We start from the raw sequence: 144,179 nt of genomic DNA, 5'->3' as shown, positions 1-144,179 counted from the left end.
AAAATTTACAGATGACACCAATGGGAGGTGTTTGGAAGACAAAAATAGAATTCAAAATGACCTTGACAAATAGGAGAACTGATCTGAATTCAACAAGATGAAATTCAGTAGAGTCAAGTGCAAAGTACTAGACATAGGAAGCCAAAAAATCAATGCACAAACTACAAAATAGGGAATAAATGGCTAAGTGGTAGGAGTGCTGAAAAGGATCTGGGTAGTATAATGGATCAGAAATTGAATGAGTCAACAATGTCATGCTGCTATGAAAAAGACTAATATCATTCTTGTGTGTATTAAGAGGAGTGTCGTACGTAAGACACAGGAGGTAACTGTCCTGCTCTATTCAGCACTGGTGAGGCTTCAGCATTTCCGGGTGCCACACTTTAGGAAAGATGTGGACAAACTGGAGAGAATGCAGAGGAGAGCAACAAAAATGATTAGAGGTTTAGAAAACCTGATCTATGAGGAAAAGTTAAAAATCTGGGCATGTTTAGTCTTGAGAAAAGAAGACTGAGGGGGGACCTGCTAGCCTTCAAATATGGTAAGGGATGTTAATAAAGAGGATGGTGATCAATTGTTCTCAATGTCCACTGATGTTAGGCTAGGAATCAGTGGGCTTAATCTGAAGCAGGGGAGATTTAGATTCGATGATAAGAAAAACTTTCTAAGTATAAGGGTAGTTAAACTCTGGAATAGGCTTCCAAAGAAGGATGTGTAATCCCTATCACTGGAAGTTTTGAAAAACAGGTTGGACAAAAACCTGTCAGAGATGGTGTATGCTTACTTGGTCCTGCCACAGCGCATGGGGCTGGACTTGATGACTTCTCCAGGTGCTTCCAGCCCTACATTTCTGTGGTTCTATACACATTATATTGTACATCCAAGAAAGCTTTGTCCATCTATTATAATGATGCATGAGCATATGTGAACGTAAGTGTAACAGTCATCAGAAATCCACAGACTATAAATCGAGCTGATTCTGGAATAGAGTAAATGGCTCTAAACTAAATCTCTGACCACTTAGCAAGTGGAGGAAAACTTAAATGTCTAAAATGTGTACAATATACCTTCATGCTAACAGAGAGCAGAGTATAAAAACTAACTCATCATTATACAGCTGAGTGAATTATTAATAAATACGTTTGATAAATTTATTCTCTTTTTCTCCTTAAGAGTTACATGAGCAGACTGATATCCTCAGATTTATCCAGTTTTTGAATTTATTCAAAAATCTCTTTTCAGATTTGTAATTCAGTGGATTGATAGCTAGTACTGATAAAACAAGCTGAGTTGCTTACTTGTGATTAGTCAGATAAGTCATATGGTATTGCTGGAATTCACTAACAGGATGAGCACGCAAGCATTTCTAGCGCAAGTGATTGTGTGTGAAAACGAACATTTGGTTTCTGCAATTACTCCTGCATGCAAGTTTGAAGTGTTCTTTCCATAAACCTTTGTATCAGTAAAACATGATCATTCAAGTGTTCATGAAAAGTAAACACGGAGGGAGGGACGGGGACGGAACGGAGGCATGGCCAAAGCAAGTTCATTTAGAACTTAACATGAATATTTTCAGAAAAGGAGTAGCCCGAGTCTCCCAGCTCTGATCATTAGAATAACCCTCGTGCTCAAATAGATATTGCTGCATGGTTCATGAATGTACTTTATACACCTCTCACAAGTATTAATGTACTTTGTATCAAAAGGAACCCAGCTGGGTTAGCTTTAAAAATTTTTTTTAAAAGGCAGGTGCTTCAGTGAAACCAGGGAAAATGTATTTATTTGTCCTCCTCACCCTGGGGAAAACAACCTAAATAAACAAAATACACATCCAAGTTATTAGCAGTGCCATCTTAGACAGAATAAAGACCTGGGGGCACTCACCAATGTTAGTTAAAGAGGTAGGCAAATACCAGCTGCCTTTCAACTCAGATTTCTGTACTTTTTTAAATACAGTTTACTGTGCCTTGAGATTTCTAATTCCTAACCTATTGCACTTCACTCCCAGTTGCTAGCAAGCATTAACAGCAACTTGTCCATGGGTATTTGCATATTTGTCCTTTACGGGTTTTCTAGTAAAAAAAAAAATGCTGCCATAATTAACATAAAGGAGAAAACATAAAACTGTTCTACCTTTCACACATCCTTTAAATCTGATGCCCCACACAGTAATTTGACCTGAATCTTTAAGGGAAAAAAACAAAACAAAACAAATCCAAACAGCCTTTTAAGGAAACAGACCGCCTTGTCAACACTTGGAAAGCAAGTTACTTTATCTGATATAAAGTAAAATGGTGTAAAGTGACCCTCTACAAGCAGTATATATAGGCAGAAATAAGTACATCTAAAATTTTGACAGAACTAGTTTTCTCAACTAAAAGTGTGTGTACTGAATAACATGCCCTAACATGAGTCCCCTGATATGAGAGAAAGTACTGTGTTTACAAACTGAAAAATGACTATTTAAGGCTGTACCACTTTTACCACATCAGCAACTGGTATCATGGCCATATCATAACAGGCAAAAGAGAGAAAGCTGGGAGAGAGGTGTAATAAAACAAGGACACCTAAAAAAAAAGGCATGGGGAGGGAGAGGCCAGATTCTGAGCTGATATAAATCAGCTGTAGTAAGTCAATGAAATGCTGGCAATTTATATTTGGCCTTGACTTTTTTTAATTGTTGTGGTGATAATGCGGTCAATAGTATGATCTACTGCTCATAGTTTACAACAAAATCCTGTCCAACTGGATTAAGGTAAGGAAATGCCTCTAACCATAATCTGGTCATCATGCCAGAAAACAGTGATGAGCTGTTTTAAGCAGTGTGTTTGAGGGGAGGGAGAGGTTGCTGTATATAATGCTTATAGCTAGTGCCACTGTCCTTCACTGCATGCATTAGGGAGACAGCATCTGTAATGTAATGATGTAATGATAAACCACAAACCATTTAAAACAGACAAGTTGGTGTCTCTTGAGCAGATTTCCATTATATGCAGAGTTCATTATAGATCAGATTTTGGCTGGTCTGTGCAATGAGGGAAGGCATAAGATGCTTTCCCCATCCACTTCACACTCAGCAAAGAGCCAGTTACGGTGCAGTAAAAAGGACTGCTTGCCCTGGTGACATCAGGCCAGAGAGCGCTGCATGTACCACCCTTGCCCATAAGGTCTGCCCAAGATACAATCCTGCTATGAGCTCCCCGAGTGGTTCAGTTCTGCAAGGGGCCAGTGCCATAAGGGAGGGCATAATTTGGCCCTACATAGCACAACATGGATGTGTGTGTGTTTCTGGGGAGAATATATTCAGGGAAATGAACTGATAGGCAATTGCTGTTTGTCAATTAGAAATAAGCCTAATTATTCTGTGTATTCCAACATATAAATTACAACATTTATGAAAGTGCTGTACATTTCAGATTTGTGAATGTCCTCATTCTAGAAGTAATCAGTTATATGGAGCTGATCAGGTAGAAAAACTGTTGATAATCAGTATCTGACAAATCTGCATTTAATTCCTGCCCCCCCCATGAGTTCTCATGTATCAAATGTAATTCCATGATTTCCACCTCTACAGCTAGCCATCTGCAGATTTAAAATCCTTGTCCCTCATAGCTGAGGTGAGCTGCTGTGATTTTGCATTAGCAGGGGACTAGTAATCAGTGTTTCTCAGTTCCTGGCATTTGAAAACCAGCATAACTGAGTTTACGCCAGTCCTTTGTTATTTATTTATTTAGGCCAGGGTTCTGATTCCTGTTCCATTCTGAAGGAGCTGTTCTACTTTTTGCTTTAATTAGGTCATTGGAGGTCAATTTGGATAGAACAAAGGGAGCTACCATGTCTATCAGGCTCATTTTTGGCAGACACACGGCAGGCATGATTATCACAATCTCTCAGCAAAGAGATAGAATGACTGATTTTCCTGGAAGCCATCATGAGCAGAGATTAGCATACAAAACTGAGGGCTATTTACACCTGACTGAAATAATAAGTTTTTAACTGGTTAGTGCGAAACCATGCTGACACCAATGATCACTAAAACAGCGTTCATGCAAAATTATTTCAGTGCCAGTATTAAGTGGAAACAAGTGCTATCATGGCATGTATTCATTTGATCTGGGAAATTATTGCAAGTTTTTTATTTCAGTGGTGCCATCTCAAGGGAAGTGTGCTGTACATGGCTCTCTGAAGGACTCCTCTTGACAGCCCGCTCATAGTAATTCAGAAATCTAGTTATGGCACATGACACAGATAGATCGGCTAGAGCAGATTTAACTGATTAGCCAAGCACTCCATCTGGTAGGAGGGCTTCTTGTGCATACATCCTTTGTATGACTGTATCTGAACCCTGAACAGGGAACCAAAAGGAGCAACTCTACTGGCTGGTTCGATAGGGATTTTCATCTTGACCAGTTGTAGGAGTTTTGCTAAATTTGTCTCAACTGGAAGTTTTTGGTTCTTGCATTAACCAAGAATAAGTAGTTTGGGCAAAGGTGTGAGAGGATGTTTCATACTTTTGAAACGAACACAAACTACTTCAGCAATAAGATACCAGACTAGATGGACCTTTGGTCTGTTACAATATGTCTAATTCCACTAATATTAATAATCCCCTTTAATAGGCTCATGGCTTGAGCTAGAGCCCTTAATCTTGCTCTCCTCACTCCACCCTAATTCTGACTAACAATCAAGGAATCTCCATCCTTCCCTGTTACTAAGCTGCAGATTGTGTCAGTAGGAATTAGGCAGGCACCTGTGATACTACCTGCTGGAATCTCTAATTCTTTTAGTCACTTAACCATTCTTGGTCTTTTTATAGTTCATTCAGTGCAAGAGAAGGAGGAGAAAAGAGAGCATGCCATTAATGCCAAAGTTACACTACTCACAGTTAGGAAGTTATCCTTATCACATGAAATTAATCTGGTCTAGTACCCAGGAATTCCATTGTTTGTATTCAATCCGACTACAGTCACTAGAAAATTTCTCAAAAAGAAAAGGAGGATTTGTGGCACCTTAGAGACTAACCAATTTATTTGAGCAGGTTTCAGAGTAACAGCCGTGTTAGTCTGTATTCGCAAAAAGAAAAGGAGTACTTGTGGCACCTTAGAGACTAACCAATTTATTTGAGCATGAGCTTTCGTGAGCTACAGCTCACTTCATCGGAATTTCTGAACAATTTCAACCACAGCAATTTTTCTCTTTTTTTACTTTTTGTGTTAACTTAATAAGGGTCTATAACTGTTGTACCCTTGTTTCAGCTCCTGGTATGGTGGTGAACTAAAAAATTCTGCCTTGACATATTTCAGAACTTTCAGAAAGAAAATAGACACACTGATTTTATTTACTGATTTTTAAACATTGCAACAAGTCAGCAAATTGGGAACGATGTCTGGAAATGAAAACTCCTTGTCCAGTGTACAGAATGCAGAAGGAGTTAGATCCTACCTGCAATAGATGGATATACAATGTTCAGCTCCATCAGAAATGTGACTTGCTAATCCCAGGGACCATCACCCCCCAACCTGTTTTTGATATGTTTTTATCCTTCCTCTCATACTAGGCCCTGATAGAACTTTAGTAAGTGAAAGAGTCATTCTCTCCCTACAGCACTTTCCCCCTACTACACCAAGGTAACAAAAATCTATAGGTCATTTTGAAGAGCAGCACTGAAATTCTACAACAAGCATCATTCATAGGTTAGGAGGTAATGCTGAGCGTCCTGGACCTCCGCAAAATCAGCTTGGAAGTTATAAAAGCCAAACTACATGAGCTAGTTTATCAACAGCTTGTGACTTGTTAGCCCAGTGAAGAACATTGTAAGCGTATGTGAATGATAGAAAATGACATAACACTCCTATAGCCTTCATAAAAGTGTAATTTGTTTTAACACAGTTTTAAAGACTTCTACCCAATCCTGATACAAGCTGTGGCAGCACATATTGAGACATGATAGGGGGCGCTACAGAAAAAAATGATACTGCATTGTGGTATTTAACTTAGACAAAATATTGTTATTATTCTTTCTACCTACAATGGGAAATACCTCATATCCCATAGTCAACTTACCTACTGCGGGTGATAAATGTCCAGTTTTTAATGGCACACCCTAGGGGTATGGAATCAGAGCAAAGGCCTAGAAAAACATTGACTGTGGATCAGGAAAACAGAGCCAAGCTTACTTCATTGTGGATCAGGGAACCACATCCAAGTGAAAGGAACCAAATGCTGAAGAGAATTATTTTGGCGGTTTGGACCAACTGTGAACAGATGGAATATAGACAGTGATGAATTGGAACAAGAGGAGCAGTGGAATGTGTGGGCCAATAGGTGACCAAAGCTGTTCAATCTCATATTCTCATGTGAAACAATGTCTCTCACCACTGCTTGAAGTCGTTTAAGCCCTTTTGGACCCATGCATTTAATGTTCAGCAATGCATCTTCAACCCTGATGAAGCTTGTAAAGCCAAATGGAGTTCACACGAAGTCACAAATAAACACCTCATGAAAGACCCAGTGCAGAAAATCCCTGGCTTCGATCTCCCACAAAGATCATGGCCAACCCTAAACTGTATCTGCACAAACCATGGCAGATGCAGATTCTTGCTGCACAAATGGAAAATGTAAGACTCTCCAGTGTGCGACTGTGGTTGTCCAGAACAGACCATGGAACATATAACTGCTCAATGCGTGATTCACAAATATGAAGGAGGCATCGCAGCAATATGCTCTGCTACACCAGATGCAATTATCTGACTTAACCCTCTAAATGTAAAATTATAGTTGTTGCTCTACATTTACATCAACCAATATGAAGAAGAAGAAGATGTGAATCATCACATGCTTAGAACCAAGAACGACACTGTAAAACAACGAATAAGGATGAAAAGGAAGGCACTCTCCCCTCGGCCTGCATCTGAGAAAGAAGAATAGTATGATAAGTGCTTCAGACTGGTAGCCCAATGCCAAGTCTTCAGGGAGATTTGGAATTACCAAGCAAACAAAAGAGGAAGAGAAAACACTGATCATGGTATGTCTGTGGCACAGGAGTGTGTTTGTGTGCATTTTTTTCAAATTTAGTAACACTTTCTGAGGACATTAAAGTGTGTAGGTGGGGTGTGTATCAACCTGTTAATCGCACTAATAAGTTAGTGGTTTATAGTAATGCTATTAAAGAATGTGTCTCCTGCAGCTGTAAAAGTGCCAAAATTTATGAGATGGGTATAAATTCCTGTGCATCCTGTTACAAAGGTAACATTTTTGGTCTGCGATTGTAACACACATGTGTAAAGTTTGTGTGATTGGGTACAAGTAAAAGCTGTCAGCAGACAAAAGTGCAGTATTTGCCAATAATAGGTATGATTTTTGCATAGAATAGTTACATATATATTCCTGCATGGTGTGTAATCCCATCCAAAGGGCATTGCTTGCAGCAATTGTAGTATCTGATCCTGCAAACATTTTATCTGTCGTAAGTAGCTCCACTGTTATACAATCAGTAAAGTTAAGCATCTGAGTAAAAATCATCTTTTGTTCTGCTAATATATTCTAACTCTGATTTCAATTAGCCTGTAAAGAATATTAATCTATGTGATACAGTAATTTTGCAACACAAAATTAAGGGATTAACATCTAGGGATATGATGTATTGTAATGTCTGGGGATATGTTGTTAAATTGTTTTAGCATCAATAAAGATCAGAACATCATATGTAGGGGTGTCAGAAAGGTGTAAGGCTCTCCTTGTTCTTGTCTTCAAAGTCCTTCATTCCTCAGCCCCACCCTGTATCTCTGATCTTGTTTCCTATCGTGTTCCCGATTCCCCTCTCTTTTGCCAGTAATGCCGGTCTAGACTCACCCACCTTTATTCCCTTCTTTCACTTCATTTTTTTTCATGCTGCCCCCTCTACATGGAATTTCCACCAAGCCACCCTGCTCTCTTTATTCAGATCCCTCCTAAGAACTCACTTCTGGCATGTTGCCTATGAGAAGGGAGGATTAAAAAAACCCACAAACCCTCATGTGATGGTACTGCCAAGGTCTGCACACAACACTTTCAAATGAAACTTATTGTCCTGCCTCTCACTTTCCCCACCTTTTGTTTGCTTATCATCCTCACATTTTTGATAGGCCATGATTGAGGAGCACATGCTTAAGTTCATCCTGATTTCAGAATAGCATTGAAGAACATGCTTAACATCAAGCATCTGCTTAAGTTCCATTGACTAAAGTTAAGCACAGGCTCTAGTGCTGTACAGGTGAGGGATGCTTTTCTAAAGAGCTGCCTTAAATGGTAAGCAGTGTTGGTATGGACCATGTCTTTACTTATTTCCGTGATGCTACTAGAAAACTCTTGGGCACTTGAAAAATAATTAATAGTGCAGAAGATGGATGTCAATGAAGCTATGACAATTTATAGCAGCTGAAGATCTGCCCCTAAACCTTTACCTCAAGCCTTCTTCTAGGGAAGCAACCTTATGAATTGATGAAAGAAAGTGTCAGTGGTGAACTTGCGTTTTCTGCACATAACTGAGGTATTTAAACTGAATCCATGAAATTGTTACTATCCAACTAACTAGCAACATCTAGCTCAGTGGAAATGACCTGATATAAAGTGAAGTAAGCCAGGTAAGAGAGACAGACAAAATACTAACTACAACAATACTTTCCAAATAAATATTTGGGACACACTACAAAAAGTAAGAGCTGTGTACAGTGTTACCTGTCTCAAAGTCACTGGACCTGTTTGCATTGCTTTTCTGCAATAAACAGTTCTATATTCCTAATAAAATATCTATTTTACTCTTGAGTAGCTGGGCATCTCAATGTTTGGAGATAGGTAAGCTTCAGAGGTAATTAAACAAATTGCTTTGTCCCACCTCTGTTTTCAACAAATTCTGTTCCTCAAGAAAAACACAGGGAGGCAGTGAAATATCACTTTTGCTGTATACAGTGTGTTTTTTTCATGGTTTTATTTCATTTTGCTTATCAAACTCAGGAGCCAACTATCAATTCTACTGAGGCCTTGTAAGTGAAGATTAAAGCATTCTAACACGCTTGTCTACAGGTGTGCCATGGTGAATTATGATCCTCGCATAATTCATAGAATGAAAAAGCTACACCCAGAAACCAACTGTTAATCAGTGCATTGGCACAGAAGATCAATCTTTGATTCGTATATTCACAAATCCTGTTTATTTGGCCACATTAGAGAACAGTCGGGTGAGCTGGAATGGATTCTGAGAAATGATGGATGTAATTGTCAAAACTGCCAAGGTCAATGTATAATGTTCAAAAAAGAACTAACTCATTTCAAGCACCTTCCATTTATCATTCATGCAATTTGACCCCCAGTTCTCTTTGTAATAACATACTATGAAGGAACAACTGCTGTGTTCATTCCTATATACTCCTGTGGACTTTTAAATACCATTCAGGTCACAGCCTTTCCAAAAGACTGAGGCCATTTGTATATACCTTTTTTTTTCGAAGTATTTAGAAACTATTAGATGAAGCCTCGATTTAATAAAGAATAAGTTGACTTCATATGTAGTTGTTGTTGTGTTGCCATACAGTGTACATTTAAAAAGGACCCCATTAACTTATTTTTCACAATGTTCCACAATTAAAAAAAAAAGGGGGACACTGGTTTACAACAACCTCTTGGAACCCTGAAAAAGAATTCTGTTTCTGTATAAAGATGTTCCACCATTGCTTGATGCATTCTACTTGCTGACCCTCATGCTGCAGAGCATAAGCCAGCCTCTCAGTAATGAGGATTAGAAAGAAACTGTCCCCAGGGACAAGTTTATTCTATAACTGCTTTTTACAGGCTTTCTTGCACATTCCTTTGAATACCTGCCACTGTCAGAGACAGGATACTGGACCAGATGGATCTTGGGTCTGATCCAGTTTGGCAAGTCCTATGTCACTCTGTTTGATTCTTTGAGTACTGGGCTTCTGGCCACAGCTGGTTGAAAAATGTGTTTTATTTTCTACACACACACACACACAAAATTGACAAAAAAGAACATTTGGGGTTTTCACAAATTAAAAAAAAATGCAGATTTTTTCCAGTTTCAACCAAATTAAAAAAGAATTGTTTTGATTTTCAGCAACGACAAAATTGGGTTTGTGACAAAAACCTGTAACATTTTTGACCAACTCTACTTCTGATACCTTTCATATGGGACTCTGTTTTTCCCATTGTTTCCTCTTACATGGGCACATACAGCTTATGATTCCTTTTGTCATGGAATAAAAAGCCTAGAATCATTAAATAAATAATAAAATATACTGGATATTTTCTGTGAGGACAGGGTAGTGACTGGACCTTAGGCTTCATGGGATTTTCAACTATTTCTTTCACATTTTCTGCGGAGCAACTTAACGTTATTAGGTCAGATCCTCAGCTTCTGTAAACTGGCCTACCTCTAGCTGAGAATATGGCCTGAGTAATCTGAATAATTTGGAATCAAGTTCAGATGAGCTCCCCAAAGTCAATGGGAGCTGTTTGGTGAGCATCCGATGGACACAATTTGGCCCTATTTTGGCCTCAGTTCAGGAAAGTATTTAAGCTTATGCTTAACTTTAAACATATGCTTAACTCTCATTTACTTCAATGAGACTTAAACACACAGTTAACGTTAAGCACATGCTTAAACACCATTCCTGATTAGGGATGCTTTCCTAAAAATTAGGGCCTTTGAACTCTGAAATTAAGGTGCCACGTAATAAATAATTTCTGGTCATTTTTAAAGTAGCATGCTCCTAAAGTATCACATGTTTAAGAAAACATTTCAAAGTGCGTGGCAAATGAAATGTCATTTCCCTCCTAAATGATAAATGATTTCTCCTACTCAAGCTGATGACATTGTACAGCATTGTACAGCATATAGCCAGTTCACATAAGTGCTTCCCTTCATATTTAAAATGGAAGAAGGCACAATATGGCAAAATTTGTAGGTGGGAAACTGTGACATCAGAATGAGTGGCAGCAAAAGGTGTAAAGGGAAGCAATCATGTCTGAAATGGCACAAGATGGTTTTAAAATGTCTTTTGTTAACTTTTACACCTTAGAGTTGAGCTGTAATCTTGGTAATAGAGCTTTTTCCATTTGTGAAGAAGCACTTTGTTCAAAAAATATCCTTTAAAAATAAAAAATATAAGAAAAAGTATCTTCAGGGGATCTAGAATAGAGAAAATACAGAGACAAATTATTTAAGTGATAACTTCAGCATACATGAGTACACAGGTATGAAAAAAATGGATTAAAGCCTTCAGTTTACTAGAAGGGTCAGAAATGCATTGCTGGATGAAATTTATGAAGTGTTACACTTTTATTCACAAAACTCTTACTGCTCTTATTTACTTGCTAAAGGGAAATAAATCCATAGGCTTAATTTAAAAGACATTGGCTGCCATTTGATGTTAAACTGGTCTCCCTGACACACACTCCAGATTTAAATAAATGAATTATCTCCAGCAGAAGCCACATCAGAATTGTGTGTCATATTGTGACATTCCATTCTCCTGCCTTCTCTCTTGTCCCATGACTCTTGAAGCCTTAGAATGATACGCCCATGGAGGAAGCTATTTCATTAAGGTTGGTCATATTTCAACCTATGGTATGAGGACAGTAACTATATTGCTGTGGTCATTACTGCCCTGTGCACACTGGCAGTGGTGTTATATATATTTATAAATTTGTAAGTCTCTAAGGTGCCACAAGTACTCCTCGTTCTTTTAACAACTATCATGTGAGAACTGTGAACAGTGTGAAAACTAGTGTCAGGTGCTCACCCTTTTCTCTGGCACAGTACTTATTCACTGAATGCTGGCTGCATACACTGAGTTTTTGAGGTAAGGCAATAAAAGTGAATGGAAATGAGGCTGCTTTGTGCATCCCTTCTCTCTTGGGTCCATGGAACTTTCCACTGCTGCTGTCCAAACCTGTTAGAATACCTGTCAGAATACCTGTGGCCTTCTCAGCCAATGAGCACTCTAGTTTGAAGGTGGGAAAGGGTGGCACAGTGGTTAGGGACACTAGCCTGGGATTAAATTCTTTGCTTCTTTGTATGTGACATTGGGCAAGTCTGTGTTCCTCAGTATTCCATTTGTAAAATGGGGATAATAGAACTTCCCTACCTCACTGGGGTATCACGAGGACAAATGCATTAAAGATGGTGAGGTTCGAATACTACTGTGATGGAGGGGTCATGAAGGTACCTAAGAAAGACAGGTACAGTTGGAGCCCAGTGGCTACCCAGCTTTCCTGTTAAACCCCATACATTCAGACAACATAGATGATGCACAGTTGATGCATGAACTGATTTACAACCCTGTAGTGAAGGTGGAAATTAATTATTCTATTAGTTGCTACAAAATGTATTGAGAATAGTAACCATGTGGGATAGTCATGCCCCTTTTCTATGTAACTCACTACTAAACTGAACCCTTCTTTGCACCCTTATAGGTAATATCCATACCATTGTCACCATACACCATACCAAACGAGTGGTATAACTATTTTAAATATTCTTAATATATATAAGAAATGGCATGAAATAGAAGAGGCAAGATTATCTCATTGTAGGTGAGATAATAATTATTATTTTATATTATATTATTATGTAATATATTATATTATTAATTAATAATTAATTAATCTCTGTTTTCCAATTTTGAAATTGTCTAATTCTATTTTAAAAAATAATTCCACAGAAAACTGGGAAAACTGTGCCATTCAAGTATATAATGGGACAGAAAATTATTTTGAGTTTGCTGAATATTCTGTGGAATGTTTACTCTCCCCCCACCCCAAAAGAATATAGCTTGTACATTTCAATACTTTTTATTTATTTCATTACAGGTCTGGTCAACTCATGTTAGTGTGTGTTTTTCTTATATTTTTTCAAGAGGATTTTCTGATATTAATGATTGCTAGCTGATTAACTCCACCCCATGTAGACACAGGAAGTTTGATTAAGTTTGATTTCATTTTTCATTTTTTGTGAACCAAGATAAGAAAAAAGTAGGGATTAATTATATTTCTGCTTACATCTCTCTCCAGCACAGTGTCAGATAATGCTGTATGTATTACTGTAGGTTTCAGCAAAACAGACCAAAAGGACGACGAGTGTCAGAATAGAAAATGGAAGAATAAAGTCAGCTTTGAAGTCTACCTGTACATCTGCAGTGCATTGTCAACTCTGAGCTTATTTTGAAATCAAAGAATGATCACACAAAATTCCAAGCAATCAGACACAGATTGCTACATAGAGACTTCACATCAAGTTCTTTCTTTGTAGCAAGGCAAAGTAAAAACCCTGATGTTTTGAGATGAACAGTACAAGCAAATTAGTCACATCTAGCATACAATTAATGTTACCAGCAACACAGTGAAAAACAGCAGTTTGAAAACGTATAAATATGTGGAGTTATTTTCTTGGACATATAGTATAAAAAACCTGTCATTTTTATGAGACAATGATTACCAATTTGAAATCTTCACAGATGTGCTATTAAAGTTATTAATTTCACCAGGATTATCAATAATACTTTATTCAGTTGTTCTCCAAGCCTTAGAATAATAATGAATCCACTCACATTCTAAATTATAACACCTCTTGTCCTTATGTTCAAGATTTTTGTTTTGCCTTATATGTTTTCAGTCTCCTGGGTTTAAATTAGTAAAACTGTTTTAAAGAGTTGAAAGCTTTAATACATAATTGCATACAGTACAAAATGATTATGGAGACTTCAGTCAAATATATTAAGCTGTGTCAATTAATGAAAAAAAGAGAACTCTAGCTACTTTTAACCTATTTGTGAAAATGTCTGGGACAGTAGACTTCAAAGAGAAGGAAAATGACTTAAATAGGTTGCATATGACAACACGTATGAAAAGAAACAGTGAAATAGAAGTCAGACATGTTTGATTCAATATTAGTTTATTTTCACACTGGCCATAGTAGATATGAAAATTTGGCAATCTGCTATTTAAGACAAAATTCACTATTGTTATGTAACCCTATAAAATACTTCATTAACAGCATCCCACTCAATGAAAGACAAACAAAGCTACTGCCAATATTCATTTTAATTAACCCAATAGTATTAGCTGCTTACGACTTCACTCTCTTCAGTCCCAGTGGGCAACCTGAAAGGCAATTCTCACTATTACTTAGCTCCTGTGGTGTAATCCACAAGAGGCTGTCAGCTTGCCATGGTTTGTGACCTCTGACCCAATCACTTTCTTCCTTTTAACATTACTACTTTTGCACATTTAATGAACTTTGTACATGGTTAAAAAAGATGTCAGCACAGAGAAATGATAGGCCCTGCTGTGAAAGGCTCCATTGTTTCTATAAGTCTAATTGACCTTTCACATCACAGAAAATGAGAAAAAAATCAATATGGTTACTAAGTCACCAATCCAATGCTATCTTTTATTAATATGCTAAACACATTGCTTTCAGAGCATTGACACCCAAACACCCTTACACGTACAAAAATGACTTCTCATTAATAACCATTATATTAATCACTGTTGCCCAGAACTGGATTCTCACTGTGAAATCCCCTGGTGGAAATTGCTATAACCGTTCAAACTACAGGAATGAATATTTTTTCAGCATAATTACTGCTGTCTTCTTATTGAAAAATATTCCATTAGATGGCAGCTTTTAGTTACGTAAATCGAGTTGATTAATTTTTAATTTCGAGCATTTATATGACATTGCACAAGTAAAGATCTTTGATAATTTAAATGGTGAGCTGAGCAATTATTAAAATAATGTACAGCAATTCAAATATTCATTTACTTACTAGCATTGCCATACATCATTAACGCCTGGTTAAAATAAAATTTGGGAAATTGTAAATGGTGATGTGATCACAATGATATTTTTGTTCTTGTCACTAAAGAAATGTGCTAGTGTAAAAATACGTCTACTAAAAATAGGTTAAAAGGAGATTGTCTTACCTAGTAATTCCTTACTGTGACTCTGTTCCACCACTGAGGAGGGAGGAGGAAGTCAGTTCTCCAGTGATTGTCAATCAAGCAAGAGGCGACAAATAGGAACATAGCATTTTGGTGCTGTTCAGAGTCAACTCCCCCTCTAGGAGTCAGAAAGTGTCTGACTGTAGAATATACACAAGCTGTCTGTGAGAATAGAAAAGCCCCCTACCTCTAGGCAAAGTCCTTTAGGGACATGGAACTTTGACTCTGATCTCACTGGCACTGATGTGAATCAGGAGCAACTCTACTGAAATCAATGGAATTATTTTAGTGTAAAAGCAGTGTACGTGCAAGAATTGGGCTGCTCATGGTATCTGGGTCTCTGCTTAGTCACCAATTTCAAGTATTGCTCTGAACTATGCATTCTTATCCTCAAATATATCAGCCTTGAACATCTTAGTTAATCACCCCGACAGATCCTCTTTCACCTCGGTGTTCACAAACTTTAAAAAATTGTACACTATTATCATGTCACCACAGAAATTGCATCCATAATGTTGCACATGAAAAATTTAGGATTTGCCTGAATTAATCATATTTAAAATAATAAAGTAAAAAATCTCATGCAATCCCCATTTCTTCACACATTTAAAATTTAGATTTGATAATTGCTAATAACTGTACTGCAGGGAACCATTTCTTCACTGGGCATGGATTAGATGAATTAGTAGGTCTTTCCCATCTCTAATATCTATGATTCTAACTGTGTGAGGGAATGTTCAGGAAATTCTTGCATCATTCTTATGCAATTTCCCTTAAGGAAAAGGGTTTGAGTTAAATTATAATATAATGGTTTAATAATTATCCTCAACAAGAAATACCCCAGGCTCACAAACAGTTTCAACAAACCTTTCTGTTTTTCTCCTACTGCCAAGGACAATAGTTTCCCTGGCTGCTGCTGTTGTTTTGTATTTTGGTTTTGTTTTTTGTTCTATTCCTGTTTTTATGCAATGTTTCAAAAGGTGCTAAACTAGTTTCACACCTTTCAGCAATAAGAAATGTATATTTAGTATGGGAATAATAAGGAAAAAATTGAGTTTTGCCCTTGGGGAACCTCAAAGATGAGAGAGAATACCTACATCAAGGAAATGACTGTGCTGTAAAAGGGTAGTTCTAAAATAAGAGAGTTCCATTTTACAAAATGGACCTGCTCCTTTGTCTGTATTTAGGGCCATACCTGCTTACCTTTCTGACCAAAATCAGTTTACAAGATTTTACTCCTGTTAGCCATAGTTATAGAATTCTAGAAAAGTGAGCAAGATTCTATTCTGACTGTGTATCATCAACAACATTGTTTGTTATTATTATTTATTGTTTAGAGTAGCTAAAGATCCCAGTCCAGATGAAGGCCCCATTGTGACTGGCAAGGTAAAAAAAACATATAATAAGACATGGTCTTGTTCTGACTCCAGGATCTTATAACTGATGATACATCAGTCAGAAAGAGCCCAATTTGATTGTTTACAGGACTGTCAGTAAAACAAAAATAAAAACAACTGCTTACCCACAGACTGAGCAGATTTTATCTAGAAGCTACTGAGAAAGCAAAGTTTAGGACTACACAATCCCATTTTTACAAAGTCATTTTTCAGACTATAACCACACTAAACACACTGTAACATATATGGACTTCCTTGTAAACACTATGTTTCACACCTGGGCCACTCAAAACTTCACCACAAAAGCAGTGAGAGAGCCCAGGTTTCCTACTCCAAAAGAACAACCCCCTACCATTTAATCTAAAAGAGAGTCTCACGATTATCACTGCAGTGCCTGTGACACGGCTGATCAGTTTTGATTCCTTCCTACAGAACACAGGTTCCTGAATTCTTGTTTTTTTGCTGCGTCCTCCCTTCTCCATGGGAATTACTTGACTGCTCCCTCTCCCCCTGCTACTCCTGCCTGTACATGACACAAAGTGACTGACTGAGGGGAGTGAGTGTCTCACACCTGGGGCAGTGGCAGGCCCCTGCTGGCTCTAACCCCAGAGGAGCCCATGGCAGTCCAGCACGAAGCGGCCTGGGGTTCTTTGCCCTCCCTTCCCCATGCCTAGATCCTCTAGCTCCTGCAGGCTCTGGAGTGTTTAAAACATGAGGGGCTTTGGCTGGCGGGGCATCCCGGCCGGGGCAGGACGGCAATAGGGAGAGCACACAGTGTGTCCCAGTGGTCAGGAAGGGGAGAGCAGCAAGCCACTCCTGCAGTGGGACAGGGCTTGTCAGGGCAGGGTGGGACTGCATTACCCCCTCACTCTGAGTGCTGGAGTCTCCCTGCATGCTCTCCCCACTGCTGCCCTGCCCTGAACCAGACATCTCGCTGGCCTCTGCCCCGTGCCCCACCTCACACTTCCACGATAACCTTGTCATTCCACCCAAGGGGAGTGTGCCCCACAGTTTCAAAACCAGTGCTACAGCAGTACATATACACTAACCAGTTTATTACAATATGTTCTGTAGCAAAAGGGAGGCTTTTAGCTTGAACATACTTCTCCTGAGGAAAGACAAAACGAGAATAAACTGGGTGTAATTAGCTTTGGTTTAGAAGGTTAAGGACCATTCCTGATTAGAGATGGGTGAAATATTTCATCTGAAACTTTTTTTTTTTTTTGGTTTAAAATGTAGATTCAACACCACAAAAATGTTGTGAGTTTGTGCCAATTTTGCCAAATTGGTCATTAGGGGGACCTTTGGGAGAGGGCACAAAGTTTTGTTTCAACATTTTCAGAATGAATTTTTTGTTTGTTTTAAAATTACTCTTTTTTTACAATTTCCTTTAATTTAATTTTTTTAATGTATAAATTTAAAAATGGTCAGTGATTTTATGGAAACAATTTTTTGGTTGACCCAAAATGATTTTGGGGGGACTTTTTTGAAATTGCCAACAAATTAAATGAGCCTAACTCAATTTGTGACTACCAGCTTAAATAACTATTTGCAAGGAAGCGTCATTTTAAGATTTCCTCCCCAACCATAATTCTGTATTTATAAGTATTATCGACTTTAGATTTATTTCAAGTCTGTATGGTTGGTAGCTATTACTATCCCATTAGAGAGAAGGGTGTGGGGACAAAATCTAAGATTCAGAGAGATTTAAATCCAGATTTTCAGTTTTGCCTTATCTTGTCTCTTCTTCTACATACACACATGAGGCTGCACCTTGCAGATGCAGGCAAGTGTTAAAATTTGCACTCACAAAACCCATTTGGACAAATACATCTGCAGTGAAAACTGTAATACCTGCATATGTTAAAATTATTCAAGTGTCACACCAAGAACATTGTGCACAGAGAAGTGAAGGTAGGGTCTCGAATCAGGCAATAGTTGACTTGACCAAAGTCACACAGAAGGTCTAGGAAACAGTTGAAAATAGAATCTAGACCAAGCCTTGAGTACTCCCTATTCCCTGTTTTGAACATAAAATCATCCTTCTTTTGATTTTAATGTACAAAGTGTTGTACATTGCCATATTTGTTTATGGCACTGTCAGCTAACACTATTAGCTGCCTTTCACTGAAATCAAACTTTGTTATAAACACCCTTCTTACCTGTTCTAACACTTAAAATATTTTGCTCTTGGGAACAACATAATACAAAAAATAAAAGAAACTTTATTTTTGGAATGTTGGTTGTTTTTTATGAGCCAGTTCAATATGGTTCCTTAGAAGATTAGCATTATTAGTATGCAAAGGATAACATCCCCAAAAAAGAACAGATAGTATGAACAGCTACCGTGTCAATTAAATCTTTGCATTTATTATTCCTGTGTCCTCTTTCTGCCCCTTTCTTCCTTGGTGGTCTTCTGGTATTTTCCTTAAATAATACCAGCAGCAGTGTAGAAAAAAAATAGATACTACAGGCAATATCTTAGTACAGTTACAGAGAGAGACTTTTTTGTAGTATAATATTTGAAACTGCAGGCCTTGGAACTTTGAGTTCTACTATTTACACAGATGTTAGAGAAGGCAGCTTGTAACCATCTACCTCTGCCCTTGTGGTCACCTTTGCCTCTGAGCAGTCTTTGGGAGGTACATTAATAACATTTGTATTAGATACCCATTTCTAAGGTACAATATTTTTATTTCACATTGTCTGTGTGGAATGTAACTTAATATATACTCTTGATGCAAAGAGATGTTTACTTAGTATTTTATGATTAGTTCAATTGTAGAGCAGGGGTTTTCACAGGCTAATATCAATAGCCCGTACAGTAAGAAACGAGGCAAAATACAATTATTATGCTGTTTTAAAGAGTGGCACACACAAAAAAGTTAGAAACTAATCTTAAAGTCATAATATAAACATTCTGCTACAAAAAGGAAATAAAAGAGACCCAATCTTTAAATCTTGTTCTTTGAAATTGAAGGAAAATATTTTCAGGAGAGAAAGATTGAATAAAAAAAGGACTGAACCATATTGTGTATAAATTATATCAAAATGTATCATAATCACTTGATAATGTGATTAAACTGAAAGGCCTTTTTGTTGTCTCTCTCCTGGATATCTTACTTTAGTCATTCTTTAGAACATTCCAGAGAAAGAATAATAATGTTGATACAGAGTATTAGAGGGCGTTATACAACATTTCCTTTGATTTTTGCCTTTTAATTCCATTCTCTTATTTTATGGGATACAGAATAAAATTGGAAGAGGGCTTATTCCATAGGCCCTTCCTACCTCTTTAATCTTTAGTCTTGTTCTTTCAGATGCTGCAGGTGCCCATATCCTGCTGGTAGGCCGAGTGCTAGCCTCCCACTGGGATTTTTACTCAGCCAGGTGTCATGGCTGCCATGCTGAGTGATAAACACTAAGTAGAACCTGTCAGAGGAATATTTGCATTGTGGCTTTTCCTTTAGAATCAAAAGGTGTTACAAAATGTCATTGAAGAGCTTATAATAGTGACTAAGCATTTTCTATACTTTAGCATCTCTTGGCCTAACTTAGTCATAGGGGCCTCCTGCAGGTATGCCTAATAACTCCAGCTCTAGTGCCTATATCTTTTCACACCTTTTTACCATGAAGGAAGCATTGTCTTTGATTGTCCATCAGCCATAATCCTTTCTCAGCATGACACTTGTTAGCATAATTACAGAGGAGAAACCAAAAGGTACATTGTGTGTGTTTCTTTTTTAATGATGTGGGCTATTTGGATGAAAGGACCACTGTATTTATTGCACTAATCCAGCATTTTACATGTTTTTTTTTTCTATGGGGGAAAAATACCCAACAACTTCCACCTTTTAGTTTTCCTCTCTTATATTAAATCAAAAATCTCAACCACAACTCAAAGAACCCTTCACAATAGTCACAACATTAACAGAGTTAAAAGAGATGCCTCGCTAGCATTAAAATTAGAGTTTCTATTGAATAAAATTATGAATTATGATCAGCACTCGCACCTCCAAACTCACTCTCATCTTCCTGGTTGGCTAGTAGAAACTGTGGCACTGATTATGAAGAAGAAAGTTATGGAGATTGTAGTTTGAGCCCCTTCTGTCAAAAGAAAGGAAAACTTTTAAATGATCTCTCCTTGAGAACTGGAGGCTAAAAGGGTAAAGAGGAGCTAATGAGCCCTAAAACAACCCTTTCAAATTATTTTTTTTCCTTGACCACCTCAGGAGCCTGTAGTCCTTATAGTCATGCGATTGCTATTTCTGAAGCAGAAAAGAGACTAGAACATGTTTAACTCTAGAAAACTCCCCTCACTTTATAGCAAGATTTGCATCATTTCCTATCTCGCTCTCTCAGGAAGAATGGAGGATGCTGAGATGCTAAAACTAAAACAAAAACAAAAAACATCCTACAGATGGATAGTGGCTTGGTCTGTGTGTCCAGGCAAGGGAGTATGGGGCTGACCCATAAGTTATGTAACACATTTTGATGATTTTCAAGGACCCCCCCCCCACACACACACCTTGTAACATTGAAACACACAAGCAAAATTAAGGATTCACTCACCCCCTAATCTGTTACCTAATTTATGAACAGCCCTTAAAAGAACCTCCCCTGCACTTCTACGTGGGCTTGTGCACTGTGGATCCTGGGAGTAGGTGGGTGAGGAAGAGCGGGGATGGATAGATACTTGGCTTCACCCTTCAATACACTAAGAATCTTAGCTGAGCCAGTGTGAATGTTGTAATTTGATGCTGGCGTAGGCCACTCAATGCTACATTAAGACAGGGCTGACAAGAGCGGAGGAAGCAAGGGCAATTGTACTGGGGCCTCAAGCCTCAGAAGCCCCCAAAACATCTGTAACTGGGATGAAATGGGAAGCAGAGAGTCCTTGGCAACCATGATGTAGTGGGGCCCCAAAACTCTCTTGCCAGGCCTGGATTAGGACCAGGATTTTTTTAAATTTACAAGGCATATTGAGAGCCTGTGGGGTTCATGGACCATCAGTGATATGCTCACAAGAGGCTGGTTTCTGTGAGCTACACATGTTGTTGCTTCTGTATTGCACACACGTTGACCCTGAGCTAACGTGTGTTGTAGTAGCCTAACCTGGAAGTGATGAAGACAATAAAATAAGGGGCAGGGGGAGGGAGCCCAAAACAAAAAGGTAAGCATAACATGATGCCATGTTCATCTTGTCACAGAATAATCTTTTACTTTTTTTACTGCTTTATGTTGCAAGAAAACTCAGAAAAAAAGCCCAAAGCAAGGAAGAGAAACAAGGCATAAGCCACACAGAACATAGCCAGCCCCTGAGACAGAACAACTATCATGCACAGTCACCAGGAAATTGCCATCAAATAGAAGTGACTCCAGTCAAGAACTATCTTTTCTTCAGTATTTTTTCCAACAGGTCCATCAACAAAATTCCCCTACACATCACTATTCAATAGTTATATCAACCAAACAAGTCTAAAAGTAAAGACCTAGTGTCATCAAGTTTGTGGCAAGAAATGTCATGTCATTTAATTCACTGTGCTAGCTTTCTATAATGGGAGGCAGAGGTGATATCCATAAATTTGTAGCTCACATTTCTTTGCCAATGAAATTAATCAGAACAGGCATTCTTGTAAATCTGTAAGTGTGAGCTTCAGGTTGCATGAGCCCGACAACAAAGAGAAGAAGTCTTCAATATTGACTTTAGTCTTAAGTTTACTACTTCCCAAACATGTCTACATTTTGGACTGCCCCTGGTATATGTGAGGGAGAACCGTGGAATTCTTCACATCTCCATGAGTTGCCAGTATCTTTAATACTTTGGACATATGAGCTGGTGGAACTGTAAAGAAACATTTTTCTGATGACTTAGATGAAGGCAGAGATCTGCTAGGGCTTTATTATTATGCACAATTTTGTTCCACTATTGTGTTCCTGACCCAGTTCACACTGAAATGCTTCCATGCTTTTTTTCCCCATGGACTTTGTTAAACAAGCCAGTAGAGTTGCAGGTGCTTAGCACTTCTTAGAAATCTGCAACAAAATATCTCAAATTGAAAGCACAAAAATTAAAACATTGAAGATCGGTGGGCACTTATGAAAATTTTCGCTCTGAACCACAATCCTGGATTCCTTATGACTCTAAAACTTCCATGGTAACTTTGGTTTTGAGTTTTGAGCCTAGCTTTCTCATTAACTTTATTCGGAATTTGGGGTGCATCAGTAACAGAGCAGCTGAGAATAAAGTTAGTGAAATCAAGATTTCAGGTGGCTAAAGATGAAACTGAGGCATACTGGAATTTTTCCCTTGAAGCACAAGCATATAGTTGGGGTGTGTAATATTCACAGCATTTGCATAAGTACAAATGGCATTTTTATCTAAATACATATAATTTTAGTCTATAAAAAATCCTAGATATAATTACTTCCAGAGATTTCTTGTGAAGAAGAACAGGAAATTAACTGTGTAAAATGTGAAATCTGTATTACTTACTAGTCATTTTATATGGCCTAAAACGATATACATTTAGATAAAAGTATCATTTGTAGATATGGAAATAATGATTCTTACATTTTGCATAAGTACCCCAACCATACACCAGTGCCCCAAATAAAATAGGTTGTTTCATGAAGGATAACCTAGGACCTTCATAAACAGTACACTAGAGAATTTTGGAATACCAAAGACTATACATTCCCGTAATGTTTTTCCAGAGCGCTATATATCACAGTGTTAAGTGTCTATCAGTCATTACATTTAAGTACACATAACAATTTTAACACAATTTTTTTTACCACCTTGGAAACAAAAGGAAAATCCATCTTCAGTCAAAGAATGGTGTACAGGGAAATCAGATATCAAATGCTTCCTGTTTCTGAGAAAAGATGTAATACTCTGTGAATGACTGACCCAACTCTGACCTTGATCATGGGAAGAGATTTGTTTTGGTAGTCTGTTGTAGCCAGCTACCTGAAGAGAGGTTTGGGAATCTTACCAGAGGGAGTTCTCAACCCTGCACATTTGTTTGGGTGGAGATACTATTGCAGATAGGATATTACCATGTATTTAGATTGCTTGACTGATTGTTTATTCTGCTTTAATGTATTTTATACATAAGTATTTATGTTTCTTGAACATAAGGTGAAATCCTACACATAGCACCTTCACTGATGGGATTTCTATAATAAACACAAAACCTGCATTTGAACAACAGTAAGGATTTTATTTCTACACAACCCAAGAAATTAAAATTTAAGATTTCTCACTCCATATATACATATATGCTGTTGACCCTAGGTAATGCAGAGGTCTGAGAAAAATGTACCATGTGTACTGTATTGTTTGGTATAGAGGCATGAGTAAAGCACAATGAGAAATGTTAGTTGGATTTCCAGGCATTTAACATATTTATGCAAAACATTTACATTATTTCATTAGTTCTTTGTGTGCAACTTCCTGTTTTTGATTTTGTTTTAAAATCAGGAGTGTAATAAAAGAAAGGAGGAAGATGGATGAAATAGAATTTAGCACAGAAATGGAATGGAAGTTATGGAACCAGGTATTTTGGTTTATTTTTCACTTGAAACATCTACTGTATACTAATGGTACTAATTGTCAAACTGCCAGTGTTCCAAACCACTGTGACAGTGATTAATTTGTGTTTGAAATTTTCAATCAAACTCTTCTTCAGATCTGCAGTTGTTTGTTGCTAGGAGGTCTGACAATAAAGTATACATTTAAAATCTGGAACAAGCACATGATCCTGCATCCATTTTGCATCAAAACCTACCGCTGTCTTCAAAGAGAGTTATATAGGTGTACAAAGAGATCAGAACCAGACCCCAAGAGAGAAAGCAGAATATTGGACAGTATATTAACAACATTCTGCACCATAAATGGGTACCAAATATAATCTTCACTCCCTTCATTAAGTAATAGTAGATAATGGGGCTTAGTCAAAGTTCATACATTCTTCTTCCCTATATATTTCTGTGTGTATATGTGATGTATATCTGTACAATTCACACTATATCAGATGGTAATCTCATTGACACATACTTGAGTGTGTGCAGTTGGTCACCTTCTTTGCACACTCTCTACTTTATGTACATGCACAAATCCCAGATTTGCACATGCAATGGTTTATATAGGTATCTCTTGGAAAGCTGTGTACACATGTAAATAGGGTGTGCAAACACTAGGCCTGCAATTGAACATGCACAGATGAGAATGTGACTGATTCTTGAAGAGCAGGCCTTAAAAGCTATTTCTAGGGGGGAAACTGTAGTTAAGGTTGCAAAGTGGTTTCTAATAGAATCCCCTGTTTAACACATTAGAATCTGTATGTGTCTCTCTCTCCAGCATTTGTGAATGATTTTCCTCATTGCACGAAGTGTAAATTTTGTAACTGATTCAACAAATGAAATTAATTTCACAACTCTGACTGTTGCTAGCCAGCTAATGAAAACAAATATAAACTCAAATTTGCCTTTGAAATGAAGTGTTCTTGTTTTGCCACTGCTGTACCATCAACAATCATATAAGCAAATAAATGATCAGTTTTGAGTAATTTTGTCAGACATGCATTTAAGGAAGTACACAGCATAATTAAACACAACATGATTTCCCCAATATCCATTTCTTTCCTTCTTCATATAGCTATGTGATGGCATATACAAAGCCCATGCTGGAGAACAAGGGGTTAAGGAGCTGCTCTGGGCTCAGCCAGCCCTACCCTGCTACACCTGCAAGAGATGCACAGGCTGGAGGAGAAGTTAAAAGGGAGCAGAACAGCTCACTTGTGGCCAGGCTCATGGATCAAGGCACTAACTTTACACCTCGGCTGCTGAAACAGGTATGTGATCTTCTGAAAATAAAGATCTCACACACATTGGTCTATCGCTCACAGACAAATGGTCTAGTTGATTGATTCAAGCAGACCCCGAAGAGGATGTTAAAAAAGTTTATGCCTGAAGACTTCTGTCATTGGGATCAGCTGATACTTCCACCCTCATCATTTGCTATTCAAGAAGTCCCCCAATCATCTACTGGGTTCTCCCCATTTGAACTCTCGTATGGGAAATGGCTCTGGAAATTCTTGACTTGGTCCGAGAGACGTGGAAAGGGCAGGTTCCTAGAACAGAGAATGTCCTATCATACATGCTGAAGCTCCAGGAGAGGCTCAAGAACCTAGTAGCCTTTGCCAAATAAAACCTCCTTAATGCTCAACGGACCCAGGAGCGAGCCTACAAGAAAGGGATGCATATGCATGCACTGAAGCCAGGTGAATCAAGTACTCCTTCTGCTCCCAAGTACAGAGTCCAAGTTACTTGCCAAATGGCAGGCACCCTACTACTAAGCAGTACTAAAAGTCAGGCCAGTTAACAATGAAATTAGGTAGGCTGACAAGAGGAAAGCCACACAGATCTATCATGTTAGCCTTGTAAAGTCATGGAAGGAGTGAGAAGGCATATTTATTGCCCTTGCCCCCAAGCCAAAATTGGAGCCCCATGTGTCCAGCACACTGGCCCCTGACTCTATAACTATGGGGGAACACCTCTGCCTAGAACAGAGGGCCCAGGTGAGAAACCTCCTAAAAGCGTTCTTGATGGTGTTCTCTTCCTGGCTGGGGCAGACCCACATGCATCACCACATCCAATTGGAATCTGGGCAACTTGTTCAGGAGAACCCTTCAAAAACGCAAGAGAATGTGAAGCTAGAAGTCCAGGTGATGTTGGAGCTGAGGGTCATTGAAGAATCTCACGTGACGAAGCCTGGTCGTGATCTCCAGATTTGATGCCTACTCCTTGTCCCAAGTAGATGAGCTATTAGACAGGCTGGGTGAGGCCTGGTATATCACTACATCAGACCTAATGAAGGGGTATTTGCAGATCCTACTCGCACCAGAGAACTGCCTTTTCCACACCCATTAGACCTCTACAGTGTCCTGGCAGCATTTCAATGGTTCGTGGATTGAGTTCTGCAACCACATGGCTTATGCACCTTATGAACCTCTAGCACACATTACTGCTGTCCTTTGGTCCCTACTGCAGGCTGTGCTAATGGCAAACCACACAAAGTGCAAGATGGGGAAGGAAGAAACCAACTATCTGGGATATACTTAAGGGAAGGGCCAAGTCTGGCCCCTTGTGAGTAAAGTCCAGGCCCTCAAAGCATGTCCACGTCACATCATGAAGTCAGAAAGTATTTGGGGCTTGCAGGTTACTACTGCCAATCTGTGCCAGGGTTTTCGATGACCACAGTACCTTTCACTGACCTAGTTAAGGACAGTAGCCCCAAGAAGGTACACTGGTCCAAAGCCTGCAAAAAGGCCTTTCAGAAAGGAAAAGAACTCCTGTGTAAAGAGCCTGTCCTGTTCAGTCCTGATTCTCAAAAGAATTAATTTTACAGACCAATGCTTCAGAAATGGGACTGGGTACTCTCTTGCAGCAGAATACCCATTACTGTACTTGAGCCATAAGCTGTTCCCACGGGAACAGGCATATTCTGTAACAGAAAAGGGAAGTCTTGCTGCGAAATGGACTGTGGACTCTATGATATTACCTCCTGGGAAATTCATTCAAGCTTGTCATCAACCATGACCCCTGGAGGTAGTTAAATGCCATTAAGAACACAACCCCCCAGCTTATGTGCTGGTACCTGTCTCATCTGTCACCCTACGCCTTTCAAATTCAGCATAGAGCCAGAAAAGATCACCAAAATGCTGACTTTTTCTCCAGGCCCTGCTCTGGAGCAAGGTGGAGTGGGAGGGCCCACTCTCCCCTACCAAAATCACTCTCTCCATGTGGAAGGACCTAAGCCCTGACCACTAGGCAATGCTCCCCACAAACAAAGACCATCACAATCTATATATTGCCTGTCCTAATTGTCCCCATTTTTATTTTGTGTATTGACCAACATAGGAATCATTGCATAGTTTATTGCTCATTTTAAAGACCCAGAAATTTAATTTACAAATGCTAATTACCAAAGAGAGCAGTCGAGCTTTGGTAGCTTTCTATTGCTCCTGCTCATGCGCCACATTCCAGGCTGCAAAACTAACTTCATTAAGATGGCATCTTCCTTAGCAGGTGTTTTTGGAATTCCAGCATAATTCTTTTGTCATGCAAATACAAGTATGCCTGCCAGCCCATCAAATTATGCTCTCCTGCTGCACACGAATCTATTGTAGCCAACAGCCTAACAATAAAAAATGTTTTGCTATGGTGTTTCTTTTTTTTCAGTATAGGATCCCAAAATTGTCTGGGGAACAAGTGTGGTGTCTGAAAACAAGGACTTTCAGGTGAGATAAGGTGAGCATTGATCCTACTGGCTCAGCCAAAATAGGATACTACTTTGGCTCGGTTTGTAGAGGTGTTCCCTGTGCTAAAAAAAGGATCTCCAACTGAGCCTCGGTTGTAGGAACATAAAGGACACACCCAGAGTGAGTTTAACTAGCAAACAAGAGACTTCCCTAACTGGCTCACACCACTTTAGCATGTGACAGACACAACAGCTAAACGATAGGAAAGGTGAGATTGAAATGTAAGAAACTAATGTTCAGAGGAAAAGACACAACAGAGGAAGAATTTTAAAAGGCTGGATTTGTTATACAGGTAAGAAAAAGCGCTATGTGAACATGTAGGAAGAAAAAAGTTATATACAGAAAAACCTTTGTGGCTTAACAGAAAAAAGGTGGCAACCTTACCTCAGCATGATAATCATTATGTAGAGGGTATAATGTGTTCTCACCTACAGTGTGATCGTGTTTATATTTGAGGAGTAGTGTGATTTTAACTTTAGTGGGTTAGTAATTAAATTTAAGGTATATATGAATAATACATGAGGAATGAGAAGGGGCATTTTTATAGACCAAAGAAGTGAAATAACCAGTTGGAGACGTTGTTACAGAATTCTGAATGTGCAAGCTTCCAGATGTTTGTGTTACCCAGCTTAAAATATTCATGAGAGCACTAAAGATTTATACCCAACCCCTAAAGCAGCATATGAGTGGGTCTTTTAAGGGTATGTCTACACTGCTCTTAAACACCCGTGGCTGGCTCATGACAGCTGACTTGGGCTCATGGGGCTCAATCTGCAGGGCTGTAAAATTTCAATGTAGATGTTAAGTCTCAGGCTGGAGCCAGCCATGGGTGTTTAATAGCAATGTAGATACACCCTTAGACATAAACATGACCACTTCCTGAAAAGCACTATTTTTAAGATTCTCCATGATTGAAATGAATAGACCTACAACTGAATTAACTGGATGCAAAGTCATTTAAAGTTAGTCCTGTCTGAACTTCATGGGAAAAGCATTGCTCCACCACAGAAGAAACCTGTAATGTAAAAAAGTGTAACATGATCTAGTGGCTGGAAGTTGAATCTAGACAAATTCAGACTGGAAATAAGGCATAAATTTTAATCAGTGAGAGTAATTAACCATTGGAACAATTTTCCAAGGGTCATGGTGGATTCTCCATCACTGGCAATTTTCAAATCAAAATTGGATATTTTTTTAAAAGATCTGCTCTATGAATCTAATTCTAAGGCCTGTGTTATACAGAATGTCAGTCTAGATGATCACAGTGGTCCCTTCTGGGCCTGGGATCTATGAACCCTTTGCAGTAGTTTCAGTGTAAACCATATATTTCTCTATATATGATGACGCTGGAGACAGCACTTACTTTGTAGGCCCTTAAGGTTCTCCCTCCAGATCAGAGAGAAAAATCACATTATCGGGACCAAATCTGAATGCTTGTGCTGCCAATACCTGTGCCACACCTATTCTGTGAATAACCAGAAGACTTGTTCTAGTGCAGTCAATCTAGCACTCCCACGAGAAAAAACATTGTATTAATATATGTTTTTAAAAGCCGCTAGTCCCTAACAAACAAAAAAACACCCCCAACTGTCTAGATAGTTTGAAACAACTTGCAATGCTTATCCAAAGATTGGTCATGAATTGAGATCAAAGTGGAATTCTGGGAACTAAGAATGCCACATTTTTCTGTTTCTAGACCCAGCCACCATGGACTCCATTTGACAAAATTAAACCTATGTCGTCCTACTTATGACTAACTTTATAATATCCAAATAGTGTATTACAAAGCAGCTAATTTTACTCTGCACACAGCAAGTCCTTCATCTAATACAAAGAATATTTTTGCTTCCAAAAGCTTAATTGCATTTCATACTTGCATGGCATCAGAGAGTAATTTACAAGTGTTTTAAAAATATAGACATGACACAAAAATATTACAGTCATCTTCTCTTCCTGTGATCTAAATCCAGGCACCTTTGACTCTCTCTCTCTCTCTCATTGAATCACTCTAAGCAAATTACTCTCTCTCTTTTTCTGGGCAGGCGGCGGGGGGAGGGGGGCATACTTCAATACCCTCACACATGCTCAGTGATACCTTTGATTATGAACCACTTAATCACATTAGTGAGTGGTCACTCAAGTGGCCAGTCCCATTGAATTCATTGGAACCACTTGCATGAATAACTCCTCATCAGTATGTGTAAGGGAAGAGGTAGGTGTGTGTGTCACAATCTGGCCCATTGGGACTACTTGAGAAGTAAGGATGAGGCATGGTAAATGTATCTGGTCCCTAATATCTACACTATTCATATTTCACATTTCAAGGTTGAAATTGGCTTTGGGGTACCTCAGAATTTTTTTAGGTTGTTTTTGCGGCCAAAAAACCACTTTTCCTCAGGTGGGGTGGGGAATGGCAGAGCATTTTGGGATCTGACATTTTCCAGGCTACAACTTTAAGTTATTCCTATTAACACTAACCACCCGAGTACAGAACCATTTTAAATAGCTGGACTCTCTGCATTTCCTTTTGTCATTGTGAGACTTAATTAATTGATAATAAAGTTAGGTGTTATACTAACAAATACTCCTGACCCTCCATATTCTTATGGCTTGTTACCATGAACTAGGAGCAGTGATAGAAGTATGGTATGGATGTTTGTTTATATATGGCCTGTTTTACAGAGGTGTTGAGCAACAGTGGGAGCTGTGGGTGCTCTTACAGTATTGCCAAAAATTTCAAAACCTAGCCATTTCAGTGCCCATTTATGTATGCTTCTTGCAGTTGGGCATATATGTTATTTTTAAAGACTGGTTTTGGTCACAGCCAAGAGTGCAAAGCACTCTGGCTTTCCTGTGTTCCGAGAGGCAAGGCCTGAGATGTAGTTTTGGGAAGTAGCACTGCATCCGTATTTTCAAGAAAAATCTGGTGCTCTCAAGGGCTGCTCCAGCTGCTCCAAACTTACTCAGCTCAGAGGCATAACTGACTCAGGAGGCATAGTGTGAAATACTCTACTAGCAGTTCCTCACTGGCTGCTGACAGTGTCTGCACTTGCCACCATGCTCCACACAGAATATAAGTCCCCAAATGCTCCTAGAATGGAGTACTGTATTTTGAAAAGCCGTGATTCAACAAACGGTTTTGTGGTTCATGATGGATAACAAACTGAACATGAATGAGCTCCTAGCGTAATACAGTGGCTGAGAGAGCAAATGCAGTCCTTGGACCTATAACAGAGGAAAACTGAGTAGCAGTCAGGAGGCATTATTACCACTATATAACGCATTAGTGAGACTGTTACTGGAATACCGTGTCCAGCACTGGTGTGCACACTTTAAAAAGGATGCTGAATTAGAAAGGGTTCAGGAAAGAGATACAAGAATCATTTGAGGTCTGGAACACCAGTTTTACAGTGTGAGATTCAAAAGTACCTTCTCTTGGATAAACTAATAGATTGTAAAAGATTATGTAATCACATTCTAAAAGTACTTATGTGAGAAGGCAGTTTCTGACAATAGAGAGCTCTTTAATCTAGCAGACAAAGGCATAACAATCTCCAATAGCTAGAAGCTGAAGCTAGACAAACATATACCAAAAATAAGGTGAAAATTTTTAACACTGAGGATAATTAACTTTTGGAATAACATACCTAGGGATGCGATAGATTCTGTCACTTGAAATGTTTGAATTGACGTCAGATGTCTTTCCAAAAGATACACTGTAGCTCAAGCAGAAGTTATGGGCTTGATGCAAGAATTACTTGGTGAAGTTCTATGGCCCATGTTATTCAGGAAGTCAGACTAGATGATCATAATGGTTCCTTCTAGCCTTAAAGTGTATGAAAGCAAATCCATTAAACCATCCTCCCTCATTTCTCTCTTCCTACCAAGTAAGACCATCATATTCCTGCACTGACACTGTCCTATGAAAGAATGTCATTACCTACACCTTAGGTGCTTTCTCTACAGCCCCTTTGCAATGAAAAAACAACTCAGAGTGAAGTCTTGGCCCCACTGAAGTCAATGGGAGTTTTATCATTGACTTCCATGGGGCCAGTATTTTGCCCTCAATCTTTTGCTCATTCCAAATCCAACAGATTTAGAGAAAATAATCTCTCCACCTTTAGTTTGATAAAGCTTCTGACCCCATATATGTTTAGTCTGTCTGGTTCAAGAGAAGGTACAGCAGTTTTATGAACTACACAATCACTCAACTCAGACTGAGTTTGCTCAGGGTTCTGAAGATTTCTAGTTCCTAATGGGCATGTTCAAACACTTAACACATTATTAACATAATCACTCCCATACCAACTTTAAGCCATCTATTTTCATGGTCACTTCTATACTAGAAACCTGATACCTATATTTACGTATACTATGAATAAATCCTCACTTACGCTGTGAATTGTGCCTTGTAGTCTGGATTAGATTGGAAAAAATCATACTAAAGATTCAGTAGCACCTACCCAAGGGTCTAAAGTCAAGAGATGCACCTGATTAGAGTGCCAATGATTTTTTTTGTGCTTTGTTTCTTTTAGGCTGATAGGATGGCAATGACTATCACTAAACCCAATGATTTATATATATTTCTTGTAGACAAAAATATTCAGATATTACATGTCTGTGTGTGTGTGTGTGTAAATTGACTTCCATCTATGCCTATCTATACTGGGCAGGGGTTAATTATACACACACACTTAATATCTGAATATACTTGTCTTCAAAAAAGAAGATAAAAAGGCTTGTATATACAGTATTTTATGTGCTGATATTAAGATTATATTTGCAGTGATGTTTGTGGTTAGATTTTTCAGACATGCACATTTATCTATCTAGCAAAAAAAGATATTTCAGTATCTAGCAAAGTATATTTGACAGATTATTATGGACCTTTTACATTATAAACATCCACTAGATATCCACAATAGATATCCCCTATTAAAATATACCGTTTTTAAAGTTTTTCTCTTAGTTACCTTCTGCTTTTTATCTGGTGCAGAATAAAATATTAAAAAAAAACTTTTGTTGTTTACTGTGCATCTGGAGTATAAAAAAAGCACAGTATGAGAAAAGGATACTCCATGAAACACTGTGTCAGAAACTTTCACAGTCAGAATTCCAGAAATAGCAAGATGTTAAATAGATAATTAAAATGTCTTCCAGGTCTAAACCATAGGGAGGTAGAGTTTTAATCATGCAGAGTATATTCATGAGAAGTTTCCTCTTTTATCTAGATGCTCAGATTCTGATGCTCTGTTCTAAGAAGAACATAAGATCCTGGTCTGGAGCACTGAAATTGTTAAGCCTGGCTGGCATTGGTAATATTTGCAGAACGGAGACTCTGCATAGACATCATTTTTTTAATGGGGTCTGCAGAAAAGTTCTGCGATCTTGCCTTACAGAGTGCGATGATGCTTCCAGTTTCATTGAAATGGGAAGTTACTGGATCTTAACTCTGCACAGTACAGATGGCACAGTGCCTCCAGACAGTATCATCATAAGAGAAAGGGAAGCAGAGATCAGAGCCTTGTTTTACTATTAACTAAAGATCCAGTCTTAAAAGGATTCATAAAATGTCTGCTATAATTACAAGATAAACATAAAGGTGGCATTTCTGCTGTGAGGCCTTCATTGGACTGTGGAAAAGCTGGAACAAGCTTAATGGGGGAAAAATAAGATTAGCTATTTTTCATAGCTAGAAGAAGGCTTCATGGTTAAAGCAATTCAGTAATCTTATTTTCTAATTCCACCATGTTTTTATTAACTTATTTTTCATCTTGTAGCCCACACACAACCATAACACTTATTTAGGTGTTACATTTATATCTATATCTGTCTGTATCTAGCTAGATCCAGTTATTGTGCAGTATGTTAAAAGATACTGTAATTTTAAGGGGCAATTTAGATCTTAGGCATGGTAAGAGAAAGGAAAACACATCAGTGCTAAATTAGGTACTGATTAGGCTCTTGATCACTTTCTCTTCTCCTGACAAAAACAGAAGGTGTTAGTAAATGCTTAGAAGGACTGTGCCCCTGACGAACAGATGTTAATAACAAAGAGCATCTTCCTCATGTTAAATTGCCAAAAAGAAGAGACCTGATATTGCAGCTATTGATAATGATACCCATATATCATGCATTCTAAGTCATGACTAAATAATTAAAGTAATTGCATGATACTTTGTTTCAGGCAAGTAAAACGGATCACGGTGTTAGTGGGCGGGAAAATAAAATGCAGTTCACATAACTGATTGTCATTGGATGTATGGAACTTGATAATAAACATGAAAATTGCATCAGGGAAAAAATCACTCTATTATTCGTAGTTTATTCATAAATTAAGGCTGGAAATTCTGCTGGTTGTTTGATACTCCGGGTAGTTAGATACTTTTAAGTGACTGGTTGTTTGGACATTCATTAACATGCTAGGAGAGGAGAGACAGGACTCTTGTAATGAATGGAAAGGGGATCCTTTATTAAGGCTACTGGACACAGACTCTGTATTTCTTCCTGGCTTTTTAGTTTCCAGATTAACTAACACCATCTGTGTTACCTATTATCACCACAAAGGGTCTCCCTATGTCTTGGCCAAAAATAGTCACAGATGGAAGTGCTGACTACACTATAAGGGGATACAGTCAGCACAGAGAATTGTTACCCCTTTAAAAACAGTATATCTATAGTCACCTAATTCTGGCCTACCAGCACTTGCCAGTACACAGGAGATGAGGGAGGGGGTATGATATTGCCCAAACTCCACTCCACCCAAACATGTCTTACTGGGTCGGTAATACTGCACACAATTCTTGTTACCATGCTTGTGCCCTCCATGCCTCCCAGCAAATTATAGCTGCCTCCCACATGAGTTGCCTGGAGAAGTGGTGGAGAAGGAGAACTCCATTTCTCAAACCCTCTCCAGCTACCCCATGGTCTGTGAAGAGGCATATATAGACTGGACATCTGAATTCTTGTGATATTGTTCCAAAAGCATGTTATTTCACAAAATGGAGACTGCAAAGACAGGGCAGTTTTATTAACAGCGATGCAGAACTTCCCCACAAATCAGAGAGTTATCCAACATGTGAGCTGACAATTGGCTGAAATTAAAATGTTCTCTGATCTATTTATATATCCTGATGGGCTGAATTTTGAGGCATGCAAATAATGTTCATCCTGTGAAATGTATATTAACTTGGTCTACTGAAACTACAGTTACAGCTGAACCTCTTTGCCCAAAATTATTTTAAAGCTGATTTCACTAAATACATTTACACAAGCATATACTAAAATGACACTGGGATCTATTGTGATGAGAAGCTTTTAGAAAATGAATTAGCAACTTAGGTATTAACTGTTGAATATTCCGTAGCAAAAAAACCCCACATCTTGAAGTCCTTACTCAGAGAAAACTCACTTTTAAATTAATGAGAATAGAGCTGATTGTAAATCTAAAATTTTAAAATGAAAACAAAACCAAAAAAACAGTAAACATGATTTTCTGTGGCAACCCTCCCCATCATTTTCCAACCCACTATAGTCAAAAGATTTTGAATTTTGAAATTTTAAAATTTAAAGTGGGGAGGTCCCGTCCCTTTTTTTCCCTCTTCCAAACAATTCTCATTGAGATTTATGCTGAGTGAAGAATGAATGACAACTGAGCTCTGGATTTTCAGGCATCATCATGATGATGTTGAGTAAAATACAATAATTAATAATGTAAATACTGTGATCTTTAGTCTTTATCCCTTTTTATGTTTTTCTAACATAACTGTAGCACTAAATTTGTCAATAAGAGTGCACGCCAATGTCCATAGTGGATTTTATTCTAAGGATTACAAAGGTTCTATTCTTTCCTCTCCCAAGTTTGTTATGCTATCCTCATTACATTTCAGTTATGTTGGGAAAGCTTTGGCCTGGTGGCTGTTTCAGCATGCACAAAAATTTGTGATACTTTAGCTCTTTCTAATCTCTTTGGGATCTTATTTCACGGTCAATCCCCCAAATTCATCTTCATTTCAAAAATGCTACATTTTTTAGAGTGCTGTGTAGGCTTATGGCACTATGTTAACAATGCTAATTAAGTGTAAATAATATTTCCTGTTTTACCAAGGTAATAGTCAAAGATTGTGAGCAGAGACCCAGAGAGTGTTAATAAAAAAATTTGGTTGACCAAAAGGCTGAAGGAACATCTGAGAAGTCAGAGATTAGGGATACTCCTAGGTTTTGTGGGGCCTAATGTGAAGTTCGATACGGGTCCCAGTCAGACTTCCATAAGCAGCACTTCTGGGAGAAATGGCAAAGGCTTTTGCATCTAGCTGAATTGGGGCTCAGGCAGCCATTACTGCAAGGAGAATTCCTGAACAAGAGGTTGTTATTATTTAATTGGAGCACAACCCAATGGGAATCCTTCCATGGACTTTAGCGGGCATTGGATCACACCTCTAATATATACAGAATATCATAACACAGGTCTTCACGCTTGAACAAATAAAAATAACCCAATACATTTATTTTTTCACTTTCTGCTATTGACTGGGGGAGGGGAATCATTTACAACAACCAAGTTTCCCCTCACACTGATTTTTCATGTCACTTTTTTTTCAAATGCTCAGTTTACTTCCTGCCCCCTCTGAAAATGACCTCTTGCTTCATGACTTGGAATGGGCTGTTTTTCTGTTTTCTTTCTACCAATTCTAAGCCCAAAGGCACTAACGCACAGGGAAGCAAGAAATGAGGAGCCAGGGCATGGGCCAGAGTCATTCTATGCATCCTCAGGCATAAAATTTGCCATAAAGAACATGAAAAGGGGCAAAGAGAAGTGCCCCAGTAATGACCTGCACACATCAAACTATCTTTGTGCACACATACAACAGGAAGCTAGTTGGCCCCAATGACATCAACTGCACCTGTAATTATTTGCACCTACAAACTAGAGATACAGAGTTTTAATAATCTGGCCCATAATCTTGAACATTATTTAGTTTAAGGTTAGCCATTCTGATCACCATTTCCTATGATAGAGGGATACTTATGAAAAATATGAACTGCATTAATCCTCCATTATTTTTTAAAGCCTAAATAACATTTTTACAAGACAGGGTACCCTTTAAAATGTCACTGAGTCAGCAAAATGACAGAAAATATAACTGTCAAAATGTAAAGATTCAGGTATTTCAGATCACAGAAATCAGTTACTTGCTTTCTTTCTGCCTTTGCTATTACCAGCCTGAAGTGCTTTCTTAAAAGGAAAAAATTGTAAGGAAACTAGCATGCATTGAGTGTTAATCAGTAATCCTTTGGTGTACAGTAACAACTAAGAAGTCTCTGGTGGCTGCCACATGCTAGATACAACAGATAAAAATGGAGAACAATCTTAAAGGGATAGTCTACTAGGAAAACAGTGTTAATTGTAAAGAAAGAAACCTTTTAAACTAATATGACAAGGTACATGAACAAATTAATATTATGCTCTAATGTTCTTTTTAGTGAGTAGCCTAGGTTGATTTATTCATTTAGGTAATTATGTACAGCAATATTAGTAATTCACAGTTAAATTGAATTAGGAAAACACAATAAATTGAAACTGTATTCATATTTCTTTCTCACTGTGTAACGAACAGAGATGTATTGATGTAAATTCTAAGTGTACTACATAAGTTAAATTCCCTAGACTGCAATTTGATCAAAAAGCATTAGACATTTACTTAGGCTATAATAGGTGCTTGCCATTGGATGGCAGTAAAATTCTACATCAATCACTTCAAGCAAAGTGAAGCTAGGAAAATAATGGGACTTTTATTATTTAACAGTAGAAAGCTTAGGCCTTTGAGTGTATTACAATCAGAGATAAACACTAATTTTAAAAATGTTTTATTTTCCATATTAAAGAGATACAGACATTTTATGAATAGTAAAATGCATTCACCCTTCCTTGGAAAATTATAATTTTTAATGGAAAGACAATACAAGTTTGATCCAAAGCTTTTACAGCAGCATGCAATGCAAGTATATTCTCATTATTGCTACTTAACTGTTTTTCTTCAAGTATTTTTTAATTCTGACTGGTTATATTTTACACAGTAAGTAAAATCCTTCTCTATTATCTCAGTTACTCATGTTACTCATCCTTTCATGGCTGAATTTTAGAAAGCGTCTCCTCTGGAATAGTTTATATTAAAAAAAATACTAACACTGAGTTTTCAATAGACAACCCAATTTTTTGATAAAATGTTAAAAAAATTTCCTTTGGTGCCGTACACATGAATATGATGAAGTCCTTTACGCAGGAAGATTCTGATATTTTATGTGGTAAAATCATTGTATGCACCAAATTCTTCCATCTTTACTCAAATCTTTGCCCAGGACAAACTCCCATTCAAGGCTTTGGAAGTTTTGCTTCAATAGAGGTCCAGGGCCCCACTCTGTGAGGTAGCCAGAGCCCTTGAGTCTCATTGTATTTAATGAGAATTGAGGATGTTCACACTTCAAGTGATTTGGTCCTGAGTAACAATAACAGAATATAGCCCTATATTAGAATTAACATTAATTCTTACTCTCAATTTGTACTGCAACTAAAGGTGAATGTCCATCCCCAAGTTCCACACGCCCTTTATACGCTCTGTACATACAATACACAGAAACAGATGATAATTTAGCAAATTATCTTGAAAACATTTTTTTAGACATTTATCATCTGCCAAGAATGTCTTCTAAAATAAAAAAAAAATAGTTTCACTTTTAAATACATAGGGCCTGATCCAAAGCCTGTTGAAGTCAATGGAATTATTTCCAGTGGAAGTATTTTTGTTGACTACAATGAGCTTTGGGATCAGGCTCTATTTGCATTAAAAGTATCATATAAATTTAGTAATCAAACAGAATTATGAATATATAGAGTGAAATAAATAGACCAAGAAATAGGTTTTCAGCATATGGGCTTATATGAAGAACTATAAATTCTTGTGCCTTCATTTAGTGGTTTTTTTAATTTGTTATAAATTTAGTAAGTTGAATTACAATCTAAATGGCCATAAAATTAGTCAATTGTTTTCCAAAATGCATTCAGGGTGGTCTGACAAAAGCTGAAAGCTATTAATCAGGATTTCCTGGGATCAAACGACAGACTCCCTGGCAATTTATGCTCTCACTTTATGTTTAAAGTCTTTTAAAAGTTTATAGCTTTTCAAGGATCATATTAGGCATTAAAATTCAGAAGTCAAATTCTTGTAACAAAGACCGTTATAAAAGAAGGAGAGCAAATGTTTTTTTCATGTACCTATTTGTATGAAAAAGAGGTATAAAACACATACACAGTGGAACAATATTAATTTATTTTTATGACAATCATTGTAAAGCAAAAACAAAGTGGCATAAACCTAGAGAGAGAGTCTTATTTCAATTTACAGGGACTTTTGAGGGCAATACTGCAGCACTGAAATGAGGGCAATACTCCAGCACGGAAATGGGAATACACTACTGGAACTTTTCCTGTTTTTGGTTTTAAGACCTGCTCCTGCAAAAGCTTACACGTGTTTATCTTTAAGCATGTGGCTAGTCCTATATAAATCAGTGGAACTACTCATGCTCCGAAAGTCAAGCAAGCGTATTAATATTTAAAGAATCGGAACCTAGGACTATGGTTTTGAAATCCCCCACGGTTTTGTACCTAGGGCTCAACTCTGAGCATCCTGCATTCCAATTAGATTTAGTGAAACCAGACAGACAGCATTCAACCTAAGCTAAACCCGTAAAAGGATTTATTTCTGGTGACAGAAATGCTATTAAGAACCATGGGCTCAATTTTATGAAGCACTCAGCATCCTTAACTCAATGGGAGTTGAGATTTCTCAGTACCGCTTAAGGAGAGGTTCAGCACAGCACCACACCAGAGCAGGCCGCAACTGCAATAAAAATTGCAATGCACTGGTATATAAAACTAATTGGTGAAAAGATGCTGTATATTACTTAATTCATGTTTAAAGTTTGTATCTTTTCATTAGCAAGAAAACAAACATGCTGTTATTCTGTAGCTAAACATCCTGATTGGTAGAAACAAATTATGTTACATCTAGTAACCTCTTTATTACTTTTGAGATGCATAAGGCCTGATTGTGATCTCACTTAAACAGATTATATACCAGTCTAGTTCTATTGGAGTTACTCCTAATTTGCATTCATGTAAGTGAGTTGAGAATCAAGCCTATAGTGTTAAATGTTCATCGGGCCTTAAGCAAGCTTCTGAAAGTATGTTTACAAGATTTGCTCATGGAAAACCCTGGATATAGGTGGATACATACATACAGGTGGACATCTGTACCTGCAATCAAATCATTAGAGTCTTCATTAGCAGCCCTATTTGCATGCAGATATGTCATTTGCACATGCATTACATATTTTTGGAAATTTGATATGGGCTATTTTGGGCAAAAGTAGAAGGAACAATTTCCAAAGTCAGGGAAATATTTCAGTTAGAAGTGAAATTGGTCTCTTACACTCTCTTTATTTTTTTAAACACACTGCATATGCAGTTACAGTAGTTGAGCATGTAAATTAGCCATACAATTGCCCATATATTTATCTGAAAATTTAAGGCAGGGTTATGCAGAATTGAAATGAAAACGTGTATATGTTCAATAAAGTAAGGACAATTCAGGACACCTTTCATATGGAGGTCACTGCTTTGAATTTGATACTTGTAGGTGGTGACCAAGAGTTGTTACCAACTGATGGCTGTTTGATATGCTGTATGAAAAGAGTTGGTGTTCTCAGTCCAGTTCTTTATGGAGAAGGTCTGGATATCTTATTTATGCTCTACAGGCTTTGTGGAGAGAAGAAGGGAAGGAAGAAGAGAGAGGAAATAATAGGTCCAAGAAAAATCATGATAAGCAAGGTGGAAAAGTAATGGTAGAATATTGTTACTGAGTAGATGGAAGTTTTGGAGCCAGGTGAGTTGTGGTGGTTTGGATGTTAACTGAGCAAATAGCAAAATAAGGCAGTGAAAAGGTGTGTAAATATTCAAGCAATAGAGTAATAAAGCAGCAAGTTAGTGAGTCAAAAGGTGGACAAAGCAGAGTATTGAAACCCCAGTAACTCCGAGCAGCAGGGGAGCAGCTGGGCTGCAGGTGCTGAACTGTGGGAGCTCTGGCAACACTAACAGAGAAGTTTAGTGTCAGAGTGTAATGCCATCATCAGAAGGCAGACTGGAGCGATGCAGTTGCCAAGTGCCGCCCTCAGCACTCTATCCCATCTCCAATGCTAGGAGTGCTGCCTTTGTAGAAAATTGCATGTTTTTGGCTTTCCCCTTTGTGAGAAACTAGAATTGACAATGGACTTTTTTTTTTGTGATTCCTCAAAGAAGTTGGTTATTTTCTCAGTTTCTCCAGCAGTAGCATTTATATATTACTTCTATTTAACTTCTCCTATTATGCGGTGCTGTAGTGAAGTTGTAAGTGTCCCTGTTTCGTCTGCCAGCAAGATTTGCATTGGTTACTGCGTCATAATATTGAATGTGTGACCTAGCAGGGGAATGAACTCTGATGTCAGAAACCCAGTCTTATGACATCATTTAAGGATCAATCAGAAGGGAAAGCTTTTATACACCACAAGCAGTTGGAATATATAAAATGGTGACTGTCAAGTAAACTATTGAAAAACTGTTCTCCTGGGAAGTTTTTTCTTACAGGAAAGTCTCCCATTAAAACAATTTCCAAACCCCTGAATCAGTGTTACTTTTAGGCATTCGTTGCCAGTGTAAAATCCAAAATAGCAACGTGAAGCCGGAAAAAAAAGCTTTTATATCACCCCACTTTATAATATTACAATAGCGTAATAGTAAGGCCTGAGTCATATGGCTTTGAAAAGTTTTCAAGTGTCCAAAAATTCCCTAAATTCTGCTGTCTTACCATTTAATTCCACAAATTGCTTCAACCCACTCCATAAGAGAATCAAAAAGCAAGCACGATGTTTTCTAAAGTTAATCACTTAAATCCATGTTAAGACACTTACCTAAAAAGAGATCTGATTTTCAGAAGTGCTGAGTACTTGTAACTCCTATTGGATGAATGGGACATGTGAGTGTTAATTACCTCTGAAAATCAAGCCATTTTTATTTACATGTCTAAATATGGATTTAAGAGCAGAATTTTTAAAAGATTTTGGCTCCATTAAGTTGATCAGATCTTCCTCCACTTTATTGCATTTATTCTCAGCCAGCCAGATATATAATAATGTGAATAAGTCATTTTAGTAATGAAATATTAGTTCATTTTATTTTGTTTATTTCATTTTAGTAATGAAATAAAATAAGTAACAGGACCAAGTACATATACTCAGGGTGAATAGTTTGTGAGCAGTCTATGCATTGAGATTTCTTTCCATGAAATATTTGAAGAATTACAAATAGAAAAACAATTTGTAAAAAAGTGACAAATCTAGACACGAACAATTCATGAATAGTCTAAGAAGTAAAATCCATCAAATAAAATGTTCGCTATGAATGGTTGGCTCAGCTCTACCATTAGCTACGTTTGTTTAAAGCCATTAGTTTTCTACAACTATTAAGATATCTGAATGGGTATTTATTTTGAGGCTCTTGATATGCAAATCAGTTATGCTAAATTCTGTAGCTTTGATTCAGTTTGGATTATCAGAATTTACCTGCAAATATTTGAACAAACCCAAGTGAGACCATCCTTTTACAACCCCTTTAAGATCAAAGAGACAGTATTCTGCCTTTGAGACTTGTCAGTTTAAAATCTGCACTAATAACTAAAGGATGTTTTTCCTCCAAACATCTAACAATAAAAGGATTTGGTTTCCAAAATGTTCAGCTTTATATAGGCTCTTCCCAATAATAAATAGCTGTGTATTGGGAAATCTAATTGTGCAAGTATTATCATTTTATCATTCCTGTGTTACAGGGGGTGCCACACAGCATGGTCTAAAAACGCATACTGAAAACAGCCATGTAAAGATCTAAACTATTGTTTAAAAGGTTATTTGTTTGGTGACACTGTAATATGACTACCTAAGGAATTAAACCATTTATCCAGGGCAGTTAATGTGTCAGAATGACAAGGGGAAGCACTGCATATTGTGAGTGAGTTTAGCATGCTTGGCAATAATATTCCTGATTCAACGAGATTATGAATAACACTCTCCTTGGATAGGAAGAATAGGACATCTCATTCTGCACAGCCTTGCAAAATATATGCAAATATACAGTGTGCATATCCCATACAATAATGTCTGCTATACATGGAAACTATTTTTACTCCCCTGAGCTAATTGGTGTGGGGCAAGTCTATCCTCTCAACTGTAGTGCAGAAGTCCCACAAAGAGCAACAGCATTCTAGTTCTGCTGTTAAAGGGGTGGGAGAGCTGGATACGGAAGCTGGGGAGGGGCAGACCCTCTGTGAAGTGCAAAGCCCTGTTTCTAAAGATCACCCAGCAAAGCAGTGTGCGAAGACATGGGAGAGGGCTGGGCATGGGTGGATTGAAGGAAGCTGTGCCCCGGCACTGCACAGGTCTCTCTGTCTTCTCCCCCTTTGCCTCCGGGTGAGGGACACAATGTTTCACAGAGCCATTAGGTAAGCTCTGCAGAGGTAAACCACAACCTGAGGAAAGTGGGGAAGATCTGTCCTCCTCCCTCTCTGTGTTTCTTGACTTGTGCCTAGCTCCATACGCAACTCCATATACTGCAAGGATTTGGGGAAAGAATGGGGAAGCATGTCTAACCTACATGAACTGTATATTCTTTTTAAGATATCATAGGTCAGTGACATGCTGCTTCTCTTGATATGCAGAAAACAAGAGCACAGGGTGCATCCACTCATAATACATAATTGCCCAATTCAAAGACCAAATACTATTTACTAGCTCTTACAAATATTTTTGTTATATATTATTTTTCTATTTAAAATTAGCCAGCCACACTTATTCTGAGGCAGCCAGAGCTATAAATCTCATGGTGCTGCTATTGACCTTAAGTACTAGTCAATGACCACCCGCACCGCCCACACTCCTCAGACACTCAACCTCTTCTCATCCTGAAATGGCAGGTAGCGAGATTCATACATCAGTAATTTGCACAACAACCACATAGGCAGAAAACAGAAATGGCATGGAAAATGCTATGACTTCAGCTAGGAGGGAAATAGCACAAAAACATGCTCTCTTGTCCCATTTCCTATCTGGTCTAAAGCTGAAAATTCAGATTTGACGGCAGACAAGCATATCAGAAGAATGAAATGATAAATAAAAAAGGTGTTAAATCAAACTGATCTGAACCTCTGAAAAAAGGTTTTGGTTTATATCTAAGTCTGGGGTAAGGTTTAAGCCAGTTCTTCTTTTAGCCAGGGCTGTTAACGGCAAAGGCTTGCACACAGGACTGTTTTATCAAAACATTTGCAAACAATTTTTTCTAGTGCAGTGAGAAAATCCAACCCCACAAATTACATATGGAAAGTCAACACACACACTATGGTAGTATACCCATGCTTACTAGTACTTCTGACTGAGAATGTAATTTTAATCTCTCATTCTAATTTTCTGATTATGTTGATACAAAGGTATTCCATTTTAAAAAAAATTCTACCAAATAGGAAAAATACTACAGAATATTGGTAAATTCTAAGGGCTACGTCCACAGAGTTGTCAATGTGAGCTGTATCACTAGTGGAACAGGACTGTAAGGTTGGCATAGCTGGCCTTGGGAGGATCACCTCAGTATGGTGGTATAGTGCCAGGCTCCTATGCTATCCTTCACCCTGCTAACAGTGTAGGTGGTGTGGCTAGAGGAAAAAAGGTATGTGAACCACATGCCTTAAATCTGTGCCAATCCCAGGCTGGTACTTCAGCCCGTTAGGGCCATAAACAGCTAATGTTAAATTAGAGAAGCTGGAAGGCTGCTCTAACTTTTGTCTGGAGAGCAAACAAGTATATGGTCAACCAACAGTAGGGGGCAATATCATCTATGTGATCCCCTATTGCCTCCATGACTTGTGCTATTAGTGCCTCACCTACAACTGAGGCTCTGGTCCACTATTTCTACTAACTCCATATATATTAGGCTATTTGACTGCTGTAAAAAACACTTACATTTTCACCACTCACAGATTCTCCCATGACACAAAGAATCAGTCAGTACTTAAGGGCTAAGCTGATGGCAGTTGGGTTAGGCATCTGCTGGCAACTGGAAAAAGACAATATTTAATTACAAAATTAAAATAAAAAATAGTAGAATGTGCCTTAATAGAATGAGCTCATAGAATGTAATTTACATGTATAATTCATTGTCTCCTCCTCCACCACCCTTTGCACTGAGGTCATCTTAGATGATAAGATCTTCAGCTCAGTGGCTGCATCTACATCTGCGTTTGTACAGCACCTCTGTACTATGCTGTGTGTGCTCAGGTGTTGACTTCACAGCAGTGAATGATGTACCATAAAATAAAATGCAGTACATCTTTAATGGTATATTGGTCTGACTGCCAAAAGTCAGTAGAAGTTTTTGGTCATCCTGGGCATAGCAAATCAAAATAATTTTGGCTTGGGTTGCATTTGAATGTTAAGTTGCAAAGTCTTGTTTCATCATTGAATATTAGAAGACCTAAACCCTTTAACTGAAGCCAAGTTTCCTTCTACAAGGTAAGTGTTTTATTCATGTCAGTGGAAGACTTGGAATTGCATGGTGAATCAATGTAATGTTATCAGAATATCATAAAAATCTCCGGAATAAAAAGGTACTGGGTATTATCACAAAACTCCACAAATTTCAGCCACTGATGTCGTCTGTGGAACAGCCTCAAAAGACAACTATATTCATTGTAGGTGGTAATTGTTAGACTGAAAGGATGTCTAAGGTAGCAATAGGACTGTATAACATCCATGTAATGGATCAGCACACTTACTAAAGAAAAAAATAGATGGCCAGACAGGAATAAAACAAAAAAATCTAATGCATTAACTTCTGCCCCCTACTAAGGCGTAACATGTGTTTTGCTCTACATCAGCTAGCTCAGCTATGCCTCTTAGCTCACACATCCTTGTCTTTTGGGTTGGCTGGAAACCAACAGCAACTTAGGTGTGCACACACACAGACTGCAGTTGTGTCTGGTCCTTTTATTGTTATTCATTATTTTTTATGAGAACCCAAAATACGGTAGGTGCGTCATGAGCAAATAAGAAAGACACATTACCTGTCATAAAAAGCTTACAATTTAACTAGAAGACAAGATGTAAACAAGTGAGAGCAACAAAAAGTGGGGCGTGATAGGGGAAAGGGAGTGCAAGAGATCATGTGACCACTCTAGCTCATGTGCATGTCTTGAAATTGTTATGATACCTATTAATACTTACACACATTTGGGGGAGGAAGTTTAATAAGAGGGGCTGAATGGATGTAACAAGAAGGAGGAGAGAAAATATGTAAAGTTAGGAGTGTATGGGAGGATGAAGAGCCCAGGAGATGGGGAGGAGGGGTGTGAACATAGGGAAGAGGATGGACAGGGTGGAAGGTGAAATTAAGGACCAAGGAAATGAAGATAGAAGGCCTGGTGAGATAGTGGAGACCAGTGGAATCATGGTCACTGGTTGTTTGCTGTTGCTGTGAGAGTCAGAGTGTCTGGCAGAGTTCTGTTGACTAGATAGAACATAGGCTCTGTTGTCCAAAGTACAGGACACGCAAAGCCTCCAAAGTTGTGATGAGACACTAGGAGTTGTGGAGGCCTCCAAGGGAACTCAGGACTGTGCAGCTCCACCACCCACTAGTTGGGCTTGGGGAGGCAGCTAGTAGGGGAGGCTGAATGGGCAGGCAAGATACATTCGGAGGACAGCATTCCAGAGCCCTGCTGGGACACAGTGGCCCCAGGCTCAGTGCCCTGTAGCATGTGAAAGGAAGGAATTGAAGGGGGACCATGCCGTAAATCATTCCTTCTGCTGCGTCCCCTCTGCCACTTCTAGTGCATTGCTGGCTGGTGGCCATGGAGGCCTCTACTGCATCTGGGGCCTTTGGACCTCTGCCCTCATTTGGCCTACTGGAGAGTCACTTATTCATGGGGGATGGCACTGGAGTTAATGTCCTTGGGGTCACTTTCTTTGTGCTGCAGAGGAAAGTAAATCACCCTTTCCTCTCTGCACCTAGCTGTCACAGTCTTTGAGTACTCTCTCAGAGGCCAGCTTTCAGAGTAACAGCCGTGTTAGTCTGTATTCGCAAAAAGAAAAGGAGTACTTGTGGCACCTTAGAGACTAACCAATTTATTTGAGCATAAGCTTTCGTGAGCTACAGCTCACTTCATCGGATGCATACTGTGGAAACTGCAGAAGACATTATATACACAGAGACCATGAAACAATACCTTCTCCCACCCCACTCTCCTGCTTGTAATAGCTTATCTAAAGTGATCACTCTCCTTACAATGTGTATGATAATCAAGTTGGGCCATTTCCAGCACAAATCCAGGTTTTCTCACCCTCCGCCCCCCCCCCCCACCACACAAACTCACTCTCCTGCTGGTAATAGCCCATCCAAAGTGACCACTCTCTTTACAATGTGTATGATAATCAAGGTGGGCCATTTCCAGCACAAATCCAGGTTTTCTCACCCCCCCCTTTTTTTCCAAAAACCACACACACAAACTCACAAACCCAGCCACAACCCAGTCTTTGGTTAAGGTGGTGGTGGTGGTGGTGGGGGAGGGAGGGGGATCAATGAGCATCTGAATGAGTGTCTATCAAAATATTGTAGGACACTGTATTAATCTCTAGGAAGACATCCTTGTTCATCCATCCAGATAAAAGGGAACAGTGAGACCATCAATGTCTTATAAGCCACGTGCTTAAAATTAACGGTCATCCAAAGACACAACATTGTCCTGGATAGCTAAATAGCTGGGGAACTGAGGGAATCGAACAAATTGCTTATAGTTTTTGCTGTTTCTGGTGTTTTCACTCTAAGTAGGCTATGATGAAAATACAATTCACAAAATAATCTCCAGTGTTCTAACATATTACCAAATTGCACTGAAAATGAGCAAAGTTCAGCATACCAACATTAGTTGTGGAACTGCCATTTGAGAACATTCACTTTCACAGCAAACTTTTTATGAAACAAACCCCAAGAAAGTCCCTCCTTGGCTATAATTCATATCTTAATTCAAAAAATGCATTTCATGTTCAGCCTTTTTGGATACTTAGAGCCCAATCAGTGACAGAAGTGGGTGCACAAGGAACACAGTAGTTGGACAATAAAGACTTAGGAGCCTCTAACTCATCTAAGCATGTCTGATGAATAGAGGAGTCTTTACTTCTTCTGGGCTAGCTACACTGACTTCCAGTAAAATCTTCACAACATTGTCATATATGCAGGCTGACTGCCCTCTTCACCCCCACGCAGAGCCTCTCTGATTTCAGTGGGTCTCCATGTATGCGAAGCAGCCTGCTCCTAGATCACATTGCTACATCAGGACCACAGTTTGCAGGCAATTAGTATTAAGCCAAAAAAGACAAATTCTAATGGGCCAGGTTCTCCAATCCACTAAGTTAACTGTTGAGATTCTCCCTAGAGAATTTCCCTTGCATAGTTGCACCTTGAACTTGTGGTAAAGATGGGGGAGGGGGCTCTGTGACCCATTGCCACCATCTTCTAGGCTGGAGCAGTGCCACCCTGCATAAGTGGGAGGGAAAAGGCACAGCAGGAGAGGGACCAAGCCTGGGAAGGAGAGGCATAAGGGCATGGCAGAGCAAGGCTCCACTTTACCCAATTCCCTACTGGTGGAAGTTCTTCTGCCAGTAGAACAAGATACATTTTCCTTCTGCAATTTTTAAGTTACTCTGGGACCAAGCAGAGAAAAACGAGAGACACATGATCAGCTCTGTCAGCCTCCCCTCTCCATGCTTTTCTGGAGCACAGTGGAGATCTGAGCCCTAAGAATGTTTATGATGAACAACTAATTGAATTTCTTTATTTATTCTAGCAGTTGTCACTAGTTCTACTGCAAAATGTATACAGGATAAACAAACTAGTGGTGATCACAGTTGTTTCAAGGGACATATCTGAATTTTTGTTTGAACATAAATTAATCAATAATATAATACATTAATCATTAATAATCTATATTAAGAAGATTGTGACATCACCCAAAGCATACTAGCACTTTCCAAACACAGAAGGAAACATTCACTGCTTTGAAGAGCATACAATTAAAAATAAACAAGGTGAGTTTAGTTTGGAGTTTCTGAGTTACATTTTTGTTTAAACATAAAAGATCTAAATAATGAGGCTTTAATATAGAACAATATAATTTGGGATATTTGCCATAATTTTCCATTCCTAACAAGAAAGCTGTCGTAAGAGCCCAGCTATTAACCTAAGAAAAAACAAATGTTTCTGTATTATTGTACAAGACCATGTTTCTTTTATGAAACCAGACTGAGTGCCAAACAGAAAAGATGCACTTCTGCTGGGGACTGAAATTAAAAACATGAATAGAAGTAATTTCCTGTAGCTTGGCAGGAATATGTGCATGGCTGATGAACAACTGTTTTAGCAAATGTTCAATAGAAGAATCCAGAATCCATAGAGGAAATAGCAAAACTACTGATGTCTGATTCCATTAAGATCAGTATCGCTGCACTGCTAAATTATTGCAGTATATTTTAGGAACTGATACTAATGATTTGGTGACAGGTTAAGATATATAGCTTACAAGCAGCCACCATTAAGGTAAGGCCAAAAGTGAGCCCAAGGATGTATTCCAGGGAAAATACATCAACTATTATAGCATGCGTGTCAGCAAAAGTTCTCCCATAAATGATATATTTTGATTTAGGAACGTTTAAACATTTAATTTAGATCAAAAATGTCCATTCCTGAATCAAAAGTTTTCAAAACTTTCTGTTCTATGAAAACGTTTGATATTTCAATTATTCATTGCAATTCAGAATGAAAACAAATTTCACTGTCCTTCTGGCAACAGAAAAGCTGTCAGTGGGCACCCTTGGGTATGGTTCAGCTATAAAGAATCTTCTCTTAAACATTCACCTATAGCTTGGGATCCAGAGGTTGCTTGTCTGATTTAAATGGAAGAGTGGTCATTTAAATATCTTCCTTTACAAATACACTACTGTCAATTGACTTTGGTTCAGAGGTCTCCAAATTAAAGTAACATGAGTTTGCTACTGAAGCAATCTGTTAATAATCCTGCATAAAATGCTTTCTTTGACCAGGTCAGCTGCTTGGTGCACTTGTGATGTATTAGAAGATAAATATTTAAACTGATTTGACAAGCAATGGGTTTAATCAATCACATGTCAGATCAGTTAAGGCCCTTAAGTGAGCCTCCTGATTTTAAATAGAATGATTAAGAGTCGCAAGAGACAGTTCCCAGTGTACCGTATTGTGCCTCTACAGTTCATAGACTTTCAGCTGTGTAGGATATACCCGTGATATGATATGGCATAAAAGAGGGTTGTGGGCGCCACTCTATTTCAGTGTTAAGTAAATGAAAATGTTAGGACTATAATTATAAAGAAGAGTGTCAACCTAAATATGCAAGACAGGGCAAAAATGAATCTGTGGCATATTTTCCTTCAAACTTTGCCACAGGGTGATTTGCTGAACTCACAGCACAGATGTTTTAAATACGATACACCTTATCTGCCAGAATGTTTGATGTTAATTCCTTCAAAAATGTGTACTAATTTAAGGAAGGTTATGTTTTCTTTTGATGAAGTAGCTCAGCTCTCACCAGTGCTTCAAGGGACTGGTCCTGATTTTCTTTGTTAAATGGGTAATATCTGAGTGAAGTGGCCTGGTCTTCCATGGAAAGGCTATCTTACTGTAATTTCAGTATTAGCTCTACAGATGTAGGTGTTCCCCAGATGTGAATAGACTAGAAACTTAGTTTTGTCTCCGGGTATTCATTTGCCATATAAATCTACTAACACATTCTTATCTGTTATGTAAATAAGATGTGGAATTCCAATAGTGTATCAGTGTTCTACAGCAGATGGTATAGTGAGATTTACCACACCATTACATTTAATGGGTTTGAATTCATTTGGATTTCTTGATGTTCACTCTGTCCTCCTCTTAGCAGCAAGTGTTGCCAATGTTCCTGATTATATATGATTTGAGAGAATGCTTAAAGAAGAAAAAACCTTTATCTTAGAAATATGAGTATTTTCTGTCAAATTTTAAAGTGTATATGCATTGCATTTCACATGATTTATATGCCCTATGAGGAAAGGATATTTAATGAATATTCAACAAAAAACTTGAAGCCATTACATTTTATGATATTTTGTAAATATCAAACCTTCAGTTAACTGTTTTTGTACTAGAAACATTATCTATTCATTTGGAAAAAATGTGTTTTCCTCTCATTATATCAGTATGGACAGAGAAAACACATTGTACTTCCCTTGTAATAGAATTAAAAAATAAATTGACTTAGGAAAAGGTCTTTGGAATATTTAGAGTCACAATTTTCAAAATCAGAAAAACAGTAAAATAGCTTTCTTTACTGTTCCGCATATACTAATTAGTTTCAAGTTAACAAATAATATTTCAAACACTTTTGGAAGAATTAAGTGACAGAGTACAATGCTGTCTTCTTCTGGTGAATGGGCATTTCAAAAGATATCTCTAGGAATGCCCTGAGCTACTTGTTCCACAAATTACTGTGTGCCCCCAAAATACCACCAAAAACATACACAGCTATTGAATGTCGTCATACAGTCACTGGAGTTTCTAAATTCTCCAGTGTCTCTTCTGGCAGCCTGGCACTTGTACAATACCATGTAGTGCCTAAAGATTTAGACAAAGAATTGTTATAAATGTTGTCACACTGCTGTTACCACTCTTTGATATTACAGACCATAGCAATTTCATTTATAAGACACTTGAGACAAAAATATGATTAAGGTTAAATTGGGTTATTCAGCATTTCCCCCTAAAGTGCATGATTTTTGCAATTAAACAAACATTATTTCTAAAATCAGTCCTCAGAAATACAATTTATAAAACATGTAAGTCAGGCAGCTGTTTGACAGTAATGCCTTCTTTACCACAATGACAAGCAATGATAGCAATAACGTGGAATTTATCATGCATGAATGAAAAAGCTTTAATTAGCACAAAATACAGCAAAAGTTGCAGTTTTCTCCATAATGTGACTATGCAATAACATCACCTCTACTGCAGAGCTGGTTGAAAACTGGAATTTCCATCGTGTGGAAAATTCCAATATTTTGACATTTGTTTTCATTCTGAATTGCAATGAATAATTGAATTATCAAACTTTTACATAGAACAGAAAGTTTTGAAAACTTTTGATTCAGGAATGGACATTTTTGATCTAAATGAAATGTTTCAACATTCCTAAATCAAAATATATCGTTTTATGGGAGATATAGTCCAGTCAGGAGCCCAGCCCTTGTAAGAAAATGGGGACATGGAAAATGGGCTCAAACGACAATTTCCACAAGGCACTGTGGACGCTCAGAGATTAAGGTCAGCCTGATTTGAACCAAAATATTTCGTTTCCATTTTCCCCAACACAAAGGGAAAAACAAGGCGAAAGTTAAATTTGCCCATGTAAAAAAATTGATTTCACAGAACCTGCATTTTCTGTCCAAAACAAAAAAAGACATTTTGAAGAATTCCTGATCAGCTATACTGTACAGCAATATACACTACTTTGATGTCACAGCACAACACACTCACCATACACTGTCTCTGCAAACACACAGTCCGGACACTTTGCTTTCACTTTGGATACACAAATTTGAAACTGACTTGGCTGCAATGGTGAAGACGCAAAAGTGCACAACAACTAGATGCCATGTCATGTGCTTATTGATTCTCATTGTTAAGAAGTTTTTGTTGATCATCAGATTTCTTTGATTTATGCAGAGTGAACTATCACTATTCAGTTTAAGAATAAGAGGATGCTAAAGAGGGACATGGAGGGAATAGCATTACTTTACCTGTCTGGTAAGTAATGTGGCTATTGCAGTTTCTAATTCAGCTAGATGTTATTATAGCGCAAAATCTGGCTTTGAGTTATCTCTGACAAATCATTTCATTTTTGTAAAAAAAATATCTATCTTCAGAAATGGGATGCCCACTTAGCCACATGGCTAATAGCCTGATCCAACTCCCTTTGACTTCAATGGAGGTTAAATCAGGCCCTTGGTATTTTACATTCTTATTACCTGCCTGCTACAGACCTACTGACACAGAAGGAATTTATCCTGTATAGCTTTCTGTTGGCTCAGAAGTCACTTCTTGCATCGTAAGAGCTATTCATGGCTGCCAAGAGCATTGGGAAGTCATTTCATATTGTTTCCAATTGTGAGAGGCACAAGATTATGTCTGTGTTTCCAAGGTGAAATTATACCATAAAAAAAACTTTAGGACTCTACAGTAGTTAACCTTCTCCCAATAAGAACTAAGCACCACATACACACACAACTAATTCTGAAACTGGCATGTACATTGGTGACAATGGCTTTACCAAACCCAAGTTCCTGAACTTTCTGACCTTTACCAGATTATGGACAAAAGAACCCCATGGTGAAAAAATTAGATTTAATTATTACCAATTTCAAATAGATTCAAAGTTACATTACAGATTAATTTATAATTATTTTAACTCATTTAAATATACAAGTGACTTCAAATGTGACAGATTATATGAACAAGAGGAATCACTAGATGAACTTCAAAAAGTGCAGAGCTTCAGTTCAGCCTGAGTAAATACTCAGATTTTGGATGCCTATTTGAACTATCCACACTGAAAATTTGGCTTGAAATCTCATGAGAACAGGCTTCCTCAGGAGATTTTTGGCACTTGTTTCTGATTGAGTTCTGGAATGCATCAGGATTCTAGCATTCAGCACTTTTCTTTCAGTCCCTACAACAACACAGATGTGTGTTATAAATGCAAACAAAAAAAAGTACCCCATTGTCAGACCTCAAAGTCTATTGGAGCCCATTCTTTCCAAGTTTTGCTCAGGGGTACATTTGCTCAGAGCCACATTTGCCCAAATAAGACTTAGTTTGTTCTTCTCTATGTGGCAGTCTGGCTTACAATATTTGAAATCTCCCAGGTGAGAGAGGATTGAGATATTTCATGAGCAGGTGGGTGGCTTATACTCACTGAAAAGTATTGACAAGAAGTTTCAAGACAGTCAAAGGGCTAGATATTAATTTAATGGGTTGGGAAGATGTCCTATGAAGTATGTAGAATTTGCTGGAATGAACAAAATAAATGAAATTAAGGAATTAGAGAATAAAATAAAGTCCAAAAGTCAGAGTCCCAGATGTGGAGTAGCCACTTTGTTTTGTGCTTCCAGTGGTGTCTGGCTGTAGGGACAGCAAAACCAGGCCTGACAGGATCACTGTAGGGTAAGGGGATGCTCCCGTGATGTGGATCTGCTATAACTATAACTATGCTTCTTCTCTCTCTGTTGCTGCCCCAGAACAAGACAGGCATGTCCAAGGCTGCCGTATGTTCAACATCTTCAGCTCCATTTTGGCCCTTTGAGGCTATTGGGAACCAAAAGTAATTTACAGCAGCCTTTAAGCTCCTCTGATTGGTACCTAGGTACTGGCCTTCAGGTCTTGGATTAAGCTGGTACATGCCAGCATGGCATGTCAGCACCTCTCATGATCTCTAGAATCTGTTATCGTTAGTAGCTTTGAAAATGTGAAGTATAACCTATGCAGTGACACCACCTGCATTTACAGAATCTGCAACAACTTTGTGAGGTGTGAACTGACTTATTAATGAATGCTAACTCAGAGGGCCAATGATAATACCTTAGATATCACTGTTATTTTCACTGCTCAAAGCATGAAAGAAAGGAAAGGGAGGATCATATTATAAAGAACTGCACCACCAACTGTGAATGACAGCTCATTTTGGCCTCCTAGTGAGTGGGCTTGAGGAGGAGCCAAGTCCAAGGAGCATAGCAGAGCACAGTGGGCATCTGAGCCCTACAAGGAGGAACAAATACCAAGAAGCTTAGTGGGTCATACTTGCCTCACGAGGAGAAACCAAATATGAAGAACCCAATAGAATCCACTGATGTATTGGAACCCACTGATGGGATACTGATCCTAGCCTAAGTAGTCCAGAGACTATACAATCTACTGTAAGAGAGGTCTCATGTGGGTGTAGGTTATTTTGTTGGGTGGGCTTAAATGAGTATGATTATTTTTTCCCTTATCTGACCTCTGCTGGCCTTGTACACGATCAGTGTAGGATCGGGGAGTGTAAAGGAGAGCTTTATGACATCTTTGCACCTTCCTCCTACCCCGATCTGCCATGTGTGCTCCTTGATTATTGCTGAAGATCTATTATAAGAAATAGATAGCTGGCAAAAATAGAGAATATTGAGATGGAAGAGGAGTCACTGTAAATTTTGAATTGGGTCTGTGACCTTTTAGATCCCTCCATTTCTCCAGATTAAGTTTCACTAAAAGATTTCCTATTCAGAAAGCTTCTTCATGGCTTTATTTCCATGTCCACTTATATATTGACAAATTATTATAGCATTCATCACAGTAATACCTGAGTTTCTAAAATTCTGTGGGTTATTTTCTGACCCTAAGAGAACCTCTGGACCTTTTCATGTTTGCCGATTTCTAATTTCTAGTGGCATATGATGACAAATATTCTTCAGAGATCCTGAGCACTCTCAATTCCCATTAAGATCAACAGAAGTGGCTCATGTTCTAGCCTTTCAAGATTGGGCCCTTGCTTGAATAAGAACTTTTTCATTGTAAAAAGTTATTAGCCCAAATCTTAAGCTACATTTGTTCTCTATTTAATTTTCATAATAAATAAGATCAATAAGCATTTCTATTATAATTATTTTGAGAAATAAAAGCATCAGAACATAGTAACTTATTTTGAAAGGGTCATAAAAAAAAAGTGTGCTCGTGTAACTGTTAATGAGCTCAGTGGAAGGCAGTAGGATTTCACAACTGGGACATATTAATTATAACACAAGGGTTTTAGGACCCCGCAAGGCAATTAAGAATCAAAAGAGTAGACTTTCATCATGGAAGCCATGACAATAAAAGTCTTCATGGGAAAACATTTCAAGTCACAGAGGGCCAGATTCTACAATCTTTTCTCAAATGGAGAAGTATCTTACTCCATGAGTAATCCCATTTACTTCAAAAGAACTCACTGTGCAGTAAGGAGCTATTCAGTGTTAAAAAAGGTATCAAAATCTGGCCATGAGGTAATTTCTTGCACTTCCGAGGGACTTTTACTTTGCAATACAATAGGAAACTATCACTCATCCTCCTAGCAAATTTTAAAATAATTTCTTTGTTTTTTGGTGCTCACCGTTTTGGTATTTATGTTTTCAATTCTACTGCTAAAGTAAAAATTTCAGCTATTAGATCTGTTACTCTTTTGTGACAGCTAGGCTAACTTCCCCCATAGATTTTCCAGTTTTATTACATTTCTCATGTAGTTATGAAGAAGGTAAATTTAAGTCTTGGACTGACCCTAGAAGCTTGTAAATCAGAAGGCACCATAGGTACTGTGTGTTCTTGTTAGTTGGTCCCTGGGATTTAGATAGGAAAAAAACCTTTAAAACAGGAAAATAATATACTGTTATTGTTGATTAGTTGACTGTAGTCTCCTAGATACAGGAGATTTCCTCCTTTTGCACAGCAGGCATGTGCATGACTTATTCAGACAAAGCCCAATTTTGCAAAGGTTAAATTTGATCAAACTGATTAAATAAAGATTTTTTCTCCATTCTATCAAGACCAGTTTTATGTTTACTGGTTATCAATCTGTTTCCCAAAAGGCACAGTCATTTTCTTTCTTTATGCAGCCTGGATGTGAAGGACCTGTAGTTTCAAATTGGGAAATAATCCTTTCACCTACAAATCTAAAATATATTAAGTGCACCCCTCAAAAACCATTCTCCTTTTACCAGCAACAAAGGAAATAAGTATAAATTAATCTCTGCAAGCCCACTGCGCTTTGCACCTCAATGCACAGCACAACTCAAACATTTAGTTTAAGAAACAGTATAACCACTTTAAGTAAGTAAAAGAACGAAAGGTTCTTAAAAAAATAAGTCACACAGAGAAATAATTACTTTTCTCACATAGTCAAAACCTAAAATCATAGGTTTTGATCCTGAAAATATTTACAACCATGCTTAACTTTGGACTTCAATGAGACTGCTAACATATATAAAATTAAATACATGCATAAGATGTGCATAGCAATAGGGCCATATCAAGGTCCATTTCTGGGAGTTTAAGTGCATTAAACTTCCATTGAAGTAAATGATAGTGAAGAGTGCTCAGCACCTTACAGAAGTCACTGAGCAGTTCACAAGATCAGACATTTAGTTTTCACTTGGGCTGATGCTAGTTATGGGCAGGGTTTTGGCTCAATACCATAAAAAAGTCAATATGATTTTATGATATCTGAGGATATATTAACTAACAAACCTTTTACACCATAGGTTCAGATTTATATTCAAGATCCATAAAAATCAGTTCTAAATGTTTGCATTAATGATCTGTATGAAATAGAATACAATAAAAGCTAATTAATGATCTGTATGAAATAGAATACAATAAAAGAAATAGAATACAAACAAAGCTAATATTGTTACCTTTGTATTACACCTTTCAATTACTATTAGTTCAGCCCAAATAACAAATCATTGCAGCTTTCCTGGCATCTACCACACTGCTCCGCTGTCCCTAGACACTCAGAGTCAAATATGCTTACTAGAGCAATTAACTATTGACCCCACTCATCTATGGTCACAGACACATTTGAACATCCCTTTAAAGGTGTCTTAGACCTTATATTTACTGTTCTGAATAAACATTAGTCTCATGAACAGTGAAGCACTGAAGGCTGAATACTGGTAATTACCCACAATATAGGTGCACTGCCATTAGCCACAATGAAAGCTTCTCTAAATTTCCACGTCAATGAACTTTACAACTATGAGATGGCTTCAGACGGAAGAATTCAGCCTCCATGCTACTTTAATCCCAAATGCTTAGTCAACAAGGATTGTGTGTATGCTACATGCTTTTTGGGTTTTGACTCATGCATTATTAGACACTGCACTTGAATACTTAGAAATACAATTTTGGTGCGAGTTTAATAAGGATTCAGTTCTCCCAAACTGTGAAAGACCTGTGTGTTAGCCTATGCCTTCAACACTTGAAAGGTGAAAAAATTAGCCCAAAGATGGACTGTTCACCTTAACTCTGAATTGTTTCATGAAATATGCATACTATGTATCTATGGTACTTATACTGCATACATGTTAATGGCTGTGCATGGAGAATTCAAAGCTGTCTCTTTTCTATCAGTAACACAAACACAGTCATGATAACTTTTTAGCCCATGCCAGCTGGTACTTTACCTGAAATGTGTGGCTCAGGCTTTGACAGGAAGTGTGTCCTAACTAAAAGTAGCTGACAGTGTTGGACCAACTATTATTTCTCATAGGCATTCACCAGTATACCCAAAACACTAAAAAATATGAGTAGGAGAGAAGAAAAAGAAGAAAGGATGCCAGATCTTTGGCTGGTGTGAATTAGAATAGCTATATTTCAGCCCCAACTTCAATGGAGCTTTGCTAATTTACAGCAGCTGAGGATCTGATATAATGGCTTTATGGACAGCCTCCCCATCACAGAAGAGTATTTTTGCAGGGGATGCTGTCTATAAGGCTACAATGTACCATCAACATGGAAATCATGGATGGTCGGTATGCCAAGTAGAACTGGGGAAATGCAACATAAGGTTGTTTATAAATTGGATTTGAGCCTAACAGAACACAATAGACAACTTTTTTCCTTCAGTGCAAAATTGTATTTCTTACATTGCTCATTTTCAGCTGCAATGCAGATCCCAGTCTCAGACATCAATAGGGTCCAACGTTTGTTTACCAGGATTTCAGGGAAGCCTTCAGGTGCAGAACTATTTGTATTTCGAATTGAATATGTTTTATACAATCGTAATGGCTTCTGCTTTGTTTCACTGGGTATCTTTTAGATTGGTTCAAATGCTAATACATGCTTATCCTGTAATCGTACAGGGCAAAATAATAGCCTTTTCTTTCCTCGTCCTCCAAAATATCACTGAATGTGGACATGACTAGGAAAGGGGTTTTGGAAGTTATGCAAGTCTGCTGCAAGAGATTATCCATCATATACTCCTGATTAGCCTTTTGTTTACCTTTTTTCTTTTAAGTTTTATGCATGATTATCTAGGATTTACCAATTCCTTTAAATGGCAGCATTAAGGACATAGGTGTTATTTTAATACTTCTAGAAGGTGTTTTCACAGTTATCCTCTTTCTGATCTTCCAATCCGTGTCTTTACTCCCCAATCTCCATTCACTGTCGTGGCTGATTCTTCCCTTTCTTCCTAAAGTCCACAGACAAATAGCTCTGTAAAAGATCTATCACTGATATATCATTCTGGGAACACTTCCTCTGCCCTGCCCTGTCTCCTCAACAAGCCTTTCACATCCAGCTGCCAGTATTTTCCATCCATACCGTGTTAATTGTAAAGCAGCTGGACTCTCTCTCTTTTCCTTCCAACCTTCCACTCTAGCTCAGCCTTTATACCACAAGCTTGGCAGAAAGATCATGGTGAGGGCAACAGACGGGATCATGTTAAAAATATAGAAGCAGCATGTGGCAGCTGTGGTCTTTGAGCCACAAAAGCTTCAGGAAAACACCCTCCTATTTTTTATTTAATAAAAAGCCTAATACTGGTATGGGACTGACTCTAGCCAGGCCAATTTGGTACATGGATGGGTAATGACACAGAAATTCTCAGGAGTTTCAGCTTTACAATACGGACAGGCTGATTCTCCAGTTTGCTTTAGAATATTTGGAAAGCACTGACAAGTGTTTTAAATCAAAGCACATCTCACATATTAATGCTATTTCAAATGTGTCTCCTATTTTAACTTAAACCTGTACTTAGTGCTTTTCCACTGAATTGAAAAACAAGCCAAACAAGACTTTCCACTGCAAGGCACCTCTGACTGGCATTAACATATTAACGGTGCTTAGTTCCTTGCCAGCCTTTATCCCAGCCATCCAATGAGGAATAGTGGTGGTATTTCTAAAATACTACCTTCCAGAAACATTTCCAAATGCAAATGCCTTTTATGCCCGTTGGTTTAGTGTATCTTTTTATTTTATATTTTTTATAGGAATTGGCTGTCAGGAGAGACATATCGCATAGCATTGTTTATATAGAACATCATTATGAAGACTGAATGTTTAGCTGCAGCTCACAAAGACTGTTTTCCTTTTGGGGGGTAGTTTGTGCCAAAATGAGAGGAAACAGCATTTCCTCTGAGAGTAATGAGCAGCTGGTGCTATTGCCCTGGTGTTTATGGGATGTAATAGGCACAGTGGCACATTTGGAACTGGTTGGGGAAAAAATAAATGCTGCTTTCTTTTATCTTTATCACCCCTTTCCCATGCAGGGTTTTGCAGTTTCTGTGGTTTATACTAATTTTAGAAAATACAATAAAAATAAAACCACATCACTTTACCACTAGGTACTATGCTATTGCAATGTATGCTTGGTATAGATGGACTGTTTTTATCAACTGAAACAATAAAAGCTAAGACAATTAAAAAACAACAACCACTTCTCCAAATAGTTCTTGGAAAAATTAAAACAGAGGGTGTGAGCATACATCTGGAAATCATACTTGTGGAAGAACTAGTAGAATTGCCAAAAATTGAACATCTGCTCTTTGTCTTAACATCTGACCTCTGATGAACATATATGGCTGCCATTGCCTTAGTCCAGTGAATGGACTTGATTAGGAGGGAGGAGCTCCTAAAAGTAATTATTCCTCCTAAAAGATACAGGTTAGATCCTCAGCTGGTGTAAATTTGTGTAGCTCCATTGAAATCAATGGAGCTATGGTGACTTACACCATATGAAGATCTAGCTCATTAAAATAGGGCCAGATTCTGCCTCCTTTACTCATGCCTAGCAGCATTTTACTCCTCAAACTTGTACAGTAAGATATTACTCACTGTGAGTAAGGGTGGCAGAAGACTTCCTATAGATTTATTTTATTTTATCCTCCACAACAGAATTGCCGTCATCAGTCGTGCTCATCGATTTTTGCATTCTGGAAGAGACTTTCTGCCTCTGAGTACAATAGTAATACCCATTGGGCTAAATAATGTGTGTGGCTGTACAGTGTAGTGAAACATTAAAACTGCATTCAGTCCCCCGCACCCTGCATGATGTTATGTATGTAGATCACCACTACTGTATAAGGCTGCGTTATGCTTCAGCCATCAATTTCATACTAGTATTGGTACAGAGATCATTGTTAGTTAAAAATTCAGACCTGGTACACTGAAATAGCTACAAACCTTTTGAATCATCATAGGTAGAGTTATGGTTTTAACCTGGCTTCCATTTATCATGTGGTTTTGAAATGAAACAAGGTGAAACTTGGCGATTTTAGCTGTTTCACTTTGAGTTTTTCAGGTTGGATGGGCTAGTGAGTCCAAAGATTCATGGTTGGCTTTTCTCATCCAGGCAACACCCTTTCTTAGCATCACAATTGCCACTCAGTTACTGGTCCATTCAGCTCAATTTGAGCACTCTCCCCTGTCTTGGCATTTGACACGATCTCCCACAGTATTCTTGTCAGCAAGTTAAGGAAGTATGGGCTGGATGAATGCACTACAAGGTGGGTAGAAAGCTGGCTAGATTGTCGGGCTCAACGGGTAGTGATCAATGGCTCCATATCTAGTTGGCAGCCGGTATCAAGTGGAGTACCCCAAGGGTCGGTCCTGGGGCCGGTTTTGTTCAATATCTTCATAAATGATCTGGAGGATGGTGTGGATTGCACTCTCAGCAAATTTGCGGATGATACTAAACTGGGAGGAGTGGTAGATACGCTGGAGGGGAGGGATAGGATACAGAAAGACCTAGACAAATTGGAGGATTGGGCCAAAAGGAATCTGATGAGGTTCAATAAGGATAAGTGCAGGGTCCTGCACTTAGGACAGAAGAACCCAATGCACAGCTACAGACTAGGGACCGAATGGCTAGGCAGCAGTTCTGCGGAAAAGGACCTAGGGGTGACAGTGGACGAGAAGCTGGATATGAGTCAGCAGTGTGCCCTTGTTGCCAAGAAGGCCAATGGCATTTTGGGATGTATAAGTAGGGGCATAGCGAGCAGATCGAGGGATGTGATCATTCCCCTCTATTCGACATTGGTGAGGCCTCATCTGGAGTACTGTGTCCAGTTTTGGGCCCCACACTTCAAGAAGGATGTGGATAAGTTGGAGAGAGTCCAGCGAAGGGCAACAAAAATGATTAGGGGACTGGAACACATGAGTTATGAGGAGAGGCTGAGGGAGCTGGGATTGTTTAGCCTGCAGAAGAGAAGAATGAGGGGGGATCTGATAGCTGCTTTCAACTACCTGAAAGGGGGTTCCAAAGAGGATGGCTCTAGACTGTTCTCAATGGTAGCAGATGACAGAACGAGGAGTAATGGTCTCAAGTTGCAGTGGGGGAGGTTTAGGTTGGATATTAGGAAAAACTTTTTCACTAAGAGGGTGGTGAAACACTGGAATGCGTTACCTAGGGAGGTGGTAGAATCTCCTTCCTTAGAGGTTTTTAAGGTCAGGCTTGACAAAGCCCTGGCTGGGATGATTTAACTGGGAATTGGTCCTGCTCTGAGCAGGGGGTTGGACTAGATGACCTTCTGGGGTGCATTCCAACCCTGATATTCTATGATTCTATGATTCTATGATTCCTCCTGGAAAAGGTGAAGAGAACTGATATACCTGCAGTGTGCCCTGAAGGCCAAGAGATCCTTCCAAAACAATTAGGGGAAGTTAATTCGAACCCACTCATCTGTGTAGGCTGTCAGTTCAAGAACGTCATCTGCCTTGGTATCACTTGATGAGAGGCAATCCCTCAGATTGCAACTTCCCCACTTGTCCTCTGCCACAGTATACCAGCGTCCTATGGAGCTGTGGAACTGGACACTTGTGGCTCGCGCCACTGCGCTTCCGAGATTGTCACATTTAGCATTACCCATTATGTTAACTGATTTGTCAGTATGTTTTCCCTCCCTCTGCCACCCTGCTCGGACACACCTGCAGACACATTTCTTGTGGCAGTCAGTGGGCTTCTCTGTGTTGTGCTGTAACTGTCCTGTTGTGAACACCTTCTAGAAGAGACATTTGTTCAAGTATGGTTCTTTACTGCAACACCTGACAATTCACCTTCATTGTGTCTCCAGGCCGTTCTGTGCCTTGTGGTTATGAGTGGAAAGCACAGTAGTTTGCTGAGATAAATGGTGTATTTGGGGTTGTATGACCCAACTTTTGATTGGGTGGCAACTTTGGGGCCTTAAAAAGATGGGCCTTAGCAAGACCGTGGCCTGTTTCAACTCTTTCAGCTCTTTCTTCTGTTGGCCTGTTTTCTCTGAACTGTCCCATGAAGTTGGACTTTACTTGTTTACAGCACTGTTTTTGATTAATTACATTTTAAAACTTAGTTCCTGATTCATACAAGTTTAAACTGGGAATCTCTCTTTCAAGTGCTGTAAGACATGCAAGGTGAAATCCTGGCTTAGCTGAAGTCAATAAAAGTTTTCCCACTGACTTCAGTGCACTCAGGATTTAACCCATCTTTCTTACTGATAAATCTGTTTCCTAGCAAGCCGGGTGAATACTTTGGTTGGGAACAAGAGAGAGCGCATCACAATTAAAACTCAATATAACTGACGTTTTATTAACTGGATAATGATCACTAGTATTAATTTCTAAATAAGACCTCAAGGCCCAAATCCTGGCGTGTTCTTCATCCACTTTGCACTGCTCCACCAATGCAAAATCCAGCTAAATTCCAAAGTCCTTCCCACAAACAAAACAGGAAACTATTTTTTCAGAGAAAACCCTATGAAAGCACCGTAGGACAGAGTCCAAAAGTAAATTCCCTTCATACAGCATTGCCATTCTTCAGACTGCTTTTTCAAATAAATTTCATCAATCAAATTAAGCAAGCAAGAGTACATACTTTTGTAGCAATCCCTAGAGTGGAAAAAAGTTTTCTCGTACCAGCAGCAGCTTCTTTAGGAAACTGTCCCCTTCCTAACTGTTTTTGAAAATTAGATGCATCTGTCCTGCCTCCTTCACTTGAGCTCCTAATAGAACTCTTCTGGGTCCAAACCACATCCTTAAAAGTGGATGTTGTTTCTCTTCTTTAGGGAAGTTAGCATGGAGGGGTTACCTTGATCACAAGGATCCCTAAGGGTATATATTGCCTGACACAGAGACTGAGAGACGCCTAGGACTGCAGTGTTATCAATAGGCTAATATTACTTAGCACTATACTGTCATCAAAACCATATTCCACCATACCCTTAGACTCTTCCATTGCTTGGTTGATAAAACAAAGCTTGCTGAGGCTCAGCCCAGGAAAGATGGAAGTGGTGCTTGTTAGCAAGGAGAGGTAACTGAAGCTTTTGCTATCAGTTCCTAGGATAAAACTCTCCTTAGTAAGTGGTGAGGCTTTATCATTTTAGAGTCCTGATTGAGGTCCTTTGCCCAAGACAGAGTCTAGAAGTCTTCAGGGCATGCTGAAAGACACATTTATTTGGTTTAGCTCAGATTGATCTGTTTTTTAAATTAAATTTTTATCTGTTAGAGCATTTTTTCATAGACTCATAGATTTTAAGGCCAGAAGGGACCATCGTGATCATCTAGTCTGACCTCTTGCACATTGCAGGATGCAGAACCTCACCCACCCACTCCTGTAATAGACCCATATCCTCTGGCTGAGTTACTGAAGTTGTCAAATCATGATTTAAAGACTTCAAGTTACAGGAAATCCACCATTTAGATTACTTTAAACCTGCAAGTGACCTGTGCCCTATGCTGCAGAGAAAGGCAACAAAACCCTGAGGCTCTCTGCCAATGTGATCCAGGGAAAATTCCTTCCTGACCCCAAATATGGTGATCAGTTAGACCCTGAGCATGTGGGCAAGACCCCCTCCAGCCAGACACTTGGGAAAGAATTCCTGTAACAACAACTCAGAGATCTCCCCATCTACTGTCCCATGAAGAGGCCTTGGAGATATTTGCTGTTAGCAATCACAGATCATTTATATGCCATTGTAGGCAGTTTCATCATACCATCCCCTCCATAAATTTATCAAGTTCAGTCTTGAAACCAGGGACGTTTTTGTTCATTTCATAGTTGTATTGAACGTATTGTGTTTCCTTAGCTGTGCAATAAATCACATTGTATTGGTGCTGCAGCAACTGGCGATTGTAAAAGGTGCCATGCATTTGTTTCTTGATTAAAATTGTTCACCAAATCCTCAGCTCCAGCTGCGCAATGCTCATCATCACTGCTTTCCAGCTTAAAGCCACCTCTGCACTCCTCACTCCTGTGGATTTTCTGTGCTGGCCCTTGCCCCAAGCCCAAGGGCAAGCAGAGTGAAATCTGCTCTAAACTCTGCAAGAGCTGCTCATGCTCCCAAAAAGCCATTATAGCAGCTTGGGTAGATTGCAAAAGAAACCTCAGTTTTCTGGCTCCCTGCCCCCCAATCCAATGGCAGGGGAAGGTGTGATAGGACCTATAGCATCCAAGGTACTCTGTGTTGGAGCGAGAGGATCGTCCTGTGGATGGGTTAGCCAGTTTTAGGGCATCATTTTGGTGATAGAGTAGTGTAAAGTTGACCTGACTTAGTGAAGGATCTGTCCCATAATGGATAAATCAATTTAAGTGGTTTGTTGTATAAAATAGCTGACAGTGCATTATAGTATGCGAATAACAAGCCAATAGAGGGTGCAACACAGACACTGATATCAATAAAATTCAGGGATAATGGTGCACACAGTATGTGTGAGCTCACATGGACCAACTTATGCAGCAAAGGCACACGGTCCTGGGAAATGCAAGATATCAAGCTTATGATGTATGCATATTGGTATAGCTGTATTAGGCCTAAGATATGAGACAGCCAGGGTGGGTGAGGTAATATCTTTTATTGGACCAACTTCTGGTGGTGGAAAGGACAAGCTTTTGAGCTTCACGGAGCTCTTCTTCAGGTGTGGGGAAGGTAATCACTGTATCCACCTTCCCCAGACCTGAAGAAGAGCTCTGTGAAGCTCAAAAGCTTGTCCCTTATTATGGTAGTTCACAAAAATTCCCCATGCTTAAAGCTCATTCTTGTTTCATTTCATCTTTCTGTTAGCCAAACACAAGTGTCATTTTCGTGGCACGGTTCACCAGTTGTACACCCACTGCTATTTTTTATAATGAGCAGTCCTTAGATTTGTTATGCCACGGCTGCACAGATTCAGTAAGAGTACCACAGATATACTATAACTGCACATAAAAAGGACTGGAACCATCATTTGTTCCTTTATTTACTTCTATTAGAACATGTCTTGGCAGACTTACCCATTAACATTTTCTGCTTTCTCAAGGAAAAGATAATTTACCCTCTTAAAGATATTAGGCTCCTGTGTATTGTTTTTCCCCATTTAGTATCCTTGATTCCCCCTTCTAAACACTTGAGTGCTTGCAATCAGTACACAATGACACTTACTAATAACAACTGAACTACAGCACCCTACCATAATGTTGTGCTAATACCACATATCACACCATATAACACCAGCTATGTGGAACAGTTTCACTGTTCAGAGAGTTGACTCTCTCCATATCTACATCTGTTTTTCTTTTCCCTCTGGTACATCTGCTGTGGAGCGTAACCCTTGCTGAGCACAATGAGACCCAAACTTTGGTCTTTTGCTGCTATTTTGAGCCCCAATTCAAATCCTGGTGCTTGGCTTCAGATTCTCAGAAACTGACAGATGTTGGATCAACAACAGCATGCAGAAAAGCTTAACAAAGACAGTGGAACACAACACGCTTATGATCTCCTCTTGTTGAGATGGTCGCGATTAGATTATGCAGCACACCTTCTTTATTACAGTTTATGCCACATTACCAGCAAAGAGAAATAGCTTTCTGTTTCAGAAAAAAAGTGCAGAGGGAGGGGAGATTAGATACCTAAACTTTATTACAGATATTGGCTGACTTCACTGCCCCTTTAATTGCTCCATGTAGCAAAAGATAGTTGAGAACTAGCTAATAAAAATCACCAGAGTGACAATTTCTGCTGAATTCTTTCATGATTTGTAACAGACACACAGGGAGAGACATTTTGCTCAGATGCTCCATGGATGTTAATGGGTGTGGGAGGCTTCAGAAACGGGACACATTTTGAGTCCTTGACCTCTTTGGAATTCCAGGATTAGTCCTTCTCTATGCATCCCCTGGGTTGCAAAACACCTGGGCAGAATGAGGGAGTGGTGCATTGTTTAGTCATATTTCTCTCATGTCATTCATTTGGTAGGAACCTGTCTGACTGTCAGAGGTAAATCAAAGGAGGATGTTAAGGGGGAAAAAACAACAAGAAAGGGAACAGTGACACAGGTGAGAATCCTGAAGGAAATAATAGAAAAGCTGTTTATTGAGGAATACTCCTTATCTGGCTCCATCCAGGCTAGAATGGTTTAGTCTTCCCAAGACTGAAGCCTGAGCTCAAAGACCCCTGAAAAGGGAAGGGAGCTGGGTGAGCCAGGAGGACAGGGACAGGCTGTCAAACACAGAGGAAGAGAGGTAGAAACTGCAATGGGGCAGTCTGTTTCTCTCTGCCGAAGATGGAATTAGCGGAGGTGAATGGGACTTCAAAAGGTGTAAGTAACAGCCATGCATTCAGGCCTTTTGTTTTTATCCTTTGCTTTACATGGTGGGCAACTTAGGGGAATGAAGAAATAATGCTATATGCTGAAGACACTGTTTCTGTGTCACCACAAACTTACGTTCTCATGGGCTTCTGAAGGGAAAACTCTTACATGTGCCAAAACCGAGTTGGACTTGTGTTGTTAACAGGGTTGCGAACCTGGTGCATCCCAGATGCTAAGCGCATACTAGGGGCAACTAGCCTCTCCCACTACCTACACTAGCTCAAGCAGAGCTCGTGTGGGTATGGGTCCTGTCTTGGAGCTGGGAATTACACCACCAGCAAAAAGTGCAGGCATACCCTACAACTTGTTGGACTGTGTGGTTCCACGCAGAGTTGAGGTGCAGGAAATCAGGCCTGTCACCTAAAGTGTGCAATCAAGGGAGACTAAAAGGAATCTAAGGCATAGTTCACCTAATAACCATGATCGCACCCCAAAAAGCACTCTATAGCCCTCCCCTTATGCCGGGGGCTGTTTGCTGCATCCCCTAGGAGGCTAGTGTGGCATACGTGGTCCCCCAACAAGCAGGGGGGTAAGCCAGTCTCTGGAAGGGATTTGGATCTCTACTCCAGTGTATAGGTCTTTTGGATAATTTCTAGATCACCTTGTGGGTTTCTTCCCTATTCAATCCGATAGGTGCTTTTTCCCTGGAGAAACCACTGAAACATATGGGCTTGCATTTAAATTGCATGCAACAACTATCATATTGCTCATTCAGTTCAGGAAGCTTTGGGCACCATTACCTGTCTCCTCATGCCATAATCACGCAATAAGAGCAATCTCTCTTTTACTAAGTGCTAAATAGGGAGTGTGATTCTGGCAGACCAGGTGCCAGCTCATCCCAAGGCCTCACTGAACACTGACAAATATATAGCTGGAAACCAGTCTGGCTCACCTGTGTGTTTAAAATAAATTCCAAGTTTATAAAAATGTGTTTGGACTTTATGAAATGCTTGTAGGATGCTTCAGGTATTAATCTTACTTGTAAACATCTGTACTCCATGTCATAAGGTTATATTAAGTATTTGCATTGTAATCCTCTAACTCAGACAAGAAAGAGGCATTAACTGATGTAAGATGCTGGCTTCCTACAGAAGGGTTAGGCCCTGCCCACCAAGATGACCCACTGAAACCAAATGAGCCATTGTGAAACAAAGAACAAAGACTTTGTTGAGTGCCCCCCATGAAAAGGAGAGGTGCAGATGGACTTGTCTCATCATCTTGAGCTCTGGGGGAAGGGAATAAAAATCCCTGACTAGAAGAAACTCAATCTCTTTATGCTGCTTAAACTCTGAGGGGGTGAAGATTTCTAAGCATAAGCAAAGGATCCTCAGCTATTTGGCCTGGGTTAGCCCTAGAGGATTTACAGAACTTGCATATTACAGCAGCTTCTAGTACTGTATGTGTGTATGTGTGTGTTTACCTGCTTTAACCTTATAAAAACTCATTTTCTCCGTTAAAAAATCTTTAGTTAGTTTACTATAGGATTGGCTACAAGCATGGTCTTTGGTGTGAGATCTGAGGTAAGTGACTGTACCTTTGGGATTGAGAGTAACCTGAAGATTGTTATGTTTTTCGGTGTAAGGGACCATCTATCACAAAGGCATGCTTGCCCGGGTGGCAAGATAACCAGTCCCCTTGGGTACTAGGGCAGCAATTACATGTTAAGGCTGTTATAGTGTTAGAGGAGTTCACACCTGACACTTGGTTGGTGAAATTGAAGTATAGAACTCACATCCATGGCACACCCACACCTTGAATACCATGTGTAGTTCTGGTTGTCCCATCTCAAAAGAGACATGAGAATTGGAAAAGGTACAGAGAAGGGCAACAAAAGTGATTAAAAAAAGAAAAGGAGTACTTGTGGCACCTTAGAGACTAACCAATTTATTTGAGCATAAGCTTTCGTGAGCTACAGCTCACTTCATCGGATGCATACTGTGGAAAGTGTAGAAAATCTTTTATACACACAAAGCATGAAAAAATACCTCCCCCCACCCCACTCTCCTGCTGGCAATAGCTTATCTAAAGTGATCACTCTCCTTACAATGTGTATGATAATCAAGTTGGGCCATTTCCAGCACAAATCCAGGTTTTCTCAACACCCCCCCCCACACACACACACACACAAACCCACTCTCCTGCTGGTAATAGCTTATCTAAAGTGACCACTCTCCTTACAATGTGTATGATAATCAAGGTGGGCCATTTCCAGCACAAATCCAGGGTTTAACAAGAATGTCTGAGGGGGTGGGGGGGTTAGGAAAAACAAGGAGAAATAGGTTACCTTGCATAATGACTTAGCCACTCCCAGTCTCTATTCAAGCCTAAGTTAATTGTATCCAATTTGCAAATGAATTCCAATTCAACAGTTTCTCGCTGGAGTCTGGATTTGAAGTTTTTTTGTTGAAGAATTGCAACTTTCATGTCTTTCATGAGCGGTTGAAGTGTTCTCCTACCGGTTTTTGAATGTTATGATTCCTGATGTCAGATTTGTGTCCATTTATTCTTTTGCGTAGAGACTGTCTGGTTTGGCCAAAGCACATGGCAGAGGGGCATTGCTGGCACATGATGGCATATAGTAGACAAAATAACATGCAACTATTTCCCTTCTAATATTTCATACCCTGGGAGAGCACACCCGTGAAAACACAAAAGGGAAATTGGCATGCTTCTAGATTGAGTTAACAGTAGCTCATGCTACCAGCGTGTTGTACATTGCTTTCATTTCTACAAGGTATTGGCAAGCTAACACAATAACACTAGCAAAATTGTCAAACATGATGCAATGCAGGCTAAGAACTGCATTTGTCAGATATGTTAGCAAGATCTGAAATCGTAACCAAGACGTTTTCTTGCTATTTAGATTTGACAAAAATGTTTTCTGAAGGATAGGAAGTGTGAATTGTTAGTACTGCTTACATCCTCATAACCTTGCTGATATATTTGACAGAAACTAATCATGCATTAGGATAGCTATCTGTAACCCTAATATAGAAGTAAAATTAAGATTCAGTTGTTGTTAATTTCAAACATTTGGTGGGATTGCAAATCATCATAATGTACTGAGTGTCTACATTTTAATTACAAGCATTGGCAAAAGAATTCAGTTCTATTTCTGTGTCCCTGACATAACTTCCCATCTTTGGAAGGTTCATAGCTGTATTCCTTCCATTCTTTATGCTTGCTGGTCTCCTAGTTTAAGGTGAGTGGCATTTTATATTTAAGCAAAATATGTTCACACTGAAAAACTTTCAAAATTTAATGCTATAAAAACAGATACATAGCTCTGGCATAGTTATTGCATTGGTGAAAATGTAATTGTCTGAACACTGGGGAGGCACCTGCCAAACCACTAGTCAGTCACTGGTAATTGTTACCTGCTCTAACCCTGTCCTGTGTTTCCGGGCCTGACTAACCAGTGCCTTGTACCCTATACATTTATACCTGTGCACAGTGACTGTAAAATGACAGCATTGTGTGAATGGAGAATTCTAATTTGGTAAAGATTTACTCCCACTTTGCACTGCTTCAAATAATTTGAATGAACCAGGCTGGAAATATGGAGCAGAACCTTTTGTCTGGTTAAAGTTTCTAGAGACAAAGCATCCAAGAAGAAGTGCATGGGAGGGGCCAGAAAAAGGAGGAAAACTCTGCAAGACCACACACACTTAGAATTTCCCACCATGCCAACCTTTCAGGTGGAGATAGGGGAGAAAGGGGAAGGGAGGGTGACTTGGGTATCCTACAAAGTTGTGAGAGACAAGGCCTCCCAGTGCTGAAAAAATAGATAATCCACAGAGAACAGGGTCATCTGCACGGACTACCAGAGTCCCCCCTGCCTCCTCCAGCCACCTTGTTCTCATTGGCCCATGATATAGGGATAGATTTGTTTGAGCTGTAAACTTCATGTGGATCTGATGTTTTGGTCCAGGTCCAACTCTGGTTTGCAGGGTGACAGGAAAGAAAGGAGAACATGATACTTACTCATATCTCCTCCAGCAGTCTTTCCTGCTGGTGCCTGGTCTATGTACTGTATTATTGGTGCAAATCTACCTCAGCATCATGGAAGATGGAGTACATATGCTGTAGCCTATATGCAGCATGATGTCACCAAAGTGTGGAACTTTGTTGCATGCTATAGAATCAAAGTAGCAATCTCTCTTTCGACATAGAACAGATTACTAGATATGTGCACAGAGAAACTGCTAGGAGCACAGTTGGCTTTAATTTTAATTTATGTGTTTACATATGTTAAAAGCAGATATCTGCCATCAAAATATTTTATCTAGGGGCATCAACATTTGTAAAAAATAAACCCAAACAGACAACCTATTTAAAGCATTTTAGGTCTGCTGTAGTCCCATTGAAAACCAAGGGAACAGGTTCAGGCCTTTAGCCTTTACAGAAATCAAACAGCGGAAATGTATACTACCTGCCAGGTGATTTTCAAACTACCCCTGTCAAGGTTCCTTCCCCACTCTGAACTCTAGGGTACAGATGTGGGGACCTGCATGAAAACCCCCCAAGCTTACTTTTACCAGCTTAGGTTAAAACTTCCCCAAGGTACAAACTATTTTACCCTTTGTCCTTGGACTTCCACTGCCACCACCAAACGTTTATCTGGGTTTATTGGGAAAACGTTATTTGGAAAAGTCTTTCCCCCCCAAATCCTCCCAACCCTTGCACCCCACTTCCTGGGGAAGTTTTGGTAAAAATCCTCACCAATTTGCATAGGTGACCACAGACCCAAACCCTTGGATCTTAAGAACAATGAGAAAAGCATTCAGTTCTTGAAAAGAAGAATTTTAATAGACGTAAAAAGAATCACCTCTGTAAAATCAGGATGGTAAATACCTTACAGGGTAATTAGATTCAAAACATAGAGAATCCCTCTAGGCAAAACCTTAAGTTACAAAAAGACACAAAGACAAGAATATCCATTCCTTTCAGCACAACTTAATTTCTCAGCCATTTAAAGAAATCATAATCTAACGCATATCTAGCTAGATTACTTACTAAAATTCTAAGACTCCATTCCTGTTCTGTCTCCGGCAAAAGCATCACACAGACAGACACTTTGTTTTTCCCTCCCCCCAGCTTTTGAAAGTATCTTGTCTCCTCATTGGTCATTTTGGACAGGTGCCAGCGAGGTTATCCTCGCTTCTTAATCCTTTACAGGTGAGAGGATTTTTCCTCTGGCCAGGAGGGATTTTAAAGGGGTTTACCCTTCCCTTTGACAACCCCCAAATTGGTTTTCAGCAAAACAAACAGATTTAGGTTAGCTCTTGTTCTTTGCATTTTACTAAAAGATTTTTAAGTGAGCATACTGAACAACCAACTAGTGACAGTGGGTGCTCAACTTGAGACTCCTTAAAAAGCCTGATTTTCTGAACGTGGGTATTACACACATTCTGAAAAACCAGGCCGCTTGAAGAGTCTCAAGTTGGGCACCCAAAAATTGAAAGGCCTGATATCACTTGCCACTTTTGAACATTTGAGCCAAAAAAGTCTAGACTAGAACAAAGTCAAAAGTAATGAATCAGAAAGCTTCAAAAACAAACAGTTCAAGTCTGCACTAGCCTACAGGTTTGAGTCACTCCCAGGTGCATAAGCAGAAAGTCCATTTAGGTTTGTTACAGCAGCACAAGATACCTGCCAACTATATTCCTTTGGGGAGGGTACGCAGCCAGCCTAGACTACCCCAGAAACGGGCAGCGGTGGACAGAGCAGGGATATGGCTAATGCAGCCAGGAGATGCACTGACTGTACACATCCTGCAGGCAGCCTCCTGACAGGGCTTCTATATCAATATGTTCTTGGAGGAACCTGCAGTGCAAAAACAAGTTGTCTGTCCCAAAGATGAAACTCCCTTGGGGTGCAGCGGCTCTGCTAATACTGGGTGAGGAGAAAGTCACTCTGCTGACACAAACTGCACCTAACTCCAAGACTGCAAAGATTGCTATGTTGTTCCTTGAGTTTATGATAAACTTTTCATGCAATGGAGTATTATAGCAGTCAAACATAGTCCATTCATCTTTTATATGAAAGAGCCTTTTTAGTGCTGTTTTTGCTAGAACATCCTGTCCTTGAGTCATGTTTGTTAAACTTGTGCAGTATTTCATTAGTTCATGCCATTTTCCCATCTCAAACGCTTTGAATTGCACAATGTTATTCAACTCAGTTTCTATTTGGATTTCTTCCAGAGCTGTTTAGCTCTGAGAACAGCACATGAAACAAAATTGGCTTTTTTAAAAAAAATATAGCTCCTTTGTTGTTTTCTGATGATAAATGTGTGATGAAATAGCTGGAAATGTAATCTACAATGTTATTTTTGTATTCATATACTATAGATATTCTATCCTTTAATTTTAGTATTCAACTCTCGATATACCGGATGCATTATGTGTTGCTGCACATGTTGGGTCAAATTCTGCTTTAAAAGCACTGTACATCTGGAATAAATCCACTGAAGTAGATAGATTAACTGAGAACAAGATTTGTCCTGATTTCTCCAATGGCTTGCAATTACTGTTGGGAAATAAAAGTGAGAGTGGGAAAGAGGGGTGGAAAAAGCAGGCTCTCCTGTATGTTGATATTGATTTCTTGGATAAGAGAGCAAAGTTCCTTGTAGAACTACGAATATCAATGGCCTAACATCTATGGTAACAATAATTTTAGATTATAGTAAACCATTATGACCCCATTTATGCTTTTTTCTTGAGGGCTTCCTGTGGTTTATAAGTACAAAGCCATACCAGATAGTTGTCAAGCTGTTGAGTGTCTATGGTATTTAGAGCTAGGCAAACAATGTTAGAGGATGCTTCTGGATATTTTACATGGTGCCCCATTACACTAACATTAAACTGAGTTCAAATTCAGATTATTCAAACCTAAATGTTTGTTTGGCTTTTCTTCATCAGAAGATCCAAACGATTCACTGGACTGTCTGGAAGAAAGACACATCCAGTGCGCCAATTGTGCAGCAGGTATATAAATCATATTCAGCTCTTGGATACACCCCTTTAAATATATGAACTGATGTTTTACCCTTATCCTCAACTGATTCTCTTTTTTGTGCCTGAAGTTTTGCAGAAATAAATATTTAAGAGTGCAAAAACATTGCAGGTGCAAAACGCCATTGGCAAGTTTTGCACCCAGTGCTTGCATTGTCAAGGGGGGTGGGGCGGGAGAAGCACCTTTTTAAAAAAAAGTTTGTCCTACTGTCAGTTTTCAGAAGAATTTGCATCTTGTGTTATTCTGCATGCATGAAATCTGTGTGGCACTATGGTATGCGAGTGGTGTATTTTATTGCAGCTTTCTCTGGACCAGCTGCAGAGAAAATTTAGCAATAAAAATCAAATGTTCTGTCATAAATTTCTGCTCTCTCATAGCTACATTTGAGTACATGAAATGTAATCTGATTGTTGGAATGTCCCCAGACATGGAGCTGAATTTTATATTCTTTCAATTTAACACTAGCTTTACAGATGCCACGTCTCTTATTCCAACACTTGCAGTTATAATATAAATCAGTACTAATGTTGCCGATTACTATAGTATAATTGTGAAGAGAAGGGATTATTCTTCCTCCTCCCACCCAACCCCATCTGTCACTCCAATCAGGAAAGCTGGTGAGAATAGAACCTGCCAGTTATGCTGGTGGATGGGCAGTTTTCTGGTGGACTGCTTAGTCAATCATGCAAAGCACATTTCCCATGCAGGTAGGAGTTAGGGACTTGATTCACCACTGCCTTGCATCTTCTGAAGTCATTTATTCCGCGCAAAGTGGGGAGTTTTTATTTCTATCATTCTCATCTGGCATTGTTTTAAACTATTGTACATTGATATAAATGGCTAAGCCAGATGCAATGTAGGAGAGATTCAGGCTTAAGAATTTCATCATTTCTGTGTACATATGTGCACATATATGGCATATGGCTGCTCCCTTCAGGCTTTTTTAGAATTAAATTTGCTATAATAAAAGCTGGGTCTGAATCACTGGGAAAGCCATGTTTGTAGGTGTTGGGTGTCAGACTTCTGGAAAGCAGCTAGAGTGTTCCAGTGTATTTCTCTGTTACTTTAACATAACTGGGCTTAATTCAGTGTAAGTAACAGACCATTACCAGCAAAACAAATTTGTCCAGAATACTTTGATTATAGAGCAAAAACCAAAAATATATATTTGAATTCCCTCCATTTCCCTCCCTCTTCCTTTCTTTCTAATAAGCCTGTTTGTTCAAGGTGGGTTTTTAATAAAAATTTGTTTGTGAATCTCCTGAATGTAATGGCATCAGGAATCGCAATTGCCGGAGCATTGTCATCACAAGCATTGCTTCATAGAGTTATGATTCAGTGTCAGGGATTAGAAAAAAATAGTCGGGAGAAAGACAAACAGAATGATGTAACTGTATTTTCAAGGGGTTTGTTTGCAGCACATCTCTAATAGTCATTATTTTTTGTTCTGGTTTGTAGAGCTTCTGCTTCTGGCATCTCATCTCCTGCACAGCAGCCAACAATTGAATTAGAATCATTGTTGAACAGCAAGAAAATCTGTCACAGAAGTCATGTTGACAGACAACTTTGTTCTGTTCAGACTTTTATGTTTTCTTTATTGTATTTGCATCTGAAAGTCCACATGTGGAAGCAAACAGAAACAGGCATAAATCATATTTATCCATACTCTCTCCTGTGTCTTCCTTTTGTTTTTAATAGAGCTTGTATTAGCCACCATAGTCTTTAGAGGCCACTGTGTCAAAGTACCTTTTCTCCAACACACTGCAATAGTGGGACTTGTTTCCCTTGATCATGTTAAATGACAGAAAGGAATAAGATATTCAAAAATACTCCAGACATTTTCCCCTACAAACACTAAACTTAGACGCTTTAATTTTGGGGGGTTGGTAATTTATTTCCAGATCTGATATTACAGTATCAACACCAGCTGATGCAGTATAGTCATTGCTGGAAGAATCATGTTTCAAGGGTTGCCGATCAGGCATGTAAGGGACATCTCTTCAATGGACAAGGTCAGTCTCTTACTAGATGGTTTGTTGCTTATAGCACACTTGGACTGACATAAGCAGCCAGTGAAATTTCAGAAGCACTGAAAGCCAGCGAAGCTTGTTTTTAACTTCCTTTTAAGTTCCCTGGCAGTGGAATGCCACAGCATGTCTGAGAGGTGAGAGAAACTTAGATGGAATTAAATTCATTTGAGAAATAAGACTCATTTTTACCTAGACTTTATACTTTGAACTTTGTATCAGAGATTATCCCCAAACAGAAACCTTCCACAAGTAGGCCAGCAGTAACTGAAAAGGTGTGCTACTAACATTAAAAAACAGTAGCAGTTAAGGGGGAATAGTTCAATATTGACACTGTCCTTTAGAGGAATGCTATTTACAACGAAGAAAAATTGTATGTTTTCTGACTAAAGACCAGTCTCTGATATGCCCACAACTGCTAGTGCATGTTAACCTTCTGGGCCGTTCTGTCAGTTCTCTTGGGGCTGCTCTGATCTGGGCTTCTGCATCCTTAAGCATTCAACATCTGTGCACACAATGCAGCAGTTCATAGGACTGATTTTTTGCTTTTTGCTCCTTGTGTTGTTCTTTACAGCTGTCTAAGGTAGGAGTGAAAAGCTACCAGTTCAGAATTTTCCACTCACTTACCTTGGAGATAGCATGGCTACCTCCACTTAAACTCCATTTGCATCTGTGTAAATGATTAAATAAGGCACAAGGTGGGAGCAGTTCAGGTACAAGACAGTGCAGAATTTGATCTCTTGCATGTAAGATTCAGGGAAAGCCCAAATGAAATCTGATGTTCTCCTTTGGTAGTTCAGCTCCCTCCTCCACAGGGATACAAATGTTGTATTTACTCTAAGCAGAAAGCAGTTTTTCATTGGGAAGTTTTTTCTTCTTTATGAAATTCACACAAGTGCATTGAGCTGTTTCTTTGCTGGTCATACTGGCAACTCCCCAACAAACATTTGTTGCATTTGATTTGTGTGCACAATATCTGCACTATCGTTATAGAGACTTCCATGATACAAACTGCACCGTCACCACTCTGGATGCTGATTGTATTATATAAAAAGCTAGAGCATTGTGACATGAATACAGACACACAAATTGTATTATATATTATCTCCAAAATAGGTGTTTGTATGTACTTGATACAAATACAAACATGAGGTACAGTATATTAAAATGACTTGACTTTAGCAATGGACAAGTACTGTCAGAGATTCAGTTTGTCTATTTTATAAAGGTGAAACTAAAAACAGTTGCAGAATTTCATGCATTGTAAACCCAGTAGGGAAAAAGAATTTTTATGATGTTAGACAAACTTACAAATTATATGTAGAAATAGAAGAAAACGTTCTTTTAATGGGTTGTGGTGCAGAACGTGGAGGAAGATGTCATGTTAGGGGGGAAAGGAATAAATCACTCTTACAATATCTATAAATCCTTTCCAGTACTAAATAATAACTGATTTGTCAATATCCTGCCAAACAGCTCTCATGGCTGCCTATTGCTTGTAAAATCACATTGGCCCAGTTCAGGATCAGAGATTTCTAAAGCTCGTGACTCCAATTTGCCACACTGCTTACTTTAGTAATGTTACCAAGCAATCTGTCCTTTTCCCTTTTCAGTTACAGTGGTTAAGGATTCTAGAAGAGTATTAAAGGGTGTCACATTCACACGCTAATTTTCATTTTGCTTTGTTTGACATATGTAGACTTCTTCAGAAAAAGCAGCAAAAACTACTTCTACAGAGGAATGGATGGCTCAAGAGATTGGAAACAGGATGTCAAGCTTTGCCCCTAGTTGGTATCTGCCTTAGGTCTGTAGGTCGACAGCAAATTAAAGTTATTGCCATTTGACAGGTGTTCAGTGGCATATGTAAAATGAGTTGGTGGGTTCAGCCTTGTTCCTAACAGGCAGGTATCCACATCACAGAAAACAAGATTAGAATTAGCACTCTTACTGGCAGTCTCAGGAGAAGGGTCAAGAATTGCCTGGACATGGACATTGAACTAAACTCTCACTCTTAGAGGTGGTCCTTCCAATTCAGGGATGAAGCACATGGACAGCTCAACATGGGGAAGCTTGAGTCTTTGAAACCTGTGCTGTAGCTGTTCTATGGTTAAATAAGGCCTTCGGATTTCATAGCCACCAAGCAGGCATGTTTCACAAGCACTGAATATTTTGCAGTTGGTAAATTAATAAGCTAGTATAGTAAATCTTTACACTATTATGAATTGCTGAAAAATTAAACAGAAAAACCTAGATGACTAAAATACAAACGAAGTGCTAGATTGTGGCAGGTTCTTACACTGAGGGAGAGGGAGTAAGGAGCTTTCCATTGCCTGCATAAGGGTTGGACTGATTTAAACCTCTGTACTGCAAGGAGCAGAGAGGCTATTATTAGCATACTTGCTACGGGGAGCGGGATGATCCCAAAGGGGTGGGAAGGGCAGAGAGCAGGCAGAACTATAGTTCTTCCCTTCTTTCCCTGTTGGTCAGTAGCACAAGGAGTAGCAGTTTGTGCCCTCTTCACTATACCAGGCAGCTCTGGGGAGAGAAGGAAAGTGTGTTTGGTGATTCCGATTGCATTACCCCTCAATTCAGAGCTGTGGCTTATAGGCACAAATGAGCCTTAAATAAATCGTATCAGAGATACAAAACGTTAACAAAAACCAACCAAACAAAAAGTGTTAGAATAAAGAATAGAACTGAAAGTATTGAAATTGTGCCACTGCATAAATAATTATGTCCTCACCTGGCGGACTGTGGTCAATTCTGCTCACTCTTTCTGCTATATCTATTTTTGAAACAGAAAAGATTCAAAGGTGGGCAATGAAAGCTATCAGAGAGGCCTGAGGAGACAGATTGAAAAGATGTTCTTCTCTCTAAACTAGGCAGAATAAGAGGACACAATAGAGGTTCCTAAAATAGAGATTTACCGTCTCCATATCACTAATGTTTACCCTCTCCTAATGCAAAAGCAAGGGGATACTCAGTGAAACTGAAAGACAACAAAATAACTGATGAAAGGAAAAGCCTTTCAACAAAACATAGTTAACCTGTAAACTCACTGTCATAAGAAATCATAGACAAGATAATAGTAGGATTCCAAAAAAGGTTAAAAATAGATATGGATAATGAAAACACAAACAGCTACGTTAAACAGGAAACAGTTTAAGAGGGGTATAGACATTCATACTTCAGAGCACATATCAAATACCAACAAGGGTTAGGGAGAAACTTCCCCCCATGGAGAAGTTACATAGTTTTTTTATGGCTGGTGTTGATCAGCTGGTTCTGAGAAAGGCAACAACTAGGGCTCAGGGAAAGCTCCCACGAAGAACTTGAAAAGATTGGCATTGTTTACCTTCGAAAGGAGACATGATAGAAGTTTACAAAATAATCTGTGGACTAGAGAAGGAGTTTCTATTCACCCTGTTCTTGCATTAGAAGACAAGGGGACAATCAATGGTGGCAATTCAAAATGGATAAGAGATAGTAGTTTTTCCACACACGTCATTGACCTGTGGATTTCATTATCACAAAACATCATAGAAGTGAAAAAACTCATCATGGTTCAAAAAAGACTGGACACTATATGGATAAGGAGAATGTCCAGAGTTATAAGTTAATGCTAACAAATTTTGGAAGAGATATTAAGCTTCATTGCCTTAGGCCACAAGCCAATGGAACGATTAAGGATTAACAGATTTCCACGAACATTCCTCTGAAACATCTGGTAGCAGCCGCTGTCAGAGATGGGATATTGGTCTCGATCCAATATCCAAAATCCAATTCCTGTGTTCCTATGTAGAGGGTTTCTTGAACTTCCAGGGACAGGATATTGACATAGTTGCATCATCATTTCACTCTTCCAGTATGGCAATTTCTATATGCTTTTGAAAAGTCTTTCTGGAATTTCTGAAGCATACAATCTTTTTATCTTGATAACAAAAAAAGCATGGGTTCTACTACTTACTAGTACATAAGGTAGCTAAGCGTATATAAACTATTCAAGATGCATTACTCTCTGAAGGAGCCTCTTTTTAAAACTGACCTTTACTATTCCCCTTTTTTGACAGTTACTGTTACGTTCTACAAGAAGAAGAATTAGGCAATTGTATCTAATTGTGTTCTCCCTGACTGTTGTTTAAACAAGGAAAACCTTTCTGTTGTTGTGGAAAGTGTTAACAGCAGACCTCTGTTGACCTTCTAGGGCCATTTGGGAAAACTTGACATTACACAGAAGCTTACCCAAACAAGGCATTATTAAGCTGAGTGTGAAGTGACACTGCTTACAAGAAAAACTAAGTATGCCATTTAATCCAAAAACTACTTAAAGACTCTGGGGAGCAGGGGAGCTTACTTCTACTATAATGATTAAGGTCTGGGTTTCGATGGAAAGGCAATACAAATGGAATGTGCATGTTCTTATTTAGAGTTGCTTTGCTTCACTGCTATCAAAACTGGAGCTGGCAATAGAAAGACTTTTAAATAAGTGGGTTTATTTTTAAAGGTAGAAGCATCTGCATATCCTTATAATAACCTGCCAATCATCCATAAAGTAAGGGCCAGATGCTGATTGGTGCGGAGTATCCACAAGTCCCAATGAACAAGCTCAATTTTATGGCTCTTCAATTCCTTTCAGGCCCTAAAACTATATTTTTTGTGTGTTTTTTCTTTCTTTCTGATCTTATCTGTTACAGCAAATATTCCGTTGCCAAACATTTTCTGGGATCAAAATATTAATTGCAGAAGCTGCTGAGCACAGCTATTCCATGACAATTTTTCAAATTCAGTAGGACTTTTTCATATGGTTTCTTGTAATTGCTATCTATTACAGTTGACTGGGAGATTTTAAATTTTTTTGCGTATGGAAAATTAACAAGATTTTAAAAACCTCAAATCTGAAGACAATTTTGGGCCATAAGTCAGCTGAAAGATTGATAAGTTTTGTACCCCTCCCCTAAACCTTTTTCAGGGCATGGCAGTTTGGGTTTTCAACCAAAAAAAAAAGTCAAGTTTTCCTTGGAAAGCAAATATTTTCATTTAGTCAAAACCCCAATTTTCAATCAAAAGTCAGTTTGATTAAACAGTTTTGACCATTCTCAGTATATATTCTAATTTTAAAAATAAAATAGAAAACAAAGTGTAAGAACCCATTTTAAAGGGTCCTAACACATCATATTCAGCTCATTAACATTTTATTCCCATGCCTCGATATACAGTTTTATATGGAACTTCCCACCAATGGGAAATTTAGCTTGCTGCTTAAGAACAAAAAAGTAAGATATGGATCTTAGAAGTCACTCCTCCCCATCCCCGACATATACAAAATTGTCCCCCCGTGTGTCCCTAGTGCCTGCTCTAGCTCAGAGTGAAAATAGTAAATGTCCCATTTATTTCAGTGGTACAGAATTAGCCTCAAACAAATTCCCAGTGCCTGAATTATGCTTCTCATTCAATACTTTGATCAGAGCAACTCCTCTGAGTCACTTCACTGTACATCAACGACACTCATGGCTTTGCTTTCAATACCTGACACCAAGCAGCCCTGATACTTCTCTGACCTGGTTTTCTTTTTCATCCACTCTCTCTGGCCTGCCAGCTATACCAGTTTTGATACCCTTTTTATCTCCCAGGCCACCCCTTATGCATGAAGGTCATTCCCGACCTATTCAGCCTCACCTCACTCAAGCCACTTTTAAAACTCCTCACTTCTGTAGCGTCACCTGTCACAGTTTAAAGGGTAACTGGTTTACTCCAGGAATGTCCAGGAATGGTTTACTCAGGACTGTAGCTTTCACCACTATCTGTATAGGGACCTGTGTCTCACGTTCATCTGACTGGGGATTTTAAGAGTCTGGCTCTGAATTGTGATTATCTCAAGCAGGTATGACAGACAGCAGGGGGATGGACAGTTTCTCTCCAAGGACAATTAGAGAGTTTTTACTAGTGACCACGCAACTCTCCAAAAGCAAGCATGTTTATTTAGAGACAAAGCATAGAGAGGAACACACATGCACACACACACTAAATTTATCAGAAATTGCCTCTTAGTCCTATGGGGTCATGATAGGCCAAAATCCTACTAACCCTTGTGTGAGTCTTGCCTCCCCTATCCACCAACCTGAGATCCTGTTCATTTGCTGAATCAAAAGGATGATCCTGAGCCTGTTTAAGCTCAGCCTTTTATACCTGAAATCTTGCTTTCTCTCCCAGCCCCTTATTCCTCAGGAGTCCAAGCTTCAAAGCCAGACTTGGTATTTTGCATTAATCTCTCCATAGTGACTCCAGGAACACACAAATACACATCACCTGTACTCATACAGAGGGCTGTAAACACTCTACAGCTCATACTGTCTGGTCCATATCAATATAGTGGCCCTTGACAACATGCTTGTGTTCAGCATTTCTGTCACATCGCCCACAAAATGTGTGTGTGTGTACTTCAAAAAATACATACAAGGTGGTACAAATGCATTTTGTATCACTACATTTGGGGCAGCTCCTCAACTGCTGCACTAAACCAACTCACACAAGCTGAGAAGCCAGCCCAAAGTGAGTAAATATGTAGTCATATTTCTGTAACTAGAGACTTTTCTAAGCCTCCTCTTGGCTGGTGTGCATTATGTCCTTTCTTAGCTGTATAAATAGGTCAGTCAGCACCTCAAGAATCTGGAGAGGTACCACCAAGGAAGCCTCCGGAAGATTCTTTGCGTCAAGTGGGAAGATCGCTACACTAATGCCAGCATCCTTAGTGAAGCCAATGTCACCAGTATTGAAGCAATGCTCCTCATGCACCATCTCCATTGCCTGGACATTATGTGCGGATGCTAGACTCTCACCTCCCAAAACAAGCCCTCTGCTCTAGGGTCACCTATGGTCAGAGATTCCAGGGTGGTCAGAGGAAATGCTACAAAGACACAATGAAAGTGTAACTGACGTGGCCATCACAAGCTGGGAGGAGCAAGCCACCAACCGACCTCAGTGGTGCCACATTCTCCATCAGACAGTGGCACGCTTCGAGGAGAATCACCTTGCCCTCAAAGTTGAAGAGAGAGAGAGAAGGAAGGAAAAAGAAAACTTTCTCCCAGCAGGCAGCTGACCCACCAGGAAATGTCTGTAGCTACTACGGGCAGATCTGTGGTTCCAGGATCAGACTCATGAGTCATCTGAGGATCCATCTGTAAATCTGTGTTAGACATCATCCTTGAATCCAGGGATCACCGATAATAAAGGAAATCAGTCATCATCGACATTTAGACTGTCAACTCCTTGAGGCAGATACAGGAATCTGTCTTTCCTCTTTATTCCATGAAGCACCTAGCACATTTATTGGTGTTTGAATGAATGAATATTGAATGGATATTAATGGCAGCCCACTTACCAAACACCTAAGGGCAAACAGCAAAAAAGCCAAATATATCTATGCATTTCTACAGGCAAAAACTTTTTTATGCGATACACTCCAGAAAGCAGAGAATATCTGTAGGGCCATGGCAAGTGACCTTTTTTCTGATCATTATGTGTGTTCAAATGCACTATTGTAGCACTAGAACAGGTTATAATATTTGAGACTGAATTTATAACAAAATTACATTATTGTACAGAGTAGAAGTTTGCAGAAGTTATTTTTCTCCAAGGTGGTTCCAATGTGAAAAGTCCTCTAAAAAGCACGTTAACCTAATACCATCATATGTAAGCAAAACTGTTTAAAATTATTTCATTTTTTTAAGTTATTTCACACTTCATCACTATGCTTCCAAATTCCTTGTGAGTTAAAAAGATAAGAGATGGGAAATGTTTATGCATATGGTGCATGCCTTTGTAATGTGAACACACACACACAAATCTAGCAATAAAGTCTCAGGTCCTTTTATGAAGGCTATTTGTGGGTAATGCTTTAATGCCATCCTTCGTGATACACAGTAGAAGGTTAGAGGTAACTTTCCTCCTCCTCCTGCACCCCAAAATTATTTTGGTGGCCCAGTAGATAATGTCTATCATCACTGGGAAAGGTATGTATATAATGTAAAGCTCATCCGGAACACTGATCTGAGGTCCTAGTAGCATCATTCTTAAAGTGTTTTATACATAGAGGGCTATAAAATCTATTTATAGATGTGTTTTCATTGTATTTCTAGACTATCAAAGAATCAACTAGATTTGCATTTTGGTGTAGACTTAATAAAAGGTCAGATCTACTAAGAGCTTTCCTTTTAAATACAAATTCAATCTGGGCTTGGTGGTTGAATGAGATGCAAAATGCTTAAAGCAAGCTGAGTTCACTTCATGGTAAACACATTTAAGAGTCTATAAAATGAAACAAACAGCAGTTTACTCTTTTGTATGAGAAATTAGATTGATTTTTTGGTGTTTTATCTCCAATTTCAATTTCTGTCCTGTCTCTTCAATTTTTGACAAGAACATCCCATTATTTTGTCCTCATTTTATTCATGGTGTTAATTTTAAAAAGGTATTTTAAAAAAAATTAAATCAAGCACTAAAAAACAAAAAACAAATAAGCCTCTCTACGACAAATTTGAACTTAGTGGGGAGGGTGGGGGTAGGGAGGAGGAGGAAATAACTTTTTAAAAGCAGATAGTATCTACAGAATATTGTTTAGTATTTTATAAAAGTCCTGATTGAAGAAAAAAAGTTTCAAGAGAGCGAGTGAGAGGGCACACACTTGCTTTTGGGTTTAAAAAAGAATTGGAAACCCAGAATAAAAACATTCTAATTAATGGTGGCTAGTGAGAGAGAGCTCTCATTTAAACAGTGCACAGTAGTTCTAGAACATCTCATCTGTGTGATCTCAGACGAGCTATCCCCCAAATTAAAGGGATTTGGATCCAAATAATTTCTTCCACCTCCATGGAGAGAAGGGATGAAAACTTGGTCAGTTGGGAAGGGGGTGCACAGAAATGCTTTTACCACCATATTTCTTTCCCGGGCACCCAACTCACAAGTGCTCTAGAAAGTTCAAGGTCAGCGCCTGTGGGAAGGGGTCAACTCCAGGACCAGGACGACAGAGAGGAGCACACTTTCAGGCATTGGCCCACCAGCTACAGGAAGATTCCCCACTTACAGAAGATAATGCTAACTGTATCCCAGCGCAGTCAGTGAAAAGAATTCCATAGATGCCAATGAACATTTTATCAGATCCTAGTACTTCATTAAAGTAAATTGCTTCAGCCCTCTGAATTATCTGGAAACCACGAGGTTCTGGGATTAGCAGGCAGTGGATGAGGAACCCCATGGGAGCATGGCTACATCAGCGCCGGACTGCCATAGCAAGAGGGACAGTCAGACAGGCCCAGGTGTATTCAGAGTGGATGCCTCTGTGTTGCAACAGATCACAAGGAATCAGAGTCCCATGTGTCCACACCAAGGGGCATTGAGGAGGGGAGAGGAAAGAAGTCTTGCCATTTCTCCCATAATTGAGCTACATGAAGGAAATGCTGTGAGTGCAAACTTAATGTTTCCAGTTCTCGCTGCAGATTTAACTTTCCTAGAGCCATTAGAGGTAAAGAGAAGCATGCTAACCTTGAAGCACTGTCGTTGCATAAATCCATCCATCTTTTAGTGTTCACAGAACAGGAGGTATGCAGGTAGAATCTTTATGTAGCTAGAGTGGAGTTGGGCTGGGTGCTTCTTCTTTGTCACAACAGTTCCCAACATTTTTCCACAAAAATAGAAACTTCTTCCTAAGCAATGATACCAATGCAGTATAACAATTAATTAGGGTGCTAGGAAGCTGCACATGAAGATAAGTAGTGTTACAAAAGCAAAAATTCACATGATGAATGAAAAGGCTGAACTTGAATTGTCCATTCCTCTTGGGCATGATTAACAGGGCCATAATGAAAAAAAATAAAAAGGAATACAAGTGAAACAAAGTCAGAACTATCCATTTTCTCCAATAAACCACGTGTGTGAACACATAGATATGCAGTATTTCTATTTTAAAGCCCTTTTGATTTGTGTTATTTTCTTAAGTTTCCTGCTCTTGAAAGGTGCGATAGCAACAGCCCAGGAGAATGAAACTTGTGTTCATCCACAGACAGAATTGGTGATGACAGTACATGTGCCCCAACCATGGCACAGGCTGAGCCTCATCACTCACAGAGCACCCCATCATCGCTCAGCACAAGCTGGGATCTCCTGGCGGACACTGCTAATAAGAATGTCAGTTAAAACCAACTGTTATGATATGCACATTTGTCAACTAAGGATTGGACTCCAAGCACAAACTCATTTCACTGAAAGCCAATCTTGGGTTCAAGTTCCCCTTCTGCCACACTTCCTGTGTGACCTTGAGCAAGCTTATAGATAGGGGGACTGAGAGACAGAGGGTAAGATGGGACTAATAGTTCCTTATAGGGGGGCTGGAAGGATAGTTGAATTAAAAAGATTCAGAGGCAGTTATATACTACAGTAATGGCAGTCATATAGTGTCTGAAGCTCACTGACTCTTTTGGCTGAAGTAGTAGCCATGAGGAAGACTGTCTTCAGAGTGAGGTGGTGCAGGGAGAAGTCTGACAGAGGTTCAAATGGAGGATCCAGGAGTTTCCGAAGAACTAGATTGAGGTCCCAGGCAGCAAGTAGGTTCTCTGAGCAGTGGGTAAGAGTGTAATCCCTTTGAGAAACTTTGAAACCATGAGGGTAAGAAAAGAACAAGCAAGGCTGTACAGGTAGATGGTAAGCTGAGGTAGATGTGTGGTTGACATAATGAAACTGAACAAAAGGCCAGATTGAGTACCTATTGCACTTGAAACAAAGATATGTGGAATCAAGGCCTGGACCAGGTTCAAGCAATGTTGGACTGCCCATTTGAAAGAGGTTCTCTATTTAGATGAGTACATCCTTCTGGATGATGTTTTCCCAGTTTGTACCAGGATTTCCTTAACCTGTAAGGAACGGTCTTTGTCTGTGGCATTTAACCAGTCAGTCACAGTCAGCAACTATGGGTCTAAACGAAGTATCTGGCCATGGTGCTATGCTATCAGGTCCATGTATTCTGAGCTGAACAGATATTTTAGCAGGTGTCAGAACAGTCTCTCTCAGCCAGAACAGAGCTATGAGAATAATGGCTGTCTTTTGATTTTGAAAGGTGCCAAAGAAATCGGGGGATCCATGGAAAAACCTTGGTACCACTGTAGTAGAAGGCCTTTGGTTAATGACCTGGGAGTCATATCCACTCTGGAACAAAGTTCTGGTACTTGGCATTGAAGTCAGTGACTAACAGATTTAGTCACCTGGGTCCACCATCGCAGGAATATCAGATCTACGATGGACTCCTGTAATGTTTGCTGATGAATGGTTACCAACTGTCTAGACAGGGAGTCAGCAACAACCTGGTAGACTTCCAGAAGGTGAAGAGCCATCAGGGTTTTCCTGTGTTAGTGATAGCAGCTTCTGAGCTTGATAGCTTCTGCGGAGGAGAATGTATGCCTCTTTGTCTATTTATATAGTGCACTGCAGAGGTGTTGGCCATCATGTTCTACACTGTGGAGTTTTGAAGAATGGGTAGGAATGCCATACAGGCTAGTCTGATTGTTCTGTGCTCCAGGACATTGAAGTACTTTGCATTTGTGGGTGGTCCAGGTGGATTGCCTAGATGTTGTCTGTCATAGCCACCCAAGCCCTAGTGGAGCAGACCAAGACAATTCCCAAAGATTTGTACAGGCTTCATACGGCGGTTTGTTTGTTTTTTGTTTTTGGTGACTTTCAATGGTCCTGTCAAATCTGCAGCCTCTAAGAATGAGCCAGGTTGGTCAAGGAGGTGGAATATGGGCATCTCCTGGAACACCTAGGTTTCTTCCATTGCTGATATTCCTGCTGTCAGCCCTGAGAGGGGAAAAAAAGTGTTCTCTGTCTTTGCTGGAGTTGATATTTATAAGACATATCTGAGGTCCTTGGTCTGTTCTGTCATGGGCATCAGTACCAGGACTGGTGCTGGGTTTCCCATGCTACATAGTTGCTCAGAGGCTTTGGCCCACATCCTTCAAATCAATGGGAGTTAGGTGCTTAAACACCTTTGAGGATCTGGGCCTTTGTCCATGGAGGAGTGTGGTCTCATGTCCTCCCCCTAGAAGCCCCCCTTTTGTCTTGGAGATATGTTTATGCTTGACCCAAGTAGGTGCAGGTGTCAAATTTACTACCAGCATTGTTGGAGCAGTCAGTATGGGAGCAAAAGACATCAGTGCCAGAACTATCCATGCCAAGATCATTGGTGTCAGAACTGTCAACACTGATGTAGTTGTTGCCAAGGTCTTGCATGCCTGGGACTTCCCCAGTGTTGAGGTGGTCAACATTGTCCATGCCAACTCTGACTCTATCCTCTTTGTATCCTGCAGGATCAGGCAGCGGAAAGAAGGCAGAGTGGTCAAGGAAACACTGGCCATTGCAGGTTTATCTGGTCTCCTGTGGTCATATCGCTTCTTCTCAGTTCAAAGTGACCTACATGGACTGCTCAAGTAGATGGAGATTAAGCCAAGCATCCTTGGACATGCCGGCCCTGGTGGTGAAGGACTTACTGGCAGAGCACTTTTCTCCTAGGCAGAAGAGTCATTCTATTGTGTCTTTACTTGATGGAGATCAGTCTGTTTCAGGATTTGAACCCTGAGGGTTTGGACTCCACCATGAGGCAAGGAGGATGGTGCAAAGCATGGTTGTACGAGAGTTGTCCAGGGATTGGGGGGGGTGTCAAACAATCAATTTGTTTTTATTTTAAGGAATGTTCATTATGAGAAAAAAGTTTGAAAATAAAATTTCATCAAATAGATTGAAAGAGTACCAGTTTAGGGTCTCTGAACAGACTAAAGAGTTGAACCTTCACTGGGTTATGTCTCTCTGCCACCAGCAATAAAAGGGAATGGAGGGAGGGACACTGCTATCCTTTGCTTTTTGCCATGAGGTGGCACAGGGTGTAAATACAACCCCAATGGGCACTGCTATTAAAAAAAGTACATCCTTTCACATGTGTACTTATAGTGGGATCAACACTGACATATACTCAAAAAAACCCATTATTCTAATATTGACTAAAAGGTATGGTCCACCTTGAATGCTCCCTTAGAATATGTGATAACTACTTATACTAAATTATCTGTTTGATCATATATTTAGCAGTGACACTCTTAATACCTTTCTTAGACCTGAAGAAGAGTACTTTGTAGCTCAAAAACTCATCTCTCACACCAACAGAAGTTGATCCAGTAAAAAATATTACCTCACCTACTTTGTCTGGCCAACTAATTGACTAAACATGCAGAATGTTCAAGAAATCAAATGAGGGAGTTCAGCCAAATGTATTTGTGATGGGTTCCCTCCGGGGTGCCACCTGGAACTGGGGTTCCACTGAGCCCTCCGACTCACCAGCCCAGGCTCCCTCTCAACACTGTGCTGCTGTGACAGGCTATAGACCACTCCCAGTCTGACACTCCCACCAGCATTCACAAAGGCAGGGATGTGTACCTAGCTGCAGTTGTATGTAGGTTTTGGCCAGCCACTGCATGGACCAATAATAGAGAGGCTATAGCCAAAATAACCCCCAGCTCTCCAGCCTAAGGCCCCAGAGCTGTACCATCCTGCCCCGCTCAAAACCCTGACCAGTATGAATTTATTACCCAGTTCGCCTCTCCCTCACTGTGGAGAGGAATATGCAACATGTGTTAATCAATCTGAGATATTTCCCAGACACTTCACTCAAAGGCACACTGGTTTAGATAAAGCAAAAAAACAAGTTTATTAACTACAAAAGATAGATGTTAAGTGATAAGCAATAGCAAACAGGTCAAAGCGGATTACCTAGTAAATAAACAAAACCGTAAACTAAGCCTAAAATACTAGAAAGATTGGATATGAATTAGCAGTTTCTTACCCTGGATGATTATACAAGCAGTCCACCAGGTTTCTATACACAGACTAGAAATCCCTTAGCTTGGGACCAGCACTTCCCCCACTTCAGTCTTTTTTTCTCAGGTGTCCCCAGACACACACACCTTATATAGCCTTAACATATGGTGGGTACCTTTGTTCCAAAAATAGTTCCCAGCCCAGTTTGTGGGAAAATACAGGTAACCAAAATAGAGTTCAGTGTCATGTCATCTGATCACATGCCCTTGCTGAGTCATAGCAGCCATTACTTACAGGCTGTCCAGAGTGTTCTAGTCATTCACAACACTAATGTACTGTGTCTAAATATGAATATTTGAACATAGGCCAAGTGTTACATTGGTGGCAATGTAAAATGGGCAGAGACAAAGGAGTTCTTTAATGGAAAGATCAATCCTATTTTTAGAAGTTCTGTTCATTCACAGAATTTGAACTGTTCATGTCATGCCTAACTAGAGCTGGACACAATTTTTTGGATTAAACTTTTTGTTTTGCCAAAAAAAATGCCAATTTTGGTTGACCAAAGCATTTCACAAATTCATGTCAAGTTTGCTGAGTGGTTTTTTGGTTGAAATCTCAACGTTTCAATTTCAAATAACTTTTTTTTAAAATGTAACCTCAACTTTATTTGAAAAAAGTGTTTAAAAACCTCAAAAACAAAAAATGTCATTTGACCCAAAATATGCATGTGGGTTTGCTTTTGGGTTTTTCCCTCCAATTTTTCAGTTTGACTAGCAAACTAAAAAAAAAAATCAGTTATTTGCACACCTCTACTCCTACTCTAACAAAAGTATACAGTAAGTGGCCCAAGTACTCCGAAATTCAGAAATCTGAGATAACTTCAAATATTTCCCAAACTGAAATCGCATATGTTGCGAATGTTGCTAGTGCTGTTGATGCTGCTGTTTTTGGAGCTCCGCTGTTAGCTGCACCAGTGTAGCTTGCTATTGTTGATTCAGCACACCTCAATGTTACTCGTACAGAAAGACCACAGGTCAGTTCAGTGGTGAAGGCACTTGGCCAGGTGTAGTCTCAACAAAGCACAGTATTAGTGCCCCGCATACCAAGCTAACACGTTTGCCCATTCAAGGTATCAGCTCAATCAGTATATTGCTGTCCCATAGGCCAATGCAAAGTTGCCCCTCCTATGTCTTATCCTTTTATACATTAATACAAAAGTTATGTATTACATTCCAGATGTTGTTAGTTACCACTCATACCTTGTACCTACTAGTTCGAACAAAGAAAAGGAGTACTAGTGGCACCTTAGAGACTAACCAATTTATTTGAGCATAAGTTCAAAACATCCTCATCCATTATCCAGTCATTCCCTCCTTATAATATGAGGGGTCTATGTGTTCACGTAGATACTTAAAGAGGTCTGTGTGTTCCTGTACCATCCTCTCTGGTCCAGAATGTGCTTGCTTGGTTAGCTGATTCCTAGATGTTACTATTCTGACAAAGCCAGCTTTGGTTCACTTGCCTTTGGTTCATTCTGTTAGCTATGCAAAGGGCTCTAGTAAGGCCTATACCATGCTGAATACCAGCAATTCTAAGTAGCCCAGAATTGTGTAGATAAATTCCTAGGTCTCTCAATTAATGGAGCACGCACACATACTACACAAAGTTTATTATGGGCCAGGAGGTAAATTAATGACCAGATATATGATGGCAGTCAGATAAAAATTTTACAGACTTTTTTCAGCTATGAGCATTTCTCACAGATGTGCCTGGTATTGATATAGTAAAATAATAGTGAATTAACTGAAGTAATATGTTTTGCAAAAAATTACACTTTTTTTCAAGGTGTCATATTACCAGGATTTCTAATTGCTAACCAGGAAAAAGTTTAGTTCAATATTTAGTATCTGATTTTTTTAAATGTAGATTTATCATCTGTATTCAAAGAGTGGTTGCTTAGATATAATTCCCTTGTATGCAATGATAATGGAGATTATATAGAAAAAAACCTGTAGAAAATCTGGTAACCATATGGTTACTAAGTAAATTGGTCAGCACAGGAAAGAGTCATTGCATCTCATTCACTGATGAGGACTAATTAGATCACCCATTATAATACAAATGCATGACTTGGGTTTGATTTTTGCCACCTGCAACACAGAACTGAAAAACCATATACTGGTCTAGATGTCACATTCTACATATTGCATCAGTAATATCTGACTAGTTACTAATTCACTGAGATTTGAGGGATTGTCAAAAATAGTGCCTTCATATAGTGAACTGTAAACTCAGATTTAACTCACCAGTTTGTTCCTAAATATTTTTTATGTTAAGTGTGTTGTATTGTCAAAACAGTTATGTTCAATCCCATGTAAAAAATATTACTACATGTTTCCATGTAACACCGATCACTCAAACCTAAATATTTGATGCAATATTTCACAGTTTTGGTTTTAACATCAGTTTTGAATTCCCTAAACTAATAACTGAATCTTTAAAACTCACAAAACAAAACAGTTATCCGAGCAGAAAACATCATAAAAGCTCTTTCTAGTTGGGAATAAAGCTTTATTAACTACAAATGTTCAAACATGCTGGATGTACTTACCATAATACCTATGGGCTTACACTATTACTATATTCTTGAACAATTCCCTAAGTGAAAATATATAATTTAGTATAACCAAGTCTTTTCAAATATTCTGTTTTATAAGTTTGTCAGTACCTATCAGCTCTAGATAAATTCTTAACTGGAAATGTCTCCTTTTTTCTTAAAAGAAAAGGATATAAACAAATTCAGAATTGTTACACGAGTAGTTAATTGAACATACTAAAGAAAAAAGCTTAGTGTCTTTAAAATTCTGTCTCTAACTTTACTATAGAAGGGTAATTTTATTATATAGTTGGTATCCTTGTCTCACAGCAGAAAGTGAATGGGGATAAGGACAGAACTTCTACATAGAATTTCCCTTTTAGTGTCTTTGAACCCCCTTCTATTAACTTAACCCAAAATTTTGCTGGAGTGAAGCTTAGTTTACATGAATGTTCATGAACAGGAAATTTCAGGCTGAGATATCTCCAACAACAAAATGAAAATTGCTTTGCAAAACAAATTTTGTTTCAGGTAGAAGAGGAAGTAATTTATAAAAGTTAGATCATCCATTCAGAAAATAAAGACTATGTCCTTTTTGATATCCCAAACCTGAATATTGACTCAAATGGCAAAGGAATTATTTGTTGTGAATTGTTTGTCCAAGCTCATCACTTACTGTTCTTTCTAAACACAGTTCTTCCACATTTGTGTTCTAGTCCAGTGCCCATTGAAGACAATGGAGCTTTCCAATATCTTCAGTGTACTTTGGGTTATATCCTAACAAAGAATTTTCAGACTGGAGAAAAGTGAATCAAATTTCTGTGACTATAGTGTATAATGTCACAAATGTCGTTTGTGACATTAGTGCAAGATTAAGCAGAGGAAGAAGGTTCTTACTCAAACAACCACATCTGAAACAATTGTAAGGGAAATTACTAAAAGACAACTGCCAAATATATTTGGTTTTATACCTACGTGTTCACTTTAAAATTTTTGCTCCAAACTGAATCTCCCTCTTTAAATTGACTCATCAGAGAAAGAAGATAACCTCAGAAGAGTCAGATAAAACAGTGAAATATCAATGGGTTCATATATAATTGAAAATGTTGCCTTGGAAAATGTATTCCTTTCTAGTTCAGTTCATGGTTGGAAATATACAAAGTGATTCATTTTTGTTTTAAAATACATGCAATAATAAACTCCAACTTTGCATATTTAATAAACTACCTACCAAATGATTACGTATGTTTTATATGTTTATATGTTACATATGATTATATATGTTTTATAGTGTATGGATCTTCTAAAAATAGCGTATGGATCTTCTAAAAATTAAGAAATAAAGAAATGCCCGTCTCCTTTTCCTATACTCCCAAATCTCCTATGAAAGGATAACCCATAGGTCATAGCAAAGGCTCTGGTTAAAGATTAAAGGCTTGGATAGGGGCAGCCTTTTCTCGGGGACACAGATAATGGCAATAAGGTTGAATTGCTATGGACACGTTATAGCCGGATAATTTCCCGGAGATATTAAAGTTGCAGCCTAGTTAAACCACATTCCTAGTATTTTGTCTTTTGTCCTGCACTATCTGGAAGAACATGTGAGAGCAGAATTTGTCCCACTGTGCTCACATCTATGAATCTCCATGGTTGAGTCTTTCACTCATAATTCTGTCATGTCATTGACTAAGGACTCTGGTACATGAAGAGTCACATATAAAAGAAGATTTTTCAAATCTGCTCAAGCAATTTGTCTTCCTCGATAATACAAGACAACTGTCAACTGTGAACTCTCTCAGTTTTTGCCAGAGTAGAAAGGACACAGCAGTGGTGTTTCTTATTGATCTCTAAAGGAGCCTCTGATTTAAAGACTGGAGTGACTGAGGCAGATTTGGGAAACATCTGGTACATATCTAATACCAAAAGACTGATTACACAATGCAGGAACAGGTGGTGCAAAAAAGTATTAAGTCAATTTTAATAATGAGAGGTCAATACCTTCAGCTCCTCTTTTTCCTTTCCACAAGTGCTAATAAATTCCTATCAACAGGTGCGGATCTAGGATATATAATTATATAGCTCACACTCACAGGCCCACAGAGACTTATTTTAATGTTAAGGACATTCCTGGAAAAGATCTAGTGGTTGAAATGTCATCCCTGACTTCCTCCCTTTTAGTGTATGTTATATTTAAGGTCACTATTGTTTATGGGTATGAGGTTGAAAAAGATACTACCCACTCCTTAGGTATTATTAATTCTCAGGAAGAAAAATCTCTTCTGGATTTAGTTCAGTGATTCTTATTGTTTGGTATTTTCCAGTTTTCACTGCACAATATCGGATTGGAGTTCTTTCTGCCCCTCCCTTCCTCCATTATGAGCTCTGTGTTCGTTTTGTTTGTTTTCATTCCTTCCTTTGCAATAGGAATTAAGGGCTCAATTCTGCAAGGTGCTGGTGAGCACTATGGCTCTCGTCCTTCAAAGCCCTTAAATGCGTGCTCAACTTTAAATATGTGAGTAGTTGCATTGTCTTGAATGGGGCTATTCAGGTTCTTAATGTGCTTAAGTGTTTTTTTTTTTCTGGATTAGGACCAGTCTAATCAGTGCCTGCAGGATTGTGCCCTAAAAATCCAATGAGAAGGACTGGTAACCAACCTCTGTGCAAATGTCTCCTCCCTCCATTCCAGAGTGAAAAGGCCATATCATACCATAGATTATGGCTCCAGGGTTTTGGCTACTGTGCTGAAGCTCCAGACAGAACAATGTTTTATATCTTAGAGTTCTTAATGTTTCTGCAGTCCTTTGAATGTAGAGGAATTTATGTATTTCTATTTTGTCTTTTTCAGACATTTTAGGAAATATGTTTTAAAGTGTGATTAAAGAGAGTTAACACAAATGGTACGTGATGAATAAACACGGCAAAGCTAGTTTATAACTATAAAAAGTGCAGCTTTCCTACTACTCTTTGATGTGGGAGTGTAAGTAATGTAGAGATAGAGTAGGCTGCTGAGCACTAAGTGGGTGCAGCTAAGTGGCTAGCTTAATGGACAGCATTTTTACCTAAGGCTCTGAGGTCAGTGAAAGTTATCAGAGCTATTATCCCCTGCAGCTTTCCAGTGTGTACTCTTTATTTTATATATAAGACAGTCCTCATTATTTTTTTCTTTGACTCACACATCCTAAGCTGTTACTAGTTGATTAGCTGAATATCTGGGTCGGAGAGACTATTTATTCTGAGTGCCCATGCACAAATTGCACAGATTGTCACAACCCTTAAATCCTATTTGCAGTCCACCTGCTGATGCGGCACTCTCTTTTCTTTTGCTCAGAATCCTGATAAGCAACCATCATTACTTAAGAGACTCGAGACCGAATTATCACAATATCACCCAAATTTGTCATCTATAAATATAGATGTTGAGATGATTAAACACATTAGCAATTTTCAGTGGATCTTTAATTCCATCATTCATAATTTTTATTTAATGAAACGCTTTCTTCTGAAACTTATTAAAATGTTGCTAAAAATCTTTTATAAATTGCCTTGATGACTATGTTTATACAAATAATATACATAATGATATGCTTTTACATTCTGTATTAGAAATATACATTGGTTCCTCATGTTATAAAATGTTACATGTCACTCAAAGACTCATGACTGAGATTTTCTTTTGACATTAGGGGAGCTGCAGGAATTCAAGCATGGACTTACCTCATTCTGGGCCTCAACCAGCTCCCATTAAAAACAATGGAAAGACACCCATGCTGTCAGTGGAGTTGGACCAGACCATCCGTAAATGTGGAACAGAGCATATCAAGGTGATCCTCACCCCTCCAAGCAAATTTAAGGACATTAGCCATTCAAGAGGACATAAGGGCCAGATTCTCAGCTGAAATAAATTGGTGAAACTTCACTGAAGTAAAAGGAGCTCTGCTGACCTTTTCCAGCCAAGGATCCGGCCCAGGGGTGGCCAAACCGTGGCTCGCAAGCCATATGTGGCTTTTTTACAGTTAAAGTGCGGCTCACAAAGCACTTCCCCCTCATTCTCCACCTACCAGATTGGGGGTGGGGTGAAAGCTCAGGACCTCTGCCTTGCAGCGAGGTGGTGGGATAGAAGCTTCTGCCCAGCGGAGAGGGGGAGATCGGGGCTTCAGGTGTAGGTACATCCCAGCTCTCGAACTTCTGAAGATTGTCGTAAGTGGCTCGGAGATCAGTAAGTTTGGCCACTATTCTAGGCCTGTCTTAAAGGCAACTCCACTCTTCCTTCTAGTTTAATTATTTACACTTTATAAACCCTATTTCCCCTCTCCTCCACTTGGCTGTAATTTTCACCTCAGCTTTCAGTTTGTTGCCTCACAGTACAGTAAGGTTTACTATTAGAGATGCACACTGGCCTTGAGCCAATGCCTACAACTAAGCTATTTGAAACATAAGAATGGACATACTGGATCAGACCAATGATCCATCTAGCTCAGTGTTCTGTCTTTGATAGTGACCAGTGCCAGAAGCTTCTGGCAGTTGGAAGTTTAGGGACACACAAAGCATAGGATTGCATCCCGGACTATCTTGGCTAATAGCCATTGATGGACTTATGCTCCATAAACTTATCTAATTCTCTTTTTTTCCCCAGTTATACTTTTAGCCTTAATAACATCCTCTGGAAATGAGTTTCACAGGTTGACTGAAGTGTGTGAAGAGGTACTTCCTTTTGTTTGTTTTAAACCTGCTATTAATTTCACCAGGTGACTCCTAGTTCTTGTATTATATAAAGGGGTAAATAACACTTTCCTATTCACTTTTTCCACACCTCATGATTTTATAGACCTCTATCATAACCCCCTGTCATAAATATAAAGGGAAGGGTAAACCCCTTTGAAATCCCTCCTGGCCAGGGGAAAGCTCCTCTCACCTGTAAAGGGTTAAGAAGCTAAAGGTAACCTCGCTGGCACCTGACCAAAATGACCAATGAGGAGACAAGATACTTTCAAAAGCTGGGAGGAGGGAGAGAAACAAAGGGTCTGGGTCTGTCTGTATGCTGGTTTCTGCCAGGGATAGATCAGGAATGGAGCCTTAGAACTTTTAGTAAGTAATCTAGCTAGGTATGTGTTAGATTATGATTTCTTTAAATGGCTGAGAAAAGAATTGTGCTGAATAGAATAACTATTTCTGTCTGTGTATCTTTTTTGTAACTTAAGGTTTTGCCTAGAGGGGTTCTCTATGTTTTTGAATCTAATTACCCTGTAAGATATCTACCATTCTGATTTTACAGGGGGGATTTCTTTATTTCTATTTACTTCTATTTTTTATTAAAAGTCTTCTTGTAAAACACTGAATGCTTTTTCATTGTTCTCAGATCCAAGGGTTTGGGTTTGTGGTCACCTATGCAAATTGGTGAGGCTTTTTATCCAACATTTCCCAGGAAAGGGGGGGTGCAAGTGTTGGGAGGATTGTTCATTGTTCTTAAGATCCAAGGGTCTGGGTCTGTAGTCACCTAGGCAAATTGGTGAGGCTTTTTACCAAACCTTGTCCAGGAAGTGGGGTGCAAGGTTTTGGGAAGTATTTTGGGGGGAAGGACGTGTCCAAACAGCTCTTCCCCAGTAACCAGTATTAGTTTGGTGGTGGTAGCGGCCAGTCCAAGGATAACGGGTGTAATATTTTGTACCTTGGGGAAGTTTTGACCTAAGCTGGTAAAGATAAGCTTAGGAGGTTTTTCATGCAGGTCCCCACATCTGTACCCTAGAGTTCAGAGTGGGGGAGGAACCTTGACACCCCCTTTAGTTGTCTCTTTTCTAAGCTGAATAGTCTCTGTATTTGTAACGGCTCCTGTGGAAGAAGTTCCATCCCACTATACCAGAAGAAGCCACACAGAGAATTTCACACATTTTTTCTACATAGAGAATATCAGCATATTTGTTGATCCTCGAGTTCTAAGATGATGCAAAAAAAGGTTCTTATTCATTAATTACATTTTCAAATCTCCAGCTAATTCTCTCTAAAGCAATGATTAATCTGATCTTATATCAAGCCTTCTTTCACAGATCTTGTGTTTGTAGGTGTGAAAATACACAGTGAAGATTGAAAAGTTTCTAGCCAGGCAAGCTTTTTAGAAAAGTCTCTGTGAATTATGTACAAGTGACCAGGACAAGCAGTGTTTTGAAATTAAATTACAACAGGCCGTTTGATTTAGCCAAACAAAAGAACACTTAACTGAAAAGTTTTCAAGATGTGCTTAGTTCCTTTCACAACAGGTGGCAGGTTTTTATATGTCTTGCTCTGACAACCCAGACCTCACTTTCAACCCAGACCTCCGAAAGCTGATCCTATACACACTTAGAAGACAAATATCCTTAACTGCAGGCTAAAACAGAACCAGGGTAAAGCAGGTGTACAATGCTGCTGGTGTTGCTTCACTGCTGTCATGATTTATTCACGATACATGATTTGTAGCAGATGAGGTAATTCTCCACAATTTACTGTGCAACAGTATATTTTGATATGAATGGGCTTGGATTATGTGACAATTTAGTTTTTGTTATGGCATCTTTTAAAGTATTTTTAATCTTTATCTTAGAAAAAAATATTTTGTTACTGGAACAATTTTAAGTAGTTGAGTACTCAATCACCACCTTATCATCAGCTCTGCTTGCCATTCTCTGCTTACAGAATGGCAGGGCCTTCCCGTAATTTTGAGGTAACATAGAAATAGTACAGCCAAAGGAGGGATGAAAGCTGAAGTGGGCTGAAGTCCAAAGTGGGAACTTTGTCTGGGGTGGGAAACAATATTGTCTGAGGTGGAAAACAACAAATAAATAATATCCAAATGATAAGCTGCTGGTGGGAAGAAAGTAGATAAAAGGAAAGTGTTTTCTTAGGCAAAGAAATTCTTTTATCAAACAGAGTACAGGAACGTGTATATAGAGCAGGAGATTTAAAAAAATATATTGTAATGAACTATTTCAGGTACATATGTACTAATGCCCTCTAAGTGGACAAAATCAGAACTGCTTAACTGTGTGTCACAGGTTCTATATTGTTAACAGCTAAAGATTTTCATTAGGTTAATATGGTAGAAGCATCTTTGTTTTCTAAAGTAGATGAATCTGGGCTTTCTTCCTGCTTTTGTCAGGATGTTATGAATGACCGTCATGCAAAGCATAGAGATGACTGTGAAGTCCTTGGTGGCCATAGATCTGTAGTTACAACTAGAAGTAGATTTTTATAAGGAAAAGGATGCTTTAACATACATAAAACTGTTCTGCTACTGTTGGGAAGGGAAAGACAGGGACAAAAGGAAAAGCTCCTGCTCCCCACAGTGACACAGTGTTAAAATATCCTTCCATCACCAAGGTTGGATGAGAAAATTTTTCTGTTGCTGTAGGACCTCGTTAACATCAGGACCAGAGGTGAAATTCTAGGAAAACATGAATGTTGTCATGGTAAAGAGTGGCTATATAAATACTGCCTGGGCCAGCAACATCAGCAAAAGCAAAAAATTAACTGTGAAACTGAGGCAAAAGCATTCCTTTCTGAAAGAATTACACCCCAAGTAAGGCAGAAGGAGAGCACTGCACCCGAGAGCTTTGTGTCTTTTACTGGGGGGGGTAGTGGTGGAGTTGCAATGACACTGGGGTTCTAGATAGAATGTTGGGCCATCAAATGGATTGGGGATGGGGAAGTAATTGGGTGAGAAAGAGAAGACTCTCTGTAGTGTAAATTTACAGGAATAAGCTATACCAATATATCTATCTATCTCAGTATAACTATGTCCAAACAAGAGAGTTGTACTTCATTACCTATTTCTATACCAGTATAATTAGAGTAGTACAAAAACTGTCTGTAGACCAGCCCTCAGCCCTTTGGCCTTATATGAGTAGACATTTTGGATGTCTACACTGAAAACACACTAAGTACATCCTGAGAGAGTGCCCCTCTCTAATTATTCATAACTAATCAATTAAGTGTATATCTTCTGTAGAAAATATTTATTAAAAAGGGTCTTAAAACTAAAAAGACAACCTGGTTAGACAAGAGATATCCAGCTGTGCTAAATGAATTTGTGATTGAATTCACTGAAATTTTATAAGTGTTTCCTTGGGGTTTTGAGTTCAGAAGATATCCTTGAGGATTGGAACATAACTTTATCATTTAAAAAGTCTAAAAAGCCGTGTTTGTGTTACAAGCATGGGCATGATTCAGATTCAGAAATATACTACAAAATTACATACAAGCAGTTAGGTTTATTTCTTAACTCTCAGGATAAAATTTTAATAACTATTTTCAAGGGGCCAACGGTGGGAATAGTTGGAAAAGTAGAGTTTGATTAATGACAGCCATCATGGTTCCAGGAAGAGGAGATTGTGTATAAGTTTTTGGAATTCTTTGAGGATATGATTGACATGGTAGATTAGAGGGATTCACTGGATATTATATAGTTAGATTTTCAGAAGGAATTTGATAAATTGTGAACACAGGTTAGTATAAAAAGTAATGCAATCAGAGAATGTCTTTTATATAAGTTGTCACTATAGAATAACTCAGCATGAGTTATAGGGCCAGAAAACAAATAGCCTTATTAAATATTTTTTCCCCAGGAAGAACAATTTTTCCTTTTACTAGTGTGATGTTTTTCTTGCTGAGAACAAACCTTCTTCTGTGCCTTTGCCTATGCCTGGAATGACATCACAATTAAAATCTATGAAGATGTCTCCCACTCCTCCCACAAAAGAGTCACTTGTTCCATGATATGTTCCAGTTATAATATAGCTAATGACCATCCAATAATCCCTATTTTTATTGTAACTAGATTGGATTGTGCTATACAGTTCCAACTTGACCCTCAACGGACAGTGGATTCCTCTCAGTGGAATTTTGTCTGCACTCTCATGGTTCATAATAGGCATATCCCCTTTTATTACTTTCTGTAGCTTTTAGAAGAAACATTGCTCTGGTCAATGCTATGTCCCCGAGCAACTGTAATAAGGGTTTATCAATGTTCATATCTCCTGGGGTGTGATTAATTATGTCATTTTATTTGCCTGTGATTGGGCCTTTCTTCCCACAAATGGTAAGTTGGCAGAGGTACTTTCTAACCTGCAGAGCGTTTTTCTTTATTGACTCAGGCACTACATCTGTAACCACAGTTTATTTTGTGGTCAGTCTCTTTGTATAAATAATGCTCATCAGCCTCTGTCTTAAGTGAGTCTTCTTTATGCCCATAAAAAATAATCCCTAAGGACCTCTCATAGAAGGTTACTAAAATGGTAGGTTTCAGAATAGCAGCCGTGTTAGTCTGTATTCGCAAAAAGAAAAGGAGTACTTGTGGCACCTTAGAGACTAACCAATTTATTTGAGCATAAGCTTTCGATGAAGTGAGCTATAGCTCATGAAAGCTTATGCTCAAATAAATTGGTTAGTCTCTAAGGTGCCACAAGTACTCCTTTTCTTTTTACTAAAATGGTAGGTAATGGAAAGCTTTTTCAGACAGCCTAGAAGCGTAAAGACATTTCTCTTTCCATTTATTTACTCATAGGAAACATATCATTTGGCTGGAAATTGTGATTTTGATACATAATTTTAAAGCATCTTTGTTAAATTATCCCCATTTCACCAGGTTCCTGTGGAAAACATAAGGCTTTGAGCATTGCAAATGACATTTTCCTCACAAGTTTTGCTCAAGTCTTTGAACCTATCATATGCTTCAAATTCTTCCTTCTTTGTCATTAAATTTGAAATTTTTCATATTTCCATAAGTGACTATATTTACCCTTTCTATTATTCTCTTTAACCTGGAAACCTTTTCACTAGTATTTCAGTTTCTCTAAGCTCTCTTTTATGGTTCCATCCTTTTTCCCAGAGTTCTTTATGTTTTCCCTTGCTCAATAAATAAATCAGTTTAACTGGCTTTTAGTTCAGATTCATCTCTCTCTCTCTCTCTCTCTCTCTCTCTCTCTCTCTCTCTCTCTCTATATATATATATATATATCCACTATGAGAAACAGTGAAAAGATGCCATGACTCACTCTAGAACGTTCTGCATATCAACTGAAATACATGATAGGGGTTCCTATACCAGGCAGGGAAACCCCTCTACATTTAAAGGTGTAGTCCACAGAAAACAGAGTCACAAAATAGCCTTTCAGTTACATAACAACATTCAACATACATTATTTATGACCTAATATTTCAAAAATGTCCACAAAATGTGGGTGCCTCAATTGCAGATAAGCTGAGCAACCAAAAACGAGGAACCCCCAAATACTTGCCATTTTTAAAAATTTAGGATGAAAATATTTCTTTATTATATAGTGTACAATATTAGTCAACTTAGAATAGATACAGTGAATTAAAGATCCAGAGAAATGTTCTCCAGTCAATTATCTAAGATGAAAAGATATCTCGGGAAAATAGAAAAACATATAATGTAGGAAATGAAAAACAATTAAAGGAGTTAAAATAATTGTATTTTGCATAAGGGGAAAATGGAGATATGGGATAAATTACTAAGATGGGCCACTGGAGCAAACAATATGAGTTCAAGACAGTAATAGTGGGATTTCAAGTAGAGTTATGAGAAAACCTGCCTGGTGAGTAAGTGCCAGATTTTAAAAAAAAAATTATAATCACAAATTTTGTGAACCTAGGGAGAGGTTAATTAAGGCCAGTAGAAACAAAATTCAAGCGAGAAAGATTAAGCCTGTTACAATGTCTTTCTCACCTTCCTGGAAATTAGAGAAGAAATAGAGACAAAAGGAAAGCAGGAGGAGGGTAGGTCGTGCAGATAGTGGGTCAGCAGCACATTGTTTCTCCATTGTCCCATAAAAGGTCTCTCATGTTAATCCACTTTTCAACAATCTCTAAATGATACAACCTGCATGAGGCATTTGCAGAAGCATCTGCAAGTGAAAACCTATTGACCTGCAATTTCTTCTAGTGTGGAGCTGGAGTTGATTTTTAACTGCAAGTTAGTGACTAGTAAACACATTATGACTAAGTACCGTAGTATTGTTAGTCGTATTATGCTGCATGTGACCATTAATGTTTTCTCTCTTTCTTTCTTTTTCTTATTCTGGGAGTTTAAGTTCATCCTTCAGTTTTGTGGGGGGAAAAAGAAGCAGCAGCAAAGTTGGGCTGAATGTGGAAAATCAAAGAATAGACACTAATTTTGTAAATTCCTGTATTCCTATGTTCCTCATCTACAAGGAATGATCTGAAAGAGAAACGCCATTCATTGAAGTATTATTTTCAAGGGTTATACTTCCAGGAATGGCCAAAACTCACTGTCTCACTAGGAGGTTAGTTAGACAAAATACCCAAACTATTGACAGGCTTTTGAATATGTTTGGTTTTGGTGACACTGAACCTATTAGGCTCATCTCCGACACTGAGAATGTTCCACTGACTCTAATCCTTTCCCACATGATGCTCAGTGTAAAAGGATGGCAGACTTCACATGAACCCTGGCCTATTCTGGTGTCATCTAAGACTCAAACATGAAAACACAGCATTAAGGTTTGAGTTAATTACTATTAAGTCATGATGGCAGATATGTCCAATTAGCTCCAACCAGTTTATAAAATGGCGGGGGGTCTGCTTTCTCTATTGCAGATGGAGGGGGGGGGGGAGTAAGAGAGACTCAGCCTATTTATTCCCCCATTAAATTACTCGTAGAGTTGGCTTCCTTATGCAAGTCTTGGTTGCAGATAATTTTGAATGGAATTTTTGGGGTACAAAGGCTAACAAAAGCTTTGTAGATCCATGCACCATGCTAGCTGCAAAGACAGTATGCCTTCTTCTCCACTCCTTTACACCAGTTGTGTAATCGTATTTTTCTGTTGACTTCACTGGAGTAATGAAGTGGAGATTTGGGCTCAGTGGTGTTTTACTCTACTAACAGTGCAGGAAGAGTAAGGAAGGACCTAACTTTGATTGTTTTCAGTGGTAACACTGGCTTTCTCTCAATAAGATCAGGACTGGTGGTATCGTCCTATGCCCTGTGGAGTTCAGAGAGGAAATCTGCCTGCCAGTGCTTCTCCCATCCCCACGGTGGTATAGTTCTGCCTGGCTCTTTACTCTAGGCTGTGCCTAACAAGCATGATCTAACCCAAAATAATTTTGAATCTCAAATTTAATTCTCTCCAGCCTGAAAAAGAAACAACAAAATCATGGTTAATCAGATGCTGTCAGTTCCGTAAGTGCCTCCATAGTGACTGACTGAGTTATCTTACATTTCAGGCAGAAACTCTGCTGTTTAGGGTCCTATGACTTTCTTTGTAGCTAAATGGAATAATATGGGGATGAAAAGGTAACTTCATTCTTCATGATGAGCCTCTTACAAACACAATAAAAAGCCAGACAAATGGTGGATTTAGTTGATAGCTTAAATAGATTGCTCACCAGAGTGGCAGCATTGGTCACTGTCGTGATGATATTGTTAGTCTTTTGATAGTTGGTGTTTCCTTTAATGCCCCAGCTCCTGGAATCATGAATACAGAAGAAACTCAGTTTTCATTTTAAAAATAAGTTTTCTAAAGACTCAAAAATCAGAAGGCAAAAACAAAGTATCCCCAATTTTATTATTTTCCAAACCATGTCATTTTAAAGCCAATCTTGTGATGTCGGGAGGCCTGACTCATGATTTTGAATGGTCAAGGTTGACAATACTGCAGCTTACATTTTTCAAATGCTTTTTTCCAGCTTTCTTGTAATAATGGCAAAGGTAAAAAGGGGCAAGTGATAAAATTAGTATGAATGAAGCCTTTTAAAAAAGATCTCCCAAAACAAGGGAGTTAGGTAAAGAGATAACATAAAGTCTTTATGACAATTTGATTAATTTTTAAGCTGAAAAAGGACACCAGAGACTTCTGATCATAACTTTCTTTATTTCATCACTTGCCCCTTTTCTTTTGTATCGAAAGCCATCTGTAGGCCAACCAATTTGGGGGGTGGGGGAGGAGGGAGAAGTCTTGCTTTCTATACAAAAGATGGCTTTTCTATACAAAAGAAAAGGGGCAAGTGATGAAATAAAGAAAGTTATGATCAGAAGTCTCTGGTGTCCTTTTTCAGCTTAAAAATTAATCAAATTGTCATAAAGACTTTATGCTATCTCTTTACCTAACTCCCTTGTTTTGGGAGATCTTTTTTAAAAGGCTTCATTCATACTAATTTTATCCTTGCCAGTTTTTCTTTGCCCCATAATATCTCAGATACAATGCAGTACAAGGAAATTTCCACTAGCCAATTTGATTAGTCATAGCCTCATCATTGCTAGCTGTACTATTTGTTATGATCTGGAATTTATTCCTGTTCTAGTTTATGCATGCATTGATTTGCTTTGAAAATCCTGAACAAGGTTTACCTTTGGGTTTTTTTTTTATATACTGTAAGAAAAGGAGAGGCCTGGACATATGTATGGATAATAGACCTGGTCTAATTATCCCAGCCTGATCCACTCAAGTAGGGCAAATCAACTGTAAATCCAGCTTAACTAGCTCCTTTAGCATTCCACTTCTGTAAGACAAAACCCTAGGTGGAGGCAATATAACAGCTTTATGTCACACCAGCATAGGGCCGTATCACAATAGTTCCTGTGGCCCGGCAACCCCAAGATGTTGAAATGGTTTCTTTGTTACCATATTACTAGGGCCCTACCAAATTCACGGTCCATTCTGGTGAATTTCAAGGTCAGAGGATTTAAAAAATCATAAATGTCATGATTTCAGCAATTTAAATCTGAAATTTCACAGTGTTGTAATTGTAGGGGTCCTGACGCAAAAAGAAATTGTGGGAAGGGGTCACAAGGTTATTGTAGGGGGGTTGCGGTGCTGCTACCCTTACTTCTGCCCTGCTGCTGGCGGTGGTGCTGCCTTCAGAGCTGGGCAGCTGGAGAGCAGCGGCTGCTGGCCCGGAGCCCAGCTGTGAAGGCAGAGCCAACGCCAGCAGCAGGGCAGAAGTAAGGGTGGCCTGGTATTGTATTGCCACCCTTCTGTGCTGCTGCTGGCGGGACACTGCCTTCAGAGCTGGGTGACTGGCCAACAGCCGCCCCTCTCCGGCCGCTCAGCTCTGAAGGCAGCGCAGAAGTAAGGGTGGCAATACCGTGGGCCCCCTAAAATAACCATGTACATTGGTCACACTGGACAGTCTCTACGTAAAAGAATAAATGGACACAAATCAGATGTCAAGAATTATAACATTCAAAAACCAGTCGGAGAACACTTCAATCTCTCTGGTCACTCGACTACAGACCTAAAAGTTGCAATATTACAACAAAAAGACTTCAAAAACAGACTCCAACGAGAGACTGCTGAATTGGAATTAATTTGCAAACTGGATACAATTAACTTAGGCTTGAATAGAGACTGGGAGTGGATGGGTCATTACACAAAGTAAAACTATTTCCCCATGTATATTCCCGCCCCCCCCCCGCCCCACCGTTCCTCAGACGTTCTTGTCAACTGCTGGAAATGGCCCACCTTGATTATCACTACAAAAGGTTTTCTTCCCCCTCCTCCCCCCGCTCTCCTGCTGGTATTAGCTCATCTTAAGTGATCACTCTCCTTACAGAGTGTATAGTAACACTCATTGTTTCATGTTCTCTGTGTATATAAATCTCCCCACTGTATTTTCCACTGAATGCATCCGATGAAGTGAGCTGTAGCTCACGAAAGCTCATGATCAAATAAATTTGTTAGTCTCTAAGGTGCCACAAGTACTCCTTTTCTTTTTGCGAATACAGACTAAGACGGCTGCTACTCTGAAACCTAAAATAACCTTGTGACCACCCTGCAACTCCCTTTTGGGTCAGGACCCCCAATTTGAGAAATGCTGCTCTCCCCTATATAATATAGGGCGAAAGCACACAAAAGACCAGATTTCACAGTCCATGAGGCGTTTTTCATGGCCGTGAATTTGGTGGAGTCATACATAACACACACCAAACTAATATCTAATTTGCTGTCCATTATCCCCACAACTCCCTTTCAGAATTACTGCTCCTCAGGGCTTTTCTTCCTCTTGAATGTATAGTACATGGTTCAAATTACTCTTCCTCTGATATATTAGCGTGCATTTTTCCAGGAAAAATCTCATGTTCTCATGTTCAGTCCATGTTTCTAATCTCTCTATGTTCCTTGGTACTAATTTCTTTGTCTTAACCCGAGTTCACAGCACCTCCCCATTTAATATCATCTGCAAATTTCAATAACATGCTGGTAGCTCATTCTTCCAGATCATTAATGAAGATATTAAATAACATGGCGTCCTAAACTAATCTTTACAGTATCCCATTAGACTTCTCCCTCCTCCCCCACCCCCCAAATTGGTTGGCCTACAGATGGCTTTCTGTACAAAAGAAAAGCCACTTGACAATTTGTACAGTAGCTCACCATTTATCTGTTCAATGCCCACATGCTGTGTTTTGATTCAAGATCAATAGAGGCTGCACTACTATAGATGGCTATCACTGGTTTTATGTCATTCATCAGACTATAAAAAGTGATGCTTCCTTCAAGATAATGTTGACTATTTTAACTGCTTGTTATTTGCAAGGGAATTACTGCAATAGGCAGGGTTAGGTACATTTATCTCCACCTACAGAAAACTTAGTTTATTAATGTACTGTGTTTCTGCCACTCTTTCTTAATTTAACCAGCTATCTATCCATATGATAATAAACCAGAGAGGGATGAACATAATTAGTCTGGAAAGCATATTTATAGATAAGGGCCCAATTCTGTTGTCAGCAGGTGCAATTCCAATGACAATAATGAAGTCATGCCATCTTACACCAATTCTGAACTTGTCCCAAGGATTTTAGGCTCACCCTCTTTGTCTTTATTCATAATTTTTTAGACCTATCTTTTTAAATATCTCATTTATTTTGTTCAAGGAAAAGGCAAAAAGAGCATTAAATAATACAACCTTAAATAAAACAGCATTAACTGGCCAGGTGTGCACACATTGACTTTAACCCAGTGAGACACTGCAGCTGGAACCTCTAAGCACTCCCAGAATCCTACTATTAATCTTGCTACTAATAAATTAGACTAGACTATCCAACTTCACATGCTGAATTCAGAGCTGATTTATACCCCCAACAGCCCAGTGAGCTCCAATGGGGTTTCTTGGAAGTAAGTCTGCACAGAATTTGAACCACAAAGGTCAACTGTAAGGATGAAATGTTGACCACATTGAAGTCAATGTCAAAACTCCTATCCTCTTCAATGGGGTCAGAATATCACCCGAGATCTCGTGCCAGAATTTTAGCCTGTGTTAAAGAGAAAATGAATTAACTGTCAGATTCCAGACAGATGAACATAAAGCAAGCTAATGTCTAGCCTGAAAACCAGCCACAGGATAACATCACCACTACACCCCACTCTGTGCATCAAGAGAACCTTCTGTTCATCATTAAAGCTATGAAGGTGCCACTTGATACCTACAATCCCATCATCTACTAGCCTCCTGAAAATTGGTTCAAAGCAGACTGCCCCACTGCTTAAGAACAATCCATTTTACATGAAGGAAGATGACCAATCCTACTGCAATGTTACCCTGATTCTTAATTAGTTAGTAGCCTCTCCTGCATGTATGACTGTTTTGTACTCAAGCCATTTCTTACATTTTGAAGAAAACACCAGTGGCTTATGGCATTGGTCCAAGGTAAACAAAATGCAGGAAACTGAATGAAAAATTCTCACTAGCAATGAAAACACAGGAGAGGAAATTGAGCTTTTCAAAAAAGCAAAATATTTCATTTTCACTTCACTTTTTCTTAGAAACAGACGGGTGTTTTGCAACTGAATAAATGCTAGAAAAACTGGAATATTTGATATGGAATTTTTCAGGAAAAATGTGCCCTGTTTTTTGTCACAGAAATTCAGATTTTGTCAACAAGCTCTTGCAAAGCAAATGCTAATGATTTTACATAGCTCCAACCTCAAGCTACCCCAGCCACAACATAAGTTAGAACAGCCTAGAGGCTGCATTAGTTTCTGACAGCTGCCCATGGTCTCTAAAGGACTAAATGCTAGCTGTGAATTGGCAGGGTGAAGATGTGCTCTGCCCCCAACTTGTCCCCTGTGCTGTGGGTAGGTGTTTGGTTGATATAAGCTCTAGCTCTGTCAGTTTATAGCAGCTGAGATTTCCCTGCCACAGGAGAAATTCTCAGCTGGGAAGCAGCAACCAGATTTCAGGTTCTTTTAGGGTATGTCTACACTACGGAATAAGGTCGAATTTATAAAAGTCGTTTTTTTAGAAATCGGTTTTATATATTCGAGTGTGTGTGTCCCCACAGAAAATGCTCTAAGTGCATTAAGTGCATTAACTCGGCGGAGTGCTTCCACAGTACCGAGGCTAGAGTCGACTTCCGGAGCATTGCACTGTGGATAGCTATCCCACAGTTCCCGCAGTCTCCGCTGCCCATTGGAATTCTGGGTTGAGATCCCAATGCCTGATGGGGCTAAAACATTGTCGCGGGTGGTTCTGGGTACATATCGTCAGGCCCCCCTTCCCTCCCTCCCTCTGTGAAAGCAAGGGCAGACAATCATTTTGCGCCTTTTTTCCTGAGTTACCTGTGCAGACGCCATACCACGGCAAGCATGGAGCCCGCTCAGGTAACCGTCACCCTATGTCTCCTGGGTGCTGGCAGACGCGGTACGGCATTGCTACACAGTAGCAGCAACCCCTTGCCTTGTGGCAGCAGACGGTACAATACGACTGGTAGCCGTCATCGTCATGTCCGAGGTGCTCCTGGCCACGTCGGCTGGGAGCGCCTGGGCAGACATGGGCGCAGGGACTAAATTTGGAGTGACTTGACCAGGCCATTCTCTTTAGTCCTGCAGTCAGTCCTATTGAACCGTCTTATGGTGAGCAGGCAGGCGATATGGATTGCTAGCAGTCGTACTGTACCATCTTCTGCCAGGCAGGCAAGAGATGAGGATGGCTAGCAGTCGTATTGTACCATCTTCTGCCGGGCAGGCAAGAGATGAGGATGGCTAGCAGTCGTACTGTACCATCTTCTGCCGAGCAGCCATGAGATGTGGATGGCATGCAGTCCTTCTGCACCGTCTGCTGCCAGCCAAAGATGTAAAAGATAGATGGAGTGGGTCAAAACAAGAAATAGACCAGATTTGTTTTGTACTCATTTGCCTCCTCCCCTGTCTAGGGGACTCATTCCTCTAGGTCACACTGCAGTCACTCACAGAGAAGGTGCAGCGAGGTAAATCTAGCCATGTATCAATCAGAGGCCAGACTAACCTCCTTGTTCCAATAAGAACAATAACTTAGGTGCACCATTTCTTATTGGAACCCTCCGTGAAGTCCTGCCTGAAATACTCCTTGATGTAAAGACACCCCCTTTGTTGATTTTAGCTCCCTGAAGCCAACTCTGTAAGCCGTGTCGTCAGTCGCCCCTCCCTCCGCCAGAGCAACGGCAGACAATCATTCCGCGCCATTTTTCTGTGCGGACGCCATACCAAGGCAAGCATGGAGGCCGCTCAGCTCATTTTGGCAATTAGGAGCACATTAAACACCACACGCATTATCCAGCAGTATATGCAGCACCAGAACCTGGCAAAGCGATACCAGGTGAGGAGGCGACGTCAGCGCGGTCACGTGAGTGATCAGGACATGGACACAGATTTCTCTGAAAGCATGGGCCCTGCCAATGCATGCATCATGGTGCTAATGGGGCAGGTTCATGCTGTGGAACGCCGATTCTGGGCTCGGGAAACAAGCACAGACTGGTGGGACTGCATAGTGTTGTAGGCCTGGAACGATTCCCAGTGGCTACGAAACTTTCGCATGCGTAAGGCCACTTTCATGGAACTTTGTGCCTTGCTTTCCCCTGCCCTGAAGCGCATGAATACCAAGAAGAGAGCAGCCGTCACAGTTGAGAAGCGAATGGCAATAGACCTGTGGAAGCTTGCAACGCCAGACAGCTACCAGTCAGTTGGGAATCAATTTGGAGTGGGCAAATCTACTGTGGGGGCTGCTGTGATGCAAGTAGCCCACGCAATCAAAGATCTGCTGATATCAAGGGTAGTGACCCTGGGAAATGTGCAGGTCATAGTGGATGGCTTTGCTGCAATGGGATTCCCTAACTGTGGTGGGGCCATAGACGGAACCCGTATCCCTATCTTGGCACCGGAGCACCAAGCCGCCGAGTACATAAACCGCAAGGGGTACTTTTCAATAGTGCTGCAAGCTCTGGTGGATCACAAGGGACATTTCACCAGCATCAACGTGGGATGGCCGGGAAAGGTACATGACATAAAACGCTCGTATCTTCAGGAACTCTGGTCTGTTTCAAAAGCTGCAGGAAGGGACTTTATTCCCAGATCAGAAAATAACCATTGGGGATGTTGAAATGCCTATATGTATCCTTGGGGACCCAGCCTACCCCTTAATGCCATGGCTCATGAAGCCCTACACAGGCAGGCTGGACAGTGGTCAAGAGCTGTTCAACTACAGGCTGAGCAAGTGCAGAATGGTGGTAGAATGTGCATTTGGACGTTTAAAAGCGCGCTGCCGCAGTTTACTGACTCATTTAGACCTCAGCGAAACCAATATTCCCACTGTTATTACTGCTTGCTGTGCACTCCACAATATCTGTGAGAGTAAGGGGGAGATGTTTATGGCGGGGTGGGAGGTTGAGGCAAATCGCCTGGCTGCTGGTTATGCACAGCCAGACACCAGGGCGGTTAGAAGAGCACAGAAGGGTGCGGTGCACATCAGAGAAGCTTTGAAAGCCAGTTTCATGACTGGCCAGGCTACGGTGTGAAAGTTCTGTTTGTTTCTCCTTGATGAAACCCTCCACCCGTTGGTTCACTCTACTTCCCTGTAAGCTAATCACCCTCCCCTCCTCCCTTCGATCACCACTTGCAGAGGTAATAAAGTCATTGTTGCTTCACATTCATGCATTCTTTATTCATTTATCACACAAATAGGGGGATAACTAGAAGGTAGCTCAGGAGAGGTGGTGGAGGAGAGAAGCACCAGGAGGGGTGGTGGAGGAGGGAAGGACAAGGCCACACAGCACTTTAAAAGTTTAAAACTTTAAAACTTATTGAATGCCAGCCTTCTGTTGCTTGGGCAATCCTCTGGGGTGGAGTGGCTGGGTGGCTGGAGGCCCCCCCACTGCGTTGTTGGGCGTCTGGGTGAGGAGGCTATGGAACTTGGGGAGGAGGGTGGTTGGTTATACAGGGGTTGTAGCAGCGGTCTGTGCTCCTGCTGCCTTTCCTGCAGCTCAACCATACGATGGAGCATATTGGTTTGATCCTCCAGCAGCCTCAGCATTGAATCCTGCCTCCTCTCATCACGCTGCCGCCACCTTTCAGCTTCAGCCCGCCACTTACTCTCTTCAGCCTGCCACCTCTCCTCCTGGTCATTTTGTGCTTTCCTGCACTCTGACATTGTCTGCCTCCATGCATTCGTCTGTGCTCTGTCAGTGTGGGAGGACAACATGAGCTCAGAGAACATTTCATCACGAGTGCGTTTTTCTCGCCTTCTAATCTTTGCTAGCCTCTGGGAAGGAGAAGATCCTGTGATCCTTGAAACACATGCAGCTGGTGGAGAGAAATAAAGGGACAGTGGTATTTAAAAAGACACTTTTTCTAGAACAATGGGTACACTCTTTCACGGTAAACCTTGCTGTTAACATTACATACATAGCACATGTGCTTTCATTACAAGGTCGCATTTTGCCTCCCCCCAGCACGTGGCTAGCCCCTCCACCCTGCCCCCTCCCCATGGCTAACAGTTGGGAACATTTCTGTTCAGCCACAGGCAAACAGCCCAGCAGGAATGGGCACCTCTGAATGTCCCCTTAAGAAAATCACCCTATTTCAACCAGGTGACCATGAATGATATCTCACTCTCCTGAGGATAACACAGAGAGATAAAGAACGGATGTTGTTTGAACACCAGCAAACATACACTGCAATGCTTTGTTCTACAATGATTCCTGAGTACGTGCTACTGGCTGGAGTGGTAAAAGTGTCCTACCATGGTGGATGGAATAAGGCTGCCCTCCCCAGAAACCTTTTGCAAAGGCTTTGGAAGTATATCCAGGAGAGCCACGAATGCCAGGGCAAATTAATCATTAAACATGCTTGCTTTTAAACCATGTATAGTATTTTAAAAGGTACACTCACCAGAGGTCCCTTCTCTGCCTGGCGGATCCGGGAGGCAGCCTTGGTTGGGTTCGGGGGGTACTGGCTCCAGGTCCAGGGTGAGAAACAGTTCCTGGCTGTTGGGAAAAATGGTTTCTCCGCTTGCTTGCTGTGAGCTATCTACAACCTCATCATCATCATCTTCCTCATCCCCAAAACCTGCTTCCATGTTGCCTCCATCTCCATTGAAGGAGTCAAACAACACGGCTGGGGTAGTGGTGGCTGAACCCCCTAAAATGGCATGCAGCTCATCATAGAAGCGGCATGTTTGGGGCTCGGACCCGGAGCGGCCGTTTGCCTCTCTGGTTTTCTGGAAGGCTTGCCTCAGCTCCTTAAGTTTCACGTGGCACTGCTTCGGGTCCCTGTTATGGCCTCTGTCCTTCATGCCCTGGGAGATTTTGACAAATGTTTTGGCATTTCGAAAACTGGAACGGAGTTCTGATAGCACGGATTCCTCTCCCCATACAGTGATCAGATCCTGTACCTCCCATTCGGTCCATGCTGGCGCTCTTTTGCGATTCTGGGACTCCATCATGGTCATCTTTGCTGATGAGCTCTGCATGGTTACCTGCAGCTTGCCACGCTGGCCAAACAGGAAATTGAAATTCAAAAGTTCGCAGGCCTTTTCCTGTCTACCTGGCCAGTGCATCTGAGTTGAGAGTGCTGTCCAGAGCGGTCACAATGGAGCACTGTGGGATAGCTCCCGGAGGCCAATACCATCTAATTGGGTCCACAGTACCCCAAATTCGACCCAGCAAGGACGATTTCAGCGCTAATCCCCTTGTCGGGGGTGGAGTAAGGAAATCGATTTTAAGAGCCCTATAAGTAAAAAAAAAGGACTTCTTCGTGTGGACAGGTGCAGGGTTAAATCGATTTAATGCTGCTAAATTCGACCTCAACTCCTAGTGTAGACCAGGGCTTAGTTTCTGCTTCTGTGCTTTCTCCTGTTTCTTTGCCAGTGCATTTCTTACCTCCACCTGATGCTCTTTTAATAACAAATATTAATTTTTAAAATAATAAAAAAAAAGTGTTCACTTTCCTGCTGTAACTTTTTTCTTTTTGCTCTCAGCAGTCTTAAGAAGACAATCAGTTTTCATTAGGTAGTCCTGTTTTAGTGCCGTCATGGGTAACTTTAACCCAATACATTGATTTGGAGAGAAAATTCAGAGTTTCTGTGATTAAAAGAAAGTGTTTACTATGTGAGCATAGTAAGGTTTGTGATGTCCTTATCTATTAATTTATTTAGTTTTAGGTGCTGGTTTTGTAAATGATGTGTTAAAATACAGAACACTGCTATTAGTTAGCAACCTTAACTCTATTTTTCCAATTCAGGGAATCATCCCTATCCAGACCAAGTACTTAAGCAAGTGCTTGACTTAAGAGCCAATGAAGTCAATGGGACTTAAGCACATGCTTAAAGTTAAGCTGATGTTTAAGTGCTCTCCCGAGAGGCAACAGATTTAAGCATGTGCATACATGCTTTCCTGAACTGGTGTCCACATTTTGTTTCTTTTTAAATATAAGTAGAGATGGGCCCAAGTTATGAAGTTCAGATCTCTTTCCAAACTTTTCCTGTGTCTGAAAGTGTTCAGATCCAAAGTTTTGGTTTTGGTTCATATCCACATAGAATTAAATTTAAACTCTGAACAAAGTTTCATTTGAGAAAGTTGCTTTGACACTAGTGAAATGAGTGAAACTCACCCATTGAAAAGTTTTAGTGGGCTTGCTTTTTCCTAAAATTGATTATGGACGTTCTAGTTTTACTTTATCTTCAAAACCCTTCACTTGGGTCAAATTATTTAAACAAAGGTCTACACAAGCATGTCAACTTGCATGATTTTAAAATTATTTTTTGATTGTTGATGTATAAAACATTTAAACTTTTATTTTCTTCTATTCATAGTTTTTAAAATATCAGCAAGGAAATTCAATTACAACCTCTCCACTTACAAAAATCACACAAATGCTTCAAATCTCAGCATGTACTCGTGGTAAAGTACAAACAATCTTGTGGTTTACAAAGGCTACTCTGCTGAACCATATTCCTTCTCCTTCTCCCACCAGCTGAATAAATGAGAGACATATTTAGCAGTTTCAGTAGAAACTATTTTCTCATGCTCCCATGTAACAAACTAGGGCAAGAAGTGACAAAATGTCACAGGATATGAGCAAAGAAAGCAAAGTAATAAGTAAATCTGAGTTGGCAAATTAGGAAGAGAGAGAAATGGGGAAAAAAACAAATTTAGACAGCAGATGAAAATTGAGATGCTCATGAGGAAAAAGAGACACAGGGACTGGTAAAGTTCCAACAGCATTAACACATTTTAAAATTCATGACGATAGATATATATCAGATATCTTTTTCCATTCATTAACAAAGGCTTTATTTTTAATAATACAGAAATAGAAAATAGTACAGCAGCAATGGAAAAGCATCGTATTTGAATATTTGATATTTTTGATGTTTTGATTCTTCCATTGTTCAAGAGTTTTTGGCTGGCACACGTTAGCAAAATCTGGTGAGAAAACAAGAATAAACACAGACCTATCTTAGGGGACAGGACCTGATTTTTTTTAATATACTTCTTCTGTTGTGTGTACAGTAATTAATCAGGTTTAGCAGAGCTGTGTAAGGAGGCTAATATTTATATTTGTTTTCAAGATTTTGGTTCAGTGGTCATATCTGAATAAGAAGAGCCTTTTGCAAATCCTCTCCAGGAAGCAAAACTATGTGGTGCCCAGACTAAAAGGCTTCACAGACTCTACCCACAAGGTAGGAAAACAACTCAAAACTTTTATGGGAAACCTAATGTTTCTCCAAGTCCCACCTTGTATCTGGTGTCCCCTCCAGTTCTCTGATCTTCTAGATAAACTTCCTGTGAGAGCTGTGTCACTAAATAGAGCTGCCTGGAAGCCACTGGTTAACTTCATATCAAGCAACTTTATTACACATTTGTTAGAATAAAGTTAATTGTGATTGAAGTACGCCCCAGTGGTGGCCAGCAGCTACAGTTAACCAGATGGATGCTGTTTGCTGATAAACTAGCCCAATAGTGAACTTCAGAGAGTCTCTGGAGACTAGATGGGACATAAGGAGAGTGTTGCAAGTCCCATTTAGAACCCAGACTCGGCAAGTATATGCTCGTTATTTCTGATAGCAAGGAAGAAAATGCCACCTAACACAAATTAAACTGCAGTGGACACAAATAACCCAGTAAATTTAAATACTTGCAGATCTCAGCCAAAAATTATGCAATACAGGTTTGATTCCTGTTGCCTCTGCCACAGGCAACAAATATACAGTAAGGAGATGCAAAGAGATGAAACTGCGTAATTGCTACACAAACCCACAATTAATCCATAGCCTAACCATGTGGTGTTAATACAATACAAAAGCTACCTCACTGCATCAAAAGTTACTGGTTCCCACCTCCTCCCTACCTCCGAGCAAAATTCTAACAGCAGTCAGTTGTAACTGAAGAGCTAAAATATATTATTACTTAATACATCATTAATGCAATAATATTATAATAGTTCCTGATTCTGTTCCCACTGAAGGCACTGGGAATTTTATCGTTCACTTCAGTGGGAACAGGATCAGGCACATGGATTTTAATTTTTGTCCAGAAAAATCTTGCTCAATATTAAACAAAAAGGTCAATAATTCAATATTCAAAACTTCCCAGTGTTATTGTCACGTAAAGAAAACCTGATGTGGAATGTTCATATTCAGTTGAAAGTGTCCCCTTTCAACCATTTGTACATCAGTGTTGAAAAGAGAGACTGATTCATTTGGCTCAGCAAGGCTGAGCAATGGCAGAGATATTTTTAAAAGGAGGACATTGTGGGACATATCCACAGCTCCTGTCAATAAGCATAATTCCATTGAAGGCAACAGAACTATGTCAATCTACATCCACTTAGGATCTGGCCAAATATTTCTTAAAGACAGACACAACAGCACAGAGACTCGGGTGTTCTTCAATGATTCCTTCCCCTTCTAACTTTATCAGTGCACTCAAACACTAGCAGATGCTATTTTAAAGTTTAGTTTGCCGTGCAATTAGAGCACACGAAAGAGGAGCTTCCCTGGACTATGGTTTTCATGTTCCCAAAAGCCAGCTCAGGGTGAAGGAGAAAGAGACAGATTCTCAGCTGGTATAAATCAAAGTAGCTCAATTGACTTCGTTGGAGTGATGCCAATTTACAGCACCTTAGAATCTGGCCCAATAGATACAAATATGGGTAGCCATAAATTAAAATATGAAAAGGAAATAAAAAGATAAATGTGAAAACTGTGTACTATATTACAGACTTTAAAGAATTCTGTGTGGGAAATAAATGGTTTCAATCTAGCCCCTCCTTGATATTTGTCCACAGATAGAAATCAACACATAATTTGGAGAAATTTTTCAATATTATTTATCTCTGTCCAGAAATAAGCCTGGGATAGAATATTAAGGAATAATGCAGGTCAGGACTGAGAAGCACGGATGGATTTATGTGGGAAGATGTATATACTTCATGCTGTCCACAGTGTACCGTTCTACGATTGTCATAAAAGCAAGATCGTTATAATACCCATCAGAGACCCCATTAAGCATAAACTACACCTGATTTCACCCTGTAAAGCTCTCAGCTGGTTATTAATAACCCAAAGGTACACAGATGGAGATGCTGTCAAACACCTATACCATTGTGTCTTAGATGATCAAACAGAGGGTAACATCAAGTCAGAATGAAGGACGAAACTGGTTCCAGAAGAAAGAACAAGGCTGTATGTTATGCACAGTGTGGGATAGGGAAAACCTGGGTTTTGAGGGCCAGCTATAATAGTTTTCTAGTAAGTGAAATATACACCTGAAACCCATTCAAACTAGCCCACATTTGTGAATGTTGGCAAACGCTGGTTAAGATTGTTCTCACAGCCATGTAGACAGAATCATGCTAGCTGGCCATCTTCTCCCCTGCCACCCAACAGCTTCCCATCTGCCCTAGGAAGCCCTGTGACTCGCTCTTGTTGCCTGAAATGTCTGTGTGTGGCATACAAGACGTGTTTTAGAGTTTCTGGGTTGTTGCAGGTGGCACTAGTGGCAAAGAGAGGCCCTGCCCCTGGAAGACAGGGGACAGCTACTGGGTAGGGAGGGACTAGATTTCATTCAGTGTGCATCTCTAAGCCAACCTCCATGCTCTGGTTTGCCACCAAGCTCCTGAGGGGGAAAAACTGCAAGTCAAACTATTCTGCTGGCATACCAAGCTATCCAAATGCTGTCAAAATGTAAAAAAGCAGAAACCTTGGGTATCTGTCAGTGCTAGACACAATATATCAAGCATCTACCCAGGATAACACTTCACACTGTGTTTGGGGTTTCATCCCTTGTGTCCATTTGTCATAATTGTCCATTTCTGATTTGGTGGCAGGTTGCTACTTAGCATGATGCTATTCCTACCGTCTCTTTCCTTTCTCCTAGGGTTAATCACAGTTCTTCCTCATTGCTTTTTAATGGAAAGTCTTCTATCATTTCTGGTAGTGTGAGCACATATCTTTCTAACACACTCTTGTAGTTTGGATATTTCAATTTCTTTTTGTCACGGGTTGCACAGTCATTCATCTTTTTATTTGCATTGTGCTTTGTGTCTCCCTTTTTCCAACTCTAGTTCATGATAGTTGATAGTGTACTTGATAAAAGTCTACCTTAGTTTTCCACTTTTCAGTCAGGCTGTAGTCTGCTAGTACAAAAGTTCTGTGTATGGCCACTGCAAGACTGTATAAGTCTAGCATGTTGTTTGTGATCTGTTCTTCCCAGTATCTTATATACTGTTGCAATAACTTGTGGTCCAACATCTTAATGATGTATAGTGAGTTTGTTTGTTCTATTTATCTGGAGGCTTACATTGCTGAGGCCTGTCAGTGATGTTATATAGGAGAGAACTATGTTTTCAATAGGTTTTAGTTATTTAGCTTGTGCTCTTGTTGAGATGGCATCAGAAGTTGTGTTCTTTTTCATATGTTCATAAGCAGAGGTATTTGTCCTACTTCACAAAATCCTCTGTGAATGGAAAGTCACCCAGCCTTACTAACAAGCCTACAAAAACAACCTTAGTAAGATTTTATGCTACAGGCCTCAAATATTGTATAACTTCTCTTTACTAACATACTGTCTGACATTAGTCAACAAGAGAGCTAGTCAGAAAATGGCATTTCAATCCCAAAGGAAATTCTGACATTTAAAAAAAAAATTAGCCCTGAATCATGACAGATAGTCAGAATACTTTGATTTGGAACCATTGAAACAATCTTATTGAAATGTTTCATGTTGATAGTGTCAAAACATTATTGAAACAAAATGAGAAAGTCACAATGAATTGTTTTGCAAATTTTCCATCAAAAATTTCATTGAAATTGACGTGTTCCCATGAACCATTAAGATTGCAACAAAACAACTTTTTCTGGTGAACAACTGTTCCATAGAAATTTTTATGAGCTCTATTCAACAATTAATTGTCTGTGTTTGCCAGCCCACAGAACATCAGCAGCCCCTTTTAGTTCTGCAGTTGAAAAGAAAGGTTTATCTTGTGGTGCAACCACTGGGCTGTGACTCAGGGAAATCTTCAATTCCTGGATATGTGTCAATGTGTAATTCACCCAATTTCTCTCTGCCTCAATTCCCCATTTGGAAAGTGGGGATACTTCTTCACAGGAGTGTTGTGAAAGAAATAAGAGATTCCCTACAACAGCAGTTGGTTGTTATATGGAGTTAAATGATTTGCTACATTGATAATGGTCTTCAAAAATATTTTTCACTTAAATTGTTTAGAGCATGAACTTCCTAAGACTGCAAAAGACAGCATTATATATCCTTTACATACGTTGATGTTATTCACTGATGCCAGATTATCATGTACTATAGCAATTGGAACTGGAAAACCATCAGTTTCTGTACTGATGCAGGGGCCATAAGAAGAATTCACCAGCAAAACGTTCTCAAACATTTGGGTTCCTTCATTTAGCAGATCTCTTCTTTCTATCTAGGTGCTAATACATTTCCCATATTATAATATCTAAGCACTTCAAGAATATGGATTGATATCAGTGAAATTTGTGCCCTCAGTTTGAGGGCAATTTTTGACCCTTACATTGCTGGAGTAACATGATGGCCATCTAATTAATCATATTTTTCACTTATGTTGTTCTTTGAAGGTGAGAATCCCAAATCACTTTACAAACACTGAGTTGAGCTTCACAAAACTTCTGAAAAAGTGCAGCGAGATTGTGATTTAAGGTCACACAGACAGTCTGCGGGCAGAGATTTGAATAAATCCCATGTCTCCTGACTCCCAGCTCTATACCTTAATCACAAGCTTTATCTTTCCCTCCCTGCATATTCAGACATTTTAGGCATGGATTTTCAAAACTGACTATTGACTTGGGGTGCTTCAATTTTTGGGTGCCCAACTTGAGACCTGATTTTCAGAAAGGGCTGAGCACTTGCCCTCTGAATCCCAGGTTTCTTCAATGTGTCTCAAGCTGTGCTTCCAAAAGTTGTTCTTTTTGAAACTCCTGGCTATTAGATTGCAAGCTCTTTGTGGTAGGGACCATCTCATCACCCATTTGCGCAATGACTAGCCCATGATCCTAATTTTGCAACCCTAATACAACTGAATCTATGATTAATAAAAGCAACAGCTTTGACACAGGTTTGCTACAGACCCCCTCTCCATGTGGTCTTCTAGAACTTGATTCCAGAGTTCACAGGGAGCTGACAGAACCCTCTGCATGACTTCTCCATAACCTGCCCTTGTCTGCAGTGACTGTGAACCTGCTGGGCCCTTCCACACCTGCTGTGGTGGAGGAAGAATTCACATGTTAAAATGAAATAAATAAGGAGATTTACAATGTAATGCTACTGTTTCAAAAACAGATATAAAAATCATGCCTTTTGTTGCCATCACTGAAACTGGGAGAGAGACTAAAGAAGTGACTCAAATATTTTCTAACTTTGAACTACATGGATCAATGATTGTTAGACAAGCAGGATTTTCAAAATAAGTGATTCTCTAAAATATCTTGGGAGAATGGCTGTGATTTTACAAGACCCCATATTTTTTTGTAGTAGTTTGTACAGATATTTTATTTCTTGCATCAAGGAGTCACAAAATGCAGTCAAGGAATTAATTTGAAGCTTGAAAGCTAAAAGTGAAAGGGAACCTGCATGTGTAGTTCTGTAGCCTCAGACTCTTGTGTCTAACTACATAACATATTTCTGTTCCACAGGAGGTAGTTATGACAAATTAGAAGTCTGAAAATTTTCTGATGGTGTAAAGGCTCCAGCTGTCATTGGGGAGATAGTGATCAGATTTCATAACTGCATGGTCCCCTGACTCCACTAAGAATTCCATATGGTCATCCAAACGTTTCAGCTAAACCCTCTAAAAATTTCCACTATGGGTTTTGCTTATAGAAAATAAAACTCTTCTTTTATGAATTTATCACAAAATGCCCACCAATAAACAAAGCATTATGGATTGGGTCTCCAAAAATCTGTGTCATACCCACTCTGTTATTTTCTTTTTACACTGAATAGAAATGACAGCAATAACTAACATGTGCCCAGATCTAACTTTTTATTTAGCACAGCTTACATAAAGGAGAGTGGGTTGTTAAGTGGACATGCAATGAATAATTAAGTTGTGTATATGTATGTGGTGATAAACAGAAATTCTTCAAACCTCTTCCCTTTTTGTACAAAACTGCCTCTGTTAAATTGTTAATGCTATTACTGTGGACAGACACTTTCATTCATGTCAAAGATGTCAGCATAAGTCTTACACAATAACAAATGACAAATGCATAATTTATTGATTCTTAAATGGCTATGTCCTTGGATGTATTTCTTACAACTAATTTGCTTAGGGACACATCTGGTTCATGCAGATAGCATCTGTTTTAAAGAAGGACAGTGCTATATTTTAAAGTTAAAGGCAGAAGAACATAATCTTTTCTTTGCAATGTTTCTCTGTTCTTTTAGCCTAGGAACTTGATTAGTTCTCATTCAGTTCTGTCTACTGATTTTTATACCAAATTCAAAGATGTACAATCAGTTGTTCAGTTTTGAAACCATAATAAAGTTGTACATACAGAGTGTACTAACAGTCAATGAGTATATGAAGTAAAAAGTCCACAGACTTTGGTCCATTTTGTACACGCTGAATACTTTTTTAAAAAGTAAATATTAGTTAAGTTTAAATTTATTGCTGTATTACAATTATTATTATTGAAGGCACTGATTATTTGATCTAGTTTAAATAAGAGCTGCCCATATTCTGACAGAGTAAGTTTATCACTGAGTTTGTTTTATTCAGATGTACAGTGTATGTGTCTGTTTCTACGAAGAATATTCCTACATAAAATCTACAAACACTGAATATTGATTTGCTAGTTTCAATAACCTATCTCCATGATAGCCCAGACTTGCTCTTTAACTCTTTGCACCAGGTCTTTTTTTCCCAAATGTATATACACATAGGACCTGATCCTGCACACTCATGCTCATGTGAGTAGTTTAATTCACACAAATACTCCCAATGATTTCCTTTCATTAATATTAATGCATAAATCAAGCTTTCATTGAATTTCAATCATATTTATTATTATCCACTTTGTGATTGATACAATAAAATATAAACAGATGTTTAAAATCAGGATGAAGTTGGCATTGGAAGAGGAGGGCACAGGTATACATTATTTAGAAACTAACACTGGCATTTTAACCTCTTCTGAACAGCTAAGCACTTTTGCTTTTATGTTTCACCTTGCAGCATACACAAAATGTTTAATTATTTGACGATTAATGGAGGTAGTTTATAATTAAGCTGAAGTATGAACTGATGTCATCATCTCAGTATGATGATATACATTTTTATGCCAAAGCACCTGTTGTTTTGGAAGGAAACAGCTGATATCATTATCTACTCAGCCAGACAGCCCAGTTTCCTGCTGCTTAAAAAATTATCTTAAGGGTTACCTAAGTTGGGGTAACACAGGATTTACTTTTTCATAACCAGGACAGGAGAGAATGCATAAAATGACTTTACCCGAATCAAAATTAGAAGAAAAAAATCTATTCTGTTAAACTAAATTATATTGTTATTTATTTGCTTGGAATCTATTTTATGTGATTTTTTTCATGTGTGTGTATGTATGTATAATAATACACTGATGGTTACCTCCATAAACTGCTTCTCAAGCTAAGGAGTTATGGGTTTTCCATCCATTCTTTGGGCAGACCATTCCATTTAGTATAGTCATAGATCTAGTGATATAAGAAACCTCTTGATACAATAAATCCAGCCCCTGCCACAAATGAAGTAACCCTGCAATATCTATCCCAAAATATTATATCCAATTTTTCCATAGACATCTCATTTATTGATGTCTCTACAGTTTCCCCAGGTAAATTATGTGTAAATTATGTAAATGAACTGTGTCATTAAGATTTATTTTTTAACAAATATCTATCTTGCAGTTTTCTTGTTTCTAGTTTCAGGCTGTCACCCCTTCTTTTACCCGATCTTAGTTATCATGCACATTTATTTTTGAGTGCCTAAGCAACAATGGTAAGAGTATGCCTAAATAATCTCCAGTAGACATCCACATGAAAAGATGCACTTATTCACTTATACTGGTGATTGCTTCATAATTGTTAAAAGTGCTTACTGGAATCATTTCCTCAGAACAAACGAGCACAATGTGCCCACTGCAACCTTCATGTGAGTAGGTTCACGTGAGTCTGTCTAGCTGGAAGAAAAGGAGCATTGCCCCTTTACAGGCTCCCTTACAACCGGTGGGGTAAGGGGGAAAGCTTACACGGATGGATAGGAGTGGCAGGAAGCAGTCAGGGTCAGGTAAGAAGATCACGGCATTGCCCTTCCTGCTGACTGGAAGCGGGGTGGGGTATTTATGTTCTGTGCAATCCCAGAGTGGCCTTCTTTACTAGAATCAGGCTGGCAGTACCCACCCACCCACTAACTTGGCAAAAGTACCACGTTTCCTTTTGATCCACTCTTTGCTCTTTTCGTGGGGGGGCTGGGAAGGAATTTTCCTCTCACCACCAGAGTGGCCATGGGAGGGTTGGGTTTTTACCTTCTCTGCAACTAGTCTGGGACCTGGTGGGGTAGAGTAGGGGGGGTTAGGTTATAATGTCACAACTAAATATGTAAAACTTGTGAGGGACGTGCAGTGCAGATATTTGGTATGGAAGGGATACTGTTATCAGATAAAATGGATTAGAAAAGGATTGGAAGGCAAGTATCCCTTAGGGAAGCTAAGGAATGGGCTTTGGGGTTCCTATGTCTGGTACTATTTGTTACCACAGACTCCCAGATATTATAAGTGAATAAAGTTGTGGCCTAATTAAATCACATCCATGGCCTCCTGTCTTTCTTCCAGTTTAACCAGACAATGATGTCTCTCCGTAGGACTAGTTTTGAGACCTATGTAATTTGTATTCCATGCAATAGATAGATCAATGGATGTTGTTAAGCTGTTCATATTGAGCTTCAAATGAGAAGGGAACCTAAGTGTAGTAGCTTCCTTTCAGAGGTGTACTTATTACAGTGTGCTTTATAATGAGGGTTATGCTAGGGATCAAATTAATATCCCAGTAGGCTACAGTGTAGAACCGTGATCACTGTGACTTTGTGCACATTAGCTGTGTGGTTAGCTTATATGTGTATATGGGAGAAAGGCACCTGTCTAGCTACTAATGGATATTGAAAGCCACAGCCATCGGTGCTGAATCAAGCAAAGTCTTATTCTAATTTTTTTCTCTCTTTCACATCAGAAAGCTTTCCTGTAAATTAGGTTTTCAAAAAGTTATTTAATAATACAGAAAGCTATACTGACAGACAAAATGTACAGTAATTGCCTGTGGGTATGCAGGATGTTTACAGCTGATGTATTCTAACTATGAATGCTATTTTTCTATTTATTAGACTTCAAAGAAAGTATTGCTTGCTGTTTTTCTTTATGCCCAGCATTCGTGGCTGACCACGGGAAACAATATACATTTCTTTTTTACAAATCTAATACATACAATTTCACTAAAATTCAGTTCAACTAAAGAAAAATGAGACTTGAAAAGTTCATATATATTTAGTAAGACTCTTTCAAGACCAAAAAGGCCAGTTGCGATCAAGTTCACAGTAAGAGTATTTTAATGACAACAATTAAAATTTGTTGCATTCCTGTACTGTTGGCATCCTAAGGTAGGTTCTCATGCTTTCCATAGCCAGAGGTTCAAATACCTCTAACCTACACAATTCATTATGTTGTAAGATGAGTCTTGGTCCTTCTATTCCTCAGCGCCCTCCTATATCATGGCTTTAGTCAAGTTCCCAATGGACATGTATCAACATCTTAAAAAACAGGATACTTGATATACTTATTGGGAGTCTCAGCGGAGAATCCAAAGGATGAATGTTCATGGATGTAGACACTCGGGCCTTGAGCTGCACTAAAATAGAAAACAATACATTTCTTTGATCATTGTTTTTGTACAGTTTGACTCCTGCTTTACAACCTGATAATTATAGTTATATATTCCCATTTTATACCCCTGTTTCAGTATCCTGACATAAGTGTCAAGATCTTATTCTACAGTTTGTGCTCCTTAGTACCATTTCCACTCTAAGGCCCCTTGCAAAAAAAAAACCAACCAAACAAACAAACAAAAAAAGCAAACAACAAACCCCTAAAATTGGCAGTGGGCCAAATCCTGAAGCTTTATTGAGGTTTTACTCTTTTTCCCTTGGACAAATCCTGAATTCAATGGGCCAATGAGAGTTTTGCCTGGGTAATAATTGAGTAAGTGACTCCAGGATTTAATCCAGGATTTGATGAGTTGTGACTGATCTTAACCAAATCCTGTGCCTTTTGCTGTCTCCAAAATCTTTTCTATTTCTTGTGCATTATAATTAGGTTTTGTAGCACATAAATAAGCAGAATCTGACACTTGACTATTTCATTCCAGTGCATCACCAGTACCAAAAGTTACAGAGCTATCACTTTCTCTTGAACAGAAGCAACTGCAACAACATGCATATCCAATGCAACACAGGATCAAGAACAGCAACCCCCCTTCTGTTTTCTCTTTTGAGGATGTTTGTTTTAAACTTTTTTATGAACAGTAAAGAAGACTTTCCATATCTGGGCTCTAAATTCTTGGACTATCTGCATATGTAACTGCATTCAGCTTCTACACAAACATGCCATTTTCCTCATCTTCTGAACTAAAAAAATATATATCTTAAACATGCAAGTGTGGGGAAAAATGTGAACCACAATGAGCCAAGTGCCATATTATTACTACAGAACAAAATGAGCCAAATTCTAAGCTGGTGTAAAATGCTGATTTACACTAGGGCCAATTGGTTTTGTTGCATAAATTCTATTACTGACATGTGCTTGATAATCAGGACTCTAATTCTGCAACTGGCTGTGTAGCATGGCTGTGCCTATGTGGAGCCAAAATAAAAGCTCAGCGTTTAGTTGTACAAGTTCCATGAAAATGCTCCGGAGGTCCCAAAGTGGCCCAATTCTTTGCAGCACTTGAAGGGAGTTTCAAGATTCATGAAACCTATTATGAGGATGATATTTGCAGCTTATACATTTTCTTGTTTTACAAAACAGAAATAACTTGCATTCAATAAATTAGATGTTATTTAGTCCCTTGGTTGACTTGTGTGTGAATTTCACCTCCCCATGCTCCACTGACAGTCTGAGGTTTATAGTTGGTGGAGTGAATTTTTGGCTGTCAGAATGTCCCTTGGGACCATTACAGACCACATGTAATTTAGGGTACAGCTACCTTTCAAGTTGGGGGAGTATCCACTACAGTCTACTTTTGGTGCTCTAGCTAGATCGAGCTAGCACAGGTATGTTTCCTTGAACTAGGAATTGCATCGCCAGTTTGAAGTATAGACATACGCTTAGAACAGCCCCACGGTCTACTCTAGATTTCTCTCAAGGCTGAGCTTCCCCCTGGCAGCCAGGATCCCAGAAGAGCAAAGAAGGCATAAAGGCACTTTCACCTACCCCTCACTGCCCTTATCCACTGCCTGACTGCACTTCTTGAGGGGCACAGGTCAGAATCAGGTTCACAGGATTTAGGATTCTCTGCCCTATTATTACCCGAAAGTGCCACTCCCATTGCACTTATATAGGAAAGAAAAAAGTTGAAGTCACTTAGCTTCTGAATGAAAATTCCTCACTGCAGTTATCATTCCACCAAAAATAATCACTGACATCCATATAAGACTGTGAAGAATGATCATGGTCTGGTTCGGTATATTTTTCTGTATCTTCTGCTACTGCCCTGAACTACTCTCAACATGCTCACTGAAAAATGAATCTAATAAAGTGATGATTACATATCTTGCAAAGCACTCTAAAAGCAAAGAAAAGCCAGAGCTGTCTTCCACTCTTGAGCAAACACTGTTGTACAGACATGTATCCATTGTGCACTGATTGACAGCTCTGTGCCTTTCCATGGCTATTTGGGATAATCATGTGGAAAATCAGTGCCAATGATGTGTGTTTAATTGAGGTATTACCAGAAATCTGTAGATCACTCTGGAAGAAATCTGAATCCACTTGGAAAACCAACCCACAAGTTCTGACAAAGGACAAGACACTCAAGCAAATAGGTAAAATACTTGATAGCCAGGGAAAATGTGAGCTGATCAAATTCTTTGTGTTAAAGTAAAGATACAATATATGATATATTAAATAATATTTACCTCAACAATTCATCAGTAAAATATGTTTTCTTGTATGAGTCAATAACAAAGTAATAATTAAAAGGCTAAATGCTCAATAAATTGTCTTAGCTCCAGCTGAGGAATTAGCCCTAGAAAATTGTTTTTCTATTTCCTTTTCTATGAACCAACCCACCTTTGCACTCCCTTGCTTTTAAACTCTGAGCCAGAGTAGGTTTCTGAAAAAAGCTTTGCCTATTGGTGGTACCTCCAGCCCCCAGATAAACCCATACCAAATATTTTCATGGGGAGAATTTGGAGAAAACATACCCAGCAATGGGAAGGTTATAAAACATAGGGATTAGAGGTCTTTCAAACTACCAGTTTGGCTCATAAATGTTAGCAAGAGAAAATAGATATTATAAAATTAGATCCCATATGAAACTGTGCTTTTGCCGGCAGGCAGAGTGTTAGACAAAAATATGGTGAGGCTCTGTGCACTACAAAAAATCCCGACCATTAGTGAGCAGCACCATGCATCTCTGCAAAAGTGTATTGCAGCATTATGACATTTGGATGCCTATGAAGCTGCTTTTGTTTTTCTAGGATATTTGAAACAACAACCAAATATGGCTACTGTTGGGTGGGGTGGGGTGGTTGGATTGTCAGTGGTTTTTATTTGTTTGTTTTTTAGTGAACCATGAACAACGTATTTTGGTGCTGCAAGGGAGAACATTTGTGCACAATTCCAGTGAGGGCGTCTATTGTGAATCCTGGGTGGCTTGCATTCCCAAAGCATCTTGCCTTTTTTGCTGTGTGGGCATTCTCTCAAATCAAGTTTGACCTGCTTAAGTTCTTGTTTCCAGGTTTCAGTAATGTTAGCTTTTGTTTATCAGCAACCAGACTCTGTTGACAAAAAGCCCCCTTCAGAGAATAATGAAGTCATTCTCACAATGACTGCTGGGTTCTGAAATGTTGAGTTCTCTACCTTTGGCTATTTAGATGTACATAAGAAGCACATAGAATCTTACATTTCATGGACCATAAATAAACACCCAATCCAAGACTTCAGCACATTTCTAATTGTAATGCAGCGTGTAATCTTTCAGTACACAACACAGATGTTTTTGGTCCTTGTATAGAGCGGAGACAGTGATAGTTAAGTATGTGTTTGCATTATAGTCACGGTGTGAAATCATTATGTTTAACTTTCCTGATTATTTTCTTCAGACAAAATGAAAAAAATTAGTTCAGCCACAATCCCTTTCCACAAGAAATGGGATTTGAGTGGGTTGAAGAAGAGACTTCTCTGGAAGTCAAAGGCATCTACTTATATTCCACTTAGTCCAATGAAAGATAAAAGACGAATGTTTAAACAGTGGCATGCTCCCACCCTTTTCTCCTGCCACTGATACATTAACCACCTGGCACCACTTACTTGAAATGAATATGAAGTGCACCATGACAAGTAAGAGCAAGACTTGACCCACCATTTATATACAGTAGAGGAAAAAACACTCATATTTTGTCTTTTAAAAATACAACCTTATGTACCCATATAGCATTGATCTTGCCACAAGACAGTCTCTCAGATATGGGAATAATCTCCCAGCAAGTCTGGGTGGGAAATGGTTTTCCAAGCCCACAAATATTTCTGAGAGTACAATTTTTTTTCTGTCTCAGATCAAGACAAAAAGTTGAAATCTCAAATACTTGCAAACCAGAAATATGATTTTTGTCAGTTCAGGTCAGTTGAAACATTTAGTTTCTATAATTTCATTTTGATTTTGACCTTTTTTTATTAATTCCTTTTTCAGTCTAATTATCTTACAGTCATTTTGAACTGGAAAGCTGGAATTTTGATTAGAAAATATCAAAATGAAACATTTTAACAATTTAACAACTTTTTTCCCTGACATTTTTTCAACTCAGAAAATTCATCGAACCCAACCCTGTTTTACAGTTTCAGTTTTGACTAATTAGCATTATTCAATGAAAAAACAATTAGTCAAAAAATTCCCCGACCAGCTACAGGTCCAATTCTTTTCCCTCTAAGGCTAGCATCAAATTCTGCTGTATAGGCAGGAAGTGCCCTCTGTTCTTTCTGAGCTTTTCCCCCCCTATGAGAATAGGTCAGACAGATCTCTCCACATGCCAATCCAGACCTCTTCTCCATTGTGTGCTTTATAAGAGAGAATTTTTTGTGACACGTGTAGTTTCTTCTTGCTGAGCCTGTAGTACTATTTAATCTATTCCTATGAAATCAACGATCATCAATTCTTCTCTATCTTTGACTCTCTCTTTCATCCCTCTTCCCACTCCCCGCTTGTCCTTTTCTGCCAATGAACTTTTTCAAGAAAATAGACACTATCCTACAATAATGATTCTTCCCCCTCTCATTCCTCCTTCCAGTCCTATTCCACCATGGTCCTCCTTCACACCTGCTCATCTTCAATAAATTCAGTTATCATTTCATAGGATCTGCTTATTATTTTAGTTACAAAGGGCCTAACTTCAAAAATATGTATGCTTCCAATGTCCATGCTTGCGTAACCAGTTTAATTAACAAACAGCCATCTTTATGTGCAAATAACTCATTTGCATGCAAAGTGGTAGTAAATGTGTGGGCAACTCCAGACCATAATTGCATGTGGCTTTTTCAAACATCAAACCTAAAACTACTAAAAGAAAGTTGTTGAGGGTTTTTTGGGAGGGGAGGAGGGGTAGTAGAGCGGTAGTCAGTGGGAATGCAGGTGACTGTATATGGTAGTGAGCACAAAATCACGGCTCTCTTTCAAAGTCAATATCAGAGAAAGCCATAGAACCAAGAGATGCAAACCACGCATCCTTTCCACATGTTCCTTTTATTCAGTGACATAGTGTTTACAACACAGAATTGAAAGACGGTTGGCAGGCAGGAAAAAAAGGACAGTGACCAATGAGGCAGTAAACACAACTTTATTTTGTTATCTTTTAACCAGAGTGTGACGTAAAAGAGCAGTTATGGTTAACTAATACAAGAGACCATTTGGTGTGAGCAGTGTCTAAAGATGCTGTATGGTGAATAAGTTAAACCATTTCATGAGGGCAATAGAAGGACAGGAATTCAGAGGCATATGTAGGACAGAAAAGGTGTACTTTAAGGCGAGTTGGGATGGAATGGGGCATTGTGGATGCACAGAGATATAAAAAAGCCGTTCCAGATTATAGGAGTGACATAAAAGAGGGCTTTTGCACCGTGAACTCATGTGCAATGGCAGAGTAAAGAGGAGAAGGAGGAGGACTCACCGCGTCGATGAGGTGTTCTAGAGTAGAACTGAATTTTTGGAATGCAAGGGGAATTTGAAGATGGAGATGAGGGTCTGTTTTTTAATCTCTTTTACAACTACACAGAAGTCAATGAAGTTGCAGGAGGAATAAAATTGGCCTAACTTATATGTGCACAGATATCCATGTGAAATGACAGGTAGCAACACTGTGCATAGGCTTAAATCTCTAGAGCTGGAGCTTGGGGAAGCCATAGAGAAAAGGGTTGCAATAGTCAACTGACATTGATGAGGACTGCATCTGGGTGAACTATTTGTAGTGAACAGTTTAATCAAAGCCTCTGGCCCAATTTCTGTTTGCAAATTATTAACAAAGACTTTGATTTTCACCAATAAGTTCGTTATTTAAAATTGACAAATTCTTCATGCAAACATATTTCAGACTACAGGCTGTTCACAAACTGTGCCCCATAGATCCATTTGCTGCTCAATGGGGTGATTAGCCACATCACAGTAAAACTATACAGAAAAACTTAGCATAGTCATTATTTGCTACAGCAGAAAAGACAAAGAATGTGAAGATCTTCGACAGGGCCTCCCAAAAGCAGAAGCATTTTTATAGTAGCCAGACAAAGCACCAAAAGCAGGCACAAAGATACATTTTGCTGATTTCACATCACACACTAAAATCAATCCACAGCTCTTCCTGTGTCTCACAGCCTTCTGAACCGGCTTTGTCTTGTGGGGTGGCCTGTGAGGAGAGCAGACAGAAAAAACTGTCATACAATGCAATGCCTTACAGGCTAATTCCCTTTGTTCACAATAGAGATGGTTAAATTATTCATTGTAAGTGTATTATATACAATGAGCTTAGCTCTTTTCTTGGTATAAAAATTGTTCCCAAGCCAACTTTGTTTTTTACAGATTTGTTGACAACTCATTATTGCTTATGAACAGTTTATGTGACCAAATTTCAGGTTATAGATTGTTCTCAGATGGTACACTTCATTTAGTCACTATTTATTATTTGCTCTGTGTGATCTAAGTTTCATCATATTTCTCCTGCTATCTGACTGGATGACAGAAAAATGGTAGAGAATAATGAATGGTGATTGGTTAACAGCAAAAAACAACCACACACAAATTCTAGTACACGTAAGAATAAAAGCCATTCCTCACACACCCTTGAAAAAAGAAAAACAATAACCATCATCAACCCCAGTTAGAACAAGTGTCTAGGAACAGTGAATAAAAAGGGGCAAAAACATGGAGACATCAAGCAATTTGAACAAATATTTGTGAACCCTGTTTTGCAGTGTTTGGCCACCTCTAGATTATAACCAACTCTCTGGACATGAATATCAATTCATTCACTCTAACCCGTAAGTTGTGCAGCTTCATTCACCTTACTGTCCACACAATTCCTCAAAAACCTCTCTATTCACTATAAACATTTTAAATACTTTAAAATATAACTCAGCACCTATCATGCTGCATTATGTATCACCTAATCAACTTCACTATGTATCCTGATTTTTCCATCCTCAATCTCACACTACTTACTTCATTTGCTTGCCTGCAAATTGCTTCTCCACTTACCCCATAAGAACATCAGGAAAATAAAAACAGCCATATTGGGTCAGACCAAAGGTCCATCAAGCCCAGTATCCTGTCCTCTGACAGTGGCCAATGCCAGCTACTTCAGAGGGAATGAACAGAACAGGTAATTATCAAGTGATCCATCCCCTGTCACCCATTCCCAGCTTCTGGCAAACAGAGGCTAGGGACACCATCCCTGCCCATCCTGGCTAATAGCCATTGATGGACCTGTCCTCCATGAATATATCTAGTTCTTTTTTGAACTCTGTTATCGTCTTGGCCTTCACAATATCCTCTGGCAAAGAGTTCCACAGGTTGACAGTGCTTTGTGTGAAGAAATACCCCCCTGCCCAACCCACAATTACCTCACATTTCCTTCCCCATCTCCTTGGTTCATATTTTGTCTAAATGTTGTCACTGTGGGTTAGATTATGTTTCCTTTATTCACACTGAATAGTACCTTCTCCATCCCATTCAGTAAGACTACTCATTGAGTAATGTACTACTTAATGTGAGTAAGAGTGGCCTTTGGATTGTAAATCTTTGGAGGAACTAAATAAGTTCAACCTGGCAAACTGACAGCAAAGGGAAATATGCTAACCATATACAAGTATTTGAAGAAGCTAAACACATAGGTCAGATTCTCAGCTGGTGTAAATCAATGTAGCTCCACTGAAGTAAATGGAGCTACTACTTAGATTTACTCCAGCTGAGGGTGAATCAAATACTACCTTATTTTAAAGTCAGAAAGAAAGTGGTGAGAGTGGACTAATTATAAGTAGGATAAAGGATGAGATAGATCAAAAAATTATGATTATCCAAAAAATGTCTAAGAGTGAGGATTACTAAATTATGAATTTCCCAAGAAAAGTGGTAAAAGCCTCATTGCTTAAATTGTTTAAAATTAGATTGGACAAAATGCTTGGAATATATTAAAATCTCTCTGGTGCACTGGGACCAACTCTGCACTAGTAGGGCTAGAGGGACAAGGTAGCTTTGGGTCATTTCCATCACTAATTCCCATGACTCTATGGTCCAGGAATACTCTAGGACAGAGGTAGAGTATTGTAAAGAAAGACACAGAAGAGTTTATTCTGCATTTGTAAAGAAGTCTAATATGGGCCCTCTAGAAAAATACATTTAAACCCAGCATATAAATGGCCAGCTTTCAAACAGCCTTATTTATAAAAAAAAAAAATTTAAAAACCCACAAAATAATGGTAAGTTAAGCATGTATTTTAGAGCATGAATTCCTCACAATCAAAGATGAATAAAAAAAAGTGAACCCTGGAGAAAAAGAAGCCTAGCCATCTGACAAAGCCTAGGGCACATGTAACCCCATCTCTACAAATGACTGCAGAGCTTACAAAGCAAGCCAGATGCTGCTCCTGGAAGGATTTCATCTATAATATCCGAACCGCATGACAGCCTATCACAACTCATGTTTGGCCTTAAGGTGTGCGGCACTGGGTGGAATAGGCAAACAATAAGAGAGAAGAGGGAGACGGCGCAGTCCTTTACAAACTGAAGAGTTTTATTTATTTATTTTATTTAAAAATTGCATTTGCTTTACCTGCAGACAGTGGCACAGATGGTACTGCTATAGTATTCTGCTATAATATCCTGATTCATTTGCAGTGTTGCATAGATGCCAAAACATATTTTCACCTACTGGGTCTTCTTCAATTCATCTCATTTTTGCCTGCAGATATAGGACTGAGGCAGGCTGAGCACCACTCTGGAATGTGCCCATAGTTCAAGAATGTGTGTATCTCCTTGCTTTGACTAGGTTATTTTTTAAATGTTCATTTATAAAACCATTGCTCAGAGAAGGTGTTTTATACAGAGGGTTAAACTGTCTGAAAAGACTACATGTGATAGGGTGCAGGGTCACAGCCTAGACCATAGTACACAAGGGGTTAACTTCAGCTTTACTTTTCCCTCCTCTTACTTGGGTGCTCTGGGAAAAGCCTGCTGGGAGCGGAGGGGAAATACCTGTAGGGAGCAGAACATTAGGTTGCCTGGGAACATTCTGGCAGGGGGAGCTGTTTTTGCTTCTATTGTCTAGTTTGGGGTTATGATTGTAAACCCCACTGAGTGTTGCTGTTTTGTTTCAGCTGAGTCATCCCACCAGCTTACACTGCACTTTTAAAAATATTTGATTAAATAATTGCTAGGAGTATAATTCAGGACCCTTAAAATATGCTTCTGGCACTAGGGCTCACTAATTATAAGGGCTAATTTAGATTCCTAAAAGGAAGCAAGTATTGTCTCCTTGTAGTGAGGTTTACAGAGGGATTGTCCAGCTATACCGAAAGGAGGACAGGAGATATTACATATGGCTATAATCAGGCCGCAACTTTATTGTTCGGTATCTGGGACTGCCCAGCACATAAAAGTGTACCGTGCAGGTAACCCCATGTTCATTCAATAATGTCTTGCAGGGCTTGCACCAGCCACCCCTCTTTTCCATCCAGGTCCCCCAGCCAACCAATTGCTGGGCCCTTACCATCCACCCTCTCCCCTCATAGAAGAGTTAAGATGGGCTATAAGAAAGGGGGATTGACTCCCTGCCATACCAACCATAGGAGTCCCCAACCCCACGCTATTCAGTTCCTTTAACCAACATCTCCTTTTTAAGTCCTTTACCAATCCATTTATCGTCACTGTATCCCTTCCTACTCCATGAGAAAGGGGGCTTCACCGCACGGGCTACCCCTTGTAAACCCTTCTGTCCATCTGGATTCCAAGGGATGAGTCATTATCACCCCTTGTCCCCTTTTTGCAGCAGTTTGCCACTTTCTTCTCTCCCCAGCCCATAAAGCATTATTCCCTCCATTCGGCTAGCCAGACAAATCCCCCCGCCCCCATTTAAAGATGCGGTGCGGTGTGGTCAATGTCTACACTGCAATTAGACACCCACTGCTGGCCCATGCCAGCTGACTCAAGCTCAAGGGACTCAGACTAAGGAGCTGTTTATCTGCGGCATAGACTCAGGATAGAGTGCAAGATCTGGGACCTCCCCCCTTTGCAGGGTACTAGAGCCCAGGCTCCAGCCCAAGTCTGCACGTCCATACTGCAATTAAACAGCATCTTAGACCATGCCCCATGAGCCTGAGTCAGCAGGCATGGGCCAATGGCGGGTTTTTAATTGCAGTGTAGATATACCCTAAGAGCAAGATGGCTTACATTATGCACCAGCGGAGGAGTGGCAGTTAACTGTACAGGGGAGCAAGGGACATCTTCTGCCTGCTTAAATAAATACCTCCCATGGTTCTGGACTTGTCAACTCAAACAGGGAAAAAAGCTTTCAAGTGGCAACTTCCTGAAAACATTTTAGAAAAAAATAAAAAATTAAAAAAAAACTCCTTCCTTAGTCAGTGCGGTGCCCTCTGATGGACGGAAAAGATAACTACTCCTAGAAAGACAACTATTATTTTGTTTAGATGCGACACACATAAAGCTGCATTAATAATGAAGTCTCTTGGATTAGTGTATACCTACCTTGTGCTGTTATTTTTGTCAAATATCTCAAGATAAGAAGGTTGATCATTATTAGTGCTTTGATTGGGGACCTCCAAGCAACACCTAGACACTGCAGCATGTGTTGCTAGTGATGGAGGCCTCGTCCATGCTTAAAAGTTTTGCTGGCATAGTTATGTCAGTTAGGTGTGTGAAAAACATCACATCCCTAACCAGCATAGCTATACCAGCAAAAGCCAATGTAGTTATACCAGAAAAAAAGTCCTTTTACTAGTATAACTTATTCCATTTGGAAAACTGGTCTATCTCCGGCTTTGACTTGGTTATTTTAATAGGTATATGCTGCATCTCCAGTAGAAGGCCTTGCCATTATAGCTACCCCAGCAAACCCTTTCGAGCGCAGACAAGGCCAAAGGTACAAGCACTCTTCCCTGTGAGCCAGTACTGAGTGAATGCTAAGCGTTGTGTTGGGTGGAGATACAATTATGGACGTGCTGTCTTTGGATGAGATGAATAATTTGGCAACAGGAGGATGTCATGCCATGCCCAGGCAATGGAAAGCCAAGGCTTACCCATAGTCTGGAAGTTCACTGTGAACCTTCCTTTTTGAAGGCTGTAAACTGTCCATAATACATCATACTGAGGGGGTAGATGACAAAAAATTTGAGGTTAAAAGCATTGGTGAAAATTCAGTGAGTGAAATCCTGGCCCCAGTGAAATTGATGGCAAAACTCTCATGGGACCAGGATTTCACCCATTGATTTTAATGAAAATTTCCATGACTTCTCCTTTATTTTATGCAGCATTTTTGGTGTCAAACTTATTTCCTTAGTAATGGCCAATAATCATTGTTAACTGGTGTCTTTCAGTTGGTGGTTTCATTGTTGGTGGTTTCAGTTTAGTGGAGACATATCTACTTTATGAAACCATCATCACAATATGGGCTAACCAACATCCCTTCCTGGCAGTCTTACCATTGATGCCAAGAAGTAAATGACATCCCATCATTTATAAACCCTTTGTGCAACTCATAATCAGTAGCGAGGGGCAGCAGATATAATTGATGGGTCTACGAGTAACAAGGAAAAGCAAAGGCTCCAAGGTACCTGTAAGTCAGTCCTATACTCTGACTCTGGGACTGAACTGAAAAAGCCTCACAGAAGCCTATATTTTCTGCTCTGTGTCTCCTTCCTTTGCTGTGTGAGGTCTATATGTTGCAGGACTAGATGGTACCCACTGGCATCCAGATGTTCTTCAGCCTCTAGTGGCTGCAGCAGCACCAGGCAGCTTCAGTGGTATCACGAATCTTGCGATACATCAGCCACATAATATACTAATGACGTTATTGGTGGGACTTAGTCCTGCTGGCTCCAGAGGACTAGCTGTACCTGTTCATCATTATGTATCTATTAATCTCTTTCTTTTGCTTTTGTAACTTCCCTGTAAAAAAGTTTTTAGTGTATGTGAAAAAAATAACCCAACTAATGTAAAATGAAATCAAGTGTTTATTATTTTTTAGATTATTCAAAAACTGTTTAGGGAATCCTTTAATATTTATAAACCAGTTATGATGACAGATAGATTAAGTAGATATCATACCCTTGCTTCATCGCACCACTGCAAAATAAGTCACATCATACATATACACATAATGGTACAGGGTTGTTTGTTATTCACTCTTTCCATGTACTGGCTGATGCATCTTTGCCATGATTCATTATTCCTAACAGCTATATCAAGTGTTGCAATTACTACGCAATATAGATTTAAGCCTATAATATTTCTAGATTGGAGAGAGAGAAATAATATATTAAGTGCTTGTGGTATCTTTATGTATAAGTTTGAGAATCATTAAATAGCTGTCATTCTTCCTCCTCAGCATCAATTACTCCACTCTGGTTTTACTTACTCTACTCTATATAATGAGTCCCTAGAGCATGTTTCATTGCGGGAGAATGAACACATTCTTCACTTGTGGTCAGTGGGATGTGGTTAATTTGAAATCACTTAAACTATTATATCTGTCAAGCGTGGTTATTTTATTTTCAATTCACATCAGTGTTTTAGTATGCATGTCGGTTACTGGGTCAAACTGGCAGATTAATTTTCAAGCATTCTGTTGTCATGCTCTTCATCACTGTCTTTACATGTAGACTCCTGTTGAAAGTTAATATATGCCTATTAAAATTTACTTCAGAGAAAATTTACCTTTAATATAAACATTGCTATATTTGTAAGCAAAAAAAAGCTATTTAATGCAAGCCAGCACACAGTTCGGTGTAGTCCTCATTATTCTCATGTAAACCAAGTACATCTTTCTGAAATATTTTGTCTAAACTTCCTTTTTAGAAAAAGGAAAAAGAAAAATTATTCATATACCACACTTAAAATACTATATATTTTGTGCGAAGTCCAGAATCTATCCAGTCTTATTTGTCATTTCTCTTTTTATAATTTCCAGGTTTTGTGAAATTGGCACAAAATGTATTGTTCACAAGCTAAAGAACTAAGCTCAATACAGGCAGATTCAAAGTACAGCTCACACTGTATAAAATGTTTATCTTTTAAAATATTATAGCTTGGACTTCCAAATAGCCAGAAATTGAAATGTTGAAATATTAACTTACACAGCTACCAATAACAGCGTGTTCAGATAAAGAATTAGAGGAACCACCAATGAGCTTTTTATTACAGCAATACTGTACATATTACATGAATAAATTACATTGTTGCATTATGCAGCTGCTGCATCATCAGTTTAGAGAGCATGCTGAAATCCTAAGTATTCTAAGATGCAAGCTCATTATCTCTAAATCCACTTTGGTTAGAGCCATGATATGATCCAAGCTAAACTGCCTTCATATAACATACCTATGCATAATCAGGTACATGGCTGCTAGATAGACTGATGTGCTTAGATGCCTAATCAAATTTACAGAGACTCCATTTCTGTAAATCAGGCAGAATCTTTGCCTTGAAAAGGTTATTAGGAAAACTATATTACCCATAAAAATACAAATGTGCATATGTTTCACAACATCATTTTTTATTTGGAAGATTCTAGTATAAAAATATGCATTTGCTATAAAAACAATTCCTCTGTAAAAAAGAGTAAAATCTCTTTTCTGGGTGGGTTATGATGATGAGTGCTGGCATTTGAACACTGCCAACGAATTTCTTCCTCAATGGCTGTATTCACTTTCATTGTTCTATAATGCTACAAAATGAAATGAAAGGATTCACATTCCTTATAACTAAAAATGTTTGTCTATGTGCACTAAATGTGCACATCTGCATATTTTATATAATGATGTAAATATACTTGGTTAGGCAAGTAACAAGCTGCCACTTTTGCTTCACTGCTTATTCTGCTAAAACTTTGTTCATTTTATTATCTCATCTCCCAGCCCACCCTATTTGTGCTTTTATATACCTGTCATGTCGTGTCTAACACCTAGCGTAATATCCTTGCCCCATGGAAGTCAATGGAAGTTTTGCTATTAACTTCACCCCTAAACTACAAGCTCTCTAGGGCAAAGGCTGTCTTCTTTGTTATTTTTCTGTACAGCACAATGGGACCCAGAGCCTTGGCTGGGTCTCGTAGGTGCTACCATAATCATTAAGATAATAATAATGATGATGTTAGTAAATATGTGTGTGTGTGTACTGTTTATTCCCATATATAAGTAGGTTTAGAATAGAAATGGCTACGTTTCAGACCCAAATTTGGGGTGCTGATCTTTTGAGAACCTGCCCTATGTTAGAAGGTTACACAGGCCTATGTAATGTAGTTTATATATTACAATGCATGTATTACAAATGGCACTGAAAGAAGTCCATACCACCAATGATCCTCTCTGTACCATGATCCTCCTCTCTGGTCAAGGACTTGGCCCACTGCTGACAAAAGTAATCTCTGAGGGACAGGAAGTCTGTGAAATAATAATTTTTCTTCAAACATATTACTAGCACAACATATAAAGCACAAATATTGCACATTTAAGGAGAGGTTTTTCCAGGCACCATAGCTATATAATTCCTTTACTCTTAGAAAAATCTAGAATACCCTATGTTTTTCCATATAATTAATAATTCTGATTTTTCTATGTCAAATATTGACATGTTCTGTGTTATGTTTTCTTCTGTGATCCTATCACCAAAGGAAGACATAATGAAGCTATGATTCTTTCACTTTTCTAGCATTCCCAGTGTGTTCGTGATTGTTGTTTATAGTCACAATGATCATGGCTCCTGAGGAATATGAGAAGACATACATGAATCCCAAATAGCACTACAGCATGAATCTGTGGAAGGCCTGCATTAATACTATCAAGTCATAAAATGTGGTCTTGATGCTAGGTTCATTTGGTCTTGATTTAGTTCTTATGTCTGGGAGTGAGGAATGGAAATGTTAATTCATATTTTTTAGCTATAATTCACTCTTTGCACTGTGATTGTTTACGTAAATCAGATATATTATTTCTATTCCTCAAGCCGACAAAGAGCTATGAAGAGATCCACAGAACACTTTAGTGTGAAAATTCACCAAATAATCCTGGAAAGTGAATAAGTTTGGTTGGAAAAGTGAATTTGTGAATATATTTGGAAGTGTTCATGCAGCTCTGTTGAGATACGTAAACCTGCAGAACAATGAGTGCCATCCCACATTTATAAAGTGAAACTGTCAGGTACTGTAAATACTTCTCGATTTAAACCCAAATTTACTTCAAAACACAGCAGTTTAAATAACGTATCTATTTCTTTCCAAAGTACTTACATCTTTATCAAAATAAAGAAAAGAAAATTATACTAACCTTTATATATCCTTTCATTGCTCTTTCTAAAATAAAATACTATAGTATTCTCCAGTAATTGCCCCCAAATACTTTGGTAGCACTGTGATAAGCTGGAGTGTTTGCTGGCCCTTACTTTAACTCTTGTGCATATGTGTTTCAATGCATTCTTTAATTATATGATCACATAATATTTTTTCTGCAGGACAAGTGGCTCATTCAGTGGCATATTCAATGGATTTACTCCAAATTTACACTGTGGCGATTTCAAGTAAATGTGGCCCAAATTAAGGCAGATGCCATAGAATCCCAGGTCATTCTGTACATATCCTTTCCTCACTCACCATCCAACATAGTCATTGATGAATTGTTCCTGGCTGTTCTTTAGGTATCTGGGAGGTATCTGGAGGAGATGGGAAAGAACCAGGGACAATCTGGTCCTCATGTCCATGTGAGATGGTGTATGATGAATGACTCACTAGAGCTGTTCATAAAAGGTTGCAAAAATGTGTCGTGGTGGCAAAGTTTATTTTTCTTCACTGCCTTCACATTCAAAAGTTGTTGAACCAAATTGAGCCAAATTTTCAGAATAATTTACCCATGGTCAGTGACTATGTGCAATATTTCAGTTCTAAAAATGAAAGGTTTGACAAAGTTATAAGCAAAAGAAAAGGACTCTTTAGACTGGAAATGTTTAGGCAATCTTATCTATAGCTGTTACTATAGACACGAACTAAAAAGGAGATCATCTCATTCATCACTAGGGTCTGACCTTTACTCATCTCTTCTGAGTCATCCAGGAATTCACCACACGGAGCGGCACAACACACAAAAAGCAAAAGAGCAGTAGTAGTGCTGAAGAAAGTGAATTTAATTGCACAAGTCTGTGTCAACCCCCCCCAAAAAAACCTAGCTGAAAAACAAACAAAAAATAGCAAGGTGCTGTCAGTCATCGAAGAAAGGAAACTCATGACAGGCCAATAGTTTGTGGTGACTTGGGTAAAAAAACATTTCCTTCCAAGCTGCAGCAAAAAATGAAGACACCCCATCTGGGCCACTAACAAAGAGTTGAAAGTTACAGGAAAGAGGGAAAAATGCAGTCTGAGTAAGGGTAATGGGGAAATACGACTGAAAGAACAAAACATCAACACTGTTAGTTATGAGGAACAGACAGAAAGGAGGGATTGCCTGCTGACCATGTGTACCAGTGCCAAGGAACCTAAAAGGAAAACCAGCATCTGTGGAATGGGGCATTCTCTCTCTAGATCTGAAAGCGGCAGATTGTTTGTATAGAAAGAAAAGATGTCAGCAGAAAGAAGGAACGTACACACATGGAAACATTTGCTCTGAGAAGCCACTTGAAAAACAACCATGTAGTTGAGTGGAAGAAACATCTGTGCAACATGCAGCAAGACCACCACTAGTGCAGCGGGGAAGAGGTGGGAACAGAGGGGAATATACAAGCAGGGCTGGACATTGCTCCTTGTCAAAATGACATGACAAGCCACAGGAAAATATTTTCAGAACTTTCATGAAAATCTACCATTTCATGGATTTGAGAAAACAAAAAATATTTTTAGGGGGGGAAAAAGTATTTTTGTGAGAAATTACCTGAAGTCAATAATCTTTATATTTAGCAAGAGGCAGCCAGATTCCTGTTCATTAAACCAGAATTCGTCATCAAGTGAAATCTTTAAAAAGAAATCATAATTTTTTCAGTGATATACTAGAAATTTTGCCTAAGATCAAAGAGTGGTTTCCTGTTTAGTTTCCTTCCAGTGAGTTTATCCCCCCTCATAATAACCCTGACCCTGCAAAGACTTGAGCATGTGCTCAATTTTACACACTACAAATAGTCTCATTGACCTCAATGAAAGAATTCACAGTGCACTAAGCTAACCGTATGTGTAGCTTTTTGCAGGATTGGGGTTGATGATAGCAAATGTGATATGTGCCATCAAGGATGAAGAAATCTATACCTTTCTATAGTCTAGCCTTAATTTAGTTCCGCTCAGTGTTTGAGGCAAACACAAGAATGTCAAATACTTCTGACCA

General features: G+C 39.2%; 2 long non-coding RNA genes across 7 annotated transcripts in view; both read right to left on the bottom strand.

Moving 5' to 3' along the window:
• Nucleotides 1–37,936: 37,936 nt before the first annotated feature.
• On the bottom strand, nt 37,937–105,533 carry LOC140917283 (uncharacterized). Its single transcript, XR_012160781.1, has 3 exons — nt 105,453–105,533; nt 44,816–44,909; nt 37,937–38,217 (listed from the first exon to the last, which is right to left on the bottom strand). It is a non-coding gene; the product is annotated as an uncharacterized LOC140917283 (long non-coding RNA).
• A 26,361-nt stretch (nt 105,534–131,894) lies between these two features.
• LOC140917282 (uncharacterized) overlaps nt 131,895–144,179 on the bottom strand; it is a 219,376-nt gene continuing 207,091 nt past the window's right edge. For 5 of the 6 annotated variants that reach the window (XR_012160779.1, XR_012160777.1, XR_012160775.2 and 2 more), the window contains 2 exons: nt 141,174–141,263; nt 131,895–133,000 (listed from right to left, as the gene is read on the bottom strand). This is a non-coding gene — a long non-coding RNA (uncharacterized LOC140917282). Of the gene's footprint in view, nt 133,001–138,840; nt 139,489–141,173; nt 141,264–144,179 lie in introns of those variants that run through there. The other variant, XR_012160778.1, reaches the window with a different exon arrangement.

This window comes from Lepidochelys kempii, chromosome 9 (genome assembly GCF_965140285.1).
Source record: "Lepidochelys kempii isolate rLepKem1 chromosome 9, rLepKem1.hap1, whole genome shotgun sequence".
NCBI lineage: Eukaryota > Metazoa > Chordata > Testudines > Cheloniidae > Lepidochelys > Lepidochelys kempii.
Note: the sequence above shows the minus strand (reverse complement) of the source record. Positions and strands in the feature narration are given on the sequence as shown.